At 45.0% G+C, this 144,179-nt stretch overlaps 3 protein-coding genes and 1 long non-coding RNA gene across 7 annotated transcripts; 2 read left to right on the top strand and 2 right to left on the bottom strand.

The window, feature by feature from the left end:
• Window positions 1–1,833: 1,833 nt before the first annotated feature.
• On the bottom strand, window positions 1,834–35,972 carry cradd (CASP2 and RIPK1 domain containing adaptor with death domain). The gene is made up of 2 exons (XM_072241698.1): window positions 35,456–35,972; window positions 1,834–3,013 (listed from the first exon to the last, which is right to left on the bottom strand). Exons 1-2 carry the CDS (start codon window positions 35,757–35,759, stop codon window positions 2,712–2,714), a joined length of 606 nt encoding a protein of 201 aa, XP_072097799.1. The 5' UTR covers window positions 35,760–35,972; the 3' UTR covers window positions 1,834–2,711.
• Window positions 35,973–62,444: 26,472 nt separating this feature from the next.
• Window positions 62,445–82,349, bottom strand: socs2 (suppressor of cytokine signaling 2). The gene is made up of 3 exons (XM_072241699.1): window positions 81,597–82,349; window positions 81,186–81,473; window positions 62,445–64,790 (listed from the first exon to the last, which is right to left on the bottom strand). Exons 2-3 carry the CDS (start codon window positions 81,313–81,315, stop codon window positions 64,330–64,332), a joined length of 591 nt encoding a protein of 196 aa, XP_072097800.1. The 5' UTR covers window positions 81,316–81,473; window positions 81,597–82,349; the 3' UTR covers window positions 62,445–64,329.
• On the top strand, window positions 81,309–99,662 carry LOC140186928 (uncharacterized). Of its 3 annotated transcripts, none has more exons than XR_011882968.1 (4): window positions 81,309–83,389; window positions 94,320–94,785; window positions 95,020–95,059; window positions 97,135–99,662. It is a non-coding gene; the product is annotated as an uncharacterized lncRNA (long non-coding RNA). The 3 variants fall into 3 exon arrangements; XR_011882969.1 differs by having other exon boundaries at window positions 81,311–83,389; window positions 94,320–94,731; XR_011882967.1 differs by having other exon boundaries at window positions 81,322–83,389; window positions 94,320–94,584; window positions 97,135–99,657.
• Window positions 99,663–110,567: 10,905 nt separating this feature from the next.
• On the top strand, window positions 110,568–136,368 carry mrpl42 (mitochondrial ribosomal protein L42). Of its 2 annotated transcripts, XR_011882922.1 has the most exons (6): window positions 110,568–110,647; window positions 115,723–115,786; window positions 116,369–116,453; window positions 119,688–119,851; window positions 121,344–121,549; window positions 135,786–136,368. XR_011882922.1 is itself a non-coding variant. In XM_072241190.1 (5 exons), the coding sequence occupies exons 1-5, from the start codon at window positions 110,590–110,592 to the stop codon at window positions 135,829–135,831; spliced, it is 417 nt and encodes a 138-aa protein (XP_072097291.1). In that variant the 5' UTR covers window positions 110,568–110,589; the 3' UTR covers window positions 135,832–136,368. The 2 variants fall into 2 exon arrangements, 1 of the variants encoding a protein (XP_072097291.1); XM_072241190.1 differs by lacking the exon at window positions 121,344–121,549.
• The last annotated feature ends 7,811 nt before the right edge of the window (window positions 136,369–144,179 follow it).

Below are 144,179 nucleotides of genomic sequence, written 5' to 3'. Positions count from 1 at the left end.
CACTGAGGAAGTCGAAGGTCCAATGTCTGCAATTCCACTAGTCTGCTGTAGGATATAGGCCAAAGAAGAATGTCCTGGGGTTAGGGGAATGTCTGTGTGTGTGGTGGGTGGGATGGAAGAGTAGGGGTTACTCTGCTGCTGTTGTTTTGTTGTTTGGTATGTTTTGGTTTCTTTTGTATTCTGTATTGTTCTGTCAAACATAGTGGACAGGCTATATTGGCGCCAGATGTGTGGTGATACTTGCGGGTTGTCCCAAGCACATTCCTAGGTGTGTTGGTTGTAAACGCACACAATGCATTTTATGGTATGGTTCGATATATGTACATGTGATAAATAAATCTGAATCAAATGAGCAAGAATAAAAGAACAAGTGATTTAGAGGGATGTTGTGAGGGGTGGGGGGTAGAAATTGCTTGGATAAAACTACATTGTCTTATTGCAGATTCTCTAGGACAGATGACGTTTACGGTGCAAGGAAAATATTGAATTGGTGGGAGAAGAGACAGATCACTGGGCACAGGATAAGAAGTGTGGAGTTGTAAGGCTGGTGAAGAGAATTTTTACCCACAACTAACACACTTAGGGATATGCTAGGAGCAACCACAAGTGTGGCCACACATTCTGGCTGCAACATAGCATGCCCACAATGTTTGGCAGAACAACACAGAGCACAACAAGCAACAAAAGAACAACACCAACTCAAGCCCATAATAAATCGATAGTGGAAACAATAAGCAGGTAACCTGGCCAGTGTTCAGAACTCATTTTGTTCGATTGGCTCTGGGATAAAAAGCAACTCAGGTGATCCAATCTGTTAAACCACTAAGTCAAGAAGATATCTCAGGAGAGTAGTTGGGTCAACCATATGGCCTGAATGAAAAATATTCCCAATTCACTCACAGCACACACTAGTGATATCGTGCAAAACCATAATAAATGGACCCAGATCAAGGATTTCCAAACTTACTTCATGTAGAAAGCAACACACATCAAAGTTGCTGGTGAACGCAGCAGGCCAGGCAGCATCTCTAGGAAGAGGTACAGTCGACGTTTTGGGCTGAGGCCCTTCGTCAGGACTAACTGAAGGAAGAGCTAGTAAGAGATTTGAAAGTGGAGGGGGGAGGGGGAGATCCAAAATGATAGGAGAAGACAGGAGGGGGAGGGATGGAGCCAAAAGCTGGACAGGTGATTGGCAAAGGGGATATGAGAGGATCATGGGACAGGAGGTCCGGGAAGAAAGACAAGGGGGGGGGGAACCCAGAGGATGGGCAAGGGGTATAGTCAGAGGGACAGAGGGAGAAAAAGGAGAGTGAGAGAAAGAAAGTGTGTATAAAAATAAATAATGCATGGGGTACGAGGGAGAGGTGGGGCATTAGCAGAAGTTAGAGAAGTCAATGTTCATACCATCAGGTTGGAGGCTACCCAGATGGAATATAAGGTGTTGTTCCTCCAACCTGAGTGTGGCTTCATCTTTACAGTACAGGAGGCCGTGGATAGACATGTCAGAATGGGAATGGGATGTGGAATTAAAATGTGTGGCCACTGGCAGTGTTTAAGCTCCACATGAGCATGCTCCCATTCCTCATCATCTAAACTGGTTAATATAGCCTTCTAATCATTTCTGCCTCCCGCACTTATCTAGTTACTCCTTGAAGGATATGGGATTTCATAAAATGCTGCTGCATTAAACACCCGGTCCTTCCTCTGTTGGAGTAAGTACTGATTTACCTACCCAGCTATCATATAGAAAGGCTTTGGTACACAGCTTGCTAAATGATGATTCAGGCTCTGACTCAATGTATTTCATGGAATTAAACAACACTTCCAAAATGGAATAAAATAGATCTTTATTTATTACCAGTTCTTTCAGTTGCAAATCACAAAAATGCTTAGAACAGCACTTGAATACACCATATAGAGATTCCATCCATATCCTGTAACATTTCTTTCTCAGAATAACACCCTTTCTGGGTTTTTTTTGACAAGTCATAGCGTTGCACTGTATTGAACAAATACAAAAAGGACATTGCCTTTTGGTGTTCAAATATTTCACACGCTCACAGGTTGTGAAAGGTGACCAGGATTAGATGATATTGAAGGTCAATGGGCCGATGAGGCTGGCTATGTCCAACGATTTCATATGAAACCAATGGCATTTTGCCACCTCTGGTTAAATACTTCATTGACTCATGCAAACTCAGTGGGAGTCCAAAGCCCAACATTACACAGAGAAATCCACCTTCCTTATTCTAATATTTTAAAAAACATTTTTATATTATAATCTTACATTTCTATATGCTTCTGAATATCAAGAGATGGAGCCAAAGGATTGAATTGGCAGAAGGCTATAATCTTAGTCTTTATCATAGTCATAGTCATACTTTATTGATCCCGGGGGAAATTGGATTTTCTTATTGGTTATCTATGTGGTCAGCTTGACTAACTCTTCACTTCTTGCCCAGGTAAGTGCAGGAGGGCGAGTCCTGTAGATGGTGACACTAGAGCTGGATTCTTGAGCAAAGGACGAGCTGCTGTAGGGACTCATGGAGGAAACGGAGAGTCGATATTTTGAGGCAAGACACTTCTCGGCCCAAAATGTCGATTGTCTATCCCCCTCCACAGATGCAGGCTGACCCACTGAGTTCCTCCAGCGTTTTATGTTCGGTAGACAGTGAGCCTGTGAAGTGGGTCAAACCCAGCCCTTTTGTTTTTCACTGAAATGCATTGTTTATCACTATCTGATCAACCTCTGCTGAAATAAGGCTGCTGCACAGGTTCCGCACAGTGGCACGTTTTCCTAACCTCTGTTTCCACAGGAGAAATGCTGACAAGATCTGTGCCTGCACATTGTATTGGTGGTTCATTTTACATCTATAAATGTCTGAACTCTTCAGTCCAAGATCCACCACAGCTCTCTCCCATTCTGCCCCCAGCTGGCCGGACAGCCGATTTAATTGCTTGTCGGTGGGTACACCATTCAAGATGTCTTCCGAAATGGTTGATTGTACGTCATCTGGAAGAGAGGAAAAAAGGCTACTGAGTGAATTCCTAGTTTCACAGTGCAACTTCAGAACTAAACCATCATTGGCAGAGGAGATTCTCAGTAGAGTGGAAAAAAATACAGCCCTGCATTAATTTTTAAATGGAGTATTTGCTTAGTGACACCCTACAGATCAAACTAAGGAAGACCACACAGAGTTGCTGGAGACACCCAAAGCATTGTCTCTCACTGGAACAAAGGAAGCCATTTTACTGCCTTGAGGCAACTCAATGGTTTGATTAGACCGTGACCAACCTCCTTTCACCTGCCTAGGTTCCATAATCTTTAATACTCAATACCTTTCAATTGCAGTATTGATATTGTCAACCAGGTTGTCGGAGAGAGTTGTAGACTTCCAGTAAATGTGTGTGAGGAATTGCTTCCTGACTTTAACTGTGTTCAACCTCCAACATGCCCAAGAATTCTAGTGTCCCCATTACTGAACATTTTAATTCAGGTAAAACTTTACTGCATTCCTGAAGTGTCAACAGATGCATCCAGTGGTTCGGAGTACAGATCTGAACTAACTATTCCAAATGGTTCCACCAGAGTTTTATGTACCTGTTGCAGAGTTTTATGTACCTCTCTGCACTGCACCACTTTATTCTCTGCCAGTATGGAAAATGAGAAAATAAACCCAAAATTTACTTAGTGGATTGGAAACACTTACTACTCCCCCCAGTGCACATAAATGTCTAAGAATGTGCAGGAACAATTCACAATGTGCCTTATTTTTACTGTTCAACTTGCCAAGACAGAGTGAGTTTTCCAAACTGCACAATGATGAATCGAGGCTAGTGTTAGTAAGACATCCAGATGAATTTCATTATGATGTTAGGGATATGTACTTTTTTTTAACTGAAAGGAGATGATTAGGCTTCAAGCAGAATTACAAGGTTACTTCAGTTCTGCTTTTATTTGCAAGTCCAGACAGAATAGATCATTGTGTGCCATGCTGATCATACCCCTCATGATTACTCTTCCTTTCGTGTCCTTGTATTATTCTCACAAGAATTAGCTCATACAAGAAGCATCTTGTACTTGCTTTGAAACCACACTCTGACATATTTCACAAATATGTGAACCCAATTGCATTAGAGTGCTAGAGCTGTAGCTACTGATATCAATTTGTTTACTCCAATCAAAACCCGAACGTGGACTCAGCATCTGAGCATTTTGTTTCTCATTTCAAGAAAAGTCATGCGACAGGAATAAATGATGAACAAGTTAACCCAGCTGGTCTTATTTTAGAAGAGGGCATGGCTAAGAGGAGGGCATATATTTCCCATTTTGAGTGGCTCCTGTGGTGGTGGTGAGCCACTTACTCAACCTCTGCAAGGGCCGAGGGTGGAAATCACATCAGTGATTTCACCGACTAACACCTCCTCCCTCACCTCCATTCAGGGCCCCACACAGTCCTTCCTGGTGAGGCAACACTTCACCCTCAAATCTGTTGGGGTCGTCCATTGTGTCTGGTGCTCCTCTGCATTGGTGGGACCCTTCGTAAAATGGGGGAATGCTTCATCAAGCACCTCCACTATATCCGCCATAACTGGAACTTCCCCGTGGCCAAGCATTTTAATTCCCATTCCCATTCCAACATGTTGATCCATGGCCTCCTCTTGTGCCAAGATGATGAGGCCACCCTTAGGGTAGCCTCCAACCTGATGGCACAAATATCGATTTCTCCTGCTGATAAAAAAAAATTCCCTCCACCTCCCCTCTTTTTCTATTCCCCACTCTATTCTCTTACCTCTTCTCACCCGCATATCATCTCCTTCTGGTGCCTTTCCCTTTCTGCCATTGTCCGCTCTCCTCTCCTACCAGATTCCTTCTTCCCCAGCCCTTTAACTTTCCTAACCAGCTGGCTTCACCATCACCTTCCAGCTACCCTCCTTTCCCTTCCCCCACCTTTTTATTCTGGCATCTTCCCCCTTCCTTGCCAGTCCCAAAACATTGACTGTTTATTCAATTTTCATGATGCTGCCTAATCTACAGAGCTCCTCCAGCATTTTGTGCTCTGGATTTTCAACATCTGCAGAATTTCTCAAGTTTAAAATCACGCAGGTTGCTCCCTCCTGGTCAGCACTGAGCTTCTGTCATAGGCAATCCCTTCCTGATAAATATTTCATCATGCCCCTGCCTTCAGTCATTTGCTTGTGATTGATATGTTGTAAGGCAGGAGTGAGCAAGGCACGACGAGGCATCCAGTCGCTGCCCTGACTTCATAAGCGTGGTGTAAGTGAGATTGGTACAGTTCAGCTTCAGAGCCTGGAGGAGAAGCTGAGAACAACCACCATGGTGGAATGGAGGAAGCTGGCCCTTCCTTAGTTACAGAGTCAGGGCACCACAGCACAGAAACAGACCCTTCAGCTCATCTAGTCTGTGCCAGCCTGGTCTTCTGCCTAGTCGCATCTTCCTGCACCTGGACCACAGGCCTCCATTTCTCTCTCTTCCACCTACCTATTCCAACCTCTCTTAAATGTTACAACTGAACTTGTATGCAGCACGACCACCGACAGCTCGTCCACACTTGCATCACCCTCTGAGTAACAAAGTCCCTCCTCAAATTCCCATTAAATGTTTCACCTTTCACCCTAAACCTATTACCTCTACTTCCAGTCAGTCTCACCCAATGGTTCCTTAAGGTGTTAAAGACCGGGGTGGTAATGAGGACAAGCTGCTACTGCCTATTAAATGCTCCCAATGGCGTGCGTCTCAAATTGCCTCTGACAACCAAGTCCAAGTCCTGGTCTTCAAGTGTGGCTTAGCTACTAAGCCTTCCAGAACCATTTCTACTGACAGGAGAAGGGGCAAAGACAGGTTACTGGCATCTTAAAACCAGTCGCTTCAGGTAGATGAGGCTCGTCAGCCATGGTTGGCAGCTCATCTGGGAGAAGGAAAACTCTGATCTCAAACCTCTACTGCCTTGAGGCTATACCCACTCATAGGAAAGGCTTCGGGAGTAATCCCTGAGGAAAAAATCCGGAACTGGAGTCCCTAAGGCAGTCTTGCTGCTGGTACCAAAATGTACGGCTCTCTGCTGGTCCTTTACGTTCATCTGATGCACGGAGAGAGGGAGCTTGCTACATGGGCAACAGCTTGCTCTCCATGTTGTACTGCCCAGGCTGCGGTTCTAAACAGCTAGGGCACAACATCCATGGTAGACCCTGACTGACGGAGGCCTCACTCACTCACTCACTCACTCTCACCAAACCAGGTGAGAAATGGCCTATACCCCACATTGTGTGGCTGGGTGAACATGAGCATTGCCCATCTCATGTCACTAATAGAAGTAGACAATCTCACAACTAACAGATCAAAGCTTTGCAGTTCCAATCTATCCACTTGAGCATGGCAGTGGCCAAATGAAGTGTTAATAGGAGGAATCTGTACGCACCTCCCACCCTCCGTAATGATGGGGCTCAGCACTGGGTTCTAAACACTGCAGTGTTTGCAGTAACATTCATCTGGTGGGGGATCCACCTTGGCTTCCTCCTGAGATTCCCAGCATCACAAACACTAGTCCCCAGCCAATTCTGTTCACTCCAGGCAATCTGAAGAAAGAGCTGAGGGCATCGGATACAGCAATGGCTATGACACTAAACAACACCCCCACTCTAGTGTAGTAAGCACAAGGTTGTGATTGTGGGAGATTTTAATTTTCCACACATAGACTGGGAAGCCCATTCTGTAAAAGGGCTGGATGGTTTGGAGTTTGTAAAATGTGTGCAGGACAGTTTTTTGAAGTAATACATAGAGGTACCAACTAGAGAAGGGGCAGTGTTGGATCTCCTGTTAGGGAATGAGACAGGGCAGGTGACAGAGGTATTTGTTGGGGAGCACTTCGGGTCCAGTGATCACAATACAATTAGTTTCAGAGTAATTATGGAGAAGGGTAGGACTGGACTTAGGATTGAGATTTTTGATTGGAGAAAGGCTAACTTTGAGGAGATGCTAAAGGATTTAGAAGGAGTGGATTGGGAAAATTTGTTTTATGGGAAGGATGTAACAGAGAAATGGAGGTCATTTAAAGGTGAAATTTTGAGGGTTCAGAATCTTTATGTTCCTGTTAGGTTGAAAGAAAAGGTTAAAAGTTTGAGAGAGCCATGGTTTTCAAGAGATATTAGAAACTTGGCTCAGAAAAAGAGAGGGATCTTCAATAAATATAGGCAGCTTGGAGTTAATGAGGTACTCGAGGAATATAAAGAATGTAAAAAGAATCTTAAGAAAGAAATTAGAAAAACCAAAAGAAGAAACGAGGCTGCTTTAGCAAGTAAGGTGAAAATAAATCCAAAGGGTTTCTACAGTTATATTAACAGCAAAAGGATAGTGAGGGATAAAATTGGTCCCTTGGAGAATCAGAGTGGACGGCTATGTGCGGAGCCAAAAGAGATGGGGGAGATTTCGAACAATTTCTTTTCTTCGGTATTCACTAAGGAGAAGGATATTGAATTGTGTAAGATAAAGGAAACAAGTAGGGTAGTTATAGAAAATATGACATTTAAAGAAGAGGAAGTACTGGCACTTTTAAGGATTATAAAAGTGGATAAGTCTCCGGGTCTGGACAAGATATTCCCTAGGACCTTGAGGGAAGTTAGTGTGGAAATAGCAGGGGCTCTGACAGAAGTATTTCAAATGTCATTAGAAACAGGAAAGGTGCCGGAGGATTGGCGTACTGCTCATGTTGTTCCATTGTTTAAAAAGGGTTCTAAGGGTAAAACTGGCAATTATCGACCTGTGAGTTTGACGTCAGTGGTGGGTAAATTGATGGAAAGTGTTCTTAGAGATGGTATATATAATTTTCTGGATAGACAAGGTCTGATTAGGAACAGTCAACATGGATTTGTGCGTGGAAGGTCATGTTTGACAAATCTTATTGAATTTTTTGATGAGGTTGCTAAGAAAGTTGACGAGGGTAAAGCGGTGGATGCTGTCTATGTGGCCTTTCTCAAGGTTCCACACGGAAGGTTAGTTAGGAAGGTTCAATTGTTAGGCATTAATATTGAAGTAGTAAAATGGAATCAGCAGTGGCTGGATGGGAGATGCCAGAGAGTAGTGGTGGATAACTGTGTGTCAGATTGGGGGACGGTGTGTAGCGGTGTGCCTCAGGGATCTGTACTGGATCCAGTGTTGTTGGTAATATATATTAATGATCTGGATGATGGGGTGGTAAATTGCATTAGTAAGTACGCAGATGATACTAAGATAGGTGGCATTGTGGATGATGAGGTAGGTTTTCAAAACTTGCAGAGAGATTTAGGCCAGTTAGAAGAGTGGGCTGAAAAATGGCAGATGGAGTTTAATGCTGAAAAATGTGAGGTGCTACATTTTGGTAGAACTTATCAAAATAGGACATACATGGTAAATGGTAGGGCATTAAAGAATGCTTTAGAACAGAGGGATCCAGGAATAATGGTGCATAGTTCTCTGAAGATGGAATCTCATGTGGGTAGGGTGGTGAAGAAAGCTTTTGGTTTGTTGGCCTTTATTAATCAGAGCATTGAGTATAGGAATTGGGATGTAATGTTGAATTTGTATAAGGCCAAATCTAGAGTATTATGTACAGTTCTGGTCATCGAATTATAGGAAAGATGTAAATAAAATTGAGTGAGTACAGAGGAGGTTTACTAAAATGTTGCCTGGGTTTCATCTCCTAAGTTACAGAGAAAGGTTGAACAAGTTAGGTCTTTATTCTTTGGAGCGTAGAAGGTTGAGGGGGGACTTGATAGAGCTGTTTAAAATTATGAGGGGGATTGATAAGAGTTGACGTCGTTAGACTTTTCCCATTGAGAGTGGGGAAGATTCAAACAAGAGGACATGGGTTGAGAGTTAGAGGACAAAAGTTTAGGGGTAACATGAGGGGGAACTTCTTTACTCAGAGTGGTAGCTGTGTGGAATGAGCTTCCAGCAGAAGTGGTTGAGGCAGGTTCTATGTTATCGTTTAAAGTTAAATTGGATAGATATATGGACAGGAAAGGAATGGAGGGTTATGGGCTGAGTGCAGGTTGGTGGGACTAGGATAGGGTAAGAGTTTGGCATGGATTAGAAGGGCCAAGATGGCCTGTTTCCGTGCTGTAATTGTTATATGGTTATATAGTGTTGAAGGCCTGAACCCAGATTTAGTTATGCCTCTGTCCAAATCCGTCCCATATAATTATAACAACAGCATCTACCCAAGAATGTGCAAAACTGCCCTGCTATGGCCTGTTCACGTAAAACACAACAAATCCAATCCAGCTAATAACTGCCCAAAGAATATACTTACAGTCATCAGCAAAGTGAAGAAAGATGCATCATTGGCAGTACTAGTGAACAGTAATCACTTTGCTCTTGCCAAAGCCAATCAGCCCCACGCCCAATCATAGCCTTGGCACTAACATGGACCAAAGAGATGAAGTCTAGAGGTGAGGTGTGAAAGTCTTTTAACATCAGGGCAACAAGAACATGGCATCAAGGAACACTGGTAAAATTGAAGTCAATGAATCTCAAGGGGAAAATGCTGAAAAGACATCAAAATGAAGGCAGTCATAGCTATTGAAGATCAATCACCCACCCAAGGCGAGGACTTCCTCAGAGTAGGGTCCTCAGTCAACCATCGTCTTTCCAAAGAAAGGTCTGAAGAAGGGATGTCCACTACCAAATCAACAATATTCAAATCCATTCACAACTTCTGAACAAATGAAGGAGTTTATAACTACATCCAACAAGTCCTACACAACAGTCAGGCATGAGCTGGTAAGTGGCATGTAACATTCATGATACAAAAATACCAAGCAACAGCCATCTCCAACCAAAAAAAATTCAATCACTGATCCTCGGCACTCAATTACATTATTTTGACAGACATCCTTGGAGACAGCTTTGACCAGAAATCAAACTGTGACAGCAACATAAGGAGACTCCAAGAGCAGAGTAGATCAGTAACTGGGAATCCTGTGGCAAGTGACTCACTTTCCTCTGTGCGTATTGAACACATCGGAAGTGTAATGGAATAATATCCACTTACTTACATGGGTTCAGCTGCAATCAAGTCAAAGTCAAAGTAAATTTATTATCAAAGAATATGTAAGTCACCACATACTACCTTGAGGTTCTGGTTATCAACCAGCAGCAAGATCTTCTACACTTTTTCCATTCCCCATCCGAGTTCATTGAGTTTTCTGCTGGCATTCAGATATCTATAGGACCATTTCTTTTCTCCTACCAATCTAGTTAGATCCTAGATCTGCTTATCATCCTTATCAAAGCTGTCTGGTGTTTTCTAGTTGAGAGGGCAGAAGGTCTTTTTGTGGCTGCTTTGGACCTGAGGCCAGCCCACTATGGGGATTATTGGCTGTGATTTCCAAATTGCCTGTGAAGTGCTGACCAAGTCTGGCCTCTAAGATCATTGACAACACCTTTGTTCCAGTAGCTTTTCTGTTGCTGCTGTTGTTGTTCTGGGGACAAGTTATCATTGATAACAGAATGGATTCAATGGTGGTCATTGGTACCACTCATAGTGCAGGTGAGGTGAATATCCTTATGGCCTCTCACATGATGTCAGTGAATTCCCAGACCATACAGTTCCACTTGTCAATGATGAGACTGTCTGTGAGGTTTTTAATACTCCAAATCCTTAACCTCGCATTGAAGAGTGGAAGTTGCACGTGCATGAATTCTTCAAAACGGGAATGGCAGTGTACACCAGAACCTCACGGATTCAAAAGGGCAAGGCCTTGGTCCAAAGTAAGAGGATGCAAGGTGACGGGTGATCAGGCCCTGCTAGAGCCGTCTTCAGATTCAGATTTATTTATAACTAGTACATCAAAACAGCAAAATGTATCATTTATGTTAATAACCAACACATAGAAAGATGTGCAGGGGACAACTCGCAAGTGTCGCCACACATTTTGGCACCAATATAACAAGCCCACCATACTCAGCAAAGTAAATCAGAACATACAGAGCAGCAAAACAAAAACAGCAAAGCAAGCCCTGTTCCTCCCTCCCATGCACATCCAGCCCTCTAATCCTGGTGCAGTCAGTCTTCAGCCTCCAGACTTTAAATCCTTTAGATCCTCAATGGACTGTAGACTTGTACAGATTCACAGACTCAGGGCTTTGGCCATCAGGCCTCGACTTCTGAACTCCCAATCGATCTTCAAACTTCAGGTTTGATCTGGACTTCCAATCTGTCGACCCTCAGGTTTGACCTGGACTTCCAATCGATCTTCAAGCTTTGATCTTCCAGGACTCACCAATAACAATGAATGAAGACCCAAGCTCCAGACTTGCTACCAGCCCTTGTCCATGCTACTTTGTCAGCCTGACATCCAACCACATCTGTGTCACTGGCCTTCAGAGCCTTAGACACTAATTCCCCCAAATCCCTGTCACTAAACCCTAACCTGATCCCTAACTCCCCTCTCTGTCCCTCAAACCATCATTATGAACCTAAAAAAATCTAAAAAACAATTAAGTCTGTCTCAATTAGCATGGGTCCACTGTTCTACTTCAAAGTACAACTAATGACACTGGCTTTGAACAATCTCATGTTCAGGTTATTTAAGAATTGACAAAATGTTAAGATCATTTTATACCCAGTGGTACTAACAGTAAGCTTTAATAAATTAAGATTCCTAAAGAAAGAACTGCATTATGGTTTACTTTGAGTGACAAGTTGTGGGTCACAAACCATACAAGAAATAAATGATCTAGGCCAGTTTCATGTGGTGAAAAAGATAGAGATAACAGGGTGGATGTGGTGAAAAAGAAAATGGAGGTAACATATCATGTCACTGACCTTTATTAAAGTACTGGGAAAAGTTACACTAAAGCAGGCTTAAAGGATACAGCAGAAAAACTGTACCTTAAAGCTTGTTTATTTTATTTAGAGACATAGTGTGGAAACAGATTCTTCCGGCCCATTGAGTCCACAATCCCCAATTACACCCATGTGACCAATTGACCTAACCTGTACATTTTTCTCATGTGGGATGAAACTGGAGCACCCAGTGGAAACCCATACAGACATGGGGAGAACGTACAAACTCCTTACAGACAGGGAAACCCATACAGACACGGGGAGAATTTACAAACTCCCTACAGACAGTGGAAATCCATACAGTCACAGGGAGAATTTACAAACTCCCTACAGACAGGGAAACCCATACAGTCACAGGGAGAATTTACAAACTCCCTACAGACAGTGGAAACCCATACAGTCACAGGGAGAATTTACAAACTCCTTACAGATAATGGAAACCCATACTGTCACGGGGAGAACATAGAAACATAGAAAATAGGTGCAGGAGTAGGCCATTTGGCCCTTCGAGCCTGCACCGCCATTTATTATGATCATGGCTGATCATCCAACTCAGAACCCTGCCCCAGCCTTCCCTCCATACTCCCTGACCCCCGTAGCCACAAGGGCCATATCTAACTCCCTCTTAAATATAGCCAATGAACTGGCCTCAACTGTTTCCTGTGGCAGAGAATTCCACAGATTCACCACTCTCTGTGTGAAGAAGTTTTTCCTAATCTCGGTCCTAAAAGGCTTCCCCTTTATCCTCTAACTGTGACCCCTTGTTCTGGACTTCCCCAACATCGGGAACAATCTTCCTGCATCTAGCCTGTCCAATCCCTTTAGGATTTTATATGTTTCAATCAGATCCCCCCTCAATCTTCTAAATTCCAATGAGTACAAGCCCAGTTCATCCAGTCTTTCTTCATATGAAAGTCCTGCCATCCCAGGAATCAATCTGCTGAACCTCCTTTGTACTCCCTCTATGGCAAGGATGTCTTTCCTCAGATTAGGGGACCAAAACTGCACACAATACTCCAGGTGTGGTCTCACCAAGGCCTTGTACAACTGCAGTAGTACCTCCCTGCTCCTGTACTCGAATCCTCTCGCTATAAATGCCAGCATACCATTCGCCTTTTTCACCACCTGCTGTACCTGCATGCCTACTTTCAATGACTGGTGTATAATGACACCCAGGTCTCGTTGCACCTCCCCTTTTCCTAATCGGCCACCATTCAGATAATAATCTGTTTTCCTATTTTTGCCACCAAAGTGGATAACTTCACATTTATCCACATTAAATTGCATCTGCCATGAATTTGCCCACTCACCCAACCTATCCAAGTCACTCTGCATCCTCTTAGCATCCTCCTCACAGCTAACACTGCCACCCAGCTTCGTGTCATCCGCAAACTTGGAGATGCTGCATTTAATTCCCTCATCCAAGTCATTAATATATATTGTAAACAACTGGGGTCCCAGCACTGAGCCTTGCGGTACCCCACTAGTCACCACCTGCCATTCTGAAAAGGTCCCGTTTATTCCCACTCTTTGCTTCCTGTCTGCTAACCAATTCTCCATCCACATCAATACCTTACCCCCAATACCGTGTGCTTTAAGTTTGCATACTAATCTCCTGTGTGGGACCTTGTCAAAAGCCTTTTGAAAATCCAAATATACCACATCCACTGTTTCTCCCCTATCCATTCTACTAGTTACATCCTCAAAAAATTCTATGAGATTCGTCAGACATGATTTTCCTTTCACAAATCCATGCTGACTTTGTCCGATGGTTTCACTGCTTTCCAAATGTGCTGTTATCACATCTTTGATAACTGACTCCAGCAGTCAGAACGTACAAACTTCTTACAGACAGTGGAAACCCATACAGTCACAGGGAGAATTTACAAGCTCCTTACAGACAGTGGAAACCCATACAGTCACAGGGAGAATTTACAAACTCCTTACAGACAGTGGAAACCCGTACAGTCACAGGGAGAATTTACAAACTCCCTACAGACAGGGAAACCCATACAGTCACAGAGAGAATTTACAAACTCCTTACAGACAGTGGTGGGAATTGAACCCGGCTTATTGATGCTGTAATAGCATTACACTGACCGCTACGCTGCTGCGCACCCCATGAATTCCCTCATTTTCTTCATGTTCAGATTCACATTTAATTTTCACACATACATTGAAATGTACAAAGTTCAAAGTAAAAATTATCAGAGTATATACAGTACATTTCACCGCATTCAACCCTGAGATGTTTCATGTAGATGTGCTGAATGGTCGGGAGGGTTTTACACGTGACGTACTGGGCCATATCCACTACTTTTTGTAGGCTTTTCCACTCAAAGGCATTGGCGTTCCCAATGCAGCCAGCCAGCACACTTTCCACCACATGTTTATAGAAGTTTGTCAAGGTTTTCGAAGACATGCTGAATCTCTGCAGACTCCTGAGGAAGCAGAGGAACTGTTATGTTTTCCTCACAATAATATTTATATGATGGGTCCAGGACAGGTCCTCGGAGATAGTGACACCCAGGAATTTAAAGTTACTGACCCTCTCCACCTCTGATCCTCCGTTGACTACTGGCTCATGGACCTCTGGTTTCCCTCTCCTGAAGTCTACAATCAGTCCCTTGGTCTTATTGGCATTGAGTGAGAGGTTGTTGTTATGGCACCACTCAGACAAGTTTTCAATCTCCCTCCTGTGTGCTGAGTCATCACCCCCTTGATACAGCCCACACCTCTGCAAAACATATATGGTGTTGGAGCTGTATTTAGTCACACAGTCATAGGTGTAAAGTGAGTAGAGCAGGGGGGCTAAGTACTCATCCCTGTGGTGCTTCTGTGCTGATGGAGATTGTGGAGGAGATGTTTTTTCCAATCTGAACTGACTGGGGTCTACAAGTGAGGAAATCCAGGATGCAACTGCACAAGGGGGTACTGAGGACCAAGTCTTGGAGTTTACTGATTAGTGTTGAGGGGATGATGGTATTAAATGCTGAGCTGTAATTGATAAAGAGCATCCTGATGTGTGCATCTTTGCTGTCCAGATGTTCCCGAATTGTGTGAAGAGCCAATGAGATAGCTGTTGCTTCAGTAGGCGAATTGGAGCAGATCCAAGTCACCACTCAGACAGGAGCTGATGTGCTTCAACACCAGCCTCTCAAAACACTTCATCACTGTGGATGTGAGTGCCACTGGGTGATAGTCATTGAGACAGGTTACCATGCTCTTCTTGGGCACCAGTACAACTGAGGCCTGCTTGAAGCAGGTGGGTACTACACACTGCTGGAGTGTGAGGTTGAAGATATCCGTGAATACACTAGCCAGTTGGTCAGCACAGGTCTTCAGTACTCGGCCAGGTACTCCGTCCAGACCGGATGCTTTCCTTGGATTCACTCTCTTGAAGGCAGCCTGTACATCATCTTCAGATACCGAGACCAAAGGATCATCGGGACACATGGGGTTGTGCGATGGTTCCTCCGTCCTGGTGGTCAAAGCGAGTACAGTAGGCATTGAGCTCATCTGGAAGCAAAGCTCTGCTGTCCCCAATGTTGCTGGATTTAACTTTGTGGGAGGTTATGGCATTCAAACCCTGCCACAGCTGTTGAGCATCCCTCATTGATTCCAGTCTAGTCCAGAATCTCCACTTCGCCCGAGAGATGGCTTTCCAGAGATCATTCCTACACCTCATAGCATTCTTGATCTCCAGATTTGAATTCCTCTGCTCTGGCTCTCAGCAAGTTCCAGATTTCATTGTTCATCTGGGGCTTCTGATTGGGAAAAACCCTGAATGATTTTTTGGGGACACTTTCATCCACAGCTGTTTTAATAAAGTCTGTAACAACCCTGATGTAGTCATTCAGATCCTCAGATGAGTTTTTGACATGGCCCAGCCCACTGACTCAAGGCATCCTGTAACCATTCTTCAGCCTCTCCTGACAAACACTTAGCTGTCTTGATCTCTGGAGCCTTGCTGTTCAGGCTCTGTCTGAATGCAGGCAGTAGGAGTACAGCAAATGATTCCACTGGCCAAGATGCATCTCGGTAAGGAATGATAGGACATGCTTTATCGTAGCGTAGCAGTGGTCTAGTGTGTCGAGCCCTCTGGTGCAACAGGTGATGTGTTGGTGATAACTGGGCAGGGTTTTCCTCCAACAGGCCTGGTTAAAGTTGCCGACTATAATTTGAAATGCATGGGGATGAGCTGTTTCTGTGCAGTTTTGTGAGTGCTTGCTTATAATCCACCACTGGTGGTGTATAAACAGTGGTCAGGATCACAGACTACAACTGCTGAAGCAATAGAATGGACTGCATTTAATCATTAGTTGTTCTAAGTCAGGGCAACAAGAAATCAATGTAACCCCAACATTCGTGCACCAATAAGAATTGACTAAAAAGCATACACCGCCACCTCTTTTCTTAGCAGAATTCGAGATTCGATCCATTCTGAAGATCGTAAAACCTGCTTGTCGGATAGCTGTGTGTTCACTGTTAATCAAGTCCCAATGCAACAAACAATGGAGCCATGCCTCATCTGCCTCTAATACAGCAGCTTTGCCCGGAGATCATCAGTCTGATTTTCCAGTGACTGTACAGAGGAATGCGTTAACAACCGACACACCCTAGGATGTGCTGCGGGCAGCCCGCAAGTGTCACACACTTTTTTTTTCCCTGTTAATAATTGGAATTCATCAAGAGAAAATGCTGAGTATATTCTTCACTCCATAGGGGCTGCCTGATCCGACAACTAATTCCAGGATTCTCCTGTTTATTTAGATTTCCTCCACCTGCAGTATTTTGCTTTTGCCCTGAACATAAGGGTTGGCTTACCCTACAGCTTGTTACAAGGTTAAAATATCAAACTAAAAAAAAAAAAAATGCTTAATCCTAGCAGCATTGACCTGCAACCAGATGATTTTCTCTTAAAATGTTTCTTTAAATACCCAAAGAATCTGTGTTCCTCAGCACGGGAGGTCCTTAACCAGAATTCCAAGTCCACGACCAAGCCAGAGCACATATGAACACACTTTCTCTCATGCAGGCTCATTGACAAAATGTTGTTACATTTCCCATCTATGTACCTAGTTCTTTGGCCTGTACAAAAAAGACACAGCTCTGTTTAATACATGCTGTATACCAAGTTGGAGGTCATCCATAGCAACCACTCCTTGAAAGCAACAAAGAGAGCCAACAAACATTGCATCAACCCATTTAAAACAAAGCACATGCAGAGGGATTGCCAGTGTTTCCATCCTCAGACCATCCACTACCATTAGTCCTCTAATGCTTAGCTATTGCACTGCAGATATTTACACTAGGCTTAATAAAAAGCCTAGTTACAGTTATTGCATCTTTTTCTTACGTCTACTCACACTTCCAGTTCTGATCTCTAACTCTAGACATGTTTCTTTGATGACACAGTTCCAAAGATCTCAGCTCTCAAGGATTCTGAAGTGAGGAAGGTGTGTCCTGTCCAAGCGGTCATCACAGATGGAACTCATTCCTCTTCCTATCGCAGTCAGCCGGACACTCCCACTCTGACTTCAGGGGAAGACCATTGTAATCTCCAAAAGGCCAGTTGTCACTGGATGCAGAGCTTGTTACTGAAGGGAGGTGTGGCTGGGTGAATCAGGGGGAGGTTGGGGGGGGAGGAATGGGGCTTGTTTTGTTCTTTGTTACGTTCTGTGTTGTCCTGCTGAGCTATGTTGGCACTGAAATGTGTGGCGACATTTGCGGGCTGCCCGGTACGTCCCTAGGTTGTGTTGATTATTAACGCAAATGACGCACTTCACTGTACGTTTTGATGTACATGTAATAAATGAACCTGAATCTGAAAGTCCCTGTGATTCAGTCCCACGCTTGATAGCTTACCATTTGCACAGTAGTCCATAATCAGTGGAAAGTTAGACAAGCCAAATGGAAGATGCATTACTCAGAGTCATTCAAAATGTCTAGCAGAGATCTGATTGATGCATGGGCTTCAAAAACTATTATTCTATCTTCAGTGCAATCTGTCTAAAATATTTCAGGGCCTTAGATCAGAATTGTGGCTTCACACTATACAATTAAATGCAACACACACAAAATGCAGGAAGAACTCCGGTCAAATAGCATCATCTATGGAGAGGATTAAACAGTCAACGTTTCGGGCTAAGATCAGTCACGTCCATATACGTCATCTGTTTATACCTCTCCATAGATGCAGCCTGACCTGCTGAGTTCCTCCAACATTCGGTGTTGGTTGCACTGGATTTCCAGCATGGGCTGAATCTCTTGTGTCTGTGAAATTAAATGTCACCGAAGGGGTCAATGTGTCAATGTCTGGAGTGTAAGCTGGGGGACTAAATGAATCCAGGAGGAAGAATTTCATTGCGTCTACGTTCAGTATACAATAGGGTCGCCTCAAGTCAAGAGATGTGCTGCTTATCCAAAGCTGGGCCTAGGGCCACATTAAAAGATTCTAGAGAGCTGGCAGGTCCTGCAACGACTCCACAGGAGGTTCACCTGGCTTCAAGATGATGAATAGTATGTCCTGTACCTGCCAGGAGCAATGGGTGATTGTGTGGCATGCACAGCAGGTTGGGTCTGGGGCAAGGTAACAGGTTTAACTAAGGTGACGGGATACTGTGCCTTTTGCAAACTGTCCTGTTTGGGCTCTCCCTCACTGCTGCCCTGGGGCTCCAGCTCAAACTCAGCTTGTTGAATGGGATTGAATTCATGGAGCTAACCTTGTGTTTAACTTATTCAGTGGTGGCATATGCTTGAGGGGCCATTTGTGTCAACATGCTGACGTAAATACAAAGCCCTGTGAATGACAAGCATTGAATAGACTTCATCATATACACAAACTTTTACAAAAAGAAGTTAAAATTAAAACATACACACAAGAGACGGCAGACACTGGAGGTTGAGTAAGGAAGGCAAATGCAGCGTCAGCATCCATTTCCAGAGGGCAAGAGTACGAGAGCAAAGATGTAATGCTGAGGCTCTATAAGGCATTGGTCAGAACAAAATTGGTGTATTGTGAGCAATATCTAAGGAAGAATATGTTAGCATTGGAGAGGGTCACAAGAATAATCCTGGGAACGAAAGAGTTAACGTACGAGGAGCTGTATTGGGCCTGTACTCACTGGAGAAACCTACCAAGTATTGAAAGGCCGAGATAGAACAGACATTGAGAGGATGTTCCAATAGTGGGAGTGTTCAGGACGAGAGAGCACAGACTCAGAATAGAAGGATGGCTCTCTAGAACTGAGGTGAAAAGGAATTTCTTTAGCCTGACGCCAGTGTATTTGCTGAATTCATTGCCACGGATGGCTTTGGAGGCCAAGTCAATAGGTATATTTAAAGCAGGGGTTGAAATAATTAAGATGTAGATGAAATGAGCTAGAGGGAGATGACTATGAAGGCTGGAGACATCTGCTGGAGGAGATGAGCAGCAATACAAAGGACTTGCAGCTCAACTTTATGAAGTAAAGGAGGTGAGAACAGGAACTACTGGGGGTTAGGTGAAAGGCAAATGGAACCAGAACCATAAGTTAAGATTTTTGTAGTGGTTCTTGTGGTAGTTTACGGGCCTCGGCTGGTGCAGGAAGCAGCAAGGGTAAACGAGAAAGTCTTCTGACCTGACACTGCTTTGTGCTATTTTTGGGCATCCCTGGAGGGTGTCTAGAATTGGTATTGCGCTCTACACAAATGCATGTAGCTTTTTTTTTGAAAAAAGAACAGCTGGTTGAAACAGTTGAACTGAAGCAGGTCACGTAAAGTGCAGCACTTTAATACAGCTGCTCCCAAGGGAAGGTACTACCGAATGTGACTACTCTTTGGGTTCTGGCTCTGATTCCATTTGTCTTTCACCTTACCCCCAGTAGTTCCCATTCTCACCTCCTTTACTTCATAAAGTCCAGCTGGAAGCCCCTTGTATTGCTGCTCATCTCCTCCAGCAGATGCCTCCAACCTCCATAGTCATAGCTTGGTGATTATGATGTCTCCATTGAAAATTTGGTTCTTGCAATTTGCAGTGACATATCTGAAAAGAAACAAGTACAGACAAGGGAGCTTAAAGCCACATTCATTATTTGTGACACACATTAAATTTGCTGGTGAACACAGCAGGCCAGGCAGCATCTCTAGGAAGAGGTACAGTTGACGTTTCAGGCCGAGACCCTTCCTCAGGACTAACTGAAGGAAGAGTGAGTAAGAGATTTGAAAGTGGGAGGGGGAGGGGGAGGGGGAGATCCAAAATGATAGGAGAAGACAGGAGGGAGGAGGGATGGAGCCAAGAGCTGGACAGGTGATTGGCAAAGGGGATATGAGAGGATCATGGGACAGGAGGTCCGGGGAGAAAGACAAGGTGGGGGTGGGGGGGGGGAACCTACCCAAGATCCACAAACCTGCCTGTCCTGGCAGACCTATTGTCTCAGCTTGCTCCTGCCCCACCGAACTCGTTTCCGCACTCTGGTTTTCCCCCCCTCCCCCTTGTCTTTCTCCCCGGACCTCCTGTCTCATGATCCTCTCATATGCCCTTTGCCAATCACCTGTCCAGCTCTTGCCTCCATCCCTCCCCCTCCTGTCTTCTCCTATCATTTTGGATCTCCCCCTCCCCCTCTCAAATCTCTTACTAGCTCTTCCTTCAGTTAGTCCTGACGAAGGGTCTCGGTCCGAAACGTCAACTGTACCTCTTCCTAGAGATGCTGCCTGGCCTGCTGCGTTCACCAGCAACTTTGATGTGTGTTGCTTGAATTTCCAGCATCTGCAGAATTCCTGTTGTTTTCATTATTTGTGAAGAGAGATAGGAGACATTTGAACAAATTCTCCACGGATTGGGGAACTGACCTTCCTAAATCAAAGTACTGCGTACAGGAGGTTGGGATGTTATATTGAAGTTCTATGTTGACATTGGGGAGGTCTAATTTAGAGTATTGTGTGCAGTTCAGGACACCTACACGGAATATATCAATAAGATTGAGAGAGTACATAGAAAATTGACAAGGATGTTGCTGGGACTCAAGGACCTGAGTTACAGGAAAAGGTTGAACAGGTTTGGACTTTATTCCTTGGAGGGTAGGAAAATGACGAGAGATTTGATAGAGGTATACAAAATGATGATGGGTATAGATAGAGTAAACGCAAGCAGGCTTTTTCCACTGAGGTTGGGTGAGACTAAAACTAGAGGTCATGGGTTAAGGGTAAAAGGTAAAACACTTAGGGAGAACATGAGAGGGAACTTTTTCACAGGATGATGAGAGTGTGGAACGAGCTGCCGGTGGAATTGGTGGATGCAGGTTCAATTTCAACATTTAAGCTGAATTTGGATAAGCACGTGGATGGGAGAGACGTGGAGGGCTACACTACTAAGCAGAGTAATGGTTGAACACAGACTGGGTGCACCGAAGGGTCTGTTTCTGTGCTACAGTTCACAATGACTCTAGTGTCTTGAACACCAAAGAGAATTCCCCGGGTCTTTTTTTGGATAGAATTTGATTTTTTTTTAATCTTAGACAGCAGGTGGAACTGCAATTTAACTTTCAAGCCAAAGGTAGATGTAGAACACAAACCGCGTGCTTCCAGGGCCTTACTCCAGAACTAAGCACTCATCAGTGAGCTTCCACGCACATCATGAAATGCACCATCTTAAGATAGTTTGACTCAGAATTGCAAAGCTTACCCATGAGCTAACAAAAACCCAAGGATGATTTAGAAGGGTTGCTTAGGCGAAAGGAATTTTTTTAAAAAAAGAACTTTTTACCTCTTACAAGCAAAATTAATTGCTCACAGGTACCTGCCAAAGTCTTTAAAAACTACCACGCCAGTAGAAGTCGTAAAGGACCAACTCAACTGAGAGAATTAAGCCTTTCAAGGAATAGGTAGAGAAAATAAATAACTTATCATAAAATAGCCTCAGATCTGATGACATGAATGTCAATTTCCCCTTCAGGTAAAAGAAAATTCCATACCCCCTCCCTCTATTTCCCCACTCTGGCTCCTTACCCCTTTCTCACCTACCTATCACCTCCCCCTTCCCTTTCTCCTCTTTGATCAGATTCCTTCATCTCCAGCCCTTTACCTCTCCTACCCAGCTGGCTTCACCATCACCTTCTAACCATCCTTCTTCCCCTCTTCCCCGCCCCCCACCATTTTATTCTGGCGTCTTCACCCTTCCTTTCCAGTCGTGAAGAAGAGTCTCGACCTGAAAGCTCGACCATTTGTTCATTTCAATGGATGCTGCCTGACCTGCTGAGTTCCTCCAGCATTTTGTATGTGTGACTTATCATGAGTTGCTACTTGATTCTAATTAATATTTTGGCTCCAACACTAGGTGATGCTCAGTTTCACCAACAAGTTAATAAACTTTTTTTGAAGGTTGCATTATCAGAGAGTGGTGGAACCTTCCAGCTTGTCCTTGGTACGATCCTACAAGCGGATCCTCTTTCACATACTCCAGTATTTGCCCGCACTGCCTAATAGTTATCCAAATGAGCAGGCCTAGGGATTATTTAACTTTATTTAGGGATACAGCGTGGAAGGAGCCACACCGCCCAGCAACCCACCTATTTAATTATAGCCTAATCACAGGAAATTTACAATGACCAATTAACCACTCTCCACAGATGCTGCCTGGCTTGCGTAAGTGTTTCCAACATGTTTTTTGACTTCTCCAGTGCGTTCAACACCATCCGCCCTGCTCTGCTGGGGGAGAGGCTGACAGCAATGCAGGTGGATGCTTCCCTGGTATCATGGATTCTTGATTACCTGACAGGCAGACCACAGTACGTGTGCTTGCAACACTGTGTGTCTGACAGAGTGATCAGCAGCACTGGGGCTCCACAGGGGACTGCCTTGTCTCCCTTTCTCTTCACCATTTACACCTCGGACTTCAACTACTGCACAGAGTCTTGTCATCTTCAGAAGTTTTCGGATGACTCTGCCATAGTTGGATGCATCAGCAAGGGAGATGAGGCTGAGTACAGGGCTACGGTAGGAAACTTTGTCACATGGTGTGAGCAGAGTTATCTGCAGCTTAATGTGAAAAAGACTAAGGAGCTGGTGGTAGACCTGAGGAGAGCTAAGATACCGGTGACCCCTGTTTCCATCCAGGGGAACAGTGTGGACATGGTGGAGGATTACAAATACCTGGGGATACGAATTGACAATAAACTGGACTGGTCAAAGAACACTGAGGCTGTCTACAAAAAGGGTCAGAGCCGTCTCTATTTCCTGAGGAGACTGAGGTCCTTTAACATCTGCCGGACGATGCTGAGGATGTTCTACGAGTCTGTGGTGGCCAGTGCTATCATGTTTGCTGGGGCAGCAGGCTGAGGGTAGCAGACACCAACAGAATCAACAAACTCATCCGTAAGGCCAGGGATGTTGCGGGGATGGAACTGGACTCTCTCACGGTGGTGTCTGAAAAGAGGATGCTGTCTAAGTTGCATGCCATCTTGGTCAATGTTTCCCATCCACTACATAATGTACTGGGTGGGCACAGGAGTACATTCAGCCAGAGACTCATTCCACCGAGATGCAGCACAGAGCGTCATAGGAAGTCATTCCTGCCTGTGGCCATCAAACTTTACAACTACTCCCTTGGAGGGTCAGCCACCCTGAGCCAATAGGCTGGTCCTGGACTTATTTCATAATTTACTGGCATAATTTACATATTACTATTTAACTATTTATGGTTCTATTACTATTTATTTTTATGGTGCAACTGTAACGAAAACCAATTTCCCCCGGGATCAATAAAGTATGACTATGACTATTCTGTTGTTATTCCTCTCAGAATGAGTACTCAATTGTACTACCCTAACCCTCCAGTAGATGGAGCTATCTGACATCTAAGGACAGAATCCACGCCAAATTCAAGGCCTTTCATTTCTTTCATTTTTTGATTCAGTCTGTTTCCCTCCCTCTTTTGTTATGTGTTCAGCAAAATCAAATATTCTTGGCTATAAAAAGAGGTAAGGAGTTACATCAGTTGCTTGAAAATGCAGTTAAATTAGTTGGCATTTAATTTTGAAAGCGATTAATAATTACTAATCAAATCATCATGTTCATATTAATGATCAGTTGTCAGATTGTGCATTCAGAAAGCCACATGTAACATTCTCCAAACTCTGCATAACGGCTGTTTAATTGCAGGGCAGAGTTTTATAGCTAGAACAAAATGAAGATTTTTCTGTGCTGCTGTTGTTCAATTGTTGAGACCGACTCTTCGTGAGCTCATGGACACCAAGCCTGATTGTTGGGAACTGCCTCTCTAAGATCCCCTAAGGTCATACACATTGTCTGGGTAGTATTATCTATCCATCGTAGCCTCTGTTGTCCTCTCCTTTTACCTTCTGTTTTACCCAACGTGAGAGTCTTCTCCAAGGAATCCTGTCTTCTCACGGTGTGGCCGAAATAGTTGAGTTTTTTGTCTCATAATCAAGCCTCCTAGTGAGCATTCTGGCTGTATTTCTTCAAGTATTGACTTGTTGGATCTTCTTGCTGTCGAAAGAACTCTTAACACTTCCCTCCAGCATCCAAGTTCAAAGGCGTTGATTCTTTTGTTTTCAGCCTTACTAATAGTCAGCTCTCACAGCCATACACCACAACTGGAAATATTGTAGGCCGTGCTACCCTTCTGAAAAAGTCAAATCCTGCAGAAGGAAACATCCTCTCTAACAACGCCTGTTATCTTCTTTTGCGTATTACAAGGTAATGACTTCTCAACCACTACCAGACCAGTGCCCACTACAATACAACATACTTGCTGATCTACACCTAAACCAAATGTTTTATTCAAACATCTTTCATAGTTTGCTGTAGTGTGAAGTCCTGTGGGTCAGAAAACCTTCTCATCTTTCTGATTGTGAAACATTTTTGCCCAAGGTTGGTTAATAGCGCTGCCAATTCACCCCAGGACCATCCCCCCCAAGTGTGGCCTATTTATTGACTAGCTCCTATTCTCAGGATGAATAACATTCTGTAAATGCTATGAACAATTATTTGCTGTAACCTTTCTCTGTTACTGTCTCCAGCAATATTGCTAAGGAATGTGATCAAAGCATTGATATTACTGGAGAAAAAAAAAGCGTATTGGCATTTGGGCAGGTTTTCCTGCACAAACATGTATTCAAAACAGACACCTGTAATGGAAAAATGTCTCAGGGCACTTTACAGCGACATTATCAAACATCTCCTCTGTGGCTCATTCGGAGGGATGGCTGACTAAATGCTTGAGCATTTAAAGGCAGAGAGAGGTATGATGAGGTTACAGCGCAAAGTTCAAAGGAAATTTATTTTCAAAGTATATATGTTACCCTGAGATTCATTTTCTTGCAGGCATTCACAGTAAATACCACAAAACAACAAAAGAATCAAAGAAATGCAGACAAATAGAGATAAACAATTAATGTGCAAAAGACAACAAACTATGCAAATACAAACAAGAGAAAAAGTAATAATAATAAAAGTCACAGAAAAGTCCAGAAGTTCCTAGCAATTGACAAATGAGTATGCCTGGCTATGCAGTACCTCAGGTTTTCCCAGTATGACCTGAGAAAAAATAAAAATACAACAATAAATAATAATAATGAATAAATAAGCAATAAATATCAAGAACATATGTTGTAGAGCAGTGGTCCCCAACCACCGGGCCGCAAATCATGTGCTACCAGGCTGCGAGGAAATGATACGAGTCAACTGCACCTTTCCTCATTCCCTGTCACGCTCACTGTTGAACTTGAACACACGCGAGGTCATTACCCACACGAGGACATCAGTCGGTTATTAACCTACAACTACTCGATGAGTAAAAAACAAACGTTGCTTGAGAGTTTCTTTGGAAGAGATGGCAGGGGACATAAAAGGCCTAACGATGATGATAACGCAGAGACAGCTGAGGCCGAGACTGCAGAAAAAAAGAAAGCTTCCTTCAACAGAAAATATGACGAGTTGTACATAAAATATGACTTTATTGCGACTGGTGACTCACACGCTCCAAGCCCCTGTGTGTGATACGTGGAGACAAGCTGTCTAATGAGGCAATGAAGCCCTCAAAGCTGCTTCTGCACTTAAAGACAAACTCGTTGAGTTTTTTGAGCAGAAAAAAAATGTGAGCAAGCGGGACAGAAGCAAGTGCTGAGAGCCACCACCTCCACAAATGCTGCTGCCCTGACAGCACTGTACTTAGTGGCTAGCCGTATTGCTAAGGCTAAGAAGCCTTTCACTGTTGGTGAAGAATTGATTCTGCCTGCTGCCAAGGACATGTGCCGTGACTGTTGGGAGAAGCTGCAGCTAACAAGATGGCACAGGTTTCTCTTTCAGCTACCACAGTTTCAAAGAGAATCGATGACATAGCGGAGGACATCGAAGCACAGCTGTTGGAAGGGCTTAATGAGTCTGGTTTCACTATCCGAGTCGAAGAGGTTGCTCCTGAATGCCAGTCTACACACTGTGTCACACACAGGGAATTGCTGGCTAGCCGAAAAATGTCACCTGATCTTAACAGCGTATTGAGTGACGTTGTTGAAGTTATCAATCACATCAAAGCAAAAGCCCTTAACTCACATCTGTTTGAGCAGCTTTGTGAGGAAATGGATGCAGAGCACAAACACCTTCTCTTACACACTGAAGTCAGGTGGCTATCAAGGGGGAGAGCCCTGGCCAGGGTTTTTCAGTGACGAGGAGTGGATGGCAAAACTCGCTTATCTGTGTGACATCTTCAACCTGCTCAATGAACTCAATTTGTCACTTCAGGGGAGAATGACAACTGTCTTCAAGTTGGTGGATAAAGTGTCTGCTTTCACAGCCAAACTGGAACTGTAGGGACGGCGAGTGGACAGGGGCATATTTGACATGTTCCCAACATTAGCTGGGAATTTGGGAGAGACTGAGGCTCACAGCTGGTGCACGAACACCTATCTTCGCTGTCGATAGAATTCGAGTGTTACTTCCCAACCGCAAATGATCCAAGACGTGCAAAGGAATGGGTCCGTGACCCGTTTGTGAATGTCCCCGGTGAATCATCCATGTCAGCACGGGAAGAAGGTCAACTCCTCGAGCTTGCAAATGACAGTGGGCTGAAAAGTATGTTTGACATAACATCTCTGCCAGCATTATGGATCAAAGTCAAGGCTGAATATCCTGAGATAGCCACGAAAGCACTGAAAATGTTGCTTCCATTTCCAACATCATATATCTGCAAAGCGGAGTTTTCTGCAACGAATGCAAGGAAAACTAAATTGCAGAATAGACTGGACATAAGAAACCCCCTCATGACTTATAACCGACTTATCACTATATTCATGCGAGGAAAATATGCGCTGTGTGTTTAATATTAAATTCATTAGATAAATCCTCTTAGAAACAAAATTGAGTGCATTAGCCACTGATAAGTGACTTATAGTTGACTTATCACCTATATTCCGGTCGTAATTACCCCCCCCCCCACCAGGTTGGCTGGTCAGTCCGCAAGAATATTGTCAATATTAAACTGGTCCGCGGTGCAAAAAAGGTTGGGGACCCCTGTTGTAGAGCTCTTAAAAGTGGGCTCATAGGCTGTGGAATCAGTTGAGTGTTGAGGTGAATGTACTTATCCCCTCTGGTGCAAGAGCTCAATGGTTGAGAGGTAATAACTTCCCGAAACTGGTGGTGGGACTTGAGGCTCCTGTCACTCTTTCCTGATGGCAGCAGCAGGAAGGGAGCATGGCCCGGATGGTAGGGGTCCAGGTAAATGGTCCTGATTCCAATTAGGACTAAAGCAAGTGAACGGGGCCCTATATAAACGCAAGCACTCCCAGACAGAAACACCAACAACTGCACACTGAGGATATTACCTCGACTGGTGATGAAACGTCTGCAAGCTAATTGCCAAACTCAACAAACACCGCAACATCAAACACCTCAACCTGAACTACCAATATTCATCACCATCTAGTAAGTAGGTTGAAATTTTTTACAAGGTAACAAAGTCTGTTGATGTGGTCAGCACTGTAGACGTGGTTTATATGACTTCAACAGAGTCCCACATTGAAGGTTCATCAGATCTGGAACAAGTTGTGAATTTGGATCCAATATTGGCTGAACATAGAGGAGTGGGTGATGATAAAGAGCTCTCTGTGATTCAGTGATTCAATGCCAGTGACTAACCATATCCCACAGGGATCACTGCTGGGACCCTTGTAGTTTGTAACATATGTGAATAATTTAGTTGTGGAAGGAGGAGGCACGGTCAGTAAGTTTACAAATGACGGAAAGACCGGTGGAGTTGTTGAAGCTGATGTATTAATGGCAGATGGAGTTAATTCCAGATAAATGCAAGGCAATGCGGTTTGGGAGAATACCTGAGCTTAGGACATAAACTATGAATCAGAAGGTCTTTGAGACTACCGAGAAACAGAAGGATCTTGGTGTACACGTCCAAAGATCTTTGAAGGTGGGCGTGCAAATAATGTGGTTAAGGAGGCATATAGGGTGCCGGCCTCCTTTCATCAGGACATTGAATACAAGAGCAGGGAAATTGCACTGTAACTACAAAACATTGTTAGACCTCAGCTAGAGTACTGCCACCACGCTATAGGAAGGGTGTGATAGCCATGGAAAGGGTGCAGAGGAGATTCACCAACATGTTGCCTGACATAGAGCATTTCAGTCATGAGGAGAAACTGCAGAAGCTAAGTCTGTTTTCTCTGGTGTGGAGGAAGTCAAGAGGGAACATGATCAAGCAACACACACAAAATGCTGGTGGAACGCAGCAGGCCAGACAGCATCTATAGGAAGAGGTATAGTCGACGTTTCAGGCCGAGACCCTTCGTCAGGACTAACTGAAGAAGAGATAGTAAGAGATTTGAAAGTGGGAGGGGGAGAGGGAGATCCGAAATGATAGGAGAAGACAGGAGGGGGAGGGATGGAGCCAAGAGCTGGAAAGTTGATTGGCAAGAAGATACAAGGCTGGAGAAGGGAGAGGATCATGGGACGGGAGGCCAAGGGAGAAAGAAAGGGGGAGGGCAACATCAGAGGAAGATATAGTGAGAGGGACAGAGGGAGAAAAAAGAGAGAAAGAAAGGGGAAAAAATAAAAAATAATAAATAAATAAGGGATGGGATAAGAAGGGGAGGGGGGGCATTAACGGAAGTTAGAGAAGTCAATGTTCATGCCATCAGGTTGGAGGCTACCCAGACGGAATACAAGGCATTGTTCCTCCAACCTGAGTGTGGCTTCATCTTTACAGTAGAAGAGGCCGTGGATGGACATATCAGAATGGGAATGGGACGTGGAATTAAAATGTGTGGCCACTGGGAGATCCTGCTTTCTCTGGCGGACAGAGCGTGGGTGTTCAGCGAAACAGTCTCCCAGCCTGCATCTGGTCTCGCCAATACATAGAAGGCTGCATCGGGAGCACCGGACACAGTATATCACCCCAGCCGACTCACAGGTGAAGTGTTGCCTCACCTGGAAGGACTGTCTGGGGCTCTGAATGGTGGTGAGGGAGGAAGTGTAAGGGCATGTGTAGCACTTGTTCCACTTACAAGGATAAGTGCTGGGAGGGAGATCAGTGGGAAGGGATGGGGGGGGGGAGGGGACGAACGGACAAGGGAGTTGTGTAGGAGTGATCTCTGCGGAAAGCAGAAGGGGCGGGGGGGGAGGGAAAGATGTGCTTGGTGGTGGGATCCCGTTGGAGGTGGCGGTAGTGACAGAGAATTATATGTTGGACTCAGAAACTAGTGGGGTGGTAGGTGAGGATAAGGGGAACCCTATCCCTAATGGGGTGGCAGGAGGATGGGATGAGAGCAGATGGCGTGAAATGGGAGAGATGCGTTTGAGAGCAGAGTTGACGGTGGAGGAAGGGAAGCCTCTTTCTTTAAAAAAAAGACATCTCCTTCATCCTGGAATGAAAAGTCTCACCCTGAGAGCAGATGCGGTGGAGATGGAGGAATTGCATGAAGGGGATGGCATTTTTGCAAGAGAAACGGTGGGAAGAGGAATGGTGCAGGTGGCTGTGAGAGTCAGTAGGCTTATAGTAGACAGGGTTTGTAGGTCATTACTTCCTACGAGGCAAAACCTAACATCATGGATGGCTGTGATGCTTCACTCCCAGAGCTCAATGTCTTTTTATACACACTTTGAAGGGGAGAATAAAACTACACCTATGCAAATGCATACACCATCCGGTGACACTGTGATCTCTGACTCAGAGGCTGATGTCAGAACATCTTTCAAGAAGGTGAACCCTCAGAAGGCATCAGGGGCGGATAGTGTACCTGGTAGGGCACTGAAAACCTGTGCCAACCAACTGGCAGGAGTGGTCAAGGACGTCTTCAATCTCTCACAGCTGCACTCGGAGGTTCCCACCTGTTTCAGAAGGGTGGCAATAATACCAGTGCCAAGAAGAACAAGGTGGTCTGCCTCAATGACTGCCACCCAGTGGCATTTACATCTGACGCTTTGAATGTAGCTGGAATCAGCTCCTGCCTAGCAAGAATCTGAACCTGTTGCAATTTCCCTAACACCACAATAGATCTACAGCAGATGCGATCTCACTGGCTCTCCACTTAGATCACCTGGACCATAGTAATACCCATGTCAGGCTGCTCTTTATTGTCTACAGCTCAATGTTCAACACAATCATACCCTCAGTTCTAATCAACAAGCTCCAAAACCTGGGCCTCTGCAACTGGATCTTACTGGGAGACAACAGTCTGTGCGGATTGGAAATAACATCTCCTCCTTTCTGGAATCAACACTGGTGCGCCTCAAGAATGCATTCTTAGTCCTCTGCTCTACCTTGTCCACACCCATGAATGTGTGGCGAGTCATCTAGAAACTTGCAGACAACATAACTATTATTGGCGGAATGGCAGATGGTGACGAGGACCCACACAGGAGTGAGAAAGATCATCTGGTTGAGTGGTGTTGAAGCAACAACCTTGCATTCATTGTCAGTAAGGCATGACAGCGGCTATATTTCATTAAAAGCTTGAGGAGAATTGGAAAGGTGCAAAAATAATAGGGTTGTTATCATGGGTGACTTTAACTTCCCTAATATTGATTGGCACCTGATTAGTTCCAAGGGTTTAGATGGGGCAGAGTTTGTTAAGTATGTCCAGGACGGATTCCTGTCACAGTATGTTGACAGGCCGACTGGGGGAATGCCATACTAGATCTAGTACTAGGTAACGAACCGGGTCAAGTCACGGATCTTTCAGTGGGTGAGCATCTGGGGGACAGTGACCACCGCTCCCTGGCCTTTAGCATTATCATGGAAAAGGATAGAATCAGAGAGGACAGGAAAATTTTTAATTGGGAAAGGAGGTGTTGGAGTTGTTAAAATACATTAGGATGGATAAGTCCCCGGGGCCCGACGGAATATTCCCCAGGCTGCTCCACAAGGCGAGGGAAGAGATTGCTGAGCCTCTGGCTAGGATCTTTATGTCCTCGTTGTCCACGGGAATGGTACCAGAGGACTAGAGGGAGGCGAATGTTGTCCCCTTGTTCAAAAAAGGTAGTAGGGACAGTCCGGGTAATTATAGACCAGTGAGCCTTACGTCTGTGGTGGGAAAGCTGTTGGAAAAGATTCTTAGAGATAGGATCTATAGACATTTAGAGAATCATGGTCTGATCAGGGACAGTCAGCATGGCTTTATGAAGGGCAGATCGTGTCGAACAAGCCTGATAGAGTTCTTTGAGGAGGTGACCAGGCATATAGATGAGGGTAGTGCAGTGGATGTGATCTATATGGATTTTAGTAAGGCATTTGACAAGGTTCCACATGGTAGGCTTAATCAGAAAGTTAGGCATGCGATCCAGGGAAATTTGGCCGGGTGGATTCAGAATTGGCTTGCCTGCAGAAGGCAGAGGGTCGTGGTGGAGGGAGTACATTCAGATTGGAGGATTGTGACTAGTGGTGTCCCACAAGGATCTGTTCTGGGACTTCTACTTTTCGTGATTTTTATTAACGACCTGGATGTGGGGGTAGAAGGGTGGGTTGGCAAGTTTGCAAACGACACAAAGGTTGGTGGTGTTGTAGATAGTGTAGAGGATTGTAGAAGGTTGCAGAGAGACATTGATAGGATGTAGAAGTGGGCTGAGAAGTGGCAGATGGAGTTCAACCCAGAGAAGTGTGAGGTGGTACACTTTGGAAGGACAAACTCCAAGGCAGAGTACAAAGTAAATGGCAGGATACTTGGTAGTGTGGAGGAGCAGAGGGATCTAGGAGTACATGTCCATAGATCCCTGAAAGTTAACTCACGGGTAGATAGGGTAGTTAAGAAAACTTATGGGGTGTTAGCTTTCGTAAGTCGAGGGATAGAGTTTAAGAGTCGTGATGTAATGATGCAGCTCTATAAAACTCTGGTTAGGCCACACTTGGAGTACTGTGTCCAGTTCTGGTCACCTCACTATAGGAAGGATGTGGAAGCATTGGAAAGGGTACAGAGGAGATTTACCAGGATGCTGCCTGGTTTAGAGAGTATGCATTATGATCAGAGATTAAGGAAGCTAGGGCTTTACTCTTTGGAGAGAAGGAGGATGAGAGGAGACATGATAGAGGTGTACAAGATATTAAGAGGAATAGATAGAGTGGATAGCCAGCGCCTCTTCCCCAGGGCACCACTGCTCAATACAAGGGGACATGGCTTTAAGGTAAGGGGTGGGAAGTTCAAGGGGGATATTAGAGGAAGGTTTTTTACTCAGAGAGTGGTTGGTGCGTGGAATGCACTACCTGAGTCAGTGGTGGAGGCAGATACACCAGTGAAGTTTGAGAGACTACTAGACAGGTATATGGAGGAATTTAAGGTGGGGGGTTATATGGGAGGCAGGGTTTGAGGGTCGGCACAACATTGTGGGCCGAAGGGCCTGTACTGTGCTGTACTATTCTATGTATGTCACAAATTTCTATGGATATACTGTGGAGAGCATTCTAACTAGTTGCATTGCCATCTGGTGTGGAGGCGCCACTGCACAGGATCGGAAGAAGCTGCATAAATGTTGTAAACTCAGCCAGCTCCATCACAGGCACAAACCTCCCCAGCATCCAAGACACCTTCAAAAGGTGATGCCTCCGAAAGGCAGCATCCATCATTAAGGACCCCTACCTCTCTGGCCATGCCCTCTTCTGGTTCAGGGAAGAGGTACAGGAGCCTGAAGACACACATTCAATGGTTCAAGAACAGCTTCTTCCCTTCCACCATGAAAACATAAAGACAGGGGAGCAGAATTAGACCACTCGGCCCATCGAGTCTGCTCTGCCATTCTATCATAGCTGATTTATTATCCCTTTCAATCCCATTGTCCTGCCTTCTCCCCATAACCTTTGACGCCCTGACTAACCAAGAACCCACTAACCTCTGCTTTAAATATACTCAATAACTTGGCCTCAACAGTCATCTGTGGCAATGAGTTCCACAGATTCACCATCCTCTTGCCATTTAGAACAGAGATGAGAATCCCTTCTCATCTGCTCTAAATGGATGTCCCTTTATTCTGAGAATGTGCCCTCTGCTCCTTGACTCACCCACTACAAGAAACATCCACTCCACATCCACTATGTCCAGGCCATTCAATATTCTGAGAGATTTCAATCTGTCCTAATCCTTCTGCAGACTCCCTGCTTCCTCAGCACTTCCTGCCTCTCCACCTATCTTTATATCATCTGCAAAACTGGCCACAAAGCCATCTACTCCATCATCCAATTCATTGACATTTAACGTGAAAAGCAATCCCAGTACTGAGCCTCACAGAATACCACTTGTCACCAGCAGCCATTCAGAATAGGTGCCCTTTATTCCCACTCTTTGCTTCCTGCCAGTCAGTCAATCTTTTATCCATGCTAGTACCTTTCCTGTAATACCATGGGCTGTTATCTTGTTAACCAGTCTCATGTGCACCTTGTCAAAGGATTCTGGAAGTCTAAGTAAACAACATCCACTGACTCTTCTTTGTGTATCCTGCCTGTTATTTCCTCAAAGAATTCCAACAGATTTGTCAGGCAAGATTTCCCTGAAGGAAACCATGCTGACTTCTTTATCACACACCTCCAAGTACTACCTCCAAGTACTCCAAAGCCTGACCCTTAATAAAAGATTTCAACATCTTCCCAAATTAGGCTATTGGCCTATAATTTCCTTTCTTCTGCCTCCCTCCCTTCTTAAAGAATGGAATGACATTTGCAATTTTCCAGTCCTCTGGAAAAGTTTCAAGAACCTAGTGATTCTTGAAAGATCATTAATAATGCCTCCACAATCTCTTCAGCCACCTCTTTCAGAACCCTGGGGTGTAGTTCATCTGATTTCTGAATGGACAGTGCACCCAAGAACACTACCTCAATACACACACACAAACACACACTTCTTATTGTAATTTATAGTTTGTTTTTTATGTATGCAAATTGTATTGCAAATTGTACTGCTACCGCAAAACAACAAATTTCATGACATATGCCAGTGATATTAAACCTGATTCTGATATAATATAGATTATCACGGTCAATTGCTGAAAGTTTATCCCCTTCGTTGAGGTGAATAAAACTAAAAGACATAGATTTAGGGTAAAGAGTAAGAGATAGAAGGGATCTGAGGGGGACTATTTCCAACTAGAGTGGTAAGTACCTGGAGGACATTGCTAGATGGAGTGCTGCAGGCAGGATCAATGGGCTCATTTAAATATCCAGAGGAGCACTTGAATCAGTGATGAATGGAGACCTGCTGGCCAATGCTGGAAAATGGGATTAATGCAGATGAGTGCCCACTAGTCAATGTGAACACGATAGGGCAAATGAGGAGAAACAGAGCGCGTGGGGATGAGGATGGTGGGACGATGGTGGAGTATGGGTGGGGCCATTGGGTAGTGAGATGTAGCTATTGTTGGAGAGCAGTAAAGACAAATTTGGAGGCAGGTGCAATAGTATGCTGCCATATAAGAGAGCATCCTCACATCCCACTGGTTTGGTGCAGCTTCCTCACAATATACGAACACTATCTGTCAGGACAACAGAAGGTCACTGACCGCCTACCGTCACTACAGGACTTGTAATGTGTCCAGGACAAAGAAACGGGCAGGAAAGATCATACGGACACCACCCACCCAGCAAACTGTCTTTTCCAAAAGCTTCCCTCCGGACACGCGCTATCGGGCTGTTAAAAGTAACACTTCGTGCCATCTTAAAAATTTCTTCACCCAGCCGGTTAATCTGATCACTCATTCCCCCCACTTTTACCCCAATCATTGTACTGTAAACATTTTACACCACTTAGAACTACATTATAAATACATGCTGGTATTTATGTACATTTATCGCTATATTTTACATTATTTTTATACAATTCTTCATAAGTATAGATTGTTGTTACATGTAGCATCAGCACAACAAATTCCTAATAGGTGTAACTGCATGAAGATGAATAAAGTTGGCCCTTGCGAGAGGTACTGGAACTCTCCGGTGTGTAGGGGCTGGGGGCTGGGGGGTGATGCCAAGAGTTGAGTATGGGCTCCTCGGTGGTTCGGGGTGAGGGTCGGGACGGTGTGGAGTTGAGGGAGATTTTGATGGAGGATTTTGCCTGGAGGTTGCAGAGACGGTGGGGTCGGCTGGGCGGTGGAGGTGGGAGACATTGGGCCTATGACGGAACACTCACCCGCCGGCGGCTCGGGCTCATCCTCCGCCCGCTCCTTCTCCTCCTCCAGTCGGCGGCACAGCCACGGAAACTCGTCCCTCAAAGACTCGATGAAGGCGGCGAAAGCCCGAGGCCCGCGGCCCGGCAGGTAGTCGAGCAGCTTCAGGGTCCGGCGGACACTGACCGGCTCGGCCTCCAGCTCCTCCAGGAAACTCTGGCTGACCACCCGCTCCTGGTACAAATACTGCACCAGCTGCTCCACTCGCAGCTGGTCGGCCAGCTCCAGCCGCAACCTCCGCAGGACGCGGCGCTGCTTCGGATCCATGGCCCGGCCCGGTCCCGGCCGCTGGTACCGGGGTTGTGCCGCTCGCTGGTTCCACCTGGCAGTGTGACCGGAGAGAGAGTGACTGTGGTCACCGCAGGCAGGCAAAGTCTGCCCTCATCCGCAGTCAAACTCTGAGCGCCGTTCTTTCCTAATGCCGACAACTCTCCGTTTTATTGCCACCGCCTCCAGCACGGTCTCCTCTTTCCCTCCTGTTGTTTCACTCCCTCTTCCTCCCTCCCCCACTATTCCCATCCTACCTCTACACCTCACCTCCCTTTCCTCTCCCCACCTATACCCTCCCTATCCCACCTCCCCTCATCCTCTCCCCACCCGTACCCCTCTCTTCCCCCTCCCCTCATCCTCTCCCCACCTATCCCCTCCCTATCCCACCTCCCTTTCCTCTCCCCACCTATCCCCTCCCTATCTCACCTCTCCTCATCCTCTCCCCACCTATCCCCTCCCTATCTCACCTCCCCTCATCCTCTCCCCACCTATCCCCTCCTTTCATCCTCTCCCCACCTGTACCCCTCTCTTTCCCCTTCCCTCATCCTCTCCCCACCCGTACCCCTCTCTTCCCCCTCCCCTCATCCTCTCCCCACCTATCCCCTCCCTATCTCACCTCTCCTCATCCTCTCCCCACCTATCCCCTCCCCTCATCCTCTCCCCACCTGTACCCCTCCCTATCTCACCTCTCCTCATCCTCTCCCCACCTATCCCCTCCCTATCCCCTCCCCTCATCCTCTCCCCACCTATCCCCTCCCTATCTCACCTCTCCTCATCCTCTCCCCACCTATCCCCTCCCCTCATCCTCTCCCCACCTGTACCCCTCTCTTTCCCCTCCCCTCATCCTCTCCCCACCTATCCCACCTCCCCTCATCCTCTCCCCACCTATACCCTCCCCTCATCCTCTCCCCACCTATCCCCTCCCTATCTCACCTCTCCTCATTCTCTCCCCACCTATCCCCTCCCTATCCCCTCCCCTCATCCTCTCCCCACCTGTACCCCTCCCTATCCCCTCCCCTCATCCTCTCCCCACCTATCCCCTCCCTATCTCACCTCTCCTCATCCTCTCCGCACCTATCCCCTCCCCTCATCCTCTCCCCACCTGTACCCACCTATCCCCTCCCTATCTCACCTCTCCTCATCCTCTCCCCACCTATCCCCTCCCTATCTCACCTCTCCTCATCCTCTCCCCACCTGTACCCCTCCCTATCCCACCTCCCCTCATCCTCTCCCCACCTATCCCCTCCCTATCTCACCTCTCCTCATCCTCTCCCCACCTATCCCCTCCCTATCTCACCTCTCCTCATCCTCTCCCCACCTATCCTCTCCCCTCATCCTCTTCCCACCTGTACCCCTCTCTTTCCCCTCCCCTCATCCTATCCCCACCCGTACCCCTCTCTTCCCCCTCCCCTCATCCTCTCCCCACCTATCCCCTCCCTATCTCACCTCTCCTCATCCTCTCCCCACCTATCCCCTCCCTATCCCCTCCCCTCATCCTCTCCCCACCTGTACCCCTCCCTATCTCACCTCTCCTCATCCTCTCCCCACCTATCCCCTCCCTATCCCCTCCCCTCATCCTCTCCCCACCTGTACCCCTCTCTTTCCCCTCCCCTCATCCTCTCCCCACCCTTACCCCTCTCTTCCCCCTTCCCTCATCCTCTCCCCACCTATCCCCTCCCTATCTCACCTCTCCTCATCCTCTCCCCTCCCTATCCCCTCCCCTCATCCTCTCCCCACCTGTACCCCTCCCTATCCCCTCCCCTCATCCTCTCCCCACCTATACCCCTCTCTTTCCCCTCCCCTCATCCTCTCCCCACCTGTACCCCTCTCTTTCCCCTCCCCTCATCCTCTCCCCACCCGTACCCCTCTCTTCCCCCTTCCCTCATCCTCTCCCCACCTATACCCTCCCTATCCCACCTCCCCTCATCCTCTCCCCACCTATCCCCTCCCTATCTCACCTCTCCTCATCCTCTCCCCACCTATCCCCTCCCCTCATCCTCTCCCCACCCGTACCCCTCTCTTTCCCCTCCCCTCATCCTCTCCCCACCTATCCCCTCCCTATCTCACCTCTCCTCATCCTCTCCCCACCTATCCCCTCCCTATCCCCTCCCCTCATCCTCTCCCCACCTGTACCCCTCTCTTTCCCCTCCCCTCATCCTCTCCCCACCCGTACCCCTCTCTTCCCCCTCCCCTCATCCTCTCCCCACCTATACCCTCCCTATCCCCTCCCCTCATCCTCTCCCCACCTGTACCCCTCCCTATCTCACCTCTCCTCATCCTCTCCCCACCTATCCCCTCCCTATCCCCTCCCCTCATCCTCTCCCCACCTGTACCCCTCTCTTTCCCCTCCCCTCATCCTCTCCCCTCCCTATCCCCTCCCCTCATCCTCTCCCCACCTGTACCCCTCCCTATCCCCTCCCCTCATCCTCTCCCCACCTATACCCCTCTCTTTCCCCTCCCCTCATCCTCTCCCCACCTGTACCCCTCTCTTTCCCCTCCCCTCATCCTCTCCCCACCCGTACCCCTCTCTTCCCCCTTCCCTCATCCTCTCCCCACCTATACCCTCCCTATCCCACCTCCCCTCATCCTCTCCCCACCTATCCCCTCCCTATCTCACCTCTCCTCATCCTCTCCCCACCTATCCCCTCCCCTCATCCTCTCCCCACCCGTACCCCTCTCTTTCCCCTCCCCTCATCCTCTCCCCACCTATCCCCTCCCTATCTCACCTCTCCTCATCCTCTCTCCACCTATCCCCTCCCTATCCCCTCCCCTCATCCTCTCCCCACCTGTACCCCTCTCTTTCCCCTCCCCTCATCCTCTCCCCACCCGTACCCCTCTCTTCCCCCTCCCCTCATCCTCTCCCCACCTATACCCTCCCTATCCCACCTCCCCTCATCCTCTCCCCACCTATACCCCTCCCTATCCCACCTCCCCTCATCCTCTCCCCACCTATCCCCTCCCTATCCCCTCCCCTCATCCTCTCCCCACCTATCCCCTCCCTATCCCCTCCCCTCATCCTCTCCCCACCTATCCCCTCCCTATCCCCTCCCCTCATCCTCTCCCCACCTGTACCCCTCCCTATCCCCTCCCCTCATCCTCTCCCCTATACCCCTCTCTTTCCCCTCCCCTCATCCTCTCCCCACCTATACCCCACCCTATCCCACCTCTCCTCATCCTCTCCCCACCTATCCCCTCCCCTCATCCTCTCCCCACCTACACCCCTCCCTATTCCCTCCCCTCATCCTCTCCCCACCTATACCCCTCTCTTTCCCCTCCCCTCATCCTCTCCCCACCTGTACCCCTGTCTTTCCCCTCCCCTCATCCTCTCCCCACCTGTACCCCTCTCTTCCCCCTCCCCTCATCCTCTCCCCACCTGTACCCCTCCCTATCTCACCTCCCCTCATCCTCTCCCCACCTATCCCCTCCCTATCCCCTCCCCTCATCCTCTCCCCACCTATCCCCTCCCTATCCCCTCCCCTCATCCTCTCCCCACCTATACCCTCCCTATCCCCTCCCCTCATCCTCTCCCCACCTGTACCCCTCCCTATCTCACCTCTCCTCATCCTCTCCCCACCTATACCCCTCTCTTTCCCCTCCCCTCATCCTCTCTCCACCTATACCCCACCCAATCCCACCTCTCCTCATCCTCTCCCCACCTATCCCCTCCCTATCCCCTCCCCTCATCCTCTCCCCACCTACACCCCTCCCTATTCCCTCCCCTCATCCTCTCCCCACCTATACCCCTCCCTATCCCCTCCCCTCATCCTCTCCCCACCTATCCCCTCCCTATCTCACCTCCCCTCATCCTCTCCCCACCTATCCCCTCCTTTCATCCTCTCCCCACCTATACCCCTCCCTGTCCCACCTCCCCCATCCTCTCCCTACCTATACCCCTCCCCATCCCCTCCTCTCATTCTCTCCCCACCTATACCCCTCCGTATCCCACCTCCCCTCATCCTCTCCTAATCTATACCCTCCCTTTCCCCTCCTCTCATCCTCTCCCCACCTATACCCCTCCCTATCCCACTTCCCCTCATCCTCTCCTCACCTATACCCCTCTGTTTCCCCTCCCCTCATCCTCTCCCCACCTATACCCCTCCCCATACTTTCCCCCTCCCTGTACCACCTCCCTGTCCCACCTCCCCTCATCCTCTCCCTACCTCTATGCCTCCCCATCCCACCTGCCCCACACCCCTTCCTCCCCACTTCCCCACTCTCCTTCATTTTCCTCCATTCGCTTCTTCATCTCACTCCTCCCCTCCTAATCCCTCTCCACTTCTCCCCATCCCCCTTATTCTTCTCACCCCATCCCCTCTCATGTTGATTATCTGCTTTATTGAATATTACAGAAACGTACTGGGTCTTGTGTTACCGTCTTTTGGAATCTGTGAAGTGTTCAAGTTTTAGTCGAGTACCATTTGGTGAGTGTGTGACGAGTGGCCAGCAGAAGGAGTGAGCTGTAAAGGAATGGAAGGACCCAGGTCTTGGCTGGGACCTGAGTGCCAGTGTGTCACGAGGGAGTGCGGGGACAGCAGCCACAGGATCCAGGAGACTGCTGGAACCAGGGGGCCAGGTGAGCAAAAATTCTAACTGTCATGTCATGTGCCAGATGCCAAACCATCAGGATTTCCCTTTTTCCAAGATTAAACTTCATTCATAAAAATATATACAGAAAATACAAAATAAAAAATCAAAGATTATTTTGGCAATATGCACAAATACAGGTACTCACAGGTACAATGAAAAACTTATTTGCAGCAGCATCACAGGCACATATCATCAGATATCAACATTCACAAAAAAAATCATTACTTATACATGCAATTTTATTGGGGGTTTGCAATGGCATGCTCGGGTGGAGGGTGCTGATGTTTTTTGCAGAAGTCGGGGTGGGGGAGGGTCGTTGCTTTGCTGCTGCTTGTGTGTGGGGAGGGGGAGTGGGGGGGCTTTGGGGTTCTAACGTTTTAACTGTTACTCATTCTTTGGGGCACAATTCTGTTTTTGTGGATGGTTGTGAAAACCAGGAATTTCAGGATATATCTTCGTACATTTCTCCGATATTAAATGGAACATTGAAGTATTTTTACAAAAACACAATTATTTTGGAAACGTTGCTTCCATTTCCAACATCATATCTCTGCGAAGCGGGGTTTTCTGCAATGAATGCAACGAAAGCTAAATTGCAGAATAGACTGGACATAAGGAACCCCCTTCGAGTATCGTTGTCTCCCATCACCCCTCGATTCGACCGTCTTGTTGCAGGGAAACGAGCCCAAGGTTCGCACTGATTCAGCGATATTTAAAAACACAAACACAAGGAAATCTGCAGGTGCTGGAATTTCAAGCAACACACACAAAAATTGCTGGTGAACGCAGCAGGCCAGGCAGCATCTATAGGAAGAGGTACAGTTCCACATTTCGGGCCGAGACCCTCCGTCGATGATATTGGTGTGTTGCAATGATTTGATATGTTCATACAAGGAAAATATGCGTTGTGTGTTTAATATCTAAACGTTACTTAAAATGTTATGGTGCTATTGACTTATAAGGGACTTATCACTATATTCGTGCTAGGAAAATAAACCAGCCTGTGATGCAAAAAAGGTTGGGGACCCCTGCTAAGTAGACCTATCAGTTTTCTCTGTGGGTGGGCTTTACAGTCGACCTCAAAAATAATGACAGTGTTGCTCGCTGCACTGTTTGCAACAGTGACTTTTCTATTGCCTATGGTGGGTTAAAATGTAAACGACATGTTGAGGTGAGTTTAACAGGTGTCATTTGTTCATTAGCATAGCTAATGTTATTTAAACTAGCTGGCTGGCTGCTAAGGAGCTACTGTATTGATGTCCTACGTGATGAGGCCAAACTCTCTGTAGACTTGCTTAAAGTTGTAATACAATAAACATGATAATATAAGTACATATTTTAATGTCATATTTTCTGCATATACTGAACTTGGTTTACAGTTTAGACAAAATCACTAAACAAAGTATTACATACACCCTTGGAGGTCAACCAGGGGGGTGGGGGGGTGGGAAATGGGGTTGCAGGGGACAGGGGTGCTACCTCCCTGAAATGAGTTCTTGCAGGGTGGGATGTCTGCAGATACAGGCCTGTTGGCCCATTGTAGTCAATGATGTCCTTGGCACCCACCCAGCTAGTCTCAATTTTCTGCGTTCAGCCCACCCTTCCCCCTCCATGTACCTTTTCTGAGATGATGCTATCGTACCTGCCTCAGCCAGCTCCTCTGGCAGCTCATTCCATGTGCTCACCACCCTCTGGCTAAAAAGGCCCCTTGGGCTCTTTTTAGATTTTTCCCTTCTCACCCTAAACCTTTAGTTTTAGACTCCCCTACCTTGGGGAAAAAGACTGTTACCATCAACTTTATCTACGTCTGCCATAATTTTAAACACTTCTGTAAGGTTGCTGCTCATTCTCCTCTATTCCAAGGAAAGAAGGAGGGGAAATAAACCAACTATGAGCAAATGGCACAGTAGACACAATTGGCTGAATGGCTTCATTTTGCTCCAATGTCTTATAGACGTTCCACACTGATCACTGCTCAACACTTGTGGTCAAAGGTTTCCTTCCGCAGAAATTTATCTTTGTGCTGAGGTTCAACTGGTCTTCAGAATTACAAAAGATAGGGCTGGCCTCAGTACTGCACAGTATTCCATACAGTTGGAAATTGCCATATTACCTGTACACCAGGATTTTCAAATGTTCAAGTCTGGTCAAAAATGCACAGCAGACTTGGCCCATAGGCAGAGTAACAGAGACAGTTCGGTAGTTTTAGACTGGGAGAATGAAAGCTTAGAGCGACTGGTTGAGGTTGGCTGGTCCAAAGACTGGATGAGAATTGGAGTTGAAGGGGCTGTAGGTGATGAGTCTGGAACAAGCGGTATGGGAATGCTTTTAGCTGGGTGGAGACTGGGAGGTATCCGCAGGAGCAGGCCTCATAAGTCCGTCTGTTTATTTTAGGATGGAGAGAACCTGGCTCACTTCTAACTGCACACTAGCGGGCTGCAGGAGTCAGGAATGTTGGTGGAGAAGCTACTCCAGTGGAACAGATGGAAGTCAGTTCAAAAGGTCCAAAATGAAGCCGTATCTATCACCTACGTTCAACAGAATTATTCTTCTTAAACTAGTTTGCACAAAAATAATTCCCAATTCTCTGGGATAAAAGCAGAAGTTATTGTGGCTCTTTGACATAGTTAGATAGTTAAACCAAGGTCTGTCTGCTCTCTAAGATGAGTGTAAAATAACCCATAGACTTTTCAAAGAGAAGCAGAAAAGTTCTTCCTGTGTCCTGCCCAGCATTCCCACTATCTACCCAAAGGTCTTTAAGGGTTTTTAACTTGAAACGTTAACTCGGTTTTCTCTCCACATGCTTCCTGACTCACTGAGTGTTTTAGCACTTGCTGTTTTCCTTTCTGTCAATATTTATCCTTCATATAAGATGACTATTGTGTCTGGTTATCATTTCATTGCCCTTTGCTGGATCATGCTCGCCAGCAAATGGCAAGTCAGCCCCCAGGCTCACTTGTATATGTGAGGTATGCGGGGTTGAAATTGGAATGCTGTATTTTAAATGTCCATTCTGTTCAAAATTCACCATTCCAATTTAAAATTTGCATTCCTCAACACCGGACTGAAATAACAACAACTCCCCACAGTTGCAGATTAGCTGATGCTGTTGAGGGGGGTTTAAGCTAACCTGCCAGGCTAAGCAAATATTCCTAAGGGAGGAGAACAGAGCTGGAAAATAATGGTAGAAAATTAGTAAAAGCACTTCAGCGACTTCGGATAGGTCCAATAGGTGCTTGACATTTAAAACTGCAGTTAGCAAGATTGGAAAGGTGGGGCAGTCTTTTAGTTGTTCCACATAATGCAAACCAGTTGAAGGATTGGAGGGTTAATATTTTCCATGTACATCCTCCCTTCTCTAACCCATCAAAGCATTCAAATGTCAGGAGTCGTATCAGCATTTTATTTATACATCTTGCACAATCTCAGGATGTCCAATGCTAGAAATGTGGCAGTGAATTTGTATATAGATAATAGGACCAAAGGCAGCACTGTGACACTAAACAGATGCTACTGGAAGGGTAAACATTGGCCAGCTCCTGAGAAAATTCCTCTGCTCTTTAAATAGTGATGCTGCATTACTTACAGTGAGGACAAGCCACAGTTTAAGCAATCAAAGCAGTTAAGTGGAATCTGAATCGACAGCCCTCGAGTGAGATGAATTGAACCATGGCTATTGAAAAATAAAACTGCCATGTCTGGAAGGAGTAACTTCCAAACAAAGACGGAGGGGTAGACCATTGCGTGAGCACTCAGTTCACCACGTAAAATGCATTAATATCAAGTCAAATCGCTTTTTATTGTCATTTCGACCATAAACTGCTGGTACAGTACACAGTAAAAACGAAACAACATTCCTCCAGGACCACGGTGCTACATGAAACAACACAAAACTACACTAGACTATGTGAGACAACACAAAGCTACACTAGACTACAGATCTACACAGGACTACATAAAGAGCACAAAACAGTGCAGGACAGTACAATAAATAATAAACAAGACAACAGGCACAGTAGAGGACAAATTATGATATAATAATAAATGATGTAGATGTCAGTCTAGACTCTGGGTATTGAGGAGTCTGATGGCTTGGGGGAAGAAACTGTTGCACAGTCTGGTCATGAGAGCCCGAATGGTTCGGTACCTTTTGCCAGATGGCAGGAGGGAGAAGAGTTTGTATGATGGGTGTGTGGGGTCCTTCACAATGTTGTTGGCTTTACAGGTGCAGTGTGTAGTGTAATTGTCTGTGATGGCGGGAAGAGAGACCCGATGATCTTCTCAGCTGACCTCACTATCCGCTGCTGGGTCTTGTGATCTGAGACGGTGCAATTTCCAAACCAGGCATTGATGCAGCTGCTCAGGATGCTCTAAATACAACCTCTGTAGAATGTGGGTGAGGATGGGTGGGGTGGGAGATGGACTTTTCTCAGCCTTCGCAGAGATGCTGCTGTGCTTTCTTTGCTATGGAGCTGGTGTTGAGGGACCAGGTGAGATTTATCTGGCAGGATACAGCAATGGTTTGCCTTTGCCTTCTGCCGGGTGAGTTTAAAGAGATCACCACCTCTCTTCTTGGTAGATCATCTGCTTGCAAAGCAATAATTGTCTTCCAAGGTCATAGCTCTTCCGCCTTCCCCACCGGTCTCCTGCTGGGTCCGCCATTGGCCATCGCTCGTAAGTCTCCTTCAATGTCTGAATGGAAGTACATCAAAGCGATGATATGAATAGATGTACTGCTTGTATTCAGGAGCAGTCCCTTGAAGTTTGCTGAAAGTGGTGAGAATATAGTGCAAATACATGGAAATGATGGAAGCAAATTCACTACAGTCATCATTAAACACGGCCAAACTGGAAACCTGCTGCCACATTGCACACATTATAGCTTTTATTTGTGGTGAGTACAGTGGATTCTAGTTTATTGGGCCATCAGTTAATCAGGGTGGCTGCTTATTTGGGACAAATCTTAAAGAACAGAAACAAATTGAGAAAATAGCCAGGATTCCCTTTGTTTATTTGGGACACTGTGCCATTTAATTTGGGCAGGACACAGTTAGTCACGTCCACGTGTGTGGCCGTTAGACACTACAATTTACTTAGAGCAAAGAATTGTGTGTGTTTGTGTATGTTATCCATCTGGGCTTATGGATGCCGATTTAAAAAGTAGTGATTTTTGATATATTTTTCTAATTGTGACTTTTGAAAAAAATTTGATACCTTTGCCAAGTTGCCACAAAAAGATTTGACACTAGCCAAAAAATTACCCTACTGAGCCAAATTAACAGCCAACTGCCTAACACCTCTCATCATCAGCTGGCAGAGTGCCGAAATCTACATTGCATGCTTGATACATCTGCAAGATAAACTGTGAGAAGAATGGGCATTCCGAGAGGGACAACAGGACACATCCCAAATCAAAAGCCTGAAGGTCAGGATCCAAATGTTGAAGAGGATCTCATTCTATAGTTTTCCATTGTAACTGGACGAGGTGTCATTTTAGTGGACCAGTGTTTAAAAACAAGTCAGAGGAGCTAGCTGCGAAGCTGGGTCACAAAGGTTTTAAAGCAACAGGTGGTTGATTATCTCGATGGAAATGTTGGCACCACATTAAAGCGAACAGCAACAAAGGTGCTGATGTGTTAATGCAGAAACATAGAAATCTACAAATCTCCCTGACTTGCTTCAAAATTTTTGTGCAAATGATATCTACAATGCCAATGAAAACAGACCTTTTATTTATCATGCCATACTGAAGGGTTCCCTTTACTACAAACATGCAACACTATCAGGTTCAAAGAAAGCAATGGATCACAACTGTTGTGTTGTGCAAATATGTCAGGAACAGATGAAAAGAAATCGTTGGTTATTGGGGAGAAGTGTTGAATCTTAATGTAGTTTACCAGTTGAGTACTGTGCTAATAAGAATGTGTGGATGACTTACAAAATTTTTAAGAAATGGCTGATGAGTTGGGATATGGAGAAGGTGGAAATTAAACAAAATTCTTCTGCTTGCTGACAATTGTGTAGCACATACTAATGTAGAACGTTGAAGCATCCAGCTGGAATTTCTGCCTACCAATAGGTGATCATAAAAAATTTTAAAAACGTTGTATGATGGAAAGTTAACGAACCACAGCCTTGAAACAAATTTACTGATGTCTTCTTCAACAATCAAGGAAGTATCATTGGCATACGTTGTGAAATTTTGTGTCTTTGCAATACATAATAAGGGAAAAAAGGCTGTGAATTATTAAGTGTGTATGTATGTTTTCATGTAATAAAACCATTTACAATATTTTAAAAAGTGAGCTAGTGTTCATGGGTTCAATGTCCATTCAGAAATTGGATGCCAGAGGGAAAGAAACTGTTCCTGAATCATTGTGTGCTTTCAGGCTCCTGTATGTCCTTCCTGATGGTAGCAATGAGATAGGAGCATTTCCTGGGTGATTTGGGGTGGGGAGGTGGTGGGTCCTTAATGATGAATTCCACCTTTTTGAGGCATCTCTCCAAGAAGGTGTTCTTGGATAATACAGAGGCTAGTGACCATGATGGAGCTGACTAAGTTTACAACTCTCTGCAGCTTACTTTGGTGCTGGAGATGCCAGATACGGCTGGGAGTGAAAATAAAACAATTTTACTACTTCAACAAGTTAGGCACTATGCAGAATGAAGGTATTGACAATCATTTTGAATGTTACAATGAAATGAAGATTTGGGAGATGACATTGTTAAAAGCTTTGTATCAGAAGACTAAAGCGGGGAATATGAAGATGAGGATGATGCAACTAAACCTGAGCTAGTGACTACACAGGATGCCAAGAAATTTATTGCTTGATTGCAACATTACCGCATGCAGGAGGGCAATGAAGGCAGTCCATTATCTGCGCTGGGTGTCTGTGGTGATTTTGTTCATTTACAGACAATCAAACTGTCACCCTTGCATACATTTGATAAATTCCTCTGTTGCTAGCTATTATGAACTAATACAGTTTGGTAGTACTGTAGTAGAATTTGGTAGTGTTCTAGTTTGTTTTGTTTTTCATTTAAATGCATAATTTGTTACTCAGTTAAATGGTTTGTCTTTTGTATACTTTTAACTATATCCATGAAACTTTGGACAACTGGGGAAGCCACTGAATGGGACCAAAACATACTGGCCCTAATGTGTCCCAATTGACTGAAATCCACTGTATTACTTCCTTGCATAAAATCTGCAGACAAATCCCAATGTACATCCAAAATCAAATCCTGGAAGTTGGAAGTGAATCAAGTTACTATACTGCATTGTTCGAAAGAAAATAATATTTTTGATCCATGTCAAAATTGATTTATCAAAATTTTAAAAATCTACAGTTGAGCTGCAAGGTTTACATGTACAACACTAACAGATAAGAGGCCAGATAGTTCTCTGCCAAAGAATTTGAGTGCAGGATTAAAAAGATGTTATTACAATAATCTGGTGCCCTGATGCAACTGGAGTGCCTGGTGCAGTTTTGATCTCTTTACCCATTAAAGGGATATTTTTGGCATAGAAGGAGCATAACAAAAATTGTTAATGATCTCAGTCCCCACCTCAAGGCTTACTCCATCCCATCTCTCTCCACCCCAACCTGTTTCACAACTATCTCATCTAAGACTCTGCTACTTCGACTTTAAAAATCAGAAAGGCTTCAAAGCAGATGTTTGCACAAGTTACTGCTGATTAAATTGTGATTAGCACAAGCAGCATTTAGTTATTACGCTTCTCCTGTCATAATCAGACTTTCTAAATGAGATGTTGGACTAAAATATTAACTCTTAACAGATGCTGCCTAGTCTGCCAAGTATGTGTGGTGTTTTTAAAAACACAAACAAGAGGAATTCTGCAGATGCTGGAAATAAAGCAACACACATCAAAGTTGCTGGTGAACGCAACTTTGACATTTGACATTTCAGGCCAAGATCCTTCATCAGGATGTGTAGTGTTTTCTGTTTTTATTTCAACACCACACTTCTTACTATTAGTTTTATATTCACCACAGACAGTCCATGAGGAGACTTGAGATAAACTGGGAAGCACATTGAACACAGCAGTGTGAGCTCCTGCTTGGTACATGACAGAATGCATATTATATCAGAATGAACACTAAACAGGCAAATGAACTGTAGATGCAAACAGTTGTTGTAAAAATTACCATTTTAATGTAAAAAAACTATGAACATCCAAGTAAGTCTTTATACATGTTCCCGTACTTCAAGGGTTCCTGAATTGGGGTCCGTGGACCCTGTGCTTCTGGTATTAGTCCATGGTATAAAAAAGGCTGATATCACAAAATGCTTCAAGCTCCTAGAGGTTCCAGGCTGACTGTTTCACAGTAGCAATGCCCAAGATTTAATTTGAAATTCCCTAAAAGTTGCTTCGGAATGTAGCCCACTTTTAAAAAAAATCTCAGGCTAAATTGGATAGCTTTCACACGCAGACAATGATTGCAGTAATTAACCCATGCCATTAATTGACATGAAGACAACACGGCAACTAATGCTGCCTACTTGTTACAACAAATTCTACTGATTATAGTTGCATGGCTGTAGCTAAATTGCTAGCACCAGCTGTAACCAGTTGCATCACTTAAGGGGAGGGCCACGTCACTGAAAGAGTTATACCGTACCTGCTGCGGGATTTATCCTGGGAAATGGCCTCACAATGTGAGGCAGCATGCTTCTTCAGACTTGGTGCCGTTGGGGAAGATACTGTGCTCACAGAAATCCTCTAGATATCTGTACAAGAGGGTGTGGGAGCAAGTAGTTGTGGAGCTCAATGCAGGACGCACGTGGGTATGGATATGGTGCTACAAACATCCATAGATGTAGCCTGGTCTGCTGAGTACCTGCAACACTATTTCGGGTTTCCAGCATTTGCAGTAGTTTGCTTTTGTGTAGAATATGGTGAAGGCATGAAGTATTCATGGTGTCGTCGTTCGCAGTGCGGTCACTTGAGCAGAATTGCTTCTTTACACTATTCCAAAATGTATTCCTGAACACACGTTGACCCATGAGTGTGGCAGTCTCACGAGCCGATGGGAGCCTGGGCAGGGCAATAAAGTGGGCAGCCTTGGAAAATAGATCCACAACGACCAAAATGGTGGTGTTTCCATTAGCGGGGCAGACCGGTGATGAAATCTACTGAGAGGTGGGACCTGGGGCGGTGTGGCACAGGCAGTGGACATAACAGACCCGCAGGACGCTGGCGTGATGGCGTGTTCCGAGCGCGGGTGGGACAGGCAGATACAAAGGCGTGGACATCCTGGGATATAGATGGCCACCAAAACTCTTGGATCTGTTGAATTCCCGGATGTCCAGCCTGAAGGGAGGAGTGACCCCATTCAGACACTTTAGAACGCACCGCAGCAGGCACAAACTGCCGTTTGGGAGGTCCTCCATCCGGGCCTGGGTCCGAATATCGGGCGGCCCTCACCTCTGATCACCGGAGCAGCGATACACAAGCGAAGAATGGGCTCTGGATCGACATTGTCCTCAGATCCGCCGAACTGTCGAGAGAGCGCGTCGGCCTTTGTACTCTTGCTGTCGGGACAAGTGAGGACGAAATTGAACCGTGTGAGGATGAGAGCCCACCAGGCTTGATGAGAGTAAAGTCTCTTTGCATCCTGAATATCGGAGAGGTTCTTGTGATCTGTCCAGACCAAGAATGGATGCTCTGTCCCCTCCAGCCAGTGTCGCCATTCCTCCAGGGCCTCCTCGACAGCCAGAAGCTCCTGGTTCCCAACATCATAATTCCTCTCAGCTGGAGACAAACGACGGGAAAGAAAGGCACAAGGGTGCAGCCGGCTATCCGCAGACGAGCGTTGAGCGAGGACAGCTCCAATACCGACATCGGATGCATCCACCTCGACGATGAATGGCTGAGATGGGTCTGGGTGTTGCAGCAGCGGGGCAGTGGTGAAACGCCGCTTTAACTCGGAAAATGCTTGGTTGGCATCATCCGTCCAACAGAATACGGCCGAGGTCTTCTTGGTGAGTGCATTAATTGGAGCTGCGATGGACCCAAAATTCGGGATGAAGCGGCGATAAAAATTTGCAAACCCCATGAACTGCCATACCCGTTTGACTGTAGACGGTTTGGGCCTCTCTGCAACTGCCTGAACTTTACTAGGGTCCATTTGAACACTGGATGGGGCAAATATATAGGCCAAAAACGACACCTGGTCTTAATGGAATTCACATTTTTTCAGGCTTGGCGTACAGGTTATTTTCAGGAAGGAGTCTGAGTACTGCCTGGACGTGCTCCTGATGAGAACGGGAATAGATAAGGATGTCATCTAAATACGCAAATATAAACTGGTTCAACAGGTCCCTGAGCACATCGTTCCCCAGACCAAAAGGTATCACCAGGTATTGATAGTGGCCATTAGGAGTGTTGAAAGCCGTTTTCCACTCATCCCCTACGTCCACACTACGCCGGATAATTTTGAAAACGCCGGTTTCGAGTAAAAACGACAGGCGCCCACACTAAGCGTTTTTCAAAATATCTCCGTCCACATTAGGCGGATATTTGGGCGAATCTCCTCCTACTGGGCATGAGCAGGACACACAGAAAACAAGCGAAGGCGAGACGCTATACTTAGTGCGCGTTTGTCCAGTTACAGAGTAGAAAAACTTTAAAGGAATTGCTCTTGGCTCTCGCACAGGAGGACTTAAAACTTTAAAAAAAACAAATACTGGAGCGTATGGAGGCAACCGACAGGGAGTCCACGGACAATATGACCCAGCTGACGACGAACATTGAAAAACTGACTGTTACATTAATAAAGCACCTTGTTAAATGTATAAAACATGTCTGCATCAGCGTTATCTTGTATTTCCATACAATGTTACATTAGGCTGTTACACATCTATTGTCAGAGAAGTACCTGCATAAATAGGTAAAACACCTTCAAACAAGCAAGGACAGAAAACAGGGTGAAGTGAGTATACTTATTTATTCAGTAAGCTATGGGTCAACTGTCTTCAGTCTCGTCCGTCTGTTCTGAAATTGTTAGGTGGTGGCGTTCAAGAAAACAACGAACATCTGTTCCGGCACGTCATGACAGCGTTTTTAAATAGTCAAAAAAAAACTCACTTTACAATTTAACTCTCACGCCGTTCACCGGCTGCGCGTTATAACAGCTTGCGCAGTACCAAGCAGAAGCAGAAAAAGCATTGTTGTTGTGGTGTTGTCATGACAGCGTTTTTAAGTCTCTCCGTTTACCCCATATACACTACGCCGGATATTAAGCGTTTTCAGATTTATTCACTCTGGAGAGTGTTTTCGAAAATCTCCGTTTTCGGGGGCTAAAAACGCCGGCTCAGTGTGGATGGGAGGGCAAAACGAAGAGAAAAAGCTTCGTTTTCAAAATTATCCGGCGTAGTGTGGACGATTAGATTGTAAGCATCACGCAGATCAATGTTGAAGAAAAGAAACATGGAGATGTTCAAACGCAGACGCCAGCAAGGGAAGAGGGTAGCGGTTCTTCACGGTGAAGTTGTTCAGGGGCTGATAATCGATGCAGGGACGGAGCTTGCCATCTTTCTTGCTCACAAAAAAAAAGAAGCCCACTCCTGCCGGCGAGGTTGACGGATGAATAAATCCCATGCTCAATGCCTCCTTGATATATTCCTTCATGGCCACCGTTTCAGGACAAGAGAAGGAAAAGAGCCGGCCCCGGGGAGGACTAGTGCCAGGTAGGAGGTCTATGGCCGGTGTGGGGCAGGGTGGCGGCTTTTCTTTTACTGAAAACCTCAAGGAGATCCGCATATTCAGCCGGAATCCCAGACAGGTCCACATCCTTAGCTGACACAGGAGGGGATTCATGGGACGGAGCTTGAGTGGACCCAGACAGGTAGACAGGCACGCCGGTCCCCACTCGTCAGAGACCAATCGATCTGTGGGTCATGTCGGGATAACCAGGGAGACCAAGTACCCGTGACAGTTCAGGTGAATTAACCAAAGATATCTCTTCATGATGGTTGCCTTAGAGCACCAGTTGGAGGGGTTGGGTGGAAAGGTGAATCTGGCCGCTTCCCAATTCCCGAGTTAGAACTCCCCATCTTTGAGCGAGAGAGATGTCCGTAATCCGGCGTGCACCAGAGTCGATAAACGCCTTAAGTTCATGGGTGAGACCTCCACGACAAGGAAGCTGCGAGCATTACAGAATCAGGAGAAGCTGACTGAAGAGAGAACCGACCCGTCAGGATTCCCCTCCCTGCTGACGGGTACTCTCTTTTACTGGACACTTGGAACATGCCGCCCGGAAGTGTCCTGGATCACCACAAATAGAGGCAGGAACCTGTCCTCCGGCGCCGATCTCGTTCCTCCTGAGACAGGTGCATGCGCCCCACTTGTGTAGGCTCCTCCGTGGGCTGTGTGCTGAGGGAGGGGAGAGGGCGAAGAAAGACGGTGATCAGACGGTAGAAAGTTTGAAACATTTTTTCTCTGCGCCGCTCATTTACCCTGACGTCAACTTGAATAGTCAGATTAATCAGGTCATCCAGACTATCCTGTTTATCCGGACAGCGATCTCACGCCGGACCCCTGTATTCGGTCCACGCTGGAAGGCCGTGATGAGGGCTCTCTCATTCCAACCCATCTCTACTGCAAGCGTGCGGAATTTGACTGCATGGGCTCTGACCGTTCGCCTGTCTTGGCGCAGGCCCAAGAGTTGGTGGGCAGTGTCCTGACCCCGTACTGGAAGGTCAAAAACCCTCCTTGACTCTGCCACGAAATGTCAGAGCGACTGGGCTGCGGGGTATCCTTGCTCCCGTGAAGCGTTGAACAGGCTGAGTGATGGTCCATCTAGAAGATTGACCATGTACGCCAGTTTTCTTGCATAATCACCAAAACGATCAGGCTCGGCTTGAAATGTCAGCTCACATTGTGGGTAATGAATTCCTGCAACCATCGGGATCTCCGGAATATCTGCCTGGTGGTGGTAGGTTCCAGTACGGACGCGGGTGCCTGTGGGAGACCGAAGGGGGGAGCCAGTTCTGGTCCGAGGGCGGGAGCGGGAGCATTAGTCACAGCGATTGTCGGGGCAGCAAAAAAAAAAGAACCTGCAAGAAGCTGGGAGTGGGACTGAGGAGGCCAGAGGCTGCTGAATTGAGTTGGCAAGAATGTTAATGGCTGTCAGCTGACGCTGGCGGTCCCCAGTAAGTTTGTAGACAGCGGCCGTGAGTGCGGAAATCGCAGATACTTGATTCCGATTGTCCGCGGCGGGCTATTCAACCGTTGCGGCCTCGGATGATACCTGTTCCTCCAGCTGGGCTTGTCGGCATGAGATTATCTGCCTCATTGCTGCCATAACTTCACTCAGAACAGATTCCATTGCCCGTAGCTTGTCCCCTACTTGACCAATGAATCTTAGGGCCAAAGTCAGCTGCTTAGAGATACTGAAATTGGAAAGAGTCGGTAGTTCACGGACTTTAATGCGAACAGAGTTAGAGAGAAAAGAAAACAATAAGTGCAAGGCCAAACAGGGCTGTTAACTAAAACTCCCAAACGGAAAATGAAGCCAGCCCTGTGGCTGAAAGGAATAACTAAATATAAAACGAATACTGCTAGTCTTCAGAGTCAGTTGACTCGACAGTCCAATTTCGCAAGCAAGGCCAATGCAAATAGGCAGCGAAGCGTTACTGTGGTTTGTTCAAGTCTCGATAAGTACTATGACGAAAAGAATGGAGTTAAATACTGTCCCAATGGAATAATAATTAGCTGACACGTGCATATTCACAAGCGCAATTGCCGCGCTGCCGAATCCGTGGCTGTGACACACCCTGGATAAGTAAAGCTAAAGCACAAGTAGCAGATTACTGTGATTGCCCTGGTGGAGTCCAGTTACGTGGCACTGGCTCTCATGGGTATGATCCTGCCACCCTCTCTTCCAGAGATGACACTGGCCCTGGTTTTGTAGTTAGCTGGAGAATAGAATTTCAGAGTTGTACACTTTGATAATAAATGAACCTTTGAAGATCAACCACTCAGAATATCTGCAATTTTTATTGGGTGGAAAAAGCTACCCGCCACAGTAACTAGGCCAGGACTGTGTGGGTCCATGACGAAGCAAGAGGACATATGGAAGAAAGACAATGAGAAATGTAGAATTTGCTTTTACTTTTGCACATAAAATAGCACAATTTTATTTATAAATCTGGTTTAGAAAATTTATTTTTAATGACATTTAATTTGCATTTTGTAATTGAGTGAGTGCTGAGATCAGAGGTAAGGGGAAGATGTTGCACAGCAATTTGGGGTTACAATGACTTAAATTTCACTTGAATTAGTTCTTGCCATTGAGGCCAGGCAGCAAGTGATTATCTGGGTTGTCCCCTCCATAGTCCTTCTTTCCTCTTCTTCTATCTGGCTTCTCAGCTCCTTGTCACGTAGCTGGTGTCGAGGGCTACCCGCTCATGTTATGAGGTTCTGCAGCATTCAAATTGATGTTCAGATTCAGATTTACTTATCACAGGTACATTGAAAGATCCAGTGAAATGAGTCATTAGCATAAACATCCAATTAAAGATGTGCTGGGGGGCAGCCTACAAGTGTCACCACACATACTGGCACCAACATAGCTTGCCCACAATGCTCAGCAGAACAACAGTAAAACAGAACGTGCCAAGCAACAAAGCAACCGCAGCAAAACGAGCCCCATTCTTCCCTCCCTCCACGCACATACATAGTCCTCTAACCCCAGGACAGAGCATGTCCAGCCTCCAATTCACAGATACTGAGCCCCAACTTTCCCAGCAGATTCACAGAGATTTGTAGACTTGGGGCTCAATTTCTGTACTTCCAATCGACTTTTGGGCTTTGATCCAGACCTCTGATTGACCTTTGGGCTTCAGTCTTGGTTTTGACCCAGGACTTGTAGATAATGATGAATGAGGAACCTGCATGAGAACCTGATCACTGGACTCGCCAATGACAGGACCCCAAACATGAGGCCTCGAGCTCCGGCATGTAGCAGACCACAGTGGGTGTTGGTACCCTCTGTGCTGTACTGTGCATTGTACTGTCATAGCTTGTACTGCGGCATGATTGTCACGGCATGGCGGTGGCCATATTATGCAAGGCTTGCAGGCAGGAATCTTGATCCCTGAGCTTCTGTCATCCAGTAGGCATCTTTTGGATTACTCAAGTGCAAAAGGAAACGCGACAGTCGTCAGAATACTGTGCACTAAGCTGTCTTTGGCTACATTCCAGTTGGATGTTCATTAGTGTGGAATCTTCTGAGGTTCCCATGCCTTGGCAAGGATGACGTGTGCCTACAATGTCCAGTCAGTGGCACGTCACATCACAGGACAGCCTGTTGCTCTCTGGTAATGGAAAATAAAATGTAGTTGGCTGTGTTTGACTATTAGGTATCAGTGACACATAATCACAAGAGATTCTGCACATCCAGAGCAACACACACAAAATGTGGAAGAACTCAGCTGGTAAGGCAGCACCTATGAAGGGGAATAAACACTTGAGGTTTTGGGCCAAGACCGTTCATCAGGACTGATCACTATAGGTAGCAGTGAGTTCCTTTACACAGCAATAGACAGCAAACTGTGAAATAGTGCACATATTCTCCAGCTCCAATCTAGAATGAGCCAGATGCTGTGAAATTCACTGTTACAATCACTGTGGCAGCCATTACCAATATCATTCTCACCCTGCAGAGAGGTTGTTGCTGTGGCTGTGGTAGGTAGCAATCTTCACTGAGGAATTCCTTATTAAAGAATGGCTATCTCACTCATTATTTGACTGTACAGTCCAGGTACTCACTACCATTCAGGGCCCCAAACAGTCCGTCCAGGTGAGGCAACACTTCAGCTGTGACCCTGTTAGGGTCATCTGTTGTATCCAATGTGGCCTCTGGTATATCGGTGAGACCTGACATAGATTGGGAGACCGGACTGCTGAGCACTTACTCTCTGTCCACAAGAAAAAGCGGGATCTCCTAGTGGCCATCTATTTCAATTCTACTTCCCACTCCCATTCCATTATGTCAGTCCATGGACTCCTCCACTGCCGTGATGAGACCACACTCAGGTTGGAGGAAGGAACACCTTATATTCTGTCTGGAGAGCCTCCAACCTGTTGGCATGAATATTGATTTCTCAAACTTCCAGTAATTGCATCTCCCCCACCCCCCACTTCACCATTCCACACTCCCATTTCCCTCTCTACCTTATCTCCTTATCTGCCCATCGCCTCCCTCTGGTGCTCCACCCCTTCCTTTTCTTCCATTGCCGTCTGTCCTTTCCTGTCATATTCCCCCTTCTCCAACCCTTTATCACTTTCACCAATCGACTTCCCAGCCCTTTATTTCACTCCTCCCCCTTCCAGTTTCACCTATCACCTACTACCTTGCACTTCTTCCTCTTCTCCCCCCCCCCACTTTCTTACTTTGACTTCTGATCTCTTTTTTCCCAGTCCTGATGAGGTGTCTCAGCCCAAAACATCGACTGTACTCTTTTCCATAGACGCTGCCTGTCCTGCTAAGTTCCTCCAGCATTTTGTGTGTGTTGTTTTGATTTCCAGCATCTGCAGATTTTCTCTTGTTTGTCCCTCAAATAGTTCCTGTGTTTTTTTTTAAAATTCTGCTTCCTTATAGTGTTCACATTAGGGTACAGTAAAAAAAAAGGGTTCGAACAGAGATCAAGTACAAAACAGCTCTACTGAAGTTCTGTAGTTTAAGATTTGCCATTACGATTTATCTGTTGCTCCACAGAGTTCTGGAGTGCTGTTGTGCACATGTGACAATTTCATCATTTTGAAATTTGGCACAATATCATAGAAGTGTGTATTGATGCTAGAAGCTATTTTGGTCTAAATCAACCTTACACCCATGAGTGTTACCAGTCCATGTTCGTGTACATCTGTTGAGGCGACTATTTGCATTTGTTAGAGTGATTTTTGTGTTTACATTTAGCAAATGGCTTTGGCCACCAGTCTTCTGTTCCCTGACAATGTACTGTGGATTTAGTTTGTAACAGTGCATTTCCTAAAAGCTGTGAATACCAGTTCAGACGCTGCTGGCGCCTGGGATGGATGTGAACCAGAAGGTGTGAAGATTGCATGTAGTTTCGAAGACAGCATTATCTATACTTTGTAAATATGGATTGTCCTTCCTGTTAAGCACGTAAAATACCAAATAAATGTATTGTGGGTTCAGTTTGGAACAATGCTTTTCCTAAAAGCTGTGGATCCCAGTCCAGATGCTGATGGCGCCGGTGGGATGGATGTAATCAGAAGGTGTGAAGTTTTTATGTAGCTTCAAAAGAAAGCATTGTCTATACCTTGTAAATATGAATTGCCCTTTGTGTTTAGCAAATAATTGTCGAGTCCCACACTGAGCCAGCAGGCCCTTCCACTGAAAGCGTCTTCGTATGACCTTGTTTTGTCGAATAAAGAAGCTGCTTTGTGTCTACCAGTAACTCTCTCTCCGGTGACTTTGTTCACGCAACATCACTTAGTACCTTTAATGTTGCAAAATAGCCGTTCCCCGCATTTCTCTGAATGAAATGTTGGGGGGGGGCGGGGTTTACTGATAGGGGTGCCAAGTGTCATTATCTGCTGATGAGGAGAGCTATAAAAAATGAACAGTAGTTGAGTGGGGTGTCACAGACATCAATGTTTGTAACTACAGGCAGTGTAGAGAGTTACCAACTAAATATAAGTCAAAGGAAACAGAATATCCTATTTCAAATAAAATTTACTTTTTGTTAAATTGAAGGTTTAGTGATTTTAAAGAACGTTAATCCCAAGAGCTAAGAAGCAGCCAAGAATCCAACCTCCCACACTACTCTTCATAGGGATACATTTTCTGCTTCTGAAGGTGCCAAGCCTATTATGAAAAATCAGTAAAATAAAAATGTTCAATTATCAGATAGATCCAAAACATTTACTCAGGAATGTGATTCCTTCCAACTTACAGAAATGTCTGTATTTTTGCAGTATTTTCCCAATCACTCACTGTAACCTCTCTAGAGGTTGTAGTCTGAAGCATTATTTGACATTTCACATGACAAGTGTCTGAAAACTTGGCCAAGAAGGAAGCTTAAAAAGTGCCCCAAAGGAAGAGTGGGCCTCAACGGTGTTAATTCCTCTGGGGCACCACTGGCCAATCAATGGAAACCAGCAATAGGCCTGAAGCCAAAGAATGTGGCAAGCCAAAGGAGAAAAAAGACCGACCTTGTAGGCATTCGAACATGAGGATGAGAATTTAATGGAAAGTGCAAAAATTGGTGATGGTTATGATGCTGAATATTATAGCAAGGCGGTCAAGGTCTGTAGTTGGAGATGGTCGTCACCTGGGATCATTTTGTGTTGTGTCAGACAAAGGCTGAATGTTGTCCAGGACTTTCCGCTTGAAGGCATGAGTTACCTCATTTGCCAATAAGCTGCACTTGGGAAGTAACCTTGTGTAATCAGTAAACATTCCCACTCTGATCTTATGACAATAGACAATAGGTGCAGGAATAGGCCATTCGGCCCTTCAAGTCAGCACTGCCATTCACTGTGATCACGGCTGATCATCCACAATCAGTACCCCTTTCCTGCCTTCTCCCCATATCCCTTGACTCCGCAGTCATTAAGACCTCTATCTAACTCTTTCTTGAAAGCATCCAGAGAATTGGCCTCTACTGCCTTCTGAGGCAGAGCATTCCACAGATCCACAACACTCCGGGTGAAAAAGTTTTTCCTCAACTCTGGTCTAAATGGCTTACCCCTTATTCTCAAATTTGGCCTCTGGTTCTGGACTCCCCCAACATCGGGAACATGTTTCCTGCCTCTATCGTGTCCAATTCCTTAGTAATCTTATATGTTTCAATCAGATCCCCTCTCATCCTTCTAAATTCAATTATATACAAGCCCAGTCATTCCAATCTTTCAATATATGACAGTCCTGCCATCCCGGAAATTAACCTCATGAACCTACACTGCACTCCCTCAATAGCTAGAATGTCCTTCCTCAAATTTGGAGACCAAACCTGTACACAATACTCCAGATGTGGTCTCACCAGGGCCCTGTACAACTGCAGAAGGACCTCTTTGCTCCTATACTCAACTCCCCTTGTTATGAAGGCCAGCATGCCATTAGCTTTCTTCACTGCCTGCTGTACCTGTATGCTTACTTTCAGTGACTGATTGACAAGGACACCTAGATCTCGTTGTACTTCCCCTTTTCCTAACTTGACACTATTTGAATAGTAATCTGCCTTCCTGTTCTTGCCACCAAAGTAAATAACCTCACATTTATCACATTAAACTGCATCTGCCATGCATCTGCCCACTCACCCAACCTGTCCAAGTCATCCTGCATTATCTCAACATCCTCTGCACATTTCACACTGCCACCCAGCTTTGTGTCATCTGCAAATTTGCTAATGTTACTTTTAATCCCTTCATCTAAATCATTAATATATATTGTAAATAGCTGTGGTCCCAGCACTGAACCCTGCGGTACCCCACTAGTCACTGCCTGCCATTCTGAAAAGGACCTGTTAATCCCTACTCTTTGTTTCCTATCTGCCAACTAATGTTCTATCCATGTCAGTACCCTACGCCCAATACCATGTGCTCTAATTTTGCCCACTAATCTCCTATGTGGGACCTTATCAAAGGCTTTCTGAAAGTCCAGGTACACTACATCCACTGGCTCTCCCTTGTCTATTTTCATAGTTACATCCTCAAAAAATTCCAGAAGATTAGTCAAGCATGATTTCCCCTTCGTAAATCCATGCTGACTCGGACTTGATCCTGCCACTGCTATCCAAATGTGCCGCTATTTCATCCTTTATAATTGACTCCAGCATCTTCCCCACCACTGATGTCAGACTAACTGGTCTATAATTGCCTGTTTTCTCTCTCCCTCCTTTCTTAAAAAGTGAGATAACATTAGCTACCCTCCAGTCCTCAGGAACTGATCCTGAATCTATAGAACATTGGAAAATGATTACCAATGCATCTACGATTTCTAGAGCCACCTCTTTAAGTACCCTGGGGTGCAGACCATCAGGCCCTGGGGATTTATCAGCCTTCAGACACCATTTTCTGCCTAAGGTGAATCTCCTTAAGTTCCTCCGTTACCCTAAGTCCTCCGGCTACTATTACATCTGGGAGATTGTTTGTGTCTTCCCTGGTGAAGACAGATCCAAAGTACCTGTTCAACTCGTCTGCCATTTCCTTGTTCCCCATAATAAATTCACCCGTTTCTGTCTTCAAGGGCCCAACTTTGGTCTTAACTAATTTTTTCCTCTTCACATACCTAAAGAAGCTTTTACTACCCTCTTTTATATTCTTGGCTAGCTTGCCTTCGTATCATATCTCTTCTCCCCGTATTGCCTTTTTAGTTATCCTCTGTTGCTCTTTAAAAGTTTCCCAATCCTCTGGCTTCCCACTCATCTTTGCTAAGTTATACTTCTTCTCTTTCATTTTTATACTGTCCTTGACTTCCCTTGTCAGCCACGGTCACCCTTTACTCCCCTTAGAATCTTTCTTCCTCTTTGGAATGAACTGATCCTGCACCTTCTGTATTATTCCCAGAAATACCTGCCATTGTTGTTCCACTGTCATCCCTGCTAGGGTATCTTTCCAGTCAACTTTGGCCAGCTGCTCCCTCATGGCTCCATAGTCCCCTTTGTTCAACTGTAATACTGACACTTCCAATTTTCCCTTCTCCCTCTTAAATTGTAGATGAAAACTTATCATATTATGGTCACTACCTCCTAATGGCTCCTTTACCTCGAGTTCCCTGATCGAATCCGGTTCATTGCACAACACTAAATCTAGAATTGCATTCTCTCTGGTAGGCTCCAGTACAAGCTGCTCTAAGAATCCATCTCGGAGGGTCTCCACAAACTCCCTTTCTTGGGGTTCAGTACCAACCTGATTCCTCCAGTCTACCTGCATGTTGAAGTCCCCCATAACAACCGTAGCATTACCTTTGCAACATGCCGATTTTAACTCTTGATTCAACTTGCACCTTATATCCAGGCTACTGTTTGGGGCCTGTAGATAACTCCCATTAGGGTCTTTTTGCCCTTACAGTTTCTCAGTTCTATCCATACTGACTCTACATCTCCTGATTCTATGTCCCCCTCGCAAGGGACTGAATTTCATTCCTCACCAACAGAGCCACCCCACCCCCTCTGCCAACCTGTCTGTCCTTTCGATAGGATGTATATCCCTGAATATTAATTTCCCAGCCCTGGTCCTCTTGCAGCCATGTCTCTGTTATTCCCACAACATCATACTTGCCAACTGAGCTCAAGCCCATCCACTTTATTTCTTATACTCCGTGCATTCATATATAATACTTTTAATCTATTTAAAGTAATACTTTTACTCCCCTCACCTTTCACATTGATTCCTATTGCACTTGGCCATACTCTCTGATCCCTTCCTGAGCTTTCTGCCCCGTTAATTCTGTTGTCTTTCTTAACTTTTCTTATTCTCTCTTTCCCTTTCACTCCATCGTTATATTTCCAGTTCGTCTCCTCCTCCCCCCCCCCCAACTACTTAGTTTAAACACACCCGTGTACCAGTGGCAAACCTGCCTGCCAGAACGCTGGTCCCCCGTCTGTTAAGATGCAACCCGTCCCTTCTGTACAATTCATCCTTACCCCAAAACAGATCCTAGTGGTCCAAGAATCTAAATCCCTGCCTCCCACACCAGCTCCTCAGCCACACATTCAGATCCCCTATCTCCCTGTTCCTGTCCTCACCAGCACAAGGAACTGAAAGCAAACCGAAGATAACCACCCTGGAGGTCCTGCTTTTCAGCCTTCTTCCGAGTTCTCTGAAGTCACACTACAGAATTTCTTTCCTTCTCTTCCCGATGTCATTTGTCATTATGATGAAGACAAGCTCGTGGATGAGGGAGTTAAAAAGTTGCTTGAGACAAACACTCTTTGACCAAATAGCAAAATCATCTCCCCCCACCCCCGCCCCAACAGTAAGGCAAAGGCAAACAGACGTCCACATAACAAACATGTAAACTGGTACATAAGTAACAGGAGCAATGAGTATCAGTTTAGGGTGTCATTAAGCCACAAGATTGAAAAACATAACTGTTGATTTTTTAGTTATTTTATTCAGTAGAAATATCCCAAACAATACAACCCAAAGGGAACGTCTACTCAAAGGGTAACAAGTAATTGCTCGTTTAGGTTTCTTCAGGTCGGATCAGTTTAGGAATCACATTCCCAGTGGATCAGTTTTGCTGCTGCAATTCCTGAGTATCCCATTCCAGTAAAAGAACGACCAGAACAACTGGGTAAAGAGACTTAAGCGGTAGCAAGATCAGACAATACTCTACAAAAACAAACAGACAAATAGGAAACACACACAAAACACTAGAAGTACACAGCAGGTCAGGCAGCATCCATGGAGAGTCAATATTTTGGACCAAGGTCCTTCATCAGGACTTAAGAGGAAAGAAGAAAAAGCCAGAATGTGAAGGTGGGTGAGAGGATAGGTGAGACCAGGGGAGCAGGATAGGTGAGACCAGGGGAGCAGGGAAGGTGAGACCAGGGGAGCAGGATAGGTGAGACCAGGGGAGCAGGGAAGGTGAGACCAGGGGAGCAGGGAAGGTGAGACCAGGGGAGCAGGGAAGGTGAGACCAGGGGAGCAAGATAGGTGAGACCAGGGGAGCAGGGAAGGTGAGACCAGGGGAGCAGGATAGGTGAGACCAGGGGAGCAGGATAGGTGAGACCAGGGGAGCAGGGAAGGTGAGACCAGGGGAGCAGGATAGGTGAGACCAGGGGAGCAGGATAGGTGAGACCAGGGGAGCAGGATAGGTGAGACCAAGGGAGCAGGATAGGTGAGAACAGGGGAGCAGGGAAGGTGAGACCAGGGGAGCAGGATAGGTGAGACCAGGGGAGCAGGATAGTTGAGAGCAGGGGAGCAGGGGAGCAGGGAAGGTGAGACCAGGGGAGCAGGATAGGTGAGACCAGGGGAGCAGGGAAGGTGAGACCAGGGGAGCAGGATAGGTGAGACCAGGGGAGCAGGATAGTTGAGAGCAGGGGAGCAGGGGAGCAGGGAAGGTGAGACCAGGGGAGCAGGATAGGTGAGACCAGGGGAGCAGGGAAGGTGAGACCAGGGGAGCAGGGAAGGTGAGACCAGGGGAGCAGGATAGGTGAGAGCAGGGGAGCAGGATAAGTGAGATCAGGGGAGCAGGGAAGGTGAGACCAGGGGAGCAGGGAAGGTGAGACTAGGGGAGCAGGATAGGTGAGAGCAGGGGAGCAGGGAAGGTGAGACCAGGGGAGCAGGATAGGTGAGAGCAGGGGAGCAGGATAGGTGAGAGCAGGGGAGCAGGATAGGTGAGACCAGGGGAGCAGGGAAGGTGAGTGGGTGAGGGGGGGGATGAAGTGAGAAGCTGAGAGTTGATAAGTGGAAGAGGTGAGGGCTGAAGAGGAAAGGAGAGGAGAGTGAACCATGGGAAGGAGGAAAGCCATCAAAGGGAGATGATGGGCAGGCGAGGAGAAGAGAAGAAGGAAGGGGGGAGCCAGAATGGGGAATGGTAAAAGAGAGAAGGAGGAGAAGGGAGAAATTACCCATAGTTAGAGAAATCCATTATTCATGCAGTCAGGTTGGAGACAACCCAAATGAACTATGAGGTGTTGCTCCTCCAACCTGAGAGTGGTCTCACTGTGGCAGTGGAGGAGGCCGTGGACTGACATGTCAGAATGGGACTAGGAAGTAGAATTGAAATGGGTAGCCAGTGGGAAAATTTACATTTTGTTGTAGATGGAGCAAAGGTGCTCAACAAAGTGGTCCCTCTATCTGTGTCGCATCTCACTGATGTAGAGAAGGCAGCTCCAGGAGCCCTGGATACAGTAGATGACTCCAACAGACTTACAGCACAAACAGAGGAGACTTAGGCAAAGTTCCTGATGGGAAAGGCACTTTGAACATAAGTTCTCTCCTAGACTTCCTTTTCCATTAAATATTAAAAAATTAAACCTGATACTTGTATTCCAACAAGTACTCCTTCAGTTTGCTTGGTAAAGGAAGTTCATGAATCCTTTTGGTTGCTTTATGGATATTAATTCGGCAGAAGTGTTGCAGAGTGGGAGTCTTGTTATACAGCGGTTTGGTCAGCTGCAGCTGGACAATTCTGTTCTGTGGTGCCAGATGCTGGGCATTCTGTATCATCTGACATAAGATCACATAGTACTCCACCAAGTGGACCACACTGTCAAACTGCTGCAGTTTTGGTTTTGCAAGAATCACTGAGTCCAGTCTGAATTTGCCATCTTGGTACTCAATTCTCAGGTTGGTTGGTCCCCAGACAGTTTTTACAGAGATGGTGAGAAAATAATCACGATGTGAGCTATCCCTCACCAGAAATGTTCCTTCAGCAGCTTCCTTTAACTTCTCATTTGCTTCATTTGCATTAAGAGCTCCCCAGTACCACCCTGCAATAAACAAGAAATATATATATATATAAGTTGTATAGTGACTTCTGAAAACTCCAGGGTGATACCAGCACAACTTACCAGCTCACAAAATAGACAAAGAAATTTTATGTAATGTTCATTAGAAAAACAACATGGTTTACACAATGTTTTCAGCCACCAATTGGTGATACATGCAAGGATACAAGCCACATATAATGCCCTTGCTCATTCTCATCTGATGGAGACATACCGTAAGCATGATGTCAACAGTTCGGTCACGCTCCTTCCTTCACTTCATACTCTAGAACATTGATGACCACACTGGTGCTACATACCACTCTCACGCAACTGGAGGTTCCTTTGCTGCCATCTTCCACTGTCACATTCACAAGGGTACAGATCAGAAACAGGTCCTTCAGCCCACGATGTCTGTACTGAACGCGATGCCAAATTAAACTAAATCTCTTCTTCCTGTGTGCAATCCACAACCCTTCATTCCCTGCATATTCATGTGTGTATCTAAAAGCCCTTTAAATGCCTCTATCATATCTGCTTCCATCTCTAACCCGAGAAGCCCATTTCAGGCACCCACCCTCTCTTCGTAAAAAGATTTGCTCTGTGCAACTCTTTTTAAGCCCCCCTCCCCACCTTAAGTGTTCTCAAGTACTTGATACATCTACCCTGGAGAAAAAGACCCTATCTTTGACTCTCATAGTTTTATAAACTTTCTTGCTATTTATTGCAATGTTATTACTTAGGCTATTCAGTTCATTGTGTCCATGTTGGCTTCCAACATTGCAATCTCATCACTGATAATATTCCTTTTATTCCTTGTCCTGCAACCTCATTCTTTCTGACACACCCACCTGCCCCCTTTCATTATTTTGCCACTTAACTCCACTAAGGAGTAATGTATAGTGGGTATTCAATCCACAGCACTTGTACAGTCAGAGAGTCAAAGATCAAAGATACAGAAGATGTCGATGGTGCAAGCATGCACATGTAATTCTCCTTTCCATCTTACCTTTACCCTTTTTCATTTCAGATCACAGAAACATGCCCTTTGGCCCATCTAGTCCATGCTATTTATTATTCTGCCTAGTCCTGTCTACCTGACCTGGATCATGGATGTCCATGCACTAGTTAAAACTTCTCTGAAAGGTTGCTATCAAACTGGCATCCACCATTTCTGCTGACAACTTGTTCCACACTCTCACCGCCCTCTGACTGAAGAAATTCCCCATTAGGTTCCCCTTAAATATTTCACTTTTCACCCTTAACAAATGACCTAGCTTTTCACCCAACCTCAGTGGAAAAAGCCTGCTTGCATTTATCTTGTATATACCTTTCATAATATTGTATACCTCTACCAAATCTCCCTCGTTTTCCTACTTTGGGAATGTAAGGTAACCCTCTTTAATACAAATTAAAGTATTCCTGTTTCCTAACTTTTCCTCATTCTCAAAAAAAAGACCATTGTTCAGAAACAATAACTTCCTTCCCCACTGATGCTGCCTGACCTGCTGAGTTTCCAGAATTTCCTGTTTTCAAGAAAACTGAGTGGCAAGTACAAATGATTTCTAACAACAGTCAGAGTAAAGATTACTCAACAATTACATCATAAAACAATTAGACTATAAGATGAGAGCAGAATTCAGCCCATCTAGTCTGTTCCACCATTCCATCATTTCTGATCTATTATCCCTCTGAAATCCGTTATTTTGCCTTCTCCTTGTAATCTATGACACCTTTACTAAATGGAACAATACAATCTCTGCTTTGAATATACCCAATGATTTGGCCTCCACAGCTGTCAGTGTCAATGAATTCCACAAATTCACCACCCTCTGGCTAAAGAAATTCCTCCTCATCTCTGTGCTAAAGGGACGTCCTTGCATTCTGAGGCTGAATAAATAAATATGGACAAGGTAACAGAGAACTGGTGTTGACAAAATAATGACTTTTGCAAGGAGTCAAGGGCAATTTCTTGCTCTAAATGTGTTGCACAAAGTATTTCCAGATGTTAATTCTCCTGACTTTAATCCCTCAGATCCCATCGTTCATCTACCAATAAAGTCTACCTAACAGGACTCAAGCCAACATTCATAAACGCACCAGTGTCCTCACATATGTAACACTGCTGCAACATCCCTCGGCTTCCATCCGCTGCCACCTATTCAGCCATGATATTCATATCTTTCCAGTTTATGAGACACACCAGCAGAATTCCATCTTTCCATACAGACAAGATGGCACACCAGGTACAATAAGAACTAATTAACCAGACTTGGGGAAGCTTCACCTGCATGTCCCAAATTCACGCAGAAGACCACGCTGGTCATTGCCAGTGGTGAGGAAGTGGCCTGCAACAGAACTGAAACCACCTCATCTTCCTTTTCTTCTTTTACCTCCTCCCCAACACACATCGCTTTGTGATGCAGAAGATGTCGATAGTGCAAGCATGCACCTGTAATTCTCCTTTCCACCTTACCTTCACCTCTTTTCATTTCAGATCATCTGGAAGTGTAACTTAGCCAGAACAATGAGACACTATTGATTAAGATGTACTGTCGTTTGATTTCATTCTCGCAGTAACCAGTTGGCATTGACACAGAACATAATTTAGATTGTGGCATTGAGGTGAGATTTGCACAAGGTAAGACAATGGCAGGTGTATCCTGCGGTCAAGACAGTGGGAAAAAAAGGCAAGAGTGTCAGTCCATGCCGAGCGAGTTTTGTTGCAAACCATAGACTGTGCATCAACTAAACCATCTATTACCTGTGTTCAGATTCAGATTCAGATATAGATTTACTTATCACAGGTACGACGAAACTTAGTGAAATGCGGCATTTGCTAAAATAGCCAACACAACCTAGCAACATACTGGGCAGGCCACAAGTGTCGTCACACATTCTGGCATCAACATAGCATGCCCACAAGGCTCAGCAGAACAACACAGAGCACAACAAGCAGCAAAACAGCAGCAAAACAAGCCCCATTCCTCCATCACACCGCCCACCCACCCACACACATGGACAGCCTTCAACTCCAGAACAGGTTCCTACTTCCATTCTGCAGGGTTCAGCCATCAGGCTTCAGGTTCAAGACTACCGATTGACCTATCGGATCCAATCTTCAGTATCGACCCCTGGACTAGCCGATAGCGGGACCCTAAGCTCCTGGCTCGAACTCCGGGTGTGCTGACTGACTGGTCCTCGTGTGTCTCCGTGCCTCCTGCTCACATGGAACGGTGTTCGGTGGCCTTCAAGGCAGAGCAGATGCCTGGACTGTGGATGCCCTTCGCTGGACTTTGAAAGCTGAAACCAGAGCACGGTACAGAGGCCTGACCTCTAACCCCTCCACATCTCTGTCCCTAAACACTAATTTGACCTCGGACTTCCCCACATCACTGTCCCTGAACCCCAACCTGACCTCTACTCCCCTCTCTGTCCCAAAAACCATCCCTACAAACTTAAAAAGAAACACCTGTCTGAGGCACGATCTGAATGGAGGCTGCAGCTGGGCGCCATCTTGATAAAACTAATGCAAGGCTAATCGGAGCATGGCCATGGGTATGACAGCTCCTTATCACAAAGATCCAGCAGTGGCAAGGACATCACACTGACACCTTACTCTGGAAGAGCCCAGCAACGTGGAGCCTGAAATCATTAAGTGCAGCCTTGCCAGCTGTGTGTCACCCATCTGCGTTTGCCCTTCACAGATGTTTCTGTGTCCTGCCAACAGTTTGGTTTTCAACATGTCTCGGCAATCCTTTTCAGAGCTCTGGACCACTTTCATTGCTCCGTTCGAGAAGCATACTAGTAGAAGTTTGTTGGTTTTCACCATGAGGAAATCTACATGCAAACGTGCTCAACGTCCTGCGATACAGAGGATGTCCCTTGCACAGGACTTTGCGTGGACCATCTCTTCTGTGTAGAGGCGGTTTCAACTCCAGCTTGCAAACCCAGTGTCGGGTGCCAAAGTTACAGATTCCATTTTAACACAAGTAGCAAACTCCCGTAACCTGCACTTCCACTGGAAGCTCCGACTTCCGGCTTTACAGCTTGAAGATATCAGAGGAGTGGAACAAGCTGTTCTCCGGCCAAATTCGTGCGGAAGGCCATGCTGGTTTGCCCCCTGGTTGAGGGGCAATAGTTCCATGGAACACAAACCTGCCGTCTGTTCTCAGTAAGATGGCTGTACTTCTCCCAGGTGTATCCTGCACTCAGGACAGCAGAGCAAATAGCAAGACTGTCAGTTCATGCTGAACGAGTTCAGTTGCAAACCACAAACTGTGCATCAATTGTACCTGTGTTCAGATTCATTTCTTTATCACATGTACACCGGAACTTAGCGTCGTTTGCTAAAACAACCAACAATAGCCAGTGAATCTTTAGTACTGTACGTGTAGTTCACAGTCCAGCCTGCGAGGGCTTCACCACGGAACGTCACCAGCCGTACAAGTCAGTGTGTGAATTCTAATGGAATATCATCGACCTGAAACATCAACTCTGTTGCTCTCTTCTCAGGCGCTTCCAGCATTTCTGCTCTTATTTGTTTATTATCAACTTTACAGATCGTCTTACCTTCACAGTTTTTTGAGTCTCTGCAACCCGAAGTAATAGGGGTGAATAATCATCCCGCCCCCGCCCCCGCCCCCGCCTCTCCGCTACCAACACCACCACACGGAGTGCAGCCAGTCCCTCACATTTGTACTTCCACCCTTGCCCTGAATGGCAGAACGGTTTTCACCCAATCCCAAATGTCTTGGGGCAGCACCATGAGCACCCGAGCAGCAGGGCATGGGGAGTGAATCTCCTGTTATGGGCAGCCTGTGGCGCTGGGGCGGCCAGGCGCCGACAGAAGGCCGACCGGGACCTGAAAGGTTCACTTTGCATCAGAAGTCATTCACACAAAACTATTTCCAATGTGCCATTCAAAATGCTGGGGTGTTGTTATTTTAGCGAGCGATTTATTTAAAGTTTATTCTGAAAGTTCTCGAAGACACCGTACAGTGCGGTAGAGGCAGACTAAAAAGAGAAATGGATTCAATGCAGAATATGCTGAAAATACTCAGCAAGTTAAAGAGCGACCTGAAACATGAAACTCTGATCATATTCACGAAGGATTTGCTGCTCAGTATTCAGTTGGGGTTCTTGTTCTCTGGATTCATATTATGACGCGTTACACCCCGCTCCGGGCAGCGCTCTCTAACTGGCTCCCCAATTTACCTCCCTCCTGCGTCTTCCGTCTGTCTCCGCACGTCATCAGCAAGATAATGAGGCAATGCCGGATTCCAGCAACACACATACAAATTGCTGGTGAACGCAGCGGGCCAGGAAGAGGTACAGTCGACGTTTCGGGCCGAGACCCTTCGTCAGGGCTAAACTCGCCACCATGCAGGATTCAACTCGCCACCGCGACCCCTCATACATTCCTGAGCTGATTAGTCTCCTCTGAAACAGAGCAGGCAGCGGGGGCATTGTCTCAGTTCGCTAATGGTCTGCCCCATCGCATTGTTTCAGTTCGTTAACGGTTTGCCTCATCACACTGCGAGTGGCACAATGGCATTCATTGTGTGCCAATGCACCAGAATCATCAGTCAATTATTATCAAATCACAGCGGTGGGGGCAACCAGTGACCCACTGAGTGGGGTTCAATTCCCACCGGAGCTTTTACCCTCTCCGTGATCGTCTGGCTTTCCGTCACGTCCCAAAGGCATACAGGTCAAGGTTAGGGTTAGGGTTAGCTGCGGGCATGTGATGTTGGCGCCGGGAACATGGCGACACTTGCGGGCTATCCGCCCAGCATAATCCTCGGACTGTGTTGACGGATCCGATGGTGCGAATGTTTTATGAGGACAGCTTGAGCCTGCTAAGCTTTCCTCTTCAGAGTGAAGGAGGATGAGGTGTGAATTGATACAGGTGCACAAGATGATAAGAGGCATAGATTGATGAGACAGCCACAGACTTTCTCCCCAGGCTAATACAGTACTGGGTGATTCGAGGGAAGTATACAAGGGATGTCAGGGGTAAGTTTTTTTTCACACAGAGATAGTAGGTGCGTGGAACTCGCTGCTGAGGATAGTGGAAGCAGCAGAAAAACAGGGACATTTAAGAGAGTATTAGATTAGATGAGCGCTTGGAGGAAGTAAAAATGGAGGGCTATGTGGAAGGGAAGGGTTAGGGTAGGTTAAAAGGGCCGAAGGGCCTGAACTGTGCTGTAATGTTCTATGTCACTAAGACCCCTTTTACTACAGCTTAGAAACAGCATCAAATAACCCCGAATCATTTCTCAGTTGCAGTATTTCGTCAGACTTCACACCCAGTCTCACCTTAGTGGTGAGCTGCCTGTTGCTATTGGAATATTAACATTTCAGCATTTGTAATCAAAGAGTCCAAAAATCAAACCAGTGAAGAACAGAATATTCTTTCTCTGAAATGAGATTTGTGACGCACTCTCAGTCATGTGCAGAACATGCCAGTTACTAGATATTCCATGTTACCAGAAGAGCCCCAGGACTTGGGAGGAGAGGACGGGGACAGGTTAGGATGGGTGGAAATCATATCAGACCTTGTGCCACCCGAGGTGTTGGAGATGTTCTATATGGCCTCATAGGAACTTGCAAAGAGATAGGACAAATCCTCATATATTGTAGCATTCTTGGCTAGAGACAACTGAAGAACCCTCTGTCCACACCAGCACTGTACCTGAATGCCCATTTCTATTTTTACCCACATTCCTTAATTTATAAAATGTTTTCCAGAAATACGTTCCTTTTTTAAATTGAGGAATGGCTATATTTTAATGTGTTATGGTTATAGACTGATGAAACACTTTATTTTGATTGTAGTCATAAAGACATAATTTACATCATCCCTTTTTTGACGGGTAAAGCACAATATTGAGAAGCTTTCATACACACTCAATGGCCGCTTCGTTAGGTATACCTGTGCATCTGCCCGCGAATGCAAGCATCTGGCCAGTCAATCATTTGGTCGTGACGTAAAGCACGCTGGCGAGGTGGGTTCCGTTCTTCAGAGCAAACATCACACTGGGGAATAAATGTCAGCTCAGTGACTTTGACTGTGGAATGATTGGTGATGTCACACGGGGTACCTCAGAAACTGCTGATCTCCTGGGATTGTCGCACACAACAGTCTCGGGTTTACAGAGAACGGTACGAGAAACAAGTGTCATCCAATGAGCAGCAGTTCAGCGGGCATAAACACCTTGTTACTGGGAGAATGGCCAGACTGGTTCAAGCTGACTGGAAGACGACAGTAACTCAAATAACCACGCGTTACAACAAGAGAGTACCTCTGAATGCACTACATGTCCTTGAAGTGGAGGGGCTGCAGCAGCAGAAGACCACGAACATGCTGAAATACACTCCGTGGCCACTTTATTTGGTTTAGAATTGAATCCACCAGGACAACTGGATGTGCGTGTGAACTTGTTTCCAAAGTACCTACTTTTAGACCTCATACAGGTAAGTAAAACAACCTGCTTGCCAGAGTAAATTTATCTGAATCATTCCATTTATAGAACGGAATAGATTTTAATATCTCCAGTACACTTTGTCATGGATTGGGAAATTTGCCAATGAACTTGAGACAAGACTGAACATTTCTTCCCAGGGTCATTTAAAGTTCAGAATGGTTGAAATGACTAAAAGCTCAGGCTTCCAGAGTTTCCCTTGGGAAACATTTTGCAGATAGTTGCTGCAATAGTGGATAAATTTCAAATGGACGGCATTGGAATTAGGAGCAACAGACACAAAATGCTGGATGAACTCAGCAGGTCAGGCAGCATCTACGGAAATGAACAAACAGTTGATGGTTTGGGCTGAGACCCTTCTTCAGGCCTGGAAAGGAAGGGGAAAGACACCAAAATAAAACATGGGGGGGGGGGGTTGGGGGGAGGAGGACAAGATAGGTGAAGCCAGATAGGTGGGAGAGGTAAAGGGCTAGAGAGGAAGCAATCTAATAGGAGAGGAAAGTGGACCATGGGAGAAAGGGGCACCTGAAAGGTTGACTGTTCATTCACGTCCATAGATGCTACCTGACCCGCTGAGTTCCTCCAGCATTTTGTGTGCATTGCTGTGCCATTTGCAGAATGTCTTGTGTTTATCAGAATTAGGAGCCACCATGAATGTTTCCAACTTAGTCAGAGGAGAAAGGCAGTTACCAGTCAGGGCAATCGAGCTGTGCTTTTCTGAGATCTTGAGTTGTACAACAGAGGTGAACAACACAATTCTAGAGCAAAAGAGAGAGCAGGGAACATTTTAATAAAAGCACTGGTACCACAGCAAGGTTGGAAACAGGGATCTGCTGAATGAAACTCAGATTCCTGGACTGATCAAAATCAAGTACCCGAAAGGCTGTGGATAATGTGGAAGGCAGTTATTCCCATCTACAGCCTCCTTCAAAGAGAACTACTCACCGTGAAAACTGGTCGCTGTATTTTGTCCTGATTTACTGACAAGATGTGGGCACTCGTCATAATCATTTCTGAACTGACAAGTTCTGGAGTCATATGCATAGTGGATCAGAGCTGGTATGAATGGCAGGGACCTTTCCCTGGAGGATATTGTTTTTGCAACCATCATTTGTTTCATCTAGCTTCTTATCCCATTGTCACTTCAGTTAAAGTCTGCTGAGGTCAAGGTGGGATTTGAACACTTGAATCAATGGTCCAGTCTTCTGGACATATTTCCAGCCAATTAACCACAATGCTGCTGTGTTCATATATTAAACACTAATATGAAAATTACCACTCCTTTAAATTTCTGTTTCTGTGTCTTTCCAATACAAGGTCATGTCCAGAGAGCCTTAACTGGCAAATCACAATTAGGTTATTTACCAAAATGCCAACCAATGTCACCATCTCTGACAACAACAGCCAAAGTCAAAAAGCCATCAGGAGGCATTGTCTGGTCATGAACACAGCGATGGAGGAAAAGGACATTGAGGTGGTAAGCAAACGAGTGGCCACTGCGAAACTAGCTGCCTGGGAAACTTGCTTTGAAAGTGTGACCAGTAGTGTCCAACACTGGAAATACCAAATAATGAAATCTGAGCTGCTTGCATGACCGCCTCACCACCGAAGTAGCTGAAAGGGAGAAAATTACGATATTCTAGGTGAAGGAACGGGGGATTGAAGTTTACTAGATCCTGTACCTGTGAGCAGGCACAATGGACTGGATTGTTTTCTTTGCTGTGAGATTTTACATTTCTCTTCCTTTAACTTGATACAAAGCGAGCTACAGTACATCTCCAGGTTTGTGTGCCTGTGATCGTAATGTAATGGCACTGTTTAAGCAGACAGCAAACTTCTGGGTGGGGAGGCAATGATATTACTAAACATTAAAGATAATCTTACATTACACCTCATACTTGTCATGCTTCCTTGCAATGATGTGTTCGTGAATACATTAATAAGAAAATACTTTGATTAATTGAGCTGCAGTAGGTACAACTCTCAGTGAGAGGTTGAGTCATTGGAAGGAACTGTATTAGTTAATTCTGCATTTTAGGTGATAAATTATTTAATAAGCATAAACCTTTTCATTAATAATGAATAATTTAATCTATTCTTAAAATATGAGAAAAAAGAAATGAGTGATTATATTCTAGTTGGAATTTTCCCACGACTTTTGTCTTTCAATGCAAGGATGAAATAAAATGTTATCATATCCTTTGTTCTATTCACAAATATTCTTCAAAATTAAACGTTGTTTCACTATTGATTTTACATGGATGGTCATCCAGTCCATTTGATAATGTTTTGAAATTGCTACGATGATTTATAGAGTTTAGTTGGCCATTATATCAATTTAACTGGTGGCTGAATGCTGGATTGCTGTGTCCACCAGGAGCCTTGTATTAATATTAAGCTGATCAACACTGTTAACCTACTGTGGTGAAGAGCGAACGTGCCTGACAGTTCAGTATGTTAATTAAAAGATCCAAAATGTTGAGAGAGCCCAATCGCGGGGTTCCAGTACATTAAATGGGAATTGCAGAAAGGGAACATTAACTATTGGTGCCCATGACTACTCAAACCTTATAAATTCTTGGAAATATCAGGGTGTTTTGTGTTAGGGTGTGGGAATAGATTCCTGTTTGTGTTTTCAGAAAAGGAACATAGCATGAAGCTGCTACACTGATTTTAATCCATATTCAACAATTTTATTAAAGCAAAGAGAGCAGCATTCCTTCATCTGATTGACAACTAGTGTCTACATGCTAATTGATGTTAGCAGTAAGGGTGTAAGATAGAAAGTGGAGGGAACAGGGCATACTTTTGAGGTTGCAGTGGTGTTGCTCCTTCGATGAATAGCCCCACTCTAGATACGCAATGGTAGAACTGGGGGAGAAACTCTCAGCAACAGAAAACACTATCACACCCCACAGCAGGTGACATAGTGTGAAAGGCAGATTTCAGTTTTGAAATTAAACTTTTACTCATTTTAGACCCACATCACACCATCTCTTACTTATGATTTATAAAGACACTTGACATATCATGGTTTTGAAAGAAGGCGGAACACATCCTTTTGCCTGACAAAGGAATTCCTTTCCTTGTCCCATTCCTGATCATCCAATCTCCACAATTTGTTTCAGAGCCCTTACTATTGACCAAAATTCTTGAGGCCCAAAGCTTGCCTTTTTAACTGCTGAGCATGCACAAACTTGCCATTGTTGATAGAATGACACTGAGACACTGGGCAGTCAGCAAGGGCACGTTACACTGCTCTACCACAACAGTTATTAACACTTTCAACATGTGCACATACTTAACATTGGTCATGCTTAAGCTGCTAAACACATATGAATCTCCCCACCCTGACCCACCAACATCAGGTCACCAAAGGACCCAAGCTCTGCTGTGTGCTCCCTGATGTGAAACACTTGTCAAGATGTGAATAGTTTTGACCTTAATAAAAGCACAGATCAGGAGACCTAAGTTACCTGTTAGTTTGTTTTCACTATGACACAAACTCTCCTTAAATTACAGGTACTGTATAAATCCAGGATGATTACAGCAAAAGTAGTAATGATTAAATAAAGTTGCTCCAATCTTAATTTGACAGCAGGTTTTGCTAAAATAAATGACCATTGGCCTTTGTCACAACTCCAGTGAACAAGAGAGAAGCAGACCATTTAGCCCAGCAACTGATGCATAGACAAATCAACACCCTTCCAGTTATTCCTTTCTCCCTCAAATACTTATTTATCTACCTACCTCAGCTCAGTGCTTTTTGTCTCAATTACTTAATATGATAGCAGTTCCTGATTCTAATCAGTCTCTGGTAAAGAGCTTCTCCTGAATCTTCCTTTGAAAGTTTTAGATGCAATCTTGCATTTGTAGCTTTTAAGTTTTATACTACTCCAACAATAGGAAATATCCCAGCATCTGCCCTCTTAAGTCCATCCAAAAGCCAAATAGCAACAGGTCAATGAAGAGTCTCTGTTTTGATTGGTGTAATAATTCAGTCTGGTATTACCATTGTCAATTACTTTTCCCTGTTCTGGCCCCATGTTCCTTTATATGTGTACATTTATTAGTTTGTTTTATTACTTACAAGAATCTAGTTAAATCAGCTCCATATCTGCAAACATTTTAGGCTTTTATTTCTTTTCCTCCTGTTTGTATTAATTTTAAGAAGCTTTCTATAACAAGCTTGCTGCCTTTGTAAAGGGGAGAAAACTATATACCCTCTCTATTTCTGTTCTTCACAACTACGTATTCAAGTCTCTTTATCTTTTCTCTGAAGTTGTTAGGGTCACATTTATGCTCTTGGGTTTCTTTACAAGTGCAGAACATGTTCAACGCACCAATGATCTATTTATTTAGAGATATCATCTTCTAAGATTTGGATACCTTTCATGATAGGTAACAATTATTGTTTCAATTTTCAATACTAATCAATTGGCATTGGAGGGATAATAAATCAGCCATAATAGACCAGCGGAGCAGACTCGATGTGCTGAAAGGACCTAATTCAGCTCCTATGATGGGAATATATTTGATCTACTTCTTGTTCCAGTTATATATCATTGCTTGTCAGAGGATCAGTTGTTAATACTCTTATTTCTATTTAAGACAGTTCTACATTGAAACTCAAAATCTAAACTGTAGCCTCTGTATAAAGGAGGTTCTACATCAGTAGATATGCTGCCATTCTTAATCTTGAGAAACGTTAGACTATGGCTTCACCTGCTCCCTTAAACAAGTGCAAAGAAAGTTATTCTGTCATATTGTTCGTGAGATAATCAGGAGAGCTGTACAGCACACTTGTCCCACAATCAGCAAACAAAATACCAATTATCTAGCCATCACTGTCTGTGAGACGATGCTCCTTGTTATCTGAATGTGAAGTGTTGTATCTGGAAGAGGAGGCACTGTCATAATCGAGGAAACACAGTAAGTGCTTACAGGAAATTGTGAGGTTGTAAACATGACAATTTTACCATCAGCCTTTCTGTATTTTGCTCCTTCATCATCCCTTGGTCAAAATGCTTGAATACCCTCCTTAAAGTCATTGTAGAAGCAACCAGGTTCTTCCCAGTCAAAACATCTGCCTAATAAATTAATCCAGTTCCATCAAGTGCTTTTGCTAACCATTGACTCATAATTTCCACCTCCAAGCGAACTGATGTATTCTTCTGGGTCAAACAAAATAAAGCACAACTAGAAACAGCCAGGGAATAAAAACTGATCAAAATTCCTCTCTAGACACTCTCATGCAACGCAAACCAATCCTGGACATTACAGGGGCCAAATGCCTTTTATAAAGCCACTTATTTTTTTCAGTTGCTCTTGAAAGATTTTATGGTATAAAGTTACCAACTTGCAGAAGTTTCAGTGGGAATGCCTACCACGCAAAATCAGCAACGAAAACTTCTAACAAAGACCAACAGTAAGTGCGTCAGAGAAATGGGCAACTTGGTCCGAGCCAGTGGGCGGCCCAGCGTCCGGAGCGTGGTTTAGTACTGGCTTCGCGGATAGGTTCAGGCCCTTTAAAGAATCAAGTTCTCAGCGGGAATCCAAAAAATTGTAGTTGTTTACGTATTAGATCCAGATTAAAGATTAACTTGTTTTCCTGCTGTTTTGATTGATTTACATCAGTAACAGAACGTGACAATTTGAGAGGTGACGTATGTAATTTAGCGGATAAATCAACAAGACCTTTTGGATAGACAGAAGGTTAGGTGGGCAGTAAGCTGCAGATACAACACCATCCCCGTAACGGCTTCACCAGCAAAGTTTCCAGTGACCTCGTCCACTAATTTATAGGATTTATAACTCTTGCCTTTACTTACATAAACTTCATTTCAGTGCACAATTGTTCAGTAGAAATCATTAATCAGTAGCAGGCAAAGCTTTGACACCACCGTTGTAGCCAGGTGCAGAAATTTTATAAAACAAACCCTACACACAATACAAGTAACTTAGTTTTTAAACAAACTTCAATGTTAGCGTAGCCAAAGAAATAACGTACTCAAAACCATTTATAAACATACATATTTTTGCAGATTTTACCAATAATTGCAAAAAGCTAAGGAGTTGGAACTTGTTGGGAATCACCGAGTGCGGAGTCCCTTGTAAACACAAGTCCACAACTTGCTGGACCCGCTACGCCGATTTTGCGCTACCAGTGAAGCACAGTGCGGAAGTAAATTTGCTGCCGATGCCCAGAGCCGTAGTGGAAGTCTTGCCTGTTCTCGGTCCACAACCTGCCCATTCTTCATGTTAATTGGGGGTTGGGGGGGGGGGTGTCAGTGAGACTGGTGTGCACTAAATTATTTTTTAATTAGTTGAGTTTTGTAAAATGTGTTTAAATTAACATTTAAAGGTTTAAAAATTTCTTGATCCATTAATTATTTTCTTTTTCTAAATGCTGCGGATATTCAGAAGCATTAGAGCGCGCAAGACCCTCGACAATGAATATACTTGACTCAGACAGCCGGCAATGAATGTTCTTGACTCAGACAGCCGGCAATGAATGTTCTTGACTCAGACAGCCGGCAATGAAAGTTCTTGACTCAGCCGGCAATGAATGTTCTTGACTCAGACAGCCGGCAATGAATGTTCTTGACTCAGACAGCCGGCAATGAAAGTTCTTGACTCAGCCGGCAATGAATGTTCTTGACTCAGACAGCCGGCAATGAATGTTCTTGACTCAGACAGCCGGCCAATATGGGTGGATGTAGGAAGGCAAGAGTTGTAGGTAAAGGACAAACACAGGAGATTCTGCAGGTGCTGGAAATCCAGAGCAACACATACCAAATGCTGGAGAAACTCAGCAGGTCAGGCAGCATCTATGCAGAGGAAAGAAGATTCATCATTTCGGCCGAGATCCTTCGTCAGGGTGGAAAGGAAGGACGAAAAAGCCAAAATAAGAAGATGGGTGGAGGAGAAGATGCTCAAGCTGGCAGAGGCTGGATGAAACCAGCTAACGGGCGTGGGGGTGGGGAGAGATGGGTGGGTGGGGAAAGGGGGATGTAATGAGAAGCTGGAGCTGATAGAAGTGTAAATGGAATCTGATAGGAGAGGGGAGTGGACCATGGGAGAAAGGGGAGAGGTACCAGAGGGACGTGTTGGGCAGGCGAGGAGAAGGGGTAGGCGGGGAGCCAGTATGGGGAATGGAACAAGAGCGAATAGGGAGGGGCAAGAAATTTTCGGAGTTAGAGATATCGATGTTCACGCGGTAAGGTTGGAGGCTACCCAAAGGGTGAGGCGTTGCTCCTCCAGCCCGAGTTCCTGCAGCGTTTTGCGTTTGTTAGATGAATAAGCAGTTTGCAGACCACCGCAAAATCTGGCTACGTGTTAATGGCAACAGGGTAGAGCGAGTGGAGCGATCGCGGCCCAGTCACGTCGCCTATACTGATTAGAACCGATCGGGTCGCAATGGTAACGAAGCCTACGCTTACTTGAAGACATTTTGGCTCACCTATCATTGAATAACGGAAAAGTGGTGCAAGGAGATCGAGCTCTTGTAGGAATACCTGGAGCCATTCTTAGAGACGTTAGCATCCTCTCTTCCAACAGCATCACCAAGATGCCACCCACATACAAACAGAAAGTGTAAGGCCTCCAAAATGCAGCTTTGGGCAAGTGCAGTAACTCCTCTGAATGGGGAACAGAGGCCTGGAGGACAACCCAGCCAGCCAGACAACAGAATTTAATGCATCAAGGACCCAAGAGCGGGAGAACTATCTACAGTAATCTGATTCCACAAATAATCCTCTGGTGTATATGTTTCACTTATACCCGGAAACGACTCCTCTCTAGAACCCAGCTGAGCGGCACCAGAATACTTATACATCCCTGGAGGAAGATTTTGTTTCCTTCCATGGGGGGGGGGGGGGAGGGGGAGGGTAGTACTTTTAAGAAAATAATTAAAATAAGTGTACATAAATAAATCAGAAATGTGGACACGCATTAAAGTTTCTGCCAGTAATTAAGGTATCCTTTTAGAATTTAAGTTTGAGATGTTTTTGTCGTTTGAAGTTAATCGGATCTTAGACTTCCTTATACTCACGCCAACTTTTACTCCAATGGGCTAGAATTGTCTAAAAATGGAACTGACCAGGATAATAATTTGACAGCACAAAACTCAGTGGGCACGGCCTTGGTACGCGGTGCCCGTGTAGTCTGCCCCCCCCCCGCCCCCAGTCTCTTCTCTGTGCGCATATTTTTCTCCGTATCCACTCCATCTTTTTTTTCGGAAGTGGTAAAATCTGATACCACGTACTTCTGAAGATGGTTGTAAATGCGACATTTTCCTATCCATACGCAAACTAACTCACAACCCGCCCCGACAGCTCTGTTTTAGTTATGAAGATTTTAACTTTTTTCAGATGTCAATTCTCGTTCATCATAATATTTTCTATTCAAGTCTATGGCGTCTCAGTCATTTTAAAGCACCAAATTAGAGACATCGCCGTTAAGGCGGCTTCGGGAACTTCAAACGAATAAACAAATTATGAATTTTTTTCATATAGATTAACAGAAATCGAAAACCTTGCCCGGTAAAGTGAGAGATGCGAATGGAGACCTTCAAATGCGGCGACGATGCAACATCATTCCCGTTTAAGTTTTAGCAAATTTCAGGAATAGCCCGTTTCAGCGCTTTTTAAGCGTTTGTACAGATCTCTAGTTTACAGACAGCAGTAGTAATGGGCAATGAAAATAAAGAGATTCTGTAAACAGTTTTCCAATAAACTTCGCCAAAGATCGAGGCGCGAGATAAGAGTATTGAATTGCTACGAAATGTGTCCATTCCCAAAATACCAGAAGAATTGAAAATCCAGATATATTTTGTTTTAAGGGGACTTTGCAGTAAGGTGTTAGTCACACACACAAGTTGCAATGGAACGAAGGCATGCTGGTTGAATACCTGCCCGCCGAAGATCAGCCATGGCTGCCGAAATGCGGTCCTGGTCGCTTTCCGACGCCCTCGACGCTCGCCGGGGACCCTGGTCAGTCCGCATCGGGTTCACATCGTCCGACGCCTCTTGGCAAGTCATAGGGTGGGAGACTTCAGCGAAATGGTTGTCCAACTAAAGAAAAGTTACCCCAAACAACGAAAAGCTCCACTCTTATGTACATTACCAAGAACTTCCACTGGGAGAAGGGGCTTTTCTGCTAAACAAGATTGTATCGACTCACTCGCTTTCTTGGATATCTGGAAGAAGAAACAAGGGAGAGAGCGCGCGCGCGCGCGCGAGAGAGAGAGAGGGGGTGAGAATGAGTGGGGGAGAGAGAGAGAGAGAGATAGTCTGAGAGAAATTCTCCAGTCTGTGATCACCTGCGGGACATCCGCTATAATTGGAAAGTCGAGGTTTTCATTTCTGAAGACAGACGGCGTGGGCAGAGTCCTTTCCCTAGATTCATGAGATTGGGAAAATAAACCCCCGCGTGTGAGGAATCTGACTGTCAGCCCCATGAGTGAAACACCGAGGATTTACCGATAGACGCGCAGTGAGTATGAGAACGAGTTTTCTCAGTTAGGACAAGTTCAGCGAGCGCTGGCTTCACTTTCCGCATGCGCCAGTCCACTTTGTGTTTTCGTTTGACCACATTTCAATGTATACGGTCGTTTGAAGTGTACTCACTCACACTTGTTAACAAACGAACGTGCAAAAGAATTGAGCAGAGCCAATGTAGCAACGGGGCGACCGTTCCGTCCCGTGGCTATCAGAGGGGTCCCATTAACAGTCGCTGCTTTAAATTATTTCTCGAGCAGCGGACAGTTGACCCCGGACTCTGGGCCAGCGTCATACAATTCAGAGGAAATGCCATTTACTGGGGCCTGGCGTCAACAACAACAAAGCGACGGCTCACTAGCGCTTCACCCCACCCACTCAACAATTGGGAAAAGACCGGAGGGGAGGGTTTGAGAGGAAGGGATTGGAGACAGGTAGGGTGACGGGAGGGAGAGAATGAGTTAGCTGAGAGAGCGAAGCAGCGCGACTGATGAGGGAAGGGGCGGGAGACGCAAAGTCTACGGATTCGGAAACTGCGCTCCTAGTGAGAATAATTCCAGTCCAGCAACAAGCTGTTTCATTGGAGGGAGAGGATTCGCCCTCACCAGCTTCCTCTCCGCTCCACCCCCCCCCCCTTTTAGAAACACACAGGCCGCTTTCCAGGAACTTTCCAAGAACTGGGTCACATGACCTGGCACGCCTCCAGTCTTAAAGCAAGGTGCCCCCTCCGTCCCGGGTCATCCGCAGCTTCTGCAGACCCCGCCCGCATCAAAATCACCCCAGCCCTCTGGCTCTTCAAATCCCATCCCCCCCTTTAAGGTGGGGGCAGCTGCGAAGTGTTTCCAAGAATTCCTGGACATGAAGATCAGAAAAGAGAGAAATCTTCGGCTTTTGACAATGATTATGGAGAGCACGCCTTCCCTCCCATTCTGTGTTCGTGTGCCTTGTCTCCCCGGACTCAAACCACCTCATGCACTTTATGCAAAGCTCCCTTTTAAAGGTAATGGAGTCATTTAGTGTCCTTGAAAGAGCCCCAGTGGACGGATAGTGCGGGGCAAGGCGAGGCAGTACACTACCGAAGCTGTCGATCACAGGCTCATTTCGGGAAGTATTTAATTACCGACCCGGCTTTTGTCTAAAATCCCTTAGCCGATCTACTGAGTGAGAATTCGGAACACATTCGTCCCATCCGGGCGATTTCTGTATCCGGCTGTACAATACAGAACATGCAGGGTAACAGGCAATTTCCCCGTTCGCCGGGCTGACGGCGCCGTCGGTGAGAGATAAGAATCGCGGAATCTGTCGTCAGTAGTGTGAAGGCCTCGCACCGAGGCAGCCACAAATCCAAAATAACAACGGAGGAATTGGAACCGCAGGTCGATGCGCCCTCAGCAGCAGCGATGAAAGACAACTGAAGCGAACCGTGTTTCTATCGATGACCCCTGACTTGCTGAGTGCTACCAGCATTTTAAATTTAGAAATTCCAGGGAACTAATATCACTGTCCCGGAGAACGCGAGGTAAAGGTACGCGACAGCCCCAGCGGATTGGAGGCAACACACACGGGAAACTAACTGCAGCATCTGACGATTGTGAGAGATCGGCTGCCTCTGAAGGTTGGTAGCTCTGGTTTTCGAGATGCCGCCCGGTTTGCAGTGGGAGCGCAGGGTTATGGAAGAGGTGGATCTGGTCTAGGAAAGGGTGAAGGTGTGCGTGCTCAGAGCTGGCTTTGGTGAGGGGGAGAGGGACGGAGATGATTGTCCGCAAGGGACAGGGAAACCAGAAGGCACAAGTGGGGAGTCAAGGCCAAACAGAGAGCCTCACTCCCGTGCCACAGCCCAGCAACTCCGCCAAGGTCAACTCATTATCAAAGTACGGGCATGTCACCACACACTCGCGTGAGATTCCTTCGCTTGCAGGCGTCCACAGGAAAATAAAGAAATACAATATTTATGAAAGCTATACATAAACAAAATCTGACAAACAACTCATGGGCAAAAGAAGACAAATAGTGTAAATAATAATAAAAATACAAATAACACTGAGAACATGAATTGTAGAGCCTGTGAAAGTGAGTCTGAGGCTTGTGGAGTCAGCTCAGTTTTGAGATGAAATTGAAATATCTTTATTGTCATTGCATAGTACAATCTGTCATGCACCAAAATGAGTTTGCAACTCTCATACTCAATGCTGTAAAACAACAAATAAAATAAATAAACAATAAATAAAATCAAGTACCCAGCCAGTACACGCAATGTCCAGCAGTACAAAAGCACAACTCAGATGCATGACGACCGTAAAACCAGTATTAAAGTAGCAACAGAACAAATTTATGGATGATGCTTGAATGATTGATTCAGAGCAATTATAGCTCTGGGGAAAAACTATTTCTCAGTCTGGAGATGCGGGCACAGAAAATCTTATAACGTCTGCCAGATGGAAGAAGTTCAAACAGATGATTGCATGTGTGTGAGTGAAGTTATCCACATCGGTTCAGGAGCCTTCTGATGGTTGTAGAGTAATAACTGTTCCTGATCCTGGTGGTAGAACATAGAACATAGAGCATAGAATAGTACAGCACATTACAGGCGCTTCGGCCCACAATGTTGTGCTGATCCTCAAACCCTGCCTGCCATGTAACCCCCCACCTTAAATTCCACCATATACCTGTCGAGTAGTCTCTTAAACTTCACTAGTGTATCTGCCTCCACCACTGACTCAGGTAGTGCATTCCACACACCAAGCACTCTCTGAGTAAAAAACCTTCCTCTAATTTCCCCCTTGAACTTCCCACCCTTTATCTTAAAGCCATGTCCTCTTGTATTCAGCAGTGGTGCCCTGGGGAAAAGGCACTGGCTATCCACTCTATCTATTCCTCTTAATATCTTGTACACCTCTATCATGTCTCCACTCATCCTCCTTCTCTCCAAAGAGTAAAGCCCTAGCTCCCTTAATCTCTGATGATAATCCATACTCTCTAAACCAGGCAGCATCCTGGTAAATCTCCTCTGTACCCTTTCCAATGCTTCCACATGCTTCCTATAGTGAGGTGACCAGAACTGGACACAGTACTCCAAGTGTGGCCTAACCAGAGTTTTATAGAGCTACATCATTACATCGCGACTCTTAAACTCTATCCCTCGATTATGAAAGCTATACCCCATAAGCTTTCTTAACTACCCTATCCACCTGTGAGGCAACTTTCAGTGATCTGTGGACATGTACCCCCCGATTTTTCTGCTCCTCCACACTACCAAGTATCCTGCCATTTACTTTCAAGATTCAAGATTCAAGATTCAAAAAACTTTATTGTCATTCTAACCGTACATCAGCTCTGCAGGGCAGAATGAGACAGCGTTTCCCAGGAGCAGTGCAATCATAACATAACAAATGCAACACTAAATAATAAACATAACAATAAATAGTAAAACACAACAGCCACATGTCAGTTAAAATCAAGTTATAAGTGTCCAGTGCAAGTAAAAAGTGTCCAAAGCAGAGTCAGGTAGAGCAGCTATTTAGCAGTCTGACTGCCTGTGGGAGGAAGCTGTTTAGTATTCTTGTGGTTTTAGTTTTGATGCTCCCGTAACGTTTGCCTGATGGCAGAAGAACAAACAGTTCATGGAGAGGGTGTGAGGGGTCTTTAATGATGTACCGTGTCTTCTGGAGGCATTGACTCTGAAAGAGGTCTTGGACAGAAGGTAGGGAGATCCCAATAACCTTCTCCACTCCCCTAACCACCCTCTGCAAGCCTTTTTTGTCGACAGCACTGCAGCTGGAGTACCAGGTTGTGATGCAAAAGGTCAGCACACTCTCAACCACGCCTCTGTAGAATGTAGTTAGGACGTTAGTGGGGAGTGATGCTTGTTTAAGCTTCCTCAGAAAGTGCAATCTCTGCTGGGCCCATTTCACAATCCCATTGGTGTTCCTGGATCAGGTGAGATTGTCGGAGATCTGCACCCCAAGGAACTTGATGTTTTCCACTCTCTCTACTGTGGAGCCACTGATGCTGAGGGGTGTGTGCTCAGGCTGAGACCGTCTGAAATCGACGATCATCTCCTTGGTTTTGGTGACATTAAGCATCAAGTTGTTATCCCTGCACCAGCTCTCTAGGTGTTTGACCTCCTCCCTGTACATTATTTCATCATTTTTGCTGATGAGCCCCACCACTGTGATATCATCTGCAAATTTAATGATCAGGTTCTCCTTGAATCTGGCTGCACAGTCATGTGTTAGCAGTGTAAACAGCAATGGGCTAAGCACACAACCTTGTGGGGATCCAGTGCTCAGTGTGATGGAGTCAGAGATGTTCCTGCCAACACGGACTGACTGTGGTCTCTCTGTCAAGAAATCCAGAATCCAGCGACACATGGCAGTGCTAAGGCCAAGCAGCGACAGTTTCTCCACTAGTCTCTGCGGGATGATGGTATAGAACGCTGAACTGAAATCAATGTACAGGATTCTGGCATAAGTGTCTTTGTTGTCCAAGTGAGAGAGAAATGTGTGCAGTGTGGTGAATATTGCGTCCTCCGTAGAGCGATTTGGACAATAAGCAAACTGTAGAGGATCCAGCGATGAGGGGAGGCTGGCTGTGACATGAGGCTTGACAAGCTGTTCAAAACATTTCATCACTATGGGGGTCAGGGCAACGGGACGGTAATCATTCAGACAGGCTACAACTGATTTCTTTGCTACAGGGATGATTGTGGAGGTTTTGAAGCATCTGAGGACAATAGCTTGACTTTGTACTCTGCCTTGGAGTTTGTCCTTCCAAAGTGTACAACCTCACACTTCTCCGGGTTGAACTCCATCTGCCACTTCTCAGCCCACTTCTGCATCCTATCAATTTCTCCCTGCAATCTTTGACAATCCTCTACACTATCTACAACACCACCAACCTTTGTGTCATATGCAAACTTGCCAACCCATCCTTCTACCTCCACATCCAGGTCGTTAATAAAAATCACGAAAAGCAGAGGTCCCAGAATCGATCCTTGTGGGACACCACTAGTCACAACCCTCCAATCCGAATGTACTCCCTCCACCACCACCCTCTGCTTTCTGCAGGCAGGCCAATTCTGAATCCACCTGGCCAAACTTCCCTGGATCCCATGCCTTTTGACTTTCTGAATAAGCCTACCGTGTGGAACCTTGTCAAATGCCTTAAGAATCTTTTCCAACAGCTTTCCCACCACAGACGTAAGGTGTGGGACCTATGATCCTGTACCTCCTACCCAAGCAGGTAGAAGAGAGCATGGCCTGTATGGTGGGGTCCTTGATAATGGATCACAAACAACAGAATGGCGGCTGCTTTCTTATGGCAACGCTCCCTGTAAGTGTGATCAGAAATGGGCATGGATGGTGGATAAGTGTGCGCGACAAGCCTCAGGTGCTGCTTAGTGCACTGAACCCATTCCCACACACTGGGACCTGACTTAGGCACCCGCAGCTTCATCCTCAGTAACCATACCACGGTGGCGTAGCAGTTCGCGTGAAGCTCCTCTGTAAGAAAGTTCTTCCCGTGAGTGTGTGGGTTTCCTCTGGGAGCCCCCGTTTCCTCCCACAGTCCAGAGACATACTAGTTATTAGGCCAATTGATGATTGTAAATTGTCCTGTGATTAGTCTAGTGTTAAATGGGTGGGTTGCTGGGCAGTGTGCCTCGTGGGCTGGAAAGGTCTGTTCCACAGCTTATGTCTAAATAAATAATGTAACAGATCCCGTGCAGTTTGGAAATTTCACACGTTTTGCACTTGCCACCAGATAGTCCACTACCAGTGGCACACCACAGTGTTCACCAACACTTCCCCCTCTCCCGATAGGACAGGGAGCAGAGGCCACCAAGGTCCCCAGTGCAGAAAGCAATACCTGCAAGTCAATGTACCAATGGAGCTCTGGCTGAAATCTCACAGATGACAGCATCTTCCTACTTAACCCTCCTCCTCATATTCTATCTCCCATGTTCTCAATCTCGTAAAACTTTATTGCATAGTGTAATTATGTTGTTCTTATCAGACCTATTTCTTCAACATCACAATGGCACAACCTACAGACTTTCAAGGACTATACAATTCATGTTCTCAGTATTATTTATTTATTATTTTATTTGGACAATTTGTCTTTTTTTGCATGAGTTGCTTGTCAGTCTTTGTTTATGCATCATTTTTTTTAATTAACTCTATTGTACTTTTTTACTTTCCTGTAAATGTCTGCAACCTCAGGACTGTATATAGTACTTCGATAATACATTTACTTTGACTTTTCATTGTGATAACCAAACATGCACAGTTTAGAGGGCAAAGCACAAAGCTGGGATCTGCAGTGCAGCGGGTCATCAAATTGGGTGGCCTTTGGTCAGGATCAGAGGAAAGGACAACATAGACGCCACTTTACTGGGAAGTGAAGTACGAGAGGCAGCAGATCCAATAATGGATGACAATGAAATGGCCGGGGCATCTGCTAGCCTGCCAGTAAGTGAGGATGCCCAATGTCAAGGAGCAAGCAGAGGCATTTAGAGTCTGGATCCTCATACTTCCTAATGTGGACGAGATGGCCAACTTCTGCCGGTGCATTCATGGACCCAATCACAGAGCAGCATCTGATGGTTGATGTTGCATCTTCCATTGCAACACCAGCAGTTGCTATCCTGCATCTGAGTGGAGCCCAGACCACTGCCATAATACCTGGAGCTGAAAATGTGCTCAGGGCTTGCAAGGCGATACCACACTCTACATTGTCACTGTAACGGGCAGCAGGGGTTGCTAAGAGTTGTCAGGATTTGGCTGTTTGAAGCACATACTGGTGTTCTCCCTTGAGGGATTTGGAGCAGGACTATTCTACCTGAAGTCCCAGCCAATCAATATACATTAGAGTCAGAGAGCACCACAACATGGTAAAAGGCTCTTCAGCCCATTTAATCTGTACCAAACATTCATTCTGCCTAGTCCCATCGACCTGCACCTCAATCATAGCCCTCCACACCTCCACAGTCCATGTACTTATCCTTATTTTTCTTAAATGTTGAAATCAAACCTGCATTCATCACTTTCACTCCACATTCTCACCTCCCTCTGAGTGAAGAAGCTCCCCCTCAAGTTCACCTTAAAAATGTTTCACCTTTCACCCTTAACCCATTACATCCAGTGGTGGTCTCACACAAACTCAGTGGAAAAAGTCTGCTTGCATTTACTGTATCTATACCCTCTCATAATTTTGTATATTTCTATCAAATCTCCTCTTAATCTCCTGCACTCCAGGGAATAAATTCCTAATCTATTCAACCTTTCCCTATAACTCAGGTCCTCAAGATGCAGCAAAATGCTTGTAAAATTTCTGTGTACTCTTTCAATCTTATTAACATCTTCCCTATAGGTACAGTAGGTGACCAGACTAAATCAGAATCAGGTTTAGTATCACTGGACTTCTTTGTGAATTTTGTTGTTTTGCAGTAGCAGCACACTGCAATCCACAGTAATAAAAATTATAAATTACAATCTACATATATGAACATTAAACTAAATTAATGGGGCAAAAAGGGAGGGAGATACCAAGGTGGTGTTCATGGGTTCACTGTCCATTCAGAAATCTAATAGCGAAGGGGAAGAAGCTGTTCCTGAAATGTTGAGTGTGTGTCTTTGGGCTCCTGTATCTCCTCCTTGATGGAAGCAATGAGAACAGGGCATGGCTTGAGTGATGGGGGTCCTTAGTGATGGATGCTGCCTTTCTGAGGTGTCCTCGATGCTGAACAGTCTAATGCCCATGATGGAGATGACTGAGTTTATAACTTTTTGCAGATTTTACAGATCCTGTGCAGTGCCCCCCCCCATACCAGATGGTGATGCAATCAGTTAGAATGATCTGCACAGTACATCCATAGAAATTTGTGAGTGTTTTTGGTGACATATCACTTCTCCTCAAACTCCCAATGAAATATAGCCACTGTCATCCCTTCTTTGTAATTGCATCAGTATGCTGGGTACATATTGGAGATGTTGATACCTGGGAACCCGTTTCACTTCTCATCCCTCAATGAAGACTGGTGTGTGTTTCCTCGACTCCCCTCAACTGCACACATTACTTCAAACTAGTCCTCTCCAACACCTTATATAACTTCAAATAATTTTGATTTATGAAGGACAATGTGCCAAAAGCTCCTTTTACAACCCTACCTACCTGTGTTTGCCACTTTCAAGGAGTTACAGTTCTGTATTTCTAGATTCCTCTTTTCTACTTTACTGCTCAGTGCCCTACCATTCACTGTATGTCCTACCCTGAGGAACCCTTCTTCAGTCGACACAAATATTGGCATTTTTCCCCTTGCTACCTGTGAGAGCTGACTGTATGTTGGCCAGCATTTTGTTAGAACAGTGACAGCCACTTAGAAGTTCTTCAATGCCATGAAGTACTTTGGAATATTGTGAACATTTCCAATCTCCATTATGAAAAATTATTTACTCTAGCAAGGTTAGAAAAGGCAGAACCGAGGAGCTATGGGATGGATGTCAAAAATGTTTCCACTAATGAGTAAAAGGGGAACTAAGGATCAGGAAAATAAGACAGGCTTGGATGATTCCAAACATCAATTCTTCAGGTTGTGCTATGTGATATTTTTAATGTCTAACTGAGAATAAAGATTGCAATTTGAGCTAATGTCTTGTCTGAAAGGGTCCAACATTGAGAGCATTGCACTCTTTCAGTCTGTAGCAGTGTGTCTGCTCAACTGTATGTTTAAAATTATTCATACCTGTCCCAAATCGGGACTTAAACCAATGCCTTCTGACTTTGTTGTTAGACTGGTAAATCTGAGACTGTCAGAATTCCTGAGTTCAAAATACTTAACAAAACAACTCAAAAAATTAATGCATAGTAGATATTGAAAACCCAAAATAAGAACAGAAAATGCAGGAGATACTCAGCAGGTTGGACATCATCTGGAGAAAGAGAAGCAGGCAATTGAAGATCTTTCATCGACTTAATGTCACCCAGCTGGTTTATTAATCTGGAGCTTCATCAGGTAGAAGGCACAAGAGCCTCAGGACTCACACCACCAGGTTCATGAACAGTTACTACCCCTCAATCATCAGGCCCTTGAACAAAAGGGGATAACTACACTCATTCTATGTCTGGTGTTCCCACAACCGATAGTCTCACTTTAAGAACTCTTTATCTTGTTATTTCATGCTCTCGTTATTTATTGCTAATTATTTATATCTGCATTTGCACAGTTTGTTTTTCATTAATCCTGTTTACAGTTACTGTTCTATAGATTTGCTAAGTATGCCCACAGAAAAAGAATCTCAGGGTTGTATGTGGTGACACGTATGTACTCTGATAATAAATGTTACTTTGAACTTTGAACAGCACTTCAAAAAGTTTGAAGTGGTAGCGCTTATCATTGTATGCCACTGTAACAATAGCAACACATAAAATGCAGGAGGAACTCAGCAGGTCAGGCAGCATCTGTGGAAATGAATAAACAATTGGTCTTTCAGGCTGAGACTTTTCATCAGAAGTCCTGGCCTGAACATCAACTGTTTATCCCTCTCCATAGATACTGCCTGACCTGATATGTTCCTCCAGAAATTTGTGTGTGTTGCTCTGGATTTCTGGCATCAGCAGAATTGCTTGTGTTTATTGTAACAACAGAATTAGTTTCAAAGCAACACACGTAAAATGCTGGAGGAACATAGCAGGTCAGGCAGAATCAATGGAAAAAATAAACAGTCGACATTTTGGGCCGAAACTTTCTTCAGAACTCAGAATTATTTTCATTTTCCAGAGGAACCGAATTTCCTAATTGCAGGAATTTTGTAGATGTAGTGTTTTAAACTTGTTATACACAACCAGACGGACCAACACTTATGCTGTATACAACATAATCCTCACAACTCACCTCAATAATAAGCAAATGCTTTGAGAGGCTGGTCAAGGACCACATCTGCAGCATGTTACCACCCACACCGAACCCCCTACAGGTCACCTACCGACACAACTAATCAACAGATTATCACAATGGGGGCATTGGGAATGGACCCAAATGCAAGACACAGACACTGAAGTACAAAGAATAGGACTTGACTAGAGTAGGGACATGACAGGATACAGACAAGGAGCAGGGACAAGAATGCAGACTTGGACTAGGACATGGACAAGACAGGGGACCCGGACAAGGAATTATGCACTAGGAGCCTGGGCTTGGACTCCGAGCCAGAGACTGGACAAGGACCCAGAACCTGGGTCTTGCCTCAGGCTCGGGCCCCAGAACCAGGTAAGGACATGACATGACTGCAGGACAGGATGTGGCTGGGGTCTAGAGGCTTGGGGCTGCAGGCTGGGGTCCTGGTCTTGAGGCTTGAGGCTGGGGTCTTGAGGCTTGAGGCTTGGAGACAGGCTTGGGGTCTTGAGGCTTGGGTATGAACTCCAAGCCAGAGACTGGGCAAGGACCCAGAACCTGGGACTTGACTCGGGCTCAAACTCCAGAACTAGGCAAGGACAAGATGAAGCTACAGGACTGGACATGGCTTGGGTGAGGAACTCCTGGGTAGGGAGAGACACAAGGTAAATGCACATGGACAGGACTCGAATAGGACTGGACTAGGCACGGATTGGACAAGGGCCTTCAGGAGCATGGAGCCTTGGACTACAAGAGACGGGAGCACAGAACACAGAGCCGGGCCCCTCCTTGGGAACAGGACATAGGGCCAGGATTCATACATGTAACACAGAGCCGGGACCCATCCTTGGGAACAGAATGTAGGGCAGGGATTCATACACAGAATGCTGAACATGAAGAGACCGATCCCAACACAAGGTGGTGGCAAACAGCCGGAACCACTTAGCGAAGGAGAGGACACAGAGACAGTTTCCAACACAAGGTGGCGGCAGATGGCCAGACCCACCTAGCGAAGGAGAGGACACAGAGAGACAATTCCACACAACGAGAGACAGTTCCTTATCTTGACCTAACAAGGCTCCGGTCTTGCTCTGGCGGTAAAACTTCAGCGATACAGGTGGGGTATCCCGGCTAGGTGAGCAGGCAGAGAGTCAAGCAAGGTATCCAGGCAGAGAGACAGGTGAGGGGGGGAAGGACAGGGAAGGGAACAGAACAGTCCAGCAGGGAATCCCTGGTTTGCAGAGGTATTTATGTCTCAGCCCCAAAATGAGAATCATGTGCCTACAACAAAACCAGAAACCCAGGAATAAGGAACTATAGACCAGACCGTGAACCAGAATACTGACTTCACGGACCGGACCATGACACAGATGACGCAATAGCCACTGCTCTACACACCGTCCTTACACATCTGGAGAAGAAGGATGCTTATGTGAAAATGCTGTACTTGGTCGACAGTTCAGCATTCAACACCATAATTCCATCCAGGTTCGACAGGAAGCTCAGAGCCCTCAGCCTTCACCCTGCCTTGTGCAGCTGGATCCTGGACTTCCTGTCAGATAGCCAGCAGATGGTAAGAGTGGGCTCCCTCACCTCTGCCCCTCTAACCCTCAACACAGGTGCCCCTCAGGGCTGTGTCCTAAGCCCCCTCCTTTACTTTCTGTATACCCATGACTGTGTCATCACCCACAGCTCCAATCTACTAATTAAATTCACTGACGATACTACCCTGATTGGCCTAATCTCAAATAATAATGAGGCAGCTTACAGAGAAGTCATCACCCTGACACAGTGGTGTCAGTAAAACAACCTCTCCCTCAATGTTGCAAAAACAAAGCAGCTGGTTGTTGACTACAGGAGGAATGGAGACAGGCTAACCCCTATTGACATCAATGGATCTGGGGTTGAGAGGGTGAACAGCTTTAATTTCCTCAGCATGCACATCACCAAGGATCTCACGTGGTCCGTACATACCGGCTGTGTGGTGAAAAAGCCACAACAGCGCCTCTTTCACCTCTGACGGTTGAAGAAGTTTGGTATGGACCCCCACATCCTAAGAACTTTCTATAGGGGCACAATTGAGAGCATCCTGACTGGCTGCATCACTGCCTGGTATGGGAACTGTACTTCCCTCAATCGCAGGACTCTGCAGAGAGTGGTACGGACAGCCCAGTGCATCTGTCGTTGTGAACTTCTCACTATTTAGGATACTTACAAAGAGTTGTGTGTAAAAAGGGCCTGAAGGATCATTGGGGACCTGCGTCTCCCCCAACCACAAACTGTTCCAGCTGATACCATCTGGAAAATAGTACCACAGCATAAAAGCCAGGACCAACAGGCTCTGGAACAGATTCTTCCACCAGGCCATCAGACTGATTAATTCATGCTGATACAATTGTATTTCTATGTAATATTAACTGTCTTGTTGTACATACTATTTATTATAAATTGCACATTGCACATTTAGACAGAGACGTAACTTAAAGATTTTTACTCCTCATTTATATGAAGGATGTATGTAATAAAGTCAATTCACTTCAATTCAATTCAATTCAATCTGAATTAAGATGATGCCCACTAAAGATGGGGTGACAAGTTACTGGTGGTTCATAAAGCAAGAAATACAACTGAATTATTTGTAACACTTTTTCTGTAGAAAATTGTGATAAACAGTCACAGCAAATGATGAAGAGACGGGCGAAGCCAAAGCTGCCTCGAGGGGCGAGGTGTGCGGGTGTGATGCAAAGTCGGAGTGAGGTTGAAGCACGGTCAAGGGAAAGTGGTCGGAGCATGCTTGAGATGGAGATGGAGTCGGAGTCAGAGACAGAGTTGGAGCAAGCGGAGGAGTTCTGGAGCCAATCCACCCAAATCAGGAGCGAGGTGGGATCAATCTGAGCGCTGGGCCGATTTGGAAAGGACAGGTACAGGCCAGAACGTAGCGGCAGGGTCCACGCCCAAAGTGTATCGATGTGGCGGGGCCCAGGTCCCAGTGCGAGGGACGACCTGATGCTTGGACAATTTAAACGCGGGTCTGGATGGATTGAAGAGGCAAGGTTTCGGCACAAGAGGCGAGGGTCAGGCCGATTCTGCTCACTGCGCTGTGTCCTTTACTCTGCTCTGAGGTTGAGTCTGTGGCTGCAGCCTGCTCGGGCTGCTGGTCCATTCTGAATGCTATTGCTTGCTTTTATTTGAATCTTTTGTTTTTTTTCACTCTCTCTATGCATTGGGTGTTGGTATTTTTTTAAACTGGGTCCTTTCAGGTTTCTTGCTGTGTGGCTGCCTGTATACAGTGAAACTCAAGGTTGTATAACTTACACATAACGTCGATAATAAATTGAAATTTGAATTTTTTTTAGGTACCAGGCCACAAAAGAATAAAGAGAACATTATAAAAAGGTGATTTTTATATCATTTGAAATATTGGTCACACATTGTAGTTCTGTTCATGTGCAAGCATGTATTAAAACCATTGGTTAAAGGCTTTCTTTGAGCATTCATCCATACGTGAGCTGTACCTTGCTTTTGCAGCTCCACAGAAGGCTGTCAACATATCTCTGTGTGAGTAATGTTAAGTTGTCTTGAGGTTGTGCAGACTGAGAGATGTCATTCTTACTGCCTGTGCTTTGCCAGCTGCCAGCCATTTTGCTCTGTGATGTGCTGGTAGCCTCCCATGAGGCCCCAAAGCAGAGCTGGAGCTGCCTGAGTGACCACACCATTTTTGCTGAATGCTCTGCTCTCAGATGCCCTTGAAGGTCAGGTGGAAAATCTACTTACATGGAGATTATAGGGCAGTGGTAGCACTAGTGCACACAGTTGAGTCGAGTATGGTGTTCTCCCAAGGGGTTGTGTATGGGTGAGTTTTCAAGTAGCTGGCGAGGCTGATCCAGGATCCATACCTCACAATCCTGCCCATTTCACCACTTGCTGATCGTCACGGGATTTAAACTGGGATGTTGGGGTGAATTTCCTGAATGGAGAAATGGAGAACACCTGTGCATGACTTAATGTGGGGGGGGGGGGGTGGCTGATGCTTGGGCAGCCGCCACTCAGTCCTTGACAGATAAGGGTGACATGGAATACAAGATGACTGGGGACAGATGTATCTAAGAAAAGATGTGCTGACATTGAAGAAGATCCAAAGGAAGGTCACGAGAATTATCCCAGGAATGAAAGGTTAACGTATCAAGATTGTTTGATGGCCCTGGGCCAGTACTCACTGTAGTTTAGAAGAATGAGGGGGATCTCAATAAAACCTATTGAATATTGAAAGACCTAGATAGTACGGAGGTGGAGAGAGTGTTTCCTATAGTGGAGGAGTTTGGGACCAGAGGGCACTGCCTCAGAACTGAGGAACATCCATTTAGAACAAAGATGAGGGAACATTTCTGTAGCTGGAGGGTGGCGAATCTGGGGAATTCATTGCCACACAGCTGTTCAGGCCAGTTCACAGGAGGAGAAGATGGCGGTGCGCGCGGCCTCTCCAGTGAATGGTATCTGAAATCTGTCAAGTAGGGGACCGTGCACAATTCTGATTAGATGGAGACAGACGTGAGAGCACGGAGGAACATCTGGAGAAACTTCTGAAATGCCCGCTTCGCTGCCGCTGCTACTGTGTGGTAACCGGAATCTCTGGAGCAGAAGGCCCCGAATCCTCGGCTTTGCCTGTTTCAGTGGCTGAGGCGAGGTCGAAGGTGCTTGGCAGAGGATGGCACTCAGGAGGCTGTATTGGAGGGGCTGGTCGGAGGCTCGAAGTTTTCGGATAGACAGACTCAGTGTCGGCTGTGGTCGGCTGCTTCCAAGGCATCGGCAAGTTGACGGTGCCTGGAGGTTTATGGCAGGGAGTTTTTCCCTTTTGCCGCCTGCTATCGGGGACTCGGGAGTCGATTGACTCGGGACTTTGAGACTTATGGTTTGTTCTTCATCAAATTATGGTATTGCTTTGCACTGCTGTAACTTTGCACTATGTTATAATTATGTGGTTCTGTCAGTGTTAGTCTTTGGTTTGTCCTGTTTTCTGTGATATCACTCTGGAGAAACTGTATCATTTCTTAATGCATGTATGCATTTCTAAATGACAATAAAAGAGAACTGAGTGTTCTCATAATCTAAATCTAAATCTAAATATATTTAAGGTGAAGCTTGATAGATTCTTGATTAATCAGAGGATCAAAGTTTACGGGGAGAAGGCAAGAGAGTGGGATTGAGAGGGGTAATAACTCAGCTATGAGGGAATGGTGGAGCAGACTTGATGGGCCAAATGGCCTAATTCTGCTCCTATGTATATGGTTTAAAACTACAGAGGCTGAAATGAAAACCAAAGATATTGGAAGCACTTGCAGATCAGGTAGTGTATGCAGAGAGAAAAATGAGTTGATGTTTCATGTCAATGGACCCTTCAGCAGAACTGGTAAGATTCTGACAAAAAGTCTTGGATCTGAAATGTTAAGTATTTTTTTCTCTCTCTCTCCCAGAAGCTGTCTTCCTACTGAGTGTTTCCTGTGATTTCTGGCCTTACTTTCTGAGCAGAAGCCCCCATCTCATCTCATACATTGTCTGAGGCCCTGCAGCCGCTAAGCATCCATGTCCAGATGTCAAACTCCAAAATATCTCAAAGATATATTAAAATATTTCCAGCAGAGGCAAAACAAAAGCCAGTCATTTCATGACAGGTTCCTCTGGTCAACAGCCAGGAATTTACCAACTGCTGGTATGAGTTGGATTTGTCTGCGTCACTTACTGTCTCACATTGCAGAATTGAACGAAGACATCAGGAACACCAGCTAAACATGACAACCACCTTCAAGCCTTGCACAGTGTCATGGAATGTATGCTCGTTTCCATGGAGAACTTCAACCCATTTCCATTTGCTGTAAACATTAGACTGGGCAGAAATAAATGATTGACATTCCTTGGATGAATACAAAGACATGCTCCAAAATGAATTTCCAATGTGCAGTTCTTAACCACCAAAGGGCTCATTTTAGTGGACACTGGGATGACTAGTAGAGCTTATAAGAAGATGAAGGGAATAATAAATTGTGAATATTGACCTAATGCGTTTTTACTGAACAGTTTGTTTTCCTAAGAAGTTTGTGAAGATTTGGCTAGTCATCTAAAACTTTGACAAACTTCTATAGATGCATGATTCAAAGGTTCCAAAGTTCAAAGTTCATTTTATTGTCAATGTATGCATGTACAATACAACTCTGATGTTTGTCTTCTCCAGCTAGTCATGAAATACGGAAAAACCATGGGAGTTGTTGAAAGAAAGGACATCAACCCCTGTGCATGAAAAAGAAACAAATCTCGCAAACCCCCAAATCCTCTACCCCCTCCCTCACACAAAATAACAGATTGCCCACATGGAAAATGGCAGCTAGAATATCAAACCCCAAACTCCTAACCTTCTCCCTCACACAAAAACTAACAGATCATTCAACCGAAAAATGGCAGCTGGAACATCAAAAACTCCCAAACCTTTCTATCACAAAAAAAAACAGCGACAGTTAACATCAAACCCTCCCTTGCAGGAAAGGACAGCAACAGTAGCATCAAATCCCCAATCCCCTCTCTTACACACAAAAATTAACAGATGGCCCATACAGAAACACACCAACAAGAACATCAGACCCCAAACCCCCAACTCCTGTCTTGCACAAAAAGAAACATATCGCCCACCCGCCAATTGGCAACAAGAAGGATGGAGAGTATCTAACTGGTTGCATCATGGACTGGTATGGAAACACCGATGCCCAGGAATGGAAGAATCTACTGGGGATACAGCCCAGTCCATCACAGGCAAAGCCCTCCCCACTACTGAGCTCATTTTCAAGGAGTGCTGGCACAAGAAAACAGCATCCACCATCAAGGACACCCACAATCCAGACCATGCTGCCTTCTCACTACTACCATTGAGAAGGAACCTCAGGTCACACACTGCAGATTCGGCAACATGTATTACCCGAAAACCATCAGGCTCCTGAACCAGTGTGGATAGCCTCACACAACACAACTCTGAACTGATGCCACAACCTACAGACTCACTTTCAAGGAATTTATGATTCATGTTCTCAGCATTTTCTTACACAATTTCTCTTCTTTTGCACATTGGTAATTTGTCAGTCATAGTCATACTTTACTGATCCTGATGGAAATTGGATTTTGTTACAGTTGCAACAACCAAGAATAGAGTATAATACAGTATAGCAATATAAAACCATAAATAATTAAATAATAATAATAATATGTAAATTAAGCTGGGAAATAAGTCCAGGACCAGCCTAATGACTCAGGGTGTCTGACGCTCCAAGGGAGAAGTTGTAAAGTTTGATGGCCACAGGCAGGAATGACTTCCTATGGCGCTCAGTGTTGCATCTCAGTGGAATGAGTCTCTGGCTGAATGTACTCCTGTGCCCACCCAGTACATTATGTAGTGAATGGGAGACATTGACCAAGATGGCATGCAACTTAGACAGCATTCTCTTTTCAGACACCACCGTGAGAGAGTCCAGTTCCATTCCCACAACATCACTGGCCTTACGAATGAGTTTGTTGATTCTGTTGGTGTCTGCCACCCTCAGCCTGCTGCCCCAGCACACAACGGCAAACATGATAGCACTGGCCACCACAGACTCGTAGAACATGTTTGTTTATTTATAGTTTTTCATAAACCTACTGTATTTCTTTATTTTCCTGTGAATGCCTGCAAGAAAATGAATCTCAAGGTCTATATGGTGACATGTACCTACTTTGATAATAAATGTATTGTCTACCTTTCTCTGTAGGTGCAACACTATATTCTGCATTTCATTATTTTTTCCCCTTTTGTGCTCCCTTGAGGTATTTAGGTTTTGAAATCATCCCTCTTGTCATGCAAAGCAAAGTTTTTCACTCTGTCTCAGTATGTGTGACAATAATAAACTATTTATCTACGTATTTCAGTGTGGTGATCCTCTCCTCCCTTACTGTCACCACCAGAGCTGAGCAAGTCCCTACGTAGAGTGCCAAATACATCAGTGTGAATCCAGCACAGCTTTACTGTGCCTGGGTATCTCTCAGTCACGAGTCCTGCCGAACCTCAGTCCACAGTGTCATCACTGGCTGTGCTTGGCTTGGGTGATGGTCTCATGGGTGGGTGCTGCTAAAATTGGAAACATCCCAGGGAAGGAACCACTGGTTTTGACATGCAGCAGCCTGGAGAATTCCTGCCCACACCTCACCATGTTAAATGAGGCTTCACAGTATTCACTTTTAGATGGACACCACAGCCCAGGAAAGATATACACTAAGGAGACAGGTGAGACACCGATCCTGGAATCTGGGACAAGAAGCGAACTGAAGGTCAGGCAGGATCTGCGGAGGGAAATGGACAGTTGGTGTTTTGGGTCAAGACCCTTTGTCTAAACAGATGTACTGTTCTCTTTCTCCTCAAGAGAGTGGCCTAGGAATAACACAACTGAGATCCCCTCCTTCATATGTTCCCCAAAACAGATTTAATCATGCCCTGTAATGTTCTAAAAGCATTAACGCACATTAATAAACACAGGTAAATACTTGTACCTAAGAGAGAATGGTGTTAGTTCAGAATGTATTGAACTTGCAAGCAGTGATCAGCTTTGAAATTACAAGATACATTTATGTAATGAAAGATGATTCATTCCAACAGCACACTGCAGGGAGCTACTCCTCATTGGGTTGGAAACCAATCACCATTTTACACAAACCATGACTTGTTCCTCATCATGCACTTACTGAAGAGTGAAGATTGGAATCTCAGTTAGTGCAAGGCTTAGACATTGGGAGGTGGTCCTCAGCATCTGAGAACAGTGGATCTAACGAACAGGTTGTGGGTCTTGTGAATATTCTTAAGTTAGTCAAAGTGAGAGCTGAATCATTTTTGGTAATGCCAGCACCCCTCTTACAAGAGATAGCGAGCTGGCAACAATTGTGGCACTTTCCTGGACCAAGATTTGAGAAATTTTGTAAATACTGTCCTGTAATTTTTTTTGAATCATCGCTTCCAGAAAACTGCACGAGCTCATGTAGGGTGTAGAGTACTTATACTGTGAAATGGTGATGCACCCCAGTGTGATACAGTAGGAGTGTCAGAAACAAGGGCACATAGTTACAAGAGGCTAATCATTTCACACTAAGGTGCGTAAAACAATTCTTCTCTCAGAAGATATTGAATGTCAAGAACTCTCTGTCCCAGAGAGTGCTGGAGTCCAGATCACTTGGTTGTTCGTCCATTGTCGACGTCAATGAGGACCTCGACACCATTATGATGATATCGAGACTAGCGCTTGATTTGGACTTAAGTGAGGGAGAGTTGCGCAGCGTCAGCCTCACTCTCTCTTCCCAATTCCCATCTGGATCCTGTGGCAAGACGAGAGTCAAGACGGCTGGAGATGGGACTAGGCGCAGTGGATGGCCAGGACGTCTTCTGTGTCTTGTCCTGCTCTACACGTTCCATGACACTTGCAGAGACCGCCTTCTTGACCATTGGACCTTCCATTGGTCTCGTCCGCTCAATCCGCCGGAGTCTGTCTTCACAGGCTGGGATAGACAACTCCCTATCTCACCGAGGGTTTGAGACCCGTCGGCTACCCTCACCTGGTTTAGCCGGCTTGTCGAAGCCGTTGCCCGGGGTGTGGCCGCTGTTGCATGCAAACAGCTACGGGGAGCCACAGGTGAGAGCTGAGTGCCAGGTGGGGACCAAAGGTGGACTAACCGCTTTGAAAAGGACACGACATGTTCCCCCATCAGAGGTGCTACCAGATCACTTAATATATTCAACGAGGAGACAGATTCATATATGAAAGATCAAGGAATTGATAATTATAGGGAATTAGCACAGGACAGCTGAGGCCAGCATAGATCAGTCAGGAACATTTTGAGGAGTGTTTGATGGTCCTGGGCCTGTATTTGCTGGAGGTTAAAAGCATGAGTGGGGATCTCATTGAAACGTATCAAATGTTGAAAGGCCAAGATGAAGTGAGTGTGGATACGATGTTGGCAATAGTTGAGGAGTCTGGAACCAGAGGGCACAATCTCAGAATGCAAGGATGTCATTACAGAGCAGAGACGATAAGGAATTTCTTTAGCCAGAGGGTGGTGAATCTGTGGAGTTCATTGCCACAGGTGGCCATGGAGGCCAAGTCATTGGGTATGTTTAAAGCAGAAGTCGATAGGTTCTTAATTAGTAAGGGTGTCAAAGGTTCTAGAGAGAAGGTAAAAGAATGGGGAATAATAAATCAGCCATGATCAAATGGTGGAGCAGACTTGATAGGTGAAATGGCCTAACTCTGCTCCTGCATCCAATGTTCTCATGTTGGGGCAGTGTTGAGAAACCTAGTACTCCCATTCCCGTGCAGAATTGTGCAGTAAACACCATTCTCATGAGGTTCTTCTACTTACCCTTGTGCCATTTTCATATTTGGGGTAAAATTCTCAGCCATTACTGAACCTGCTCAGCCTTCACTCTGATTATGATAAAATCAGTCAGCGGGGCTCAACAAGAGGTGGATAATTTTATCCACCAGGTTGCAGGATGAAGAAGGCACATACCACTTCCAGTCAAATATTATTGTACTGTGGTTACTAGAAATCCAAAATAAAACCAGTAAATATCGCAGTTACCATTGTCTTGCTGTCAGCTTGAACCAGTCCGGCAATTCTCCTCTCTTTCTCTCTTAACAAGGCATTTTTAACCACAGAACCTGCCACTTACTGGTTTTTCACACCAATCTCTGTAAACTCTAGAGATTGTTGTGCGTGAAAAACCCAAGAGATTAGCAGTTTTGGAGATACCGAACCACACCGTCTGGCACCAACAATCATTCCATGGTCAAAGTCTCTTAGATCACATTTCCTCCCCCATTCTGATGCTTGATCTAAACAGCAGAACCTGTTGACCATATCAGGCATGCTTTTATGCATTGAGTTGCTGTCACGTGATTGGCTGATCAGGTATTTATAGTAATGAGTAGGTGTATAGGTCTACCCCAATAATGTGACCGCTCAGTGCATCTCACATGAAATTAGTTGTTTTTGTCAGCAGTACAGCGGAAAATGACCCCCAGTGTGCAGGTGAGAGGTGTAATCTGGGGGAATTGATGGTAATCTGAGGGGAATAAAACCAGGATTGGTGTAAATTCATATTTGATGGTGTTGCAGCTCTCTATGGCCCTGTAAGTCTACTAACTTGTTCTTAAATCTACACCTCTTATGAAACCATTCTGTTCAACTCTAGAAATAAGAGAGTAGTGAGTAAAAATCCAAAAAAACATGAGTTTTTTTACTTCCCAATGGAGCTTCCTATAATTCGCAAGCTGTCCAAGTTGTTCATTGGAAGCAGTCGTTCATCCCATATCCCCCCTCCTGGGTTGGCTGGTCTTGGTGGATCAACACGGCCACTCCAAGCCCTGCTGGCCAACTACTAGACACTGCATAACTATGTAAGAAGAGCAGGAATAAGCCAGCAGGCATTCAAGAAACCGGTTCTTCTGCCACCATCTTCAGAGTTCAAGTGTATGTTTGAATTTTGGGTTGAGGTCATCACTGGATCTGCTGCCTGGGAGAAAAATCATTTAAGTTGGTTGCCTCATTACAGAAGGATGTCGAGGCTTTAGAGACGGTGCAGAGGAGATTTACCAGGATGCTGCCTGGACTGAAGAGTACGTCTAATGAATGTGTGTTGAGCGAACTAGGGCTTTTCTCTTTGGAGAGAAGGAGAATGAGAGGTAACTTGATAGAGGTGTACAAAATGGTAAGAAACATAGATTGAGTAGCTAGCCAAAGACTTTTTCCCAGGTGTGGGGGTATAATTTAAGATGATGGGAGAAAAGTTTCGGGGTAAGGTGAGTGGAGAGTGCATGTCGCCCCTGCCAAGGGTGATGGTAGAGGCAGATACATTAGGGACATTTAAGAAGTTCTTGGACAGGCACGTGGTTGATAGAAAACTGGAGGGCTATGAAGAAAGAAAGAGTTAGATTGATCTTAGATTAGGTTAAAAGGCTGGCACACTTCATGGGCCGTAGGGAAGGTGTAGGTAAGTCCCCAGGACCAGATGGACTATACCCCAGGATTCTGAAACCCTGTGTAGGCTGCTGTCCTGCAGCTCTGCATGCTAGGGGGTAGGGGGTGTGGGGTGGGTATGTAGGTTCTGATTTGGGAGGTGAGGGTTGAAGGGTGAGTCTGGCCATTCAAAATAAACTTCTGTAGTCCCGTCATCACCATCCCTTCCACCCACTAGCAACGAGTTACCAAGTGCCTTGGTCTGTCAGTTCTTGACAGCCAGGTTTGTGGGACTGATGGCGCAGAGCCTAAGGCAATGACTGGGGGACAGCTCTATCGAGCACCTTTGCTCTATCTACCACAAAATGCAGGTTACTGTCCTGCCCAGTGTTACATCCAATAAGACAGACACAAATCTCCCACCTGAGGAATGCCAGTCTCCATGGCCTTGCCCTTGGCAGGATGACAGCTGAGGACCACCGCTATTCCTCTGTCCAGTGTTGCGTCCAATGTTATCTGTGCTCTCTCTCTCTCCCAGTAAGGAGGCAGTGAGTGGGAGTCATGTGTTGCATGGGTGGTTTGGAGTGAGGATTTTGAGAATGCTGTTATCCAGGAGAGGAATTACATTATAAACACAAGAGATTCTGCAGATGCTGGAAATCCAGAGCAATACATGCAAAATGCTGGAGAAACTCATCAGATCAGATGCACCATAGAGATGCCCCTTCTCTCCTCCCCCTCCCTCTCCCCCAACTTCTCATCCTGGTTTCTTCCCCTTTCTTTCCCAATCCTGATGGAGAGACTTGGCTGGAAATGTCGACTGTTTATTTCCCTCCACAGATGCTGCTGAGTCCCTCCAACGCTTTGCTGACGAATTACGTTGCCTGAGGATGAGGCTGAATTCTATGGGTGTCCACCAGCTGAAGATGCAAGTAAATGCATTGACAGAGGGATGCTTGAGGATGTTGAGGAGGGATGAGTTTACAGTGGGGTTAAGTAGTTTAGAGCTGCACAAGGGATTAGGTGAACAGCGCTTCATCAAACCATTGGCAGCACTCATCTTCAGGTCCGGACTCAGATTTATTTGTCACATGAACATGGAAACATACAGTGAAATGTGTTATTTACGTTAGCGACCAACACACCCAAGGATGGACTGGGAGCAGTCCGCAAGTGTCGCCACGCATTCCGGTGCCAACACTGCACGCCCACAATGCTCAAAGTTCAAAGTAAATTTATTATCGAAGTACACACGTATCACCATATACTACCCTAAGATTCATTTTCTTGCAGGCATCTGTAGCATATACAAAGAAACACAATAGAAACAATGAGAAACTGCACACAAAGGCAGACAACCCATGTGCAAAAGTTGTGCAAATACTAAAAAAGAAAGAAGCAAAATAATAATAGACACCTACTAAATATTGAGAACATGAGTTGTGGAGTCCCTGAAAGTGAGGTCCTTAATATGGAATCAGTTCAGTGTTGGGGTGAATGAAGTTATCCATTCTGCACCGGGAGCCTGATGGTTAAGGGATAATAACCGTTCTTGAACCTGGTGGTATGGGTCCGAAGGCTCGTGTACCCTCTCCTGATGGCAACAGTGAGAAGACTGTATGGCCTAGATGGAGGGGGTCCTTGATGATGGATGCTCCTTTCCTGTGACAGCCCTCCTTGCAGATGTGCTCAATGGGGGAGAGCTTTACCTGTGACGGACTGGGCTATATCCACTATGTTTTGTAGGCTTTTCCATTCAAGGTCATTGGTATTTCCACACCAGGCCCTGATGTAGCCAGTCAGGGTACTCTCCACTGTGCATCCGTAGAAGTTTGTCAAAGTTTTAAATGACATGCCGGATCTTTACAAACTTCTAAGAAAGTAGAGGTGCTGCTATGCCGTCTTTGTAATGGCACTCCTGTGCTGGAAATGAAAGGAATTTAAAGTTAATGACCCTCTCCACCTCCCACAACACAGAATAATATACCAAGCGACAAAGCCACAACAGCTAACCAAGACCTGTTCCTCTCTCCCACCTACCCACACACATACACAGTCCTCTAATCCCAGCAATGGCCGTCTACCCACACACGTACACAGTCCTCTAATCCCAGCAATGGCCGTCTACCCACACACGTACACAGTCCTCTAATCCCAGCAATGGCCGTCTACCCACACACGTACACAGTCCTCTAATCCCAGCAACGGCTGTCTTCAGCCTCCAGCAGACTCATGGATTCACAGACATTCCATCCAACTGAATCTGAACCCAAAAGGAAGCGTCCAGTCCATCCTACTGGAATGTCTTGCAGATAGGTGTTTTCAGTGTCAGCTGTTGACCCCCTCTTAGCATCCCCAGGAGGACGATAACTTGCATTGCTTTGTTGCCTTGAGCACTAATCAAATTACGGATAAAGACTCACCAGTAAGAAAAAATACTTTTGGACGAGACCAACATAACATCCATCAGGCAATGTTCTGTAAGTTTAGTATGTGCTATCTTATTGATCAGTGAGTGTCACACTTTGCAAAGTGTTTATCACAAAAAGTTGTCACATTCTTTCATTTGGTTTAAACAAATGTGTGGTTTGCTCAGTTAGTCACAGAGAATGTAATATCAATGTACATATACACTACCTGGGGTTCATTTTCTTGCAGGCATTTACAGGAAAATAAAGAGATACTACAGAATTGATGAAAAACTATAAATAACAAAGACTAATAAACAACTAATGTGCAAAAGAAGATAAGTCATGCAAATATAAATAAATAAATAATACTGAGAACATGAGTTGTAGAGCCCATGAAAATGAATCCTGCAGGTTGTGCAATTGGTTCATTGTTGAGGTGAGTAAAGTTAGCCATGTCAGCTTAGGAGCCTGATTGATGTCGGGTAATAACTGTTCCTGAACCTGGTGGTGTGGGACCTAAGGCTCCTGTACCTCCTGCCCGACAGTAGTAGCAAGAAGACAGCTTGGCCTGGGTGGTGGGGACCCTTGATTATGGATGTTGCTTTCTTGTGGCAGTGCTCCGTGATGCCTGTGATGGACCGGGCTATATACACCACTTTCCACAGACCCTTCTGTTCCTGTGCATTGGTGTTTCTATCCAATTAGGCTGAAATAAGCACGTAACCAACGATAAGGCTGTGAAGATATTTTAAACACCTTTGGGACAGGTACCTTAAATATTGTCTGCAGTTCTAGTTTCCTTGCAGTAAAAAAAAACCTGAGAGGTTGCAGCTAACAAAAAGATTGAATGGCTTTTTTATCTTCAGAAAAGTAGACTCTAAGACTACAAATGGGTTGGGACAAACTAGATGGTAATAGATTTGCAGAAGCCTTCTGTGAAGAACCCAGTGTCCGGGTACAATAGGTAGCAATGGTTCTAATATGGCAACTGACACACACCAGCACATCTGAGGCTTGAGTTGTTCCAGCTGCCAATTTGGTACATGCAGTACCAACATCTGCCAGTAGGATGCAGTGTTGGCAGACCATGATATCAAACACACACAATTCTGGAGTACTATTGTTGCCAATGGAGGTTCCACAATCCAGTTTATATTTGTGCTTAACTTTGCACAATTCAGCATCTACAGGAATGGCACACCAACAAAATCTAAAGGAATCCAGAGGCAAAGTACTGCAGATCCCAGAAATCTGAAAAAAAATTATCATTAAGTTCAGGCAGCAACAGCACTGACAGCAATCATAAATACAAGATATTCAGGAGATGGTGAAGTCCGTAATAATACCTACAAAATACCCGAGGTGAGATTGTTCACAAGGGTGTAATTGGGCAGTGCAGGCTTGTATGCCAGAAGACCCTATTATTATGCTATGTCTCAAAATAATAAGTTAAAGAGGTTTAAAGTGAGAGGGGAAAAGTTTCAAGGAAGTTTATGAGGTGAGTATTTAGTTTTCTATTTGACATACAGAGAATGGTGGGTGCCTCCACATAATGGAGAGGTGTACACCACGTGCAGGCAGGTGGGATTAGTTTGAATTGGCATCATGCTCGGCCAAAGGGCTTCTTGAGGTGCTGGACCACTCAGCATTATCAGGGTTCATAGCCACGGTGGCCCTGAAACCACTAGTCCTCCTGCCCTGGTGTTAACATCTTGCCTTCAGCAAGTAGTTTTTTCTCTAGGAACAGCTGGGCAGGGGCGCATATCTTTAAAAGGACAGGCCAATAGGATGCCTTCCTTCATGAGGTGAGAAGACAGAATAAAAAACCATTTTATTGTAAATTATTTCTTTATTTTCCTGTTAATGCCTGGCAGAAAATGAATTTCAAGCTAGTATAAGTCTGGGGGCTTCTCTCTCTGCAATGCTGGGTCTGTGAAGACTGCCCCCCGGTTACTGTGCTTCGTGTCTGTGAGTTTTGCAGCGATTTGCCCCACTAATATGATTAACTGAAATCGAGCCTTTGGGCCTACTCTGGGGAATTGGATCTAAGGACTCCATTTGGTTTGGAAAGCTGTTGTTGTTATTTGCTTCCATTGTTTAAATAATTTGTTTCGTGTTTTTCCTTCTCTCTTTCTCTGTGGGCTGTGGGGGTTTGGTTTAACTTATTTAATTGGGTTCTTTCGGATTCCTTGCTTTGTGACTGCCTATAAGCAAACAAATCTCAAGGCTGTATAACTTATACATCCTTTGATAATAAATGCACTTTGAAACTTTGAATTTTGAAACATATGCAGACTTTGATAATAAACTTACTTTGAAGACTAGGTAGATTACACCAGAATTGCAAGGAGCACTGGAACACAACCAGGGCTTTTACAGTAAAGCTGAAGGGAAACTCTTACCATTAATGCAATTTATATTGGCCATGAGGTCAGCAACCCACATACCGAAAGGAAATTCCTCAGACCAGAAAAAGAACATGCAAACTCCACCCAGGCAGCACCGGAGGTCCAGACTGAAGCCAGGTTGTTCAAGTTGTATGGCAATGGCTCTTGTAGTTGTACCACTGTGCTCTCCCTAAAAACAATGAAAGAATTATTTGTCCAGCACGTAACCTCCTTGACCACTGAGGAATATCTGAATCATCTAGAATCCTTGTTCTTCTTCCTCCCCCAAACCATCTTCATAACCTGACTTCTCTTTCTTTCCAGCCACGATGAAGGGTCTCACCCGAAGTGTCGACTGTTTCCATCATGGCGTGCTGAAGTGCTTGGAAGTAGGTACGGTGGTGGAGGGGGGGGGGGATGTCAAGGGCAAGTTTTTCACACAGAATAGTGGGTGTGTGGAATGCACCATCAGCAACAGTGGTAGAGGTGGTCTTTCAAAAGGCTCTTAGATAGGCACATGGAATTTGGAAAACTAGATGGCGACACAGTGGGGAAATTCTAGGCAGCTTCTAGAGTAGGTTACGTGGTCAGCACAACATTGTGGCCTGAAGGGCCTGTATTGTGCTATAGATTTCTATGATTTATGTTCTTAAAATGATGCCTCAGGAAGGTGGTATCCATCATTAAGGACCCCCACCAGCCAGGCCATGCCCTCTTCTCATTGCTACCTTTAGAGAGGAGGTACAGGAGCCTGAAGACCAGACATCCCACCCTGCAAAAACTCATTACAGGGAGGTAGCACCATCAATTTGCGGGAGACTTCCGGGAGAGGTGGGATGTCTGAAATAAACTAGCTCCTTAGCAGCTGGCCAGCTAGTTTAAATAACGTTAGCTATGCTAATGAACAAATGACACCTGTTAAACTCACCTCAACGTGTCTTTTACAGTCTTAACCCACCATGGGCAATAGAAAAGTCACTGTTGCAAACAGTGCAGCGAGCAACACTGTCATTATTTTGACCCCTATTAGGCAGGGGTACACTTTAGTGTAGTCTAGGGTGACGTACGTTTTATATTTTTTTTGGAACACTCTGCCATGGCGCGCTCTCGCTTGCGCTTTCTCTCTCTCGTGGTCGCTCTCGCGCTCTCTCTTGCTTTTCTCTCACTCCCTCTCAAAAAAATTGATTTCCAGGATATCGTATATAATTTGCAGGCATCAGGGAGCCACTATTAATATGCGGGAGACTCCCAGAACTTCCGGGAGAGGTGGGATGTCTGTGAAGACACACAATCAACATTTTAGGAACAGCTTCTTTCCCCTCTGCCATCGGATTTCTGAACGATCCATGAACTCATGAACAATAACTCACTATACTTGGTCTCCTTTTTGCACTATTTATATATAAAATTGTAATTTGTAGTATCCTTCATCTATTTCACTGTACTGCTCCCTGCACTGCATTACTGAAACAAATTTCACCACATACCGTATATCGGTGATTCAGATTCAGATGTGAGGAAAACAGTGAATCCCAATTCATGCCTGCCAAATCCCAACAAAATTGGTCTCACTCTAATTTAAAATCTCAAGGCCAGCCCCATTTTTCTCGGTAACCACCTTGAAACTAACAGGAATGATTTTAAAATTACCCTCTGTCTTTTGGCTGAGATCCCAGTCCCTCTCTCTCTCATTTTAACTCGCTGTGTTTTCCTTCCTTCCACTGTCCCACTGCCTCTATCCCTTCCATCCCCTTTACGGCATTACAAATATGTCTATCAGGCTTTCTTCAGTTATGAAAATATTTGAGCTGGTATTGTTCCTCCACTGCAGTTCATTTCCAAACTTTGTGGCAGCGACAATGGCATATATTGAGTTAACTCTAGGACCAAAGAGTGAGATTGGTAATTTAGTTATGAACTCAGTTGTCGAGTGTGACTGTCTTGAATGCCTCGTCTTCTCAAGCCCAAACTCCACCCGGCCCAACAATTAAACTACTGATGACACTATTGCAAGGTTGCCGCCAGTAGCCAGTGCACCCCGGACCCCGGACCCCGTTTCCAGTCGGAACAGTTTGACGGGGAAGACTCCTTTCCGTTTCCGGTAAGCGGCAAAATGGCGCTGCTGGTCGGACGGAGGCTGGTGGCCGGGGTTGGAGCGGTGGCGGTCAGAGGTACAGTCACTGTTACGGACAGAGACGTCAGAGGCACCGGGAGCAGAGGACAGATAGACAGTCACAGGCGGCCTGGGGTCATTGGTGTTGATAGAGAACCGAGCTTTTGATTAATGGTCCCCACCTACTCGAGAGCTCAATCCGCCCTCTTCGCTGACTGATTTACCGGCTTCAGACAAACACCAGTAACCTGAGTTTCATGATTAAAGACGTCTAGATAGGGAACTATAAATAACACATTTTCCCAGTTTTGTTTTTGATTCCGACTTGTTATATTCATGAGTACTGCATCCCGCCACCCCAACCCCATCCCCATCCCAGTCTCTGGGCTATCGGTGCCTGGAAATTGCCGGGCCTCTGGCTTAACCTCAGCCCCTCCTTACTCCACCAGCCTCCGCACGTCACCACCCCGACACATACATACACTTGCCTCACCCCCTTCGCTCATGCACACATCAGCATTTGGTACTGGGAATACAATATTTTCGTGTGAAATTTAAAAAAAATAGAAAATGCTGTAATTCTCAGCAGGTCAGAAAGCTTCTGTGGACAGATAAACAGTTCAAATTTCAGCTTATTGACTCTGTTAGGACCTGTTTCTATTTCAGATTTCCAGCATCTGCAGTTTTAATCATTATACCATTCCTATGGCTACATGAAAATCTGAAACTGCCAGAAATACTCAGCAGGTTGGGTAGAGTCCATGGAGCAAGAAACAGTCTTTCACCTGTCCTCTACCTTCATTCACCACATTTTACTTAAGGCTCCTCCATGCAGATCAGTTATGATTTACAACCTCTTGCCATTTCTGAACTAACAGCACCACCACTTGTGTTGTTTTCCCGTCTCTTAGCTATCTCGGATAAGCACAAACACACATCAAAATATTATCTATTAGGCCAGCTTAGTACAGTCACCATCCTTTCCCATTCAGAGAGGGGTGGGAAATGGAAATTTGAATCATTGTTTCAAGACTGGTCATTAAAGGGAAACAATGGTTTGGCAAGAAATAATTGTACTTTGCAGTAAGGAGACGTGTTGCCATCTCGGAAGCCCTTTTTAGATTAAGGTGATACAATTTTGGGGAAGTTTTGAAATGTAGAGTCTGAGGACTTCTTCCAGACAGACGTTAGGTGATCAAGCCTCCACCTGTGTTACAGGTAGATAACAATCATTGATGAAAGTAGAAAGGGGCTTCCCTTCATCCACCATCAACTCTGCTCTCAAACGCACCTCTCCCATTTCACGCACTTCTGCTCTCACTCCATCCTCCCGCCACCCCATTAGGGATAGGGTTCCCCTTATCCTCAGCTACCACCCCACCAGACTCCGGGTACAACATATAATTCTCTGTAACTTCTGCCACCTCCAACGGGATCCCGCCACCAAGCACATCTTCCCCTCCCCCCCCCGTCTGCTTTCCGCAGGGATCGCTCCCTAGGCGACTCCCTTGTCCATTCGTCTCCCCCCACCCCCATCCCTTCCCACTGATCTCCCTCCTGGCACTTATCCTTGTAAGCGGAACAAGTGCTACACATGCCCTTACACTTCCTCCCTTACCACCATTCAGGGCCCCAGACAGTCCTTCCAGGTGAGGCAACACTGCACCTGTGAGTCGGCTGGTGTGATATACTGCGTCCGGTGCTCCTAGTGTGGCCTTCTATATATTGGTGAGACCCAGTGCAGACTGGGAGGCCATTTCGCTGAACACCTACGCTCCGTCCACCAGAGAAAGCAGGATCTCCCAGTGGCCACACATTTTAATTCCAAGTCCCATTCCAATTCTGATATGTGAATCCATGGCCGCCTCTATTGTCAAGATGAAGCCACACTCAGGTTGGAGGAACAACAGCTTATATTCCATCTGGGTAGCCTCCAACCTGATGGCATGAACACTGACTTCCGTTAATGCCCCTCCTCCCCTTCTTACCCCCATCCCTTATTTATTATTTTTCCCCTTTTTTCTCTCTTTTTCTCTCTGTCCCTCTCACAATCACTCCTTGCCTGCTCTCCATCTTCCTCTGGGCTCCCCTCCCCTTTTCTTTCTCCCTAGGTCTTCCGTCCCATGATCATCCCTCTTCTCCATCTCTGTATCCCTTTTGCCAATCAACTTTGCAGCTTTTAGCTCCATCCCTCCCCCTCCCCCTCCCACTTTCAAATCTCTTACTATCTCTTCTTTCAGTTAGTCCTGATGAAGGGTCTCGACCCGAAACGTCGACTGTACTTCTTCCTAGAGATGCTGCCTGGCCTGCTGCGTTCACCAGCATTTTGTGTGTGTTGCTTGAATTTCCAGCATCTGCAGATTTCCTTGTGCTGTTGTCATTTCCCTGAAACGGCCAAGAGTTGTTTGAAGGGTCATTGGTCTGTTTTCCTGTAAAGGAAAGAGGGAGTCCAGTCTCAGATTCCTCAGCAGTCCAGTGGTTGGGTCTCAGCGTTGAGGGAGCTGTATCATCAGAACGGCATTGGAGAGCGATAGGAATGGATAAGTTGGGAAATGTTTGATTGGAGTAAGGGGAAATATGAGGCAATCAGGCAGGAACTTGGAAGCATAAATTGGAAACTGATGTTCTCAGGGAAACGTACGGAAGAAATGTGGCAAATGTTCAGGGCATATTTGCGTGGGGTTCTGCGTAGATACGTTCCAATGAGAGTGTAAGGAAGTAGGTACAGAGGAGATGTCGGGTAAGTTTTCTACGCAGAGAGTGGTGAGTGCGTGGAATGGGCTGCCGGCGGCAGTGGTGGAGGCGGAAACAAAAGGGTCTTTTAAGAGATTTCTGGATGGATACATGGAGCTTAGAAAAATAGAGGGCTATGGGTAACCCTCTAAGGTAAGCACATGTTTGGCACAGCTTTGTGGGCCGAAGGGTCTGTATTGTGCTGTAGGTTTTCTATGGGATAAGTGCTGAATGCAGATTAATGTGATTGGGAGAAGTACATGAGTGCTGAATGGAGATCTGCAGGAGCTGTGATTCTACGCGTTGTGTAGCCCTTCGTGTGAATCTAAGCTGATCATCAAGCTCACTAATGCTATTTATTCTCCATACAATCCCATCAATATCCTGCCACCACTGTACTCACCTGTCCTGGGGCCAACTTACTGTGGTGAATTAACCTACCAATCTGCATCTCTTTGTGGTTCAGATGGAGACTGGTTTCTGGTCTCATAGTGAGAAAGTGAAAACTCCACACCAACAAAACACGTTATTCCTCCCTCCCACCCACACACATGCACAGTCCAATCCCAGGACTGGCCATCTCAAGCCTCCATTGGGCTCAGGGATTCACTGACAATGGGCTTTGACTTCCTCAGTGGACTTGAAAACCCAGGCCTTCAGCCATCGGGCCTCGCATTCCCAATCAACTTTCGGGCTTCAAGTGGTCAAAGTGTTGATATTACGGTTAGCTGAGGGCCATGACCAGCAACTGAGCAACCCCGAAGTTGTTCATAACAACAACAATGATTGTTTTGAAAGTTTATGGTACAGAAACAGGTTCTCATTGCAACACCTTCACTCCTGCTGACTGAACTCTCAGGATGTGATGTGTCCTGGTGATGGAGAAATTTACAGCACAACTTTCAAACTTCTTCATTGTTGAATTTCCCAGACATTGTTTAGACTCTGAAGGCTTGCATATCAAGTTTACACGTTGTGAGAATGACGCTGATGCCTATCAGCTGCAACCCTGTGCTGTCCGACAGTGTGTTGGGTATAAGGGAGTGAGCTCAATGGAAACAAGAATGGCCATTTGTGGTGGAAATGAGCGTTTTGGGAATAAATCTCTGGTGGGCCACATCGAATTGTGGGGCATGAAAGCTGATCAGGAAAGAAGGAAGTTGAGGACAAACCCCTATTTTGACAGGATAAGAGTAAAGATCCTGCGATGAACATGTAAGTGTACAGAACTGGTGGGTAAAATACTGAAATTGGATGGGAAACGGCTGGTTTGTTCCTCTGGGGATCATGCAACTTATTGTAGGATTTTAATGGCCTCTGGGATACACCATTATTCATGTAGTGTAGGATGCTTCCATTGTATTCTGATATGTTGCATGAAATTTAGTTAGAATTTTAAATTTGCAAGAGTATGAAAATTCAAGGCTGGTGGACTTGAATTCACCAGGTTCAGGAACAGTTATTACCCTTCAACTGTCATGCTCTTGAACCAGAGGAGATGACTTGAATTACCCCAGCACTGGATTGTTCCCACAACCTATGGACTCACTTTCAAGAACTCTTCATCTTATGCAATGCATACAAGTGCTGAAGGAACTCGGCAGATCAGGCAGCATTCATGAAATAAACAGTCGACCCTTCTTCGGGACTGGAAAGGAAATGTGAAGACGCTAGAATAAAAAGGTGAGGGACGGGAAGGAGGATAGTTAGAAGGCGATAGCTGAAACCAGGTGGGTAGGAAAGATAAAGGGCTCAGAAGGAAGGAATCGGACAGGAGAGGAGAGTGGACCATAGGGTACCAGAGGGAGGTGATAGGTAGGTGAGAAGAGGTAAGACACTGGCTGGGGAATAGAAGAAGAGGGGAGGGAATTTTTTTTAACTGGAAGGAGAAATCAATATTCATGCCATCATTTTGGAGGCTACCCACATGGAATATAAGGTGTTGTTCCTCCACCCTGAGGGTAGCTTCACCATGGCACGAGAGGAAACCATGAACCGACACATCTGAGTGGAAATCAGAATGAAAATGTTTGGCCACTGGGAAGTTCCACTTGTGTTCCTAATATTTATTCCTATTTATTATTATATATTCTATATTCTTTGTATTTACTGTGAATGCCTGCAAGAAAATGAACTCAAGATGGTATATGGTGACATATATGTACCTTGATAATAATTTCTTTGAACTTTAAACTTCAAAATGCATTAGCAGAGAAGTTAACATTTATTGCCCAGATATTTTGTGTCACATCTAAAGATAAGAAAGTCTGTACGTAAGATTTTATTTGAATTTGTTCCATAAAGATTTTTGAAATGCACTGATAGTAAGTTGACTAAAGAAAGTTACATTTAAAGCAGTGGTGTGAGGGAATACTACTTGAGCCAATTTCTGTTATTTAGGTGGAGGCTGGAGTTGTGTTTGCCAGAAGTCTACATATACTGCTCTTCCCAATGACTATAACTGGTGAGTAATTACATTTCTGATTCTCTTACTGAAAACTAGATTTTCCTGCAGTAAATAAAAATTGCAAAGTCACACCATGACTAAAGAAGATGTGAGAGAGATCACATTCCAAATACAGTTTTAGTCTCCTTATTTAAGGGAAAATCTGTTAGTATTAATCATACCTCAGAGAGGATTCACCAGGCCGATTCCTGGAATGAAGGGTTGATTAACAATGAAAGATTTGACTAGATTTGAAGACTGCCACTAAGCCAACTTTCAGTTCAGAAGAAAAAGGTGGTTTTATTGAACCATGAGATTCTGAGAAGCCTAATGGGTTAGCAGCTGAGAGGATGTAGAAGGACTGTAAGAACTGAAGGCAGAATTTAAGACGATGGCGAAGAGGGGATTTCTTCGCTGATGGTCTTGTACCCAAGGGAGCTGTGGAGGTTGTATCATAGCTTGTCAGGGCCATGATGCCCAGTTATTGAACTGGACAATAACTGGGCAATGGAACCGAGGCGGGGATCATCATTAAGAAGAAGCAGGAGGGGTGGGATTCTCAACTGTCCTGGTCTTATTTTTACCTTCATTTCTTGGCAGTAAAGTTGAACTTGCATTGACGTCAGATGGACGGACAATTGTTTGTTACCACCCGTCAGTGGACATCCCATACGAGCACACCAAGGTGGGGCTGAGTAATTACACATGTTTATGCTGGAGTTATTTTACATTGTGTATACTTTGTTGTAGACATAGAGTTACTCAATACAATTTCAACATTGACAAGATAACTTAGAAACATTTCATAGCTAGAACAATTTAATAAACCATAACAGTCCCATTTCCTGACCTTTAGTCTCTAATCTTGCACTTATTTAGTGCTCCTTTAAGTGCTGGTGAAGGTTTCTGTCTTCATCCACATTGCAGACTGAGAGTGCCACACTCCTGCTACCTGTTCAATCTTTTATCAACTTTCATCTAATATTCCTACCAATGAACTTGAAATTACATCTATTTAATGACTTCTTTGCTGAAAGAAATATGCCCTTCCTGTTTATTTCATGTAGGTCTTGTAATAATTTTATGCATTTCATTCAAATCTCCCCATCAGTTCCTTTATTCCAAAGAATGCAGCCCCAACATAGACAATCACTCTTTCAAACCACATTTCTCCAGTTTTGCCAGAATTCTTGTAAATCTTCCCTTCTTCTCTTTGGTGCTCTCACATTCCTTCCTATAGTGTAGTGACTGACATTGTACAGAGAGCCCTGCTATTGCCTAATTACAGTTTTACACAGTTCTGGCACGATCCACCTGTCTTGATAGATGATGCCAGCAACATCTGTATATTTTAGTTAATCTGTGCTTCTCTGAATATTGACTTATTTTCATTCTGTTCTGTTGCTACCTTCAATAATTAGTGTATACGTGTCTCAAAGCCCTCTGTTCTACCACAGTTAGTACATTCCCTTGCTTTGTTTGCCTGCTCCAAGTGCCATAAAACGTAAGTGTACAATTAGGCCATTCGGTCTTGGCTGATTTAATTTCCCTTGCAACCCCATTCTCCTGCTTTCTCCCCATAACCTTTGACGCTGTTGCTAATCAAGAACCTATCATTTTCTACTTTAAATGTACTCAGTGACTTGGCGTCCACAGCCGTCTGTGACTATGGATTCCACCAATTCACCGCCTTCTGGCTCATCTCTGTCCTAAAGGGTGGTCCTTCTATTCTGAGGCTGTGCCCTCTGGTTCTAGATTCCACTACAGGAAACGACTACATGTCAGTAGCCTTCCAGTCTTTTGGGTTCACATCCTTAGCCAAAGACGAATAGAAACTTGTAATCAAATGTGCACTTTTTCCTGCCTTACTTTTTAAAAGCCTGGGAAATGGCATCCACATTTTAAAGTTGTTGAGCCTCCTTGAATGTTGTTTCTTACTGTTTATCCCCATTTATGGTATTTCATATTTTTCTCCTCACTGTCAACACTTGCATCACCTTCTTCATGAGGACAGATCTTCCACCTACAAATTAAAGCTACAGTTTTGACCTTTAATAAAGCCCACTCTTTCCTTTTCTTTCTGATTCTCTTTCCCTTCCTTCATTCATACACTACTTTAGGGTTTTCCTTTATTACAGCTGTGAAAATGGTTGTGCTTGCCCAATTTCATTTTTTAATGTAATCTCTTCAATTTCCGTCATAGCTAGACTCAAGCTTGGCCATGAGAGGGGGAGGATTGGTCAAGCGGCTAGCAACCACATCCCGTAAAAACCCAGAGCTTCAGAAACATCAAAAGAAGCCCAAAGACCTCATTCCTGGGAAAGGAAGCATCTTCAAAGATGGGCTACACCTGGGGAAAAACTTGAAAGACTGGCCCAGGACAGGGGACTGTGGCGAGATGCTTTCGGCAGCCTCTGCCCCAGCAGGGGTGATGGGCTAAGCAACAAGCTCAAGTTTTTATAGTCCAGACTGTTTAGTTTTTGAGCTCTTGATATTTCTCATAAGCTGACTTGTCCTTTCTTTGATTCCTGACTTCAGCTGTAAGCATGTGAGGGAGGAACTGGTTTATTGTGTCATTGATAATGCACCCCAGTGTTTTTTCTAGAGACTCATTTAAACGGGTGGATATCATAATACAGATAGTCTGCCAGACTAGTTATTTTTAATGAAACGACAATTTGAATATTATTGTTGAAGGTGTTTTTTTTTTAACTAGAATGGTATTTTTGGATTTATTTGTCTAAGGAATAAATGACAGTTCCTGTTGAATAAGATCTGATGAAGGGTCTCAACCCAAAATGTTGACTATTCATTCCCCACCATAGATGCTGCCTGACCTGAGTTCCTCTAACATTTTGTGTCTGTTCCTGTGGATTTCCAAAATCTGCAGAATCTCTTGTGTTTATAATAGTTCCTGGGTCTTAGTGTTTGTTCCTGTTAGTGTTTAAATTTTGAATTAACACAGCATTAGATTTAAGAGCTGTACAATCCTAATACCATGCTCTACATTTGTTGACAGCCTTCCCGCTGGAAAAACACTGAACAATTGGTATTTTTGCTATCTCTTGGGGAATTCAGTGAGGTTGATGGATTAGTGTAAAGCCGTTGTTTTATAATAACAGAACACGAAGTCATGTTTGGCTCCAATATTTCTTAACGATTAAAGCGTGGAGCGAGATTTAAATTGACAAGGACGAGAACAGAAGGCAAATGCCATCTGCCTGTGTTTGACCATTCCCCCTGTCACTGCTGCTGGAGTCTTGGGTTTGATCGCCTTGGAAGCGTGACTCATGGCTATGGGACTTTATCTCAGGGGAATCTGCGGTTTAATTTTTAACGTCCTCAGCACTGAACGCGCTCTGATGATTTGCGTTTGGAGGGTTATTTGGTTCATGTTCCATGTGTTTCTGGTTTGTCTTTTTTTTGCTATTTGCGCATTGCGTATTTAGGTCAGGGAGGTAACCTAAAGCTTGGACAAAGAGGAGAAGTGATTAACGGATGGGGGTATGCTATCAGTAGATCCTGGTGCAGATTGTATAACCATCTTCACTGTTTCAATTCTCTAAATTTGAGGACCTCAAAAGCAATTTTTAAGTTGTCCTATTTATTACCTATGTGCAGAGCATGAATGACGAATGAGCAGCGGATTAAAAGTTTTTTTAATGAGCCATGTTAGCCGCCGTATACACTGGGTGACTTACAATGAGGGAGCTATGAACTGGGCGCAGTGATATTAATAAAAAATGCACGCTCAAAAGCCTGCACCCAAAAGAGAGTGCCTGTCATGCATAGGAGGCCTAATCAGTTCAGTACGCGGTCAATCGGCTGCAGGAATACTTGCCATATTCGAACAATTGATCTGATATGGTTCACTGTTACTGGCTGATCAGTTCCCAAATTTGATTCATACTCTTTTCAGCCCATCCCACGACCATCCCCTGTGGAGAATAAAGAGGAGACTCACGAACAGGTACTAAAGGCCAGATTAGAAAAAGACGGGCTGCGAGATAAACAGGGGCCTACAATCGAAGAGCTCAGCAAAATGTTCTACACAACGAAACACCGTTGGTATCCATTTGGACAGTAAGTACTATTTGTCCAGTTCTCACAACCACAGTAGATTTCAGTATTTATAAGAAATGTGCAATGAGTTTGTGTTTGATGTAACCTTAAGAGCATTCATCTGACGAAGATCAATCGTGGTAGGACTAGGCTCGGGTATTTGGAATTTCTTTCTTTCCTCTCCCCAGTCCTACACTGGGAGTGCTCCCACTTTGGGGTGTGTAATGGGATGTTCTCAGTCAGCTTATCTCTTCCAAGTATTTTAACTACACAGTGTCACTTTCTCCAGATCTGAGTGGATCTTAGTGTCAGGTAAATATTCCATAGGAGTTCTGCTGGATAGGTGGCAACCAATCAGTACCTAGCATGTCTTGTATCATGTCATTTAGATTATAGTTGATTTGCATCTACCTGCCTTGATTCTGTAAGCCTTTACACTCTTACCTACTTAAAACCAAACAATAAGTGTTGACGAACACGAGATTCTGCAGATGCTGGAAATCTTGAGCAAAACACAGAAAATGCTGGATGAACTCAACAGATCAGATAGTATCTTTAGAGAGGAATAAACATTCAGCATTTCCGCCCCATACCCTTCATCAGGACTGGGAAGGAAGAGGGAAGAAGCAAGAATAAGAAGGTTGGGGGAAGGGAAGGACTACAAGCTGGCAGGTTGTAGGTGAAACCAGGTGAGGAGGGAAGGTGGATGAGTGAGGGAGAGGAATGAGGTGAGAATCTGGGAGGTGATAGGTGGAAAAGGTAAAGGGATTTTAAAAAAAGATAGAATCCAATAAGAGAGGAGAGTGGCCCATGGGAGAAAGGGAAGGAGGAGCGTGTGAGAAAAATATCAGCATTGACATGTTCACTTAACCCATGTCTTAATAGGTTTTTAGGGGAGAAAGTTTGAAACCTCACTGCCTTTTGTTGTGGATACATTTTAAGATTATGCTTCATGTTCTGGACATGTTCACTGGAGGAAACAGTTTCTGATTACCCCATCAAATCTAATCAAAAGTTTTTTTTAAAGAATGGTGTCAACCATTCAGTCGGTGAGATCATGGCTGATCGGCAACCTGACTCCATACATCAGTTTAGCCCAGTATTGTTTAATACAATTCATGAATAAAAGCCTATCAATCTCATAATTAAATCTAATAGTTGACATACATTATTTGCTGCATTCAGAAGGGGGTTCTAGTCTCTGGACTAAATCTATACATCTTAGATGCCTCACTGTGAACAACAGGAATTCTGCAGATGCTGGAAATTCAAGCAACACACATCAAAGTTGCTGGTGAGTCCTGACGAAGGGTCTCAGCCTGAAACGTCGACTGTACCTCTTCCTAGAGATGCTGCCTGGCCTCCTGTGTTCACCAGCAACTTTGATGTGTGTTGCTCCTCACTGTGGTAGTGGTTTTGATCTAATCTACTCAGCTCATGCCTTTCAGATTGTAAAACTTCAGTAATGTCCAATAACTGTACATTGAAGTAACATGTACATTGAACCTTACAGTGAACTGCATCGTTTGCATTAACCACCAACAAAATCTGAGGATGTACGGGGGGCAGCCCACAAGTGTTGCCAAACATTCCAGCCCCAACACAGTATGCCCACGGAAGCAGAACAACATGCAGCCAACGTACAACAAGCAACAACAACAAAAAACAACCCACATTCACAAAAACAGATAGGCTACCTCTGGACCTCTTGACTTCCAGGTAATAGACAAGGATACACAGGCATCTGGCTCCAGACTCGCCAACCTTGAGGCTTTGACCTCTGGGTTCACTGACCTCAGGGCTTTGTGATGATACAAAGATAGGGTGGAGGGGCAGGCAGTGTTGAGGAAGCAGGGAGTCTGCAGAAGGACTTGGACATATTAAGAGAACGGGCAAAGAAGTGACAGTATAAGAAGTGTATGGCCATGCACTTTTGGTAAAAGAAATAAAGGCATAGACTATTCTCTGAATGGGGAGCCAATTCGGAAATCAGAGGTGCAGAGAGACTTGGGAGCCTTAGTGCAGGATTCCCTAAAGGTTAACTTCCAGATTTGAGTCAAAGTAAGGAAGACAAAAGCAATGTTAGCATTCATTTTGAAAGGATTAGAATATAAAAGAAAGGATGTAATGCTGAGGATTTCTAAGGTGTTATTCTGACTGCATTTGAAGTGTTGTGAACAGTTTTGGGCCCCTTACCTATCCTGGCATTGGAGAGAGTCCAGAAGAGGTTCATGAGAATGCTTCTGGGATGAAAGAGTTAACATATGAGGGGTGTTTGATGGCTCTGGGCCTGTACCCACTGGATCTTAGAAGAATAATGGGGAATCTCATTGAAACCTATTGAATATCAAAGACCTCAATAGAGTGGATGTGGAGACAATGTTTCCAGTAGTTGGAGAGTCTAGGACCAGAGGAAACAGCCTCAATATAAGAACATCCACTTAGAATAGACATGAGGAGGAACTTATTTAGCCAGAGGGTGATGAATCTGGAATTCATTGCCACAAACGGCTGTGGAGGCCAAATCATTGGGTGTTTTTGAAGCAGTGGTTGATAGGTCCTTGATTGGTAAGGGTGTCAAAGGTTAAAAAGAGAAATACAGGATAATGAGGTTAAGAGAGATAATAAATCAACCTTGATTGAATAGCAGAGCAGCCTCAATGGGCTGAATAGCCTAATTCTGCTCCTGTGTTTTGTGGAGTTACAGCTCCAACGCCCGGACCTGCTGGCTGACCTCGGGAATCACTGACCATCTTCTCAGGGCCCTCAGCCCTCCGCCTCGGAGTGCTCCAACCTGAACTCTGACATCCATTTACTGCCTTGACCTCTCACTCCCCTCATCCCTGTCCCCAGTTTTGCCATGCTGTTCCCAAATATCATTCCTACAATCCTAAGTTACTAAGTCTGAGACATGAACTCAATTGTAGCTCGGTGCCATCTTTAACAACAATCAGGTCTTTGGCTAGACTCATTCCCCAGTACAAGGTCTAGTAAAGCCCCTTTTCTAGTTGGACTGTCTACATATCTGTATGTTTTCCATTTGCCTGGTTCACCAACTTCTCTTTATTACATCCATCTAGATACACTGCATATAATGCTGTTGTGGGCTCTCTATCTTATTCAGTTGATTAGCTGGGGCACAATACACTGCCAATTTGAATAGCTGCCTGTTATGCTCCATTTAGTTTCCTCGCCACGTCAATAAGGTGCTTTCAAATCCATGTGCAGCAACCAGAGCTGATGGCTTTCTCTGCAGGACCTTATTTTAAATGTCTGATGGCAACAGGAAAGTTTCCAAGTACTGGCCCTGTCCATCTCTTATCACTTCTTCATGCATTGAATACAATCAATTGTGTCAGTTCTAGCTTTCCCCTTGATAATATGGTAACTTTGGAACAGGATTCTGCCCATTATTCTAGTCAATGAGAGATCAGAGTTGATGTGTGACCCCACTCCAAATCACTGGTTGTTAAAAATCCATCAATTTCATGCTTTAAAGTTAACCTAGCATCAATTACTGCTTGTTGGAGAGCATTAAGGACTTCAAAGTCATCGATCCTGATTGGGCAGTGAAGCTGCGCTAGCACAGTGAGAATTCCAAATACGAACTGTTAATTCCCCAGGGCCGCTGCTGATCCTTGTGTTGTTTTAGCCGGGGGTGGTAATGGGGACGAGCTCCCACTACCTATTAAATGCTCCTAATGGTGTGTGTCTCAAATAGCCTCTGACAACCCAGTCCAGCTCCTGGCCTTCACATGTGGTTTAGCTGCTAAGCCTGTCGGAGCGGTTTCTACTGACAGGAGACGGGGCAAAGGCATACTGGTGCCTTAAAACCAGTCGCTTCAGGCAGATGGGGCTCATCATCTCATCTAGGAGAAGGAAAGCTCTCATCTCAAACCTCCACCGGCTTGCTGCTATACCCACTCATGGGAAAAGCTTTGGGAGCAAACCCCAAGGGGAAACCCAGAGCTGGAGCCCTAAGGTGGTCCTACATTGAGTTCAACGCCGACTGGAAACCCCTGCGATGCTTCTGGTACCAAACTCTATCAGTCTCTATCATCAGATGCCTGGAGAGGGAGAGCTGCTGCATGGGCAACAGCTTGCTCTCCATATCGTACTGCTTGGGCTTGCATATCTAGACAGCTAGGATGCAGTATCCATGGCTAACTCTGACTGACGGAGGCCTCAGCCAGTCAGCAGCTATTGATCAATATTTTAACATCCGTTGTAGATGCGAGTCATTTCCTGATTTATAGGACAATTGACCTACTTTTCCATGTTGTCAAAAACAAAACCTTTTGACTTTGTCAATCTTTTCAAATGACAGCTTTGCAAAGTTGCACTAGCACTGTGCAAGAACTTTAAGTATACTTTAAGATTCTGCTGCAGAGTTGTTAACCTTTAGTACCAATATAGAGTCGGAGTTATACAGCCTAAAAACAAGCACCTCGGCCCAGTGAGTTGGTACTGACCAGCAACCACCCAATTAATCTAATCATATCCTTACCCCATTTTATTCTCATCAACTCCCCTCAGATTTTAACTGGTTAATCTCCTAATACACAACAGAGCACCCGAGGGAAACTCACAGGGAGAATATACCAGCATTGCCTAAATATATAGAGTCAGTAGGTCCTCAATATCTATCTCTTCAAATATGTTGAATTCAACCACTGTTAGATAAAATACCCGTGCACCTTTGCACTCTTAAGTAAATCTGGATCATTCTAATTTGCATGATTTGAGAGGTCAATCCAATATGGCCTGCTTTCTTGTAGGGTTGTGGAACATTGTTGTAGAAAATAACCCTGAATGCATTACCTTTCTGATACGAGATAGTCTGTTTATCCAAATCTAGATTCAGGTTAACTTCTCCCATCATATAGCTCTGCTGTTGCCGCACACTTTCCAGTTTTGGCATTTATACATTTTACCAGCTCCAACAAGCGGCACATTTCCCGCTACAGTCAGCCCTCCTTATCCGCGAGGGATTGGTTCCGGGACCCCTCGCAGATACCAAAAAACGCGGATGCTCAAGTCCCTCATTCAACCTGTCTAAATGCGGTGGACCTTGTTTAACCTGTCTCAGTGCGGTGGATGTTAGGACCCAGCGGCGGAGCTCTGAATTCGTAGTGTTTCTGTTCACGATCGCGATTTAAAATAAAGTGGAAATACAGGTAATGAGGCGATCGGAAAGAGGTGAAATGCCATCGGTCATTGGAAAAGCGTTAGGCTACAGTCGGTTAACGATCGGAACAATTTTAAAGGATAAAGTGAGAAAAGCCCTGCCCCAATTAAAGCTCCAATTATTACTAAGCAACGCAGTGGTTTAATTATTGGGTTTTGGGGTTTGGGGTTTTTGATCCTTCACATCAACCCGGCAGGGATGGAGAGCGCTCGGGTGCGGTCTGTCACTGGATCGAACTCGGGAATTTCCGTTCCCGAGCCCAGTGCTGAAACATATGTTTCTTAAGTGTTTTATATGCATAGAAAGGTAAAATATATACTATATACGAAGACAAGCGTTTGACTAACTGTCGCTAAATAATACCGGATGTACCTGTTCCGAGTTACTTAGTAAGAGAACTTCCGGGGTTTTTTTCGATCCCAATCCACGATAACCTACGCACATCCTCCCATATGCTTTAAATCATCTCTAGATTACTTATAATACCTAATACAATGTAAATGCTATGTAAAATAGTTGTTATACTGCATTGTTTAGGGAATAATGACAAGAAAAAAAGTCTGTACATGTTTGAACAACAAATGCTGGAAGAGCGCTTCTGGGTTTTCTCGATTTGCGGTTGGTTGAATTTGCGCATGTGGAACTCGCGGATAAGGAGGGCCGATTGTACTGTAGAGAGCACCTCTCTAATTTTTCAGTTCTAGCTGTAAAACCAGAGTTGCTCACCAGCCTTCTGGTATATCCTCTTTATTGCTGATCTGATTTTTCTTTGCTAGATTTTAAAAGCCTCAGCTCTACTCTACCATGTAGTCACCTTTCCTGTAAATAAGACAGTAGGCTACAAGGTTTCCAGTCCTGATCTTTCAGTACGTCACAGATATGGCTGCCAATGCATTCCATCCGTGAGTTTTTGTTTTAAACACCTTAATTTTGCTACCTGCTTTTAAAACTTCATTCCAGGAAATTCAAACGTGGCTGATAGTTTTAACAACAGCATCATTCCAGAGAATATGAATGCACTTGCTCCAAGGTCATTGCCTTGAGATAAGCAGCTGTCTGCTCCCTGCTCCCAGCTTGTCTGCGAGGCCCAGGGTAGTGCAGTTAGTTGGCTGCACTGATAGTACAGCTTTGAGAGCTCCTGGAATCATTTAAGACCTGCCCCCTCTCTCCCCCCCCCCCCCCCCCGGCTTACTACTTTCAAACCTGCACTTAAATTGCATTTTTGAATTCCCTTGACATTCACAAGCATTCAAAATCACTCATTTATTCAATAAATAGATCAGGATTATTAACAATTTTAAAATTAAGCGAGAGGAATTGAAAACACGTAATGTAATTTAGCTAAATTGACTATAAGACGTAGGAGCAGAATTAGGCCATTCAGCTCCGAGTCTTCTCCGCATTCCATCATGGCTGAGTTATTATCTGTTCAAGATCATAAATAGATTATGATTTAACTGAATAGAAAGGTTTGCACACAAGAGATTATTTCATCCTTTTGTTTGAATGAGCCCATTGCAGTTGTGGGAGGCTAACCTGGACAGGTTGAGTGGATACATTTGGGAGCTCTGTGGAAGTTCATGCTGCTGTGTTGTATTCCCAGCCAAGCCAAAATACAAAAGAACACAAGGAGCGGGAGGCCAGTTGGTCTCTCAGACATGCTCACCCTTCCAATAAGATATGGTTGATCTTCGCCTCATACTCCTTAATTCCCATCACAGTGTCTGTGACTCCAAGTTATGGAGATGTTCAGCAGAGAAACTGGCCAAATCGTCACATTGTATCCATGCCAACCAGTGAGCAATAATATACACAAATTCTAACTCAGTGCCTGGCCCGTAACCACCTATGCCTTAGTGATTCAAGTGCTCACCTGGAGTCTTAAATGCTTCCTCTGTGCTCTCTGGCAGTGTATTCCAGGTACCCTGCACTCTCTTGGATCCTCTTTGATATGGAGAAAATTTCCCTGCAGTCTACCCTGTCTCAAGCTTTCATGATTTTATATACCTCAGTTTTGTACCCCCTTAACCTCCAGGAAGAATATATCTAGCTTTAGAAAGAACACAGATGCTTCTCTAGAAATACTCCTCATAACTGAATCTCCTCCGCATTTGTCTAGGCTAGGCAGCATAAGTGACCTGTGGCGTTCTATGCCAAAGGAACTCAAGTGCTCAACTAGACACTGAAGTGCTGTCAGCAACTCTGCTTCCACCACTCTCAGATCCTCAGCACCCTCTGGATGAAAAAGCTCCTTCTTAGACCCCTTCAAGTCTCATACCCTAAATTTATGTATGTGAGTTTTATTCATCTCTGATAAGAGAAAAGATCCCTATACTCTATTCCCCTCATGGTTTTGTATACCTCAATCATGTCCACTCTTAACCTCCTCTACTTCAGGGAGCACACCTTTTCCAGTCTCTCCTCAAAAATGAACTATTCCATCATGGTGAATCTCCTCTGTACTCTATCCAGCATTATCACAACCCTCCAACAGTGTGGCATCCAGACTCCAGTTGAGGCCTGACCTAAAGTTTATGAAGTTGTGACATAATTTTTGTATTTAGTGTCTTAATTAATGCAGGCCAGTTTCATAGATGTCTTCCTAACCACATTATCTACTTTCACTGCCACCTTTCAAGATTTCTGAATTTGAACTTCCTTCTGTTCATCAGTACTTCCTAAGACCTTGCCATTCATGGCATATGTCCTTTGCTCATCAGTGCTACCAAAATGCAATACCTCAATTTTATCTAAGTTGAACTTTATCTGCTATTTCTAAGCCCATTTCACCAACACAGTGTAACCACCCATAGCGTAAGATGCCTTTGTCAATCTTCATGCCATCTGCAAATTTAGTGACTGTGCATTCTACATCCACATACAAATCATTCAAGTATATTATAAACAGCAAATATCCCAGGATTGGCCTTCTGGGTAGCAACAGGTATTCCATTACTAAAGCAACCCGTTGCCATCACTCTCTATCTCCCAATGTCAAGCCAATTTTAGATCCAATTTACCAACTTGCCCTGGATCCCATGGGCTCCAAGCTTTTGGTCGTGTCTCCCATATGGACCTTGTAAAAGGCCTTATTGAAGTCCATATAAATCACACATACTGCATCGCCTTTATCACTACATTTTATCACCAGTTCAAAAAATAGAATCAGATTGGTCAAGCAGAGCCATATAGGCTTTCTGTAATTAGATCCCCATATTCCAAGACGGTACGACAATATTGTCCCTCACCATTTTTCCAATAACTTCTCTCTAACGATGTTTTGCTCAAAGGTCAATAGAAACTTTGCTTTTAGTCAGCAAGGAGTTTACAATCTCAATTGAGCCCCGGTAATCTCTTCCTTTCTCTCTCAACATTTAGCGTTGGGGATTTATCCATCTTTAAGCCTGCAAAGCATCTCATCATTATTTATTGAGAATTGTAGTAGTCTCACCTTTGCCTTTGCTAAATTCCTTAAATATTACATCTGCATTCCTTAATGAATAATAATGGAATTTTAGGACCAAGGCTGTGCTTTCTGACTTCTATGTTACTAATGGCCACACCCTTTCTTTTCCACAACTCTTGAACTTCACAGTGTTGAGAGAGAAGAGATTCGTCATCATTTCTGTCTGAAATGGATTCATGATGAAATTCTATGTAGTAGCTTTGCATGTCCCCCTCTAGGAAAATATTTTCTCAGTATCCACCTTGTCAAATCCTCTCAGAATTTTATGAATTTCAACAAGATCTTCTTCTGAACGTTTGAATAAAGGCCCAACCTGCTCATTCTTTCTTCATAACCCAATTTCTTTATCGCAGGAATTGGCCTGCTGAACTTTCTTCTCTCTCTGCCTCCATTTGCAGCACATCTTTACCTATATTGTTTTCAGTGTTCCAATTCCATTGTTAACAGTGCTTCTCAGAGTTGCACCTGACTGAGTGGAAGGCTATAGAGTAGCTGCTTTGGCTTTCTCAGTTACGGATGTATCTACTAACAGTAGAGGTTCCCAGCCTTTTTTATGCATGGACCCCCTACCATTTCCTGAGGGATTTGTGGACCCCAGGCTGGGAACCCCTGCACTAGAGTGTGCCCTGTGTAGACCTTGGTGGAAGATTTGTCCCAGTATGTCCTCCCTCAGGTAAGTCACTGAATACACTCTGACTGATGTTGATCTAAACATACACTCAGTGGCCACTTTATTAGATGTACCTGTACAGCTACTTGTTAATGCATATATCTAATCAGCCAATCATGTGTCGTAGAGAAGTATAGCACAGAAACAGGCCCTTCAGCCCATCTAGTACATGCTTAAATCGTTTAAACTGCCTCCTCCCATCTACCTGCACCGGGCCCATAGCCCTCCATATCTGTACTATCCAAACTTCTCTGAAACGTTGAAATCAAGCTCGCAAGCAGCACTTGTGCTGGCAGCTCATTCCACACTCTCATGACCCACTTGAGTAGTTTCCCCTCATGTTCCTCTTCTCACCTTTCACCCTTAATCCATGATCTCTAGTTGTTGTCCCACACAACCTCAGTGGAAAAAGCTTGCTTGAATTTACCCTGTCTATACCCCTCAATTCTGTATACCTCTATCAAATCTCCTCTCAATCTTCTACATTCTAAACAATACAGTCCTAACCTATTCAATCTTTCCTTATACCTCAGGTCCTCCAGACCCAGCAACATCCTTATAAATTTTTTCTGTACTCTTTCAACCTAGTTTACATCTTTCCTGTAGGCAGGTGACCAAAACTGCACACAGTACTCCAAATTAGGCTTCACCTACATCTTCAACATAACATCCCATCTGCTGTACTCAGTACTTTGATTTATGAAAGCCAATGTGCCAACAGCTTTCTTTACGACCCTACCTACCTGTGATGCCACTTTCAAGGAGTTATGGACCTGTATTTCCAGATCCCTTTCCCCCACCACACTCCTCAGTGCCCTACCCCTCATTGTGCAAGACCTACCCTAGTTGGTCCTTCTGAACTGCCACACCTCAAGCTTGTCTGCATTAAATTCCATCTGTCATTTTTCAGCTCATGTTTCCAGCTGATGCAGATCCCTCTGCAAGGCACGATAGCCTTCCTCACCGTCTGTGTCATCCAGAAATTTGGTGATCCAGTTAACCACATTATCATCAGGATCATTGATATAGATGACAAACAACAATGGACCTAGCACCAATCTCTGTGGCCCACCACTAGCCACAGGCCTCCAGTCAGAGAGGCAGCCCCCTACTACCACTCCCTGGATTCTCCCACAAAGCCAATGTCTAATCCAATTTACTACCTCATCCTGAATGCCGAGTGACTGAACCTTCTTGACCAGCCTCCCATGTGGGACCTTGTCAAATGTACGATACATAGACAACAACAACTGCCGTGCCTTCATCCATTTTCCTGGTAACTTCCTTGAAAAACTATAAGATTGTTTGGACATGACCTACATGAATGAAGCTATGCTGACTATCATTAATCAGTCCATGTCTATCCAAATACTTATAAATCTGATCACTTAGAATACCTTCCAGTAACTTTCCCACTACTGATGTCAGACTCACAGACCTATAATTTCCTAGTTTGTGGTTAGAGCCTTTTTTAAACAGTGGAAGAACATTGGCTATCTTCCAATTTTCTGGAACCTCTTCTGTCGCTAGGGATGTTTTAAATAACTCTGCTAGGGCCCCGGCAGTTTCTGCACTTGCCTTCCGTAGGATCTGACGGAATACCTTGTCAGGCCCTGAGGATTTATCCACCCTGATTTGCCTCAGGGTAGCAGACACCTCCTCCTCTGTAACCTGTACAGGGTCCATGAAGTTGATGCCACCTTACCTCACTTCTATCAACTCTGTATGCATCTCCCAAGTGAATACAGATGCAAAGAATTCATTTAAGATCTCCCCCATCTGTTTTGGCTTTACACATGAATCACCATTCTGGTCTTGCAGAGGACCAATTTTGTCCCTAGCAATCCTTTTGTTCTTAACATATGTGTAGAATCCCTTAGGATTCTCCTTCACCTTGTCTTCTAGAGCAACTTTGTGTCTTCTTTTAGCCTTCCTGATTTCTTTAAATGTTCTCTTGTATTTCTTGTACTCCATAAGCACCTCATTTGTTCCTACTTGCCTATACCTGCTCTGCACCTCCTTTTTTCTCTTAAACAAGGCCTCAATCGTCGTCATTAGGTCGCATCTGGAATTTCCAGTTGGCAAACGATTTCCCTCCACGCCGCTCTGTCCCGACACTTGTCCACAACATCCCTAGTCTTGTCCAGCTCGGTCCAATCCTTGATGTTATCCAGCCACATTGTTCTTTGCCTTCCTCTTCCTTTCTTTCCCTCCACCTTTCCATATAGCAAGTCCAACAAGGTGTTATCTCTCCGCATAACGTGTCCACAATAAGCAACTTTTAACTTCATAATCTTCTCCAACAATGTCCATGGTCTATCAACTTTGAACAAAACCCTCTCATTCGAAACTTTCTGTACCCAGCTAATCTTCAACATTTGTCCATAGCACCACATTTCAAAAGCATTAATTCGTTTCATGTCATCCTTCTTCAGGGTCCATGTTTCTGATCCATACCTCAGCACTGACCATACTTAACACTCGAGGAAGGGGATTCTACCCTCCGATTGCATAGTAGATCTTCTAGCTTCATGAACTGGGTCTTAGCCATACCTATTCTCCTTCTAATCTCAACTTCATCTGTCAGACAACTGCCAAGATATTCAAATTTTCGCACCCGTTCAATGTCTTGTCACTTGAAATGATACCATCATGAATGAGTCTTTAGTGGTTGTTTTGCTTACCACCATCGATTTTGTTTTCTTAGGGTTGACTTTAAGTCCATAGTCAAGGCTTTTCTCATTTACTTTATTCAGCATAATTTGCAGCCCGCATTCGCTGTCAGTTAACAACGCGATGTTGTCCGCATACCTGATGTTATCCACCTTCCGGCCTTCGCTTGGAATACCTGTCTCCTGATGGTCATAACACAAAAACTGCACTAGACTACAGACCTACACAGGACTACATAAAGTGCACAAAACAGTGCAGGGCAGTACAATAAATAATAAACAAGACAACAGGCACAGTAGAGGACAAATTACGATATAATAATAAATGATGTAGATGTCAGTCTAGACTCTGGGTATTGAGGAGTCTGATGGCTTGGGGGAAGAAACTGTTGCACAGTCTGGTCGTGAGAGCCTGAATGCTTCGGTACCTTTTGCCAGATGGTGGGAGAGAGAAGAGTTTGTATGATGGGTGTGTGGGGTCCTTCACAATGCTGTTGGCTTTACGGGTGCAGTGTGTAGTGTAAATGTCTGTAATGGCGGGAAGAGAGACCCCGATGATCTTCTCAGTTGACCTCACTATCCGCTGCAGGGTCTTGCGATCCAAGATGGTGCAATTTCTGAACCAGGCAGTGATGCAGCTGCTCAGGATGCTCTCAATACAACCTCTGTAGAATGTGGTGAGGATGGGGGGGTGGGAGGTGGACTTTTCTCAGCCTTCGCAGAAAGTAGAGATGCTGCTGTGCTTTCTTTGCTATGGAGCTGGTGTTGCAGGACCAGGTGAGATTTATCTGGCAGGATACAGCAGTGGTTTGCCTTTGCCTTCTGCCAGGTGAGTTTAAAGAGATCACCACCTCTCTTCTTGGTAGATCATCTGCTTGCAAAGCAACCGTTGTCTTCCATGGTCGTAGCTCTTCCGCCTTCCCCACCAGTCTCCTGCTGGGTCCGCCATTGGCCATCGCTCGTAACCCCGAGCAAGGGACCCTTACCAGGTGCTACCAGATGGGTCAGCTGAACCTGGGGTGTTTCACCATGCTGTGCTCTGGGCCGGGTGTTGTGGCAGCCTCAATGTCTCCTGAAAAACCAAGTTTCCTTACTCTTGTTATCTTTATCTTTTATTCTGGCAGGCACATACAAGCTTTGTACTCTCAAAATTTCATTTTTGAAGGCCCTCCACTTTCCAAGTACATCTTTGCCAGAAAACAGCCTGTCCCAATCCACACTTGCCAACTCATTACTGATACCATCAAAAATGGCCTTTTCCCAATTTAGAATCTCAACCCTTGAACCCGTTTCTTTGGAACTAATGGTATTGTAGTCAATGGATGAAGAGTGTTCCCTTGCACAAACTTCTGTCACCTGTTCTGTCTCATTCCCTAATAGCAGATTCACTATTGCACGCTCTCTCATTGGGACATGAAGGAAACTTTCCTGAACACATTTGACAAACTCTATCCCATCTAGTCCTCTACAGTATGGGATTCCTAGTCAACATGGGAAGTCACTATCACCTACTATAACAGCCTCATGTTTCTTGCAACAGCCTGCGACCTCTTTACAAATTTATTCCTCTAAATCCCTAGGACTGTTGGGTGGTCTGTAATGTAACCCTATTAATGTGGTCATGCCTTTCTTATTTCTCAGTTCCACCCATAACGCCTCACTGTTCAAGTTCTCCAGTCTGTCCTGAGTACTGCTGTGATATTATCCCTGACTAGCAAGGCCACCCCTCCTGCTCTGTCTCGTCTAAAACAACGGACCCCCAGAATATTGAGCTGACAGTCATGCCCTGTGCTAATCCGCCTTTCCTACAATTCTTCCGCTTTGAAATATACGCAGTTCCGGACACTAGTTGCACCACGCTCAATCTTTTGATGCCTGACTTTGGAATCTTAACAACATCTGTCTTCACAACCTCTCCACTATCTGTTCTGGCACTCAGGATCCCACCCCCCTGCAACTCCAGTTTAAACCCTACATTAACAAACCTTCCCTCTACGATATTAGTTCTCCTCCAGTTCAGGTAGAAACTGTCCTTTTTGAATTGGTCCCATCTTCCCTGGAAGAGAGTCCAATGATCTAAAAATCTTATGCCTCCCTCCTGCACCAACTCCTTAGCCTTGTGTTAAGCTATATAATCTTCCTAGTTCTGCCCTCTGTAGCACATGGCATGGTAGCAATTCTGAGATCACAACCCTGGACGTCTTGTCCTTTAACTTGGCACCTAACTCCCTGATGGAGGGTTCCGGCCCAAAATGTCGACGGTACTCTTTTCCATAGACGCTGCCTGGCTCACTGAGTTCCTCCGGCATTTTGAGTATGTTACCTAACTCCTTGAATTCCCTTTTCAGAACCTCATCACCCATCCTGCCCTTGTCATTGGTACCTACAAGGACCACAACCTCTAGCTGTTCACTCTCCCACTTATGAATGCTGAGGACTCGATCAGAGATGTCCCAGACCCTGGCATCCGGGGCAGCATGCCATCCACAAATCCTGTTGTCGTCCACAGAACCTCCTGTCCATTCCCCTTACTAATGGATCCCCTGTCCCCACTTCTGAGTCACAGAGGCAGACTCAGTGCCGGAGACCCGACGGCTGTGACTTCCGATATTACCTCCAACGATATCCAAAGTGATATACCTGTTGTTGAGGGTAATGGCCACGGGGGTACTCTGCACTGGCTCCTTAACCCATTTCCCCTTCCTGACTGTCACCCAGCTTCTTGTGCCCTGCACCATTGGTGTAACTACCTCTCTGCACCCCGTCAGCCTCCCAAATCATCCAGAGTTCATCAGTTCCAGCTCCAATCCTTAATGTGGATTGTCAGAAGTGCAGATGGATCTGGCGTCTCTACTGTCCTAACTAAGCAGATATAAAGAAGGAAAATACTTTACCTAGAGCTTTTCTTTTTTAGCTTTCTCTGACTGAAGCTGCTCTTCACTGATGCCTCGAAGAACTAAAATCCTCAAGATCACCACTCTGACTGTGGCCGCAGCGGTTGCCCCTGGCTTCCTGTAATTTGCTTTTGCTAATCAATCCCAGACACCGATTGGTCACTGGTCAAAGCTGAATTACTTGGGTCGGTAGACCTGAGTGAAATCCCCTCCTCTTAAAACTTCTGTCCAGATTGGTTGCTGGTCGAAGCTGAACGTGGCAGCAACTCAATACATAAAAGCATGCAGACATGGTCAAGAGGTTCAGTTGCTCAGACCCAACATCAGAATGGGAAAGAAACATGATCTAACTTACTTTGACCGTGGAATGACTGTTGGTGCCAGGTGGGGTGGTTTGAGTATCTCAGAATGTCCTGGAATTTTCACACATAACTATCTCTTAGATCTTACAGAGAATGGAGCAACAAACAAAAATATGTCCAGTGAGTGACAGTTTTGTGAGTGAAAACACCTTGTTGATGAGAGAGGTCGGAGGTGAATGGCCAGACTGGTTCTTGTTGACATGAAAGTAAGCAGGCTTTATAACTGTGTTGTGTGTTCAGAGATGTTCTTCTGCACACCACATCAAACTTGAAGTGTGTGGACTACAGCAGCAGATTAGAGCACGAACATACACTCATGGCCACTTTATTAGATACACGAGGTATTTCTGTACAGTGGAGACATTACGTCCACACTTTCGTACTGTTCTTTAGATAGATGCATTCACTACACTGGGCTTTTTAAATTATGTTTACAGTTCCCCATCAGCTTTGTCTTAACACCGTAACTTCCTACCATTTAATCCTTGGATCTCTACTTCTGCAGTTTCAAATGGCTGACCTTGCTCTTGGAACAGACTTTTTCCTGCTTACTTACTCTGTGAATTACTCTGTTAATGGAAATTCTTCACAGTTCATTGTTGTAATAGAACCATTAATGAAGTTTAATTCAAGAAACACCGAAACATTTATACAAATATTTTGTGAATCCATGATAAAGGAATAAAAATGTTTTCGTTTAAAGGTATCACAAGCGAAGGATTAATCCCAGTCCACCAAAAGACAGATGAAGCAGATGACTCAGATTCGGACTGAAGGCAGTGATTTCACCACAAGTCAGTTCTGGTTACAGTTATCTTGCTACATTCCACTGTAAAGGAAAGAACTTTGATTCATTGCTGATTTGTACTCACTGTATCTATTTAGTGTTTTACATTTGCAATGTTTATGAAGCATATCTGTATTTAAAAGTGAAGTCTTTCACAGTACGAGAAGTGTAATGATCTTGTTCAATGGTTGATGATAATTATCTATAATTATTGGAAATACTTAATACAATAAAATTTTAAAATTATTGTCTAAGAAGCTGTTGACCTATTAGAATTAAACTCAACCTGTCATTTTGACAGATGCATCTACTGAAGGCAAATAGTTGACTTCAAGTCCTACTAGACCTAAAGCCCAAATGATGCAATTTTATCACCCAAAAGCTGCACCATGTGCTTTATTTTGGGTTGCTAACAATAGACTGCAACAATGGTGCAAAGTAATTGTGTTAAAACGTCTCAAAAAATTTGCTTGGAATAAAGTTTTAATATTTCCTACAACTTCCTTTGATTGTCATGTTTTTATTTAATTAGTAACTACACTCAGTGGCCACTATTGGGTACAGAAGGTACATAATAAAGTGGCTATTGAGTGTATTTCCATATGTTCATGGTCTTTTGCTGTTGTAGCTCATCCACTTCAAGGTTCAGTGTGTTGGACATTTGGAGATGTTCTTCTTCAGAACACTGCTGTAACCAATGTTCCCTCTAATTTTTAGTAGTCAGTGTGCCCAAAAATCTTACATTGTGCAAACTTTTTTCCTGTGACAAAAGTATGTGTGCGCTGAATGCACACATGGGACAGTTTATGTAGGTTTACAAAATATTTGACATAAAACTGCACAGAATAACAACAAAATTAAAGACATATTTAAGTCACACAGACAAACAATGCTGGTGAACACAGCAGGCCAGGCTAACTAGTTAACAGAAACAGTTAGTTAAAAGATTATTTTCAAGAAGTATAATTATTAACTACTACGTTATTTTAGGTAACTAACCTTTTGTGCTCACATTAATTTCCTTTGGGCGCTGGTTGAAAAGCGTGTGTGCGCGCACAGCTTAGAGGGAACTATGGTTGTAATGCTTTTTTTGAGTTACTGTATCTTTAAACCAGTCTGGCCATTTTCCTGTAACCTCTCTCATTAACAAGGCGTTTTCGCCCACACAGCTTACTGGATGTATTTTTTGTTTATCGCAACATTCTCTGTAAACTCTAAAGAATTCTGTGAGAACATCCCAGGAGAACAGCGGTTTCTGAGATACTCAAACCACCCCATCTGGCACCAACAATCATTCCACAGTCAAAGTCACTTAGATCACATTTCTTCCCCCATTCTGATATATGGTCTGAACAACAACTGAGCTTCTTGACCACATCTTCATTTTATTAAGCATTGAGTTGCTGCCACATGATTGGCTGATTAGATAGTTGCATTAATGAGCAGGTGTATCCAATAAAGAGGCCACTGAGTGTATGTTGTTTCATACATCCTATGGTTTCGTTCTGTTCCTTTCTTGGCCATTCAACTTACCAAATGGCAGACCTGGTTTGGGCGGCTAAATGGCTTCTTGTATATATTCAAAATTGGTTCTTCTTTGGATGAGCATAGGGGTTAGTCAAATAAAAAAATACAGGAATAGGAACATTAGGTTTGTTCTCATTTCCCCTTTCTCCCTACAAACTTGTGCATCCCAAACCACTTTCAAATAAAATCAAGTTTAATTGTCATTCAAACCATATATGGATGGATACAGGTGAAGGAGACAGTAATCCTCTGGGGCCAGGGTGCAAAAACATACATATACATTCAAAATAGCATGAAATTTTTAAAAATCGTCATGTAAGAAAACATGTTTAGTCAGACTCTGAGCAACAAGTCCTGCGAATTGGTGGTTCCCCCAGCAATCCCCACTGTCATTCCACCAGTCAAACACTGGAGGAGCAACACCTTATTCCATCTGGCTGGCCTCCAACCTGATGGTATGAACATAGGTTTCTCCTTTCATTTAAAAAAAAGTTCCCTCTCCCTCCCCTCTTCTCACCTCCCTCTGACGCCATTAGCTTATTTGTTGTATTTTTTTCACGGTAACACGTTGAAGCTGCACCCTCTCTAACATGCTGGTGGAGAGAATTTTATTTGGGTTTTTAGCGCTGGGAATAGTTACATTAGGACACGTCTCATTAGCATGGCAGCAGTATGGTTGCATTGTTTATTCCAGGGACCAGCTGATTGCGCTTATGCCAGCCGGTTTAGCGAACAGAGCGGCGGACATCCCGGCTGAAATCTGGAGGAAAACACACAGAGGATGCAGAGGGGGATCAAAAAGGCGAGGGAAGAGGACCGGGTCGAGACAACAGAGGCTTATGGAGAAGAGGAGTTATAAGCCTTGTCTCCCCTCTCTCACTATGGGCAATGTGAGATCTCTGGGGAATAAAATGGATGAATTAACGGCGCTTGTCAGGAGCCAGAGAACATTTCGGGAGAGCAGTGTCATGTGTTTTACTGAAACGTGGTTGAACGAGGACATACCCGATCAAAACGTTTCCACAGAGGGCTTCCAGACCGTTCAGGCTGACTGGAATTGCACTGAGAGCGGTAAACGGTAAAGGAGGGGAGCTTGCTGTTCTGGTAAACAACAGATGGTGCAATCCTGGTCATATTACGATCAAGGAACGTGTTTGTAGCCCGAATATTGAACTTTTTGCTGTTGGACTCCGGCTATATTATTTGCCAAGGGAAATCTTGTATGCAATTGTAGTTGTTGTGTACATCCCTCCCTCTGCGAACCCAACGTCGGTGTATGACATCATTTACACCGTTATAGCCAGATTAAAAACCTAGCACCCAGCCCTCATTACCATCTCGGGTGACTTCAACCAGGTTACCATGGCTAGAACACTGCCCAACTTCACGCAGTATGTGAGCTGTACAACCAGAGGGGAGAGGACTCTGGATTTGATGTACACTAACGTTAAGGATGCATACAGCTCCTCTCCCACCCCCCCACTGGGCAGGTCAGATCACAATCTGGTGCATCTAAAACCCTGCTACGTGCGTCTGGTGAAGAGTAAACCTGCAACCTCGATGACAGTGAGGAAATGGTCGGAGGAGGCTTATGAGGCACTCCAGGGTTGTTTTGAGGTGACAGACTGGCAGGTACTCTGTGAGCCACATGGAGAGGATATTGATGGGCTCACAGAGTGCATCACTGATTACATCAACTTCTGTGTGGGCTGCAATGTTCGGACAAGAACTGTCCTTTGTTATTCAAATAACAAGCCATGGGTAACAAAGGACATTAAAGACATCCTGAACGCTAAAAAGAGGGTGTTTAGAGATGGAAAGAGGCAGGAGCTGAGGGCAATGCAGAGGGACCTGAAAGCCAGGGTCAGGGAGGCTAAAGACAGGTATAGGAGGAAGCTTGATTGGAAACTCCAGCAGAACAACATGAGAGAGGTCTGGAGGGGAATGAGGACCATCACTGGGTTCCGGCAAACTAGCAACAGAGGAGCTGAAGGCAGTGTGGACAGGGCCAACGAACTTAACCTGTTCTTTAACAGATTTGACATTGTGGCTCCTGCCCATCCCCCACATGAGTCATCTTTTGTGGGCCCCCAACCAACACATATTCCACTCTTCCCTCCTACCCCTCCTCACAGTCCCCCACTCTGCTCTCATGACTATACCCCTTCCCCACATGAAACCACCACAGTGGGCTTCACAGCTGAACAGGTGAGAAGACAGCTGAAATGTCTCAACCCAAGCAAGGCTGCAGGACCGGATGGTGTCAGTACCAGGGTGCTCAAAGCCTGTGCCCCTCAGCTATGTGGAGTACTTCGCCACGTCTTCAGCCTCAGCCTGAGGCTCCGGAGGGTTCCTGTGCTGTGGAAGACATCCTGCCTCGTCCCTGTGTCGAAGACACCGCGCCCTAGCAGCCTCAACGACTACAGACTGGTGGCATTGACCTCCCACATCATGAAGACCCTGGAGAGACTTGTTCTGGAGCTGCTCCGGCCTATGGTCAGGCCACACTTAGATCCCCTCCAGTTTGCCTAGCAGCCCCAACTAGGAGTTGAGGATGCCATCGTCTACCTACTGAACCGTGTCTACGCCCACCTGGACAAGCCAGCCAGCACTGTGAGGGTCATGTTTTTTTGACTTCTCCAGTGCGTTCAACACCATCCACCCTGCTCTGCTGGGGGAGAAACTGACAGCGATGCAGGTGGATGCTTCCCTGGTGTCATGGATTCTTGATTACCTGACTGGTAGACCACAGTACATGTGCTTGCAACTCTGTGTGTCCGACAGAGTGATCAGCAGCACTGGGGCTCCACAGGGGACTGTCTTGTCTCCCTTTCTCTTCACCATTTACACCTCGGACTTCAACTTCTGCACAGAGTCTTGTCATCTTCAGAAGTTTTCTGATGACTCTGCCATAGTTGGATGCATCAGCAAGGGAGATGAGGCTAAGTACAGGGCTATGATAGGAAACTTTGTCACATGGTGTGAGCAGAATTATCTGCAGCTTAATGTGAAAAAGACTAAGGAGCTGGTGGTAGACCTGAGGAGAGCTAAGGCACTGGTGACCCCTGTTTCCATCCAGGGGGTCAGTGTGGACATGGTGGAGGATTACAAATACCTGGGGATACGAATTAACAATAAACTGGACTGGTCAAAGAACACTGAGGCTGTCTACAAGAGGGGTCAGAGCCGCCTCTATTTCCTGAGGAGACTGAGGTCCTTTAACATCTGTCGGATGATGCTGAGGATGTTCTATGAGTCTGTGGTAGCCAGTGCTATCATGTTTGCTGTTGTGTGCTGAGGCAGCAGGCTGAAGGTAACAGACACCAACAGAATCAACAAACTCATTCGTAAGGCCAGTGATGTTGTGGGGATGGAACTGGACTCTCTGACGGTGGTGTCTGAAAAGAGGATGCTGTCTAAGTTGCATGCCATCTTGGACAATGTCTCCCATCCACTACATAATGTACTGGGTGGGCACAGGAGTACATTCAGCCAGAGACTCATTCCACCGAGATGCAACACAGAGCGTCATAGGAAGTCATTCCTGCCTGTGGCTATCAAACTTTACAACTCCTCCCTTGGAGGGTCAGACACCTTGAGCCAATAGACTGGTCCTGGACTTATTTCCTGGCATAATTTACATATTACTATTTAATTATTTATGATTTTATTACTATTTAATTATTTATGGTGCAACTGTAACGAAAACCTTTTTCCCCATAGTCATAAAGTATGACTATGACTATGACTATTAAGAAAATAATGTGTCACAACCAGGATCTGATGCTTTCCTTCTCAAGGTTAGTTAAAAAAAACCTCAAGAAATTGCAGAAACATTAATAATATAGAAACATAGAAACATAGAAAATAGGTGCAGGAGTAGGCCATTCGGCCCTTCGAGCCTGCACCGCCATCTATTATGATCATGGCTGATCATCCAACTCAGAACACCGCCCCAGCCTTCCCTCCATACCCCCTGACCCCCGTAGCCACAAGGGCCATATCTAACTCCCTCTTAAGTATAGCCAATGAACTGGCCTCAACTGTTTCCTGTGGCAGAGAATTCCACAGATTCACCACTCTCTGTGTGAAGAAGTTTTTCCTAATCTCAGTCCTAAAAGGCTTCCCCTCTATCCTCAAACTATGACCCCTCGTTCTGGACTTCCCCAACATCGGGAACAATCTTCCTGCATCTAGCCTGTCCAATCCCTTTAGGATCTTATACGTTTCAATCAGATCCCCCCTCAATCTTCTAAATTCCAACGAGTACAAGCCCAGTTCATCCATTCTTTCTTCATATGAAAGTCCTGCCATCCCAGGAATCAATCTGGTGAACCTTCTCTGTACTCCCTCTATGGCAAGGATGTCTTTCCTCAGATTAGGGGACCAAAACTGCACACAAAACTCCAGCTGCGGTCTCACCAAGGCCTTGTACAACTGCAGTAGTACCTCCCTGCTCCTGTACTCAAATCCTCTCGCTATAAATGCCAGCATACCATTCACCTTTTTCACCGCCTGCTGTACCTGCATGCCCACTTTCAATGACTGGTGTATAATGACACCCAGGTCACGTTGCACCTCCCCTTTTCCTAATCGGCCACCATTCAGATAATAATCTGTTTTCCTATTTTTGCCACCAAAGTGGATAACTTCACATTTATCCACATTAAATTGCATCTGTCATGAATTTGCCCACTCATCCAACCTATCCAAGTCACCCTGCATCCTCTTAGCATCCTCCTCACAGCTAACACTGCCACCCAGCTTCGTGTCATCCGCAAACTTGGAGATGCTGCATTTAATTCCCTCATCCAAGTCATTAATATATATTGTAAACAACTGGGGTCCCAGCACTGAGCCTTGCGGTACCCCACTAGTCACCGCCTGCCATTCTGAAAAGGTCCCGTTTATTCCCACTCTTTGCTTCCTGTCTGCTAACCAACTCTCCACCCACACCAATACCTTACCCCCAATACCGTGTGCTTTAAGTTTGCACACTAATCCCCTGTGTGGGACCTTGTCAAAAGCCTTCTGAAAATCCAAATATACCACATCCACTGGTTCTCCCCTATCCACTCTACTAGTTACATCCTCAAAAAATTCTATGAGATTCGTCAGACATGATTTTCCTTTCACAAATCCATGCTGACTTTGTCCGATCATTTCACCACTTTCCAAATGTGCTGTTATCACATCCTTGATAACTGACTCCAGCAGTTTCCCCACCACCGACGTTAGGCTAACCGGTCTATAATTCCCTGGTTTCTCTCTCCCTCCTTTTTTAAAAAGTGGAGTTACATTAGCCACCCTCCAATCCTCAGGAACTAGTCCAGAATCTAACGAGTTTTGAAAAATTATCACTAATGCATCCACTATTTCTTGGGCTACTTCCTTAAGCACCCTGGGATGCAGACCATCTGGCCCTGGGGATTTATCTGCCTTCAATCCCTTCAATTTACCCAACACCACTTCCCTACTAACATGTATTTCGCTCAGTTCCTCCATCTCACTGGACCCTCTGTCCCCTACTATTTCTGGAAGATTATTTATGTCCTCCTTAGTGAAGACAGAACCAAAGTAATTATTCAATTGGTCTGCCATGTCCTTGCTCCCCATAATCAATTCACCTGTTTCTGCCTGCAGGGGACCTACATTTGTCTTTACCAGTCTTTTCCTTTTTACATATCTATAAAAGCTTTTACGATCCGTTTTTATGTTGCCTGCCAGTTTTCTCTCATAATCTTTTGTCCCCTTCCTAATTAAGCCCTTTGTCCTCCTCTGCTGAACTCTGAATTTCTCCCAGTCCTCAGGTGAGCCACTTTCTCTGGCTAATTTGTATGCTGCTTCTTTGGAATTGATACTATCCCTAATTTCTCTTGTCAGCCACGGGTGCACTACCTTCCTTATTTATTCTTTTGCCAAACAGGGATGAACATTTGTTGCAGTTCATCCATGCAACCTTTAAATGCTTGCCATTGCATATCCACCGTCAATCCTTTAAGTGTCGTTTGCCAGTCTATCTTAGCTAATTCACATCTCATACCTTCAAAGTTACCCCTCTTTAAGTTCAGAACCTTTGTTTCTGAATTAACTATGTCACTCTCCATCTTAATGAAGAATTCCACCATATTATGGTCACTCTTACCCAAGGGGCCGCTCACGACAAGATTGCTAATTAACCCTTCCTCATTGCTCAAAACCCAGTCCAGAATAGCCTGCTCTCTAGTCGGTTCCTCGACATGTTCGTTCAAAAAACCATCCCGCATACATTCCAAGAAATCCTCTTCCTCAGCACCTTTACCAATTTGGTTCACCCAATCTACATGTAGATTGAAGTCACCCATTATAACTGCTGTTCCTTTATTGCACACATTTCTAATTTCCTGTTTAATACCATCTCCGACCTCACTACTACTGTTAGGTGGCCTGTACACAACTCCCACCAGCGTCTTCTGCCCCTTAGTGTTACGCAGCTCTACCCATATCGATTCCACATCTTCCCGGCTTATGTCCTTCCTTTCTATTGCATTAATCTCTTCTTTAACCAGCAACGCCACCCCACCTCCCCTTCCTTCATGTCTATCCCTCCTGAATATTGAATATCCCTGAACGTTGAGCTCCCATCCCTGGTCACCCTGGAGCCATGTCTCTGTGATCCCAACTATATCATAATCATTAATAACAATCTGCACTTTCAATTCATCCACCTTATTACGAATGCTCCTTGCATTGACACACAAAGCCTTCAGGTGCTCTTTTACAACTCTCTTAGCCCTTATACAA

The sequence above is a fragment of the Mobula birostris genome, chromosome 23 (genome assembly GCF_030028105.1).
Source record: "Mobula birostris isolate sMobBir1 chromosome 23, sMobBir1.hap1, whole genome shotgun sequence".
NCBI lineage: Eukaryota > Metazoa > Chordata > Chondrichthyes > Myliobatiformes > Myliobatidae > Mobula > Mobula birostris.
This window is presented reverse-complemented; position numbering and strand designations above follow the sequence as displayed.

Coding starts and splice junctions, on each gene's coding strand:
- socs2 (XM_072241699.1), bottom strand. CDS start 81,315: ATGACTTGCCAAGAGGCGTCGGACGATGTGAACCCGATGCGGACTGAC. Junction 64,791..81,185: donor GGCTGATCTTCGGCGGGCAG/GTATTCAACCAG, acceptor TGTTTATTGCAG/GGTGGTACTGGGGAGCTCTT.
- mrpl42 (XM_072241190.1), top strand. CDS start 110,590: ATGGCGCTGCTGGTCGGACGGAGGCTGGTGGCCGGGGTTGGAGCGGTG. Junction 115,787..116,368: donor CTTCCCAATGACTATAACTG/GTGAGTAATTAC, acceptor ATTTCTTGGCAG/TAAAGTTGAACTTGCATTGA. Junction 119,852..135,785: donor CGTTGGTATCCATTTGGACA/GTAAGTACTATT, acceptor TTTCGTTTAAAG/GTATCACAAGCGAAGGATTA.
- cradd (XM_072241698.1), bottom strand. CDS start 35,759: ATGGATCCGAAGCAGCGCCGCGTCCTGCGGAGGTTGCGGCTGGAGCTG. Junction 3,014..35,455: donor TGAGCCCGAGCCGCCGGCGG/GTGAGTGTTCCG, acceptor CCTCTCTTCCAG/ATGACGTACAATCAACCATT.